The following is a 120,326-nucleotide window of genomic DNA, read 5'->3' on the forward strand; positions in this document are numbered from 1 at the left end:
CTACAGTTCTAAAGAATTCAAGCAACTTTTGCACAGAGAGTAGTAACATCGTAAGTACGTACTTACCACAACTAACGTGCGTGTAATGTTACAAAGCAGGAACATATTTCAAAACTTCCTAAATTAGCACCCTCGCTCAATAAGCCTCCTGAATCCACGCATCCTTCACCGCAGTCATTCTGGATCAGCACGGTTTTAAAACTAATCGGCTCAGATCCGGATCTGAGCTGATTTCAGCGATTCAGCGATTTCAGCGAGCCTGCGGGCCTGCAGGCCCGCTGAAAGCGGGCGGTCCTAGTGCGGAATTAATCTCAGGGAATTCGCCGAGCTGTGCGGGCCGCGAGATTCCTATGTATCCTGGACTGATGACAATGACTTCTCATTCCTATACCACGCCTATACCCTATGGGAAAATGCACGTGCCGATTACCCCAAAACGGGATAATTATATTTCAAGCGAACAATGCCAGCCCGTAACTCCCTCATACGGGACCAAACGCTGAAAATGGCAAGAAATCTCACGAGCCGTTTTCAAGGGCATCAAGGTGTCCAAAATCGCAGCAGAAACGCAAATGTGCCCCTATAGAGAGGTAGCTCAGGTTGGGATTTTCAATAGACAATCGCACTTCAAAAGAATAGTGATTGTCTCTATTGGAAAGTCTCAACCTTCGGAGATCTACTAGCCGCTAGGTGCTGGTACATACTGATGACCCCTCTGTAGTGTGCACCCATCGATAGCCCCCTGTGCACCCACTGATGGCCCCTGGGCCCTGGGCACCTTTAATGGCCCCCTGTACGTATCCAGTGATGACTAAGCGGTGTCCTCTGTTCACTAGACTTCAAACGACAGGGTCAGCACTGGCACATAGCTGGTTAGAATTAGGGTAACATGATGCGCAGATGGTCTGGAATTCTGGATACCTTCGGACATTGCGCACAGCGCAGGTGCATGCTAGTTAGAGGTAAGCAGCTTGGAGCAAAAAAAATAAAAATAAAGTCGTATTTTGGTGGGGGTCGAGTTGCAGATGGACGAGCTATTCATGCTTCTATCTCCATGATTATTTTTCCTAATTTGATACAAAGTGGCGCTGCAGAATAGTTCAAAGGAAAACGGGAAAACCCATGGCCCAGCAATCGTATTCTGTTTGGTTTCAGAAGCAAGTTTATTGTTTATTGTCAATACAACTATCCTTAGGTACATAAACGATGCAATTTTTGTCCATACCGTTGCAGCGAACTGCTTTAAGACGGTCCAAAAATCATCTAGTCATCATCTAGTCATCTTTTGCCCGAGAAATAGTTTCCGGTGTATTGCTTCCTCTACAGATTTCCTTTCCTTACAACAACGCGCTCCCTTTCTAACAACATCTCTTCTGTCAACCGTCAACCAGCAGCTCTGATCGAACAGATTCCCCTACTCTCGGTAGCCGCGATTCATGGAATACGTTCATCTCTCTGTGACGAGATTCGCTGTAGTGATGGCTGGCCGTGTTGTAACGATAATTGACCAGTAGGGACGGGGTCAGGCCGTCCGGCCGTCCGACCGGGTCCGGGGGCAGTGCACGTGCCCAGGCGAGCGGAACGAATAGGGATGTGCCAACTGCAGGCCACGCCCAGTCGTATAAAGTGCCACGGCGTCTGCAGACGGCTCGGCGTCAGCAATCACCTGTGTATTGTGGGCTCTGTCCTCGTGAATCATTCCATTCAAAGGGTTCGGACTACATTTGTTTAAAAAAAGTCTCCCGCGATTTTGGTTAGTTGCTTCGCACCTTTTCAATCCTCAGTTTTCCTGCAATAAATTCCTCAAGGGATTTTAGTCCTTATTTTAGTTCTTATATGACGATTGAATATTGCAGAAACGCAACATTGCATTATGCATAAGTGCGCAGCTCTCACAAGCATTCCCGACTTCCGAGTGTGTCTATCTCACACCGGCAGGCGGCAGCGAACTGCAGCGGTCCTCTCCCGCCCCGCGCCGCCGTCTTCGCGCTCCTCTCCGAGCGGCCGCCGTACGGCAGAGCGGCTCGTCTCGCGCTCTCCGTGATCCCGCTCGCGTGGTCCGTGGGAGGACCACGCGAGCGGGATCACCGGGGAGGTGGCCGGTGCAGATTACATGCTCTGATATTTTTCCGGCGAGGAGCTCTGGATGGCACCGTTTCCCGGAGGTGGGGCTCAGCGGTCGGCTCAGCCGCGGCTCGCTCACGGATCCTGCACCGGCGCAGCCCGGTCCTCCGACCCTGACACCTGAGAGGGCCGAGCAGCTCGGGGGCGCTGTGCGCCGCCCCCGCGGCGGCCGACACCCGCAGAGCCCGCGGCGTCCGCGGTCACCGGTCGCCGGCGGTCGGCAGAATTAGTGGTGAGGACTTCCGGTTATGTCCATGGTAAACGGTCGTTTGGCGGCAGTTGGCGGAGGACGGGGAGTTTTTGCAGAGGATGGTTCTGACGAACAGAGAGGGAGAATCATGGGACAGGGAAACACTGAAGCACGTAGTGGCGTGGTTTTACCCACGCAGAAATAAGGGGAGCCATGGCCTTGACAGAGCGGAGTCAAAGGATCAGCGGTAACTCCCTCCCTTCGGGATGACTACTGCCCAAAAAACTTCGAAGGCTCACAACTGAGATCAACCGTCGTTAATTGCAGATAAATGGCTCGATTCCACCATTAGCAGAAGGGATCAATCACTGCGGGCGTAGAGCAGATAGTATTACGGCGTAGTAGCCGGCGGACACGACTCGCCTCGCTTCAGTAACGGTGTCTGGTGCCGATGCCTCGGAACTCTCCCCTCCCTCCTCCTCCCCGGCGGCCGCCACTCCCTCGGATCAGCCTTCTCAGAGACGCGGACAACCCACCGTGCACGCCCTATCTCGCGATATGGTCGCTCAGCCCAGGTGAGCAATGGTAATCTCAGGTCGAGCCGAAAGGTGTGCGACAGGGGACATGACGGCCTCACTGCTACTAACTCACACCCCAAAACCCCTCCCATCCACCCCCACTCCTCGCCTCTGGTACCCGTTACCAGCATCAGACCGGACCGGGGCGTGTTTCCCCACCCCGCGAGGCCGGCGTCCAATTGAGGGATTTGCGATTGCGCTCAGAGCATGCTCACACCGCTGCTGGAGAAAGAGAGGACCCAATTTGGCTCTACCGGTCTGCTCCGATACGGCCATGCGCAGGACCGACCTGCTGGGCGAAGCGTCAGAAGCGGGGCGGGCGGCGGGCATCCCTCTGACCGAGGTCATCACAGCGGCCCACTGAGCTCGGGATATGGAGAGTGAAAGGCTGCAGCGCCTTCAGATGTAATCTGCGGGCTCCATGTCTGCGGCGCTCACCCGCCCATGGCGTGGAGGACCACCGGCGGCCTCCGCCCTCGGCCCCCTCTTCCCTTCTCCCCCCCCGGCCCCCCTCTCCCCGAGAGTCGGACCGGCTCAGCTCACCGGTCCCCGTAACAAGTACAGCACCAAGTACTGCGTTCCTCGATAAGGTCTCAGCGTGTACGCACATACAAAGAGGTCAGTGAACTGGGATATATGCGGAATGCCATACACCGAGTCAATGAACTGGTGACATTATTTCTTTTTGCACCAAAAATTGTGCTGTTAAGGTATCATCGTTACCATCTTCTGCGTCATGACTGCAGCCTGGCCTAAGCCCCCAGTAGGTATTATTTATCTAGTTATCTAAAATCTGACTAGTTATCTGACAGCAGTGACCGACAAGACTCGACGGCCGAGGTCATAACAAACGCAGTTGAAGACGGATGATCAAGCATCATACATGTCCAAGTCACTGGCCTCATTTTCAATCCGACCAGACGACATGGCAAGACATTTTATAGAACAATGAATCCATATTGCCGATTGGGGCCCTACCAATACGCAGAGGTCATGGCTGACAAAATAACTTTCAACTGCAATTGGTCTATGCTTTATAACTATGAATAACCACTAGCAGAAAAGTCGTGACATCCACTCCAACACACAATTAGAACGTCAAACCCCAGAAAAGTCACACGACGCGTCAAATGGCTATACTGGCGGGTCAGATTCTGAACATGTCCAGGGTCGACTCGCTCGTAAAACGGGCACAGGACCTAACTGACTGTCATACCTTGGTCATATCATCCTCTTAACATCCGGCTAGTCCAGTCCGGAGGTCCAACGGAACGCTCTGGTGTGGGGAAACAACATAGCAAAGATGCCAAACAGAGCTTTACCGGACAAACAGTATAAATTGCCCGACAAGTCGGCATTCGTTGGGCCGCTTCGATCACGCACTGTTACGAGATCACACGACTGCGGCCCACACTCGCAGCTGAAGACATTTGTCTCTCTTAACGACCGTCCATTCGCCGACTGAAGGCGCCCGCTCTACGTCTGCTTACCGCTGGAGGCTGCGCCAGGCGCCGATGGCATAGCGCGATAACCGTGAGGCGATTTGACATGTTTGGACACACGAAGGCTGCCCTCCGATCCCGTGTGATGTCACACATTGTGATGATTGACAAGACAACACATCACTGATGTGAGCTCAATGTGAGGCATTCTGAGACGGTAATTACCGAGCTTAGTTCCGATCTTATCGTTGTATCTGTTCGCTATCAGCCAGCTCGCCCGCCGCGCCCTCGAGCGCCGCTGCCGCGCACGCTCGCTGAGTGTCTCGGCATCCAGGGCTGGTCCCACGCGTGTCTCTGGAATCTATGTGCTCTCGGCGAGCCCTTCGCCCCCTAATCACACCCGATACGCCCCGGCACGACCTCCCGTCCGCAGACTGTCCCCTCCCCCAAAAAACGGCCTCCGTCCGAAATTGGCCGGGCGGGGAGCGTCGCGGGGAACCGCCCGTCCTTGAAGGGGCCCGTGCTGACGCCGGGCGGCCAACTGGGTCACTGGATGGTCCAGCCGACGGCGGTGATACCGTCCATTGATAGGGCAGTAGCTCAGACGGCCGGCGGACCGAGGGCCGGGAGGGCGGCGGCGCGGAGGTCGTCCAGTGGCCCGCTCCGCTCGCCGCGGCGCCAGTTTGCACAACCGGAGCGGCCCGGCCCGACCCGGCCCGGCCCGGCCCGGCCCGGTCCTCAGGCCGAGAGCTGCCCTCCCAACGGGCACCGGTCACCGCTGTGCACACCGCGCACCGAATGGCACCATAAAACATCGGGAGGGTCGCTCCGGCCGCGCGCCGGTCGACGCGACGGTAGGAGCGGGGGTGACGGGGCCTCCGAGGGCCTCAACTGCGACCCTGAGAGAGGGGTCTACACCAGGGGACCGGGGACTGCATAAGTTAGGAAGTGGATCGGAGCGAGAAAACTGCAATGCGCAATGTTCAACGTGCAATGTACGGATCTGATTCTTGATTTTCCAAGTATCAGTGAATCTCTCGACAAATGGAAGAAGCGGTCCATTAGGCTAGACCCCTGTCAAGAGCCATGGGGTCGGATCTCAGATCCATTTTCTCAGCTTCCTCCCCGCACATGACTATAATTCGAAGTGGACACGCATACCTCCTCAGGCTAAATAGAGTCTGAGGCTGCCCTAGTGACCGGCCGCAGCAGAAGCAGAGGTCGTTTGTATGCCGTCCAATGCAGGCCTTGCTCCGATATTTCTCATTCCCATGATCAAGTGAAAAAGTTGTTGATGGGCTCGGTCAGCCTGATAACGTGTTTTGAAATCCAAGTGATCGCTGGCATCTGCTCTGACCCGTCATTAAGTGACATAAGCCTGCGTACCTTAATACCTACGTTCGGCGTCGGCTTGCAGAATGATACAGCTGTAGCGTGCATATGCCAATAGCGTGTCACTACAGTAGCAGGAGTGACGCTCAGTTCAATAGCAGTTTGATTGTGGTATAGGCAGTAGGCACACTGCTATTTTACGGTTTCAATTCGACTACAGGTGACATATGAAGAGTTGGAGAGCTTCGATTCAGATGATAGAATGGCAGAATGCTCACAATGTCCACATTGTCAGCAATTCAACAGAACACAGTTGTCCCTTAGAAATAACTGCAGATGGGCAGACCTTTTTGCAGGGTATGACTCAGCTGATACGGAAGCGCTCTTGTTTTGATGGTGTTCCGCGTCGATTGAGCACGATGCTGCCTACGTGAGAGGTAGGTACCGACCAGCGCGTGATGGGAGGGCCTGGGGGAGGGGGCTAGTAAATAGAGGGGGTAGATGGGAGAAGGGAAAGTGTCAGTGGCTTGAGAGAGGGGAGGTGTGGGTGGAGAAGGAAAGCTCGAAAAAGCACATACGTAGGTACTCGAGTAGGTTCAAGTGCACGTGAGCAGGTTTCGATGCAGTTAGGATTCTTAACTCCGCGTACAAAAAGTCCCAGTTCCACCAGGTTTCTGAATGTCCGGCTAGGGCTTCCCGCTTCCGTCTTGCAATGCTTCCTGCAGTCGTAAGTGATCGACACCCATGAACTGTCGTCAGCCTGATGACTCCATGCGTGTCACTGACAACCGACGCTCCCCACCCGGTCGCCACTGCAGGCCGCGCCGGCACGCGACAGTCCGGTGGTAATTTGACAGCTGAAACGGATCGAGTGGCGGCCGGTGTCGGCTCTGTCACCGGATAGAGCGACGGCAGAGCGGCGCGAGACAGAGCATCAGAGCGGCGCGAGACGGATGCCGGACGGGGAAGGTCGTGATGAGGACAGACCGGTTGTCTTTCAACACGCACAAGCCGTGTTTGAGCCCCGCTGTGATCTTCTACTTCGAGAGCAAGCCGACCGATTACGCTCAGCCTCAGAATGCGATTATCATTTTCAGCCGCTGGCGTGCGCTCAGAAATTTGGAAGCAGCTTCAGATCAGTGCATCCGTCTTTGCTTCAATTATGATGGGTGCGTCCAAATGCGTGCATGCGATTACTCCTTATCTCATAAAGGGGGAGTCCATGCTCAAAGTTATGTAACAAGTTACATAATTATTTCTTCTCTCCCGCTGAATCTTGGGCTCGGACGCTGCCAATAAAGCCACTTGGATCCTTTAAAGTCCGATAAGTTCTGCACTCGCAGGATTACGAAACAATTACGTGTAGCACGAAGGAGATTTTACCTTCAACAGCCACATGCATCCTCCTTTCTCCCAGCATCACTGGCACTAACGATGTGACGGCTCCTGTCGTATTGGAATTGATATCCAGCACGCCAATGTATGTACATAGATCGTAGGTCGTTGCGCGCGAAATGTGAAAAGTCCGCGAAGGAATGTGCATGTGTCTCTGTATGAATGGAATTAAATGGTTTTCGATATAGTCGCCTTTTTATTGCCTTTTCTGCTGCCTTTCATTGATGGGACTTACTCATTTCACATTCTAAGTAGGTAATAGCCTATGCACTATGCATAGGTTATTTTCCGTCAGCACAGCAATCGTCTATTTTTCCGTGATGATTAGATGTTCTAATCCTTGAGACACATCTTCATTGCGCTCGAGCTATTGCCTAAAAGAGTTCAGTCGAAATGAGCAAACGATCGTAAGAAAAAGAAAATGCTGAAGACATCAGTCCAAGTTCACAGCACTGTCTTTGTGTTCTAAAGATGCGTCTATTCGTGCATGGTGTGCCGTGAGGAAGGATAGCACCCATCCCGAGCAGTCAGTCTCAGAGGAGGGCTGCAGTAGTGCAGCTCGTCTGGCGCTGGTCCGAGTACAAAGTATATAAGTAACAGACCAGTAAGAGCACTTGGAAGGCCGACGGGACCTCCCGATCACACCAGAGCAAAGCTGTCGCTCAGCAGATAGGAAGGCTGAGCACCTCCGTGGCCCTGAGACGGACGAGGTTCGCAGCTCTGTGCCACATGTCACCACAATCTACATCCTAGCATCGCTGTGGCAGGGGCTGAGACACAAGGACGATCCGACCTGCACCCACCGCCCCCGCAGGGCAGCTCATCTGCCTTGGATGCTGGGGCAATGAACACAAGTGCTTATCTAGGTACTGGCAGAGCAGTACAGGGAGTGCCATGGAAGTCATGTAGAAATGACGTTCTTCTCAATACTTGTAATAACTATTTCATCGATGTAAACAATAAAACTCTGCCATTTTTCTTTCGTAACACTGGTAGGTATGCATGGTAATCACACGGCCTTCCGACATCCTTGCATGCTTAGGGTAAGGTGCCTAATTAGCGACCCTTTCCGATTTGCGACCTACCACCCTACAGAAAAACTGGCAGGAGAAAATGGGGTAAAAACATCGTCAAAAAGTCAGCCATACTTTGGTTAGCAAATTAAATTATTTTCCGGTCGTCGATGTTTCTGGTGGGACGTTTCAGGTGAGTTTAAATAAAAATGACGAGTTTCTTATCCAAAACGTGTGTGTTTGGGCCCTCTCTGATGAAAAGCGATGCACATTAGGATGATGCGCCTTTTTATTCTGAATCGACATTCCTTTTTCAATTGATTGCCGTTTTCCCATAGTGAATCGCTCAACTGTGCACAGCATGGCGGTTAAAAATGTGTCGCAGCTCATATTTCCTATTTGCGCCTGACATGGTCGCAAATAAATAGCTCAAGAAGGGAAAGAAAGGGGAAAAGAGAGAAATGAAAATGAGATGTTGCTGAAGCTTGCAATGTGTGGCAGGGGATGCCAAATGTCGTCACCGACTGCAGGGGTGCCGAATTCAGCGCGGACCTCGAATATCATACGAGATAGCCCGCAAAATTTGGGTTTCCGCCTTCTTTTCGCCTTCAGTGCATCACGTGATCAGTTTTTACTTACGTAAATGTGTTGGATAAACGTGCATGTTCGAGTGATTGAGTGCTTTGCGTATAGGTTACCTTTTTGAGATCATATTTCATCTTTTCAGGCGTCGCATTTTTTGCCATTTTTAATATGGGGAAACACATAGACTTATGAGCGACCCTCCCCGGTCGCTAATCGGGAAGAGTTCCCTATTAGCGTTTTTTTGCAATGGTTTGCCAAAATGCACACTACAAATAAGTTAGTGAATATTGGGGCAGAAAATGACTACATTTTAATAGAAAAATGAACGATCTCTCCGAAAATCAAGCCAGTAATACAGTAGCACCCACAGAGCGTGAGGAATGACGGTTCAAATTAAGGGGGTCGCTAATTAGGCACCTTACCCTACACATCCTAGCATTTCACCTATGTAAGCATTTGTACACAGAGAAGTAAGCCCCCAGGTGAAGTTTATGCTGTTATTTATCATTGCTACGTCAAGAAGATGCATTCAGTTGCATCTATCTATAGATTATAAGCTGACAAGTCGTGGAATCCTTTCAAATCAATTACACTTTTCCGTCAGCACAGCTAAATTACAGGTTCGCTGCCCTGGGCTTTCCAATTTATGAGCGATCAATGCATTGTGCCATGTTGTTTGTTCTCTCAGTTTATAGTTGATAGATCATTGTTGATTTCCTCAGCTGCCGGTATCGTTCTGAGGTGCCCTGGTCATTGACCTGACAAGACCTGACATGAAAATCGGGCATGATCGGGTAATCGGGCATGGGACATGATCGAGCGAGGTAGCAGCGTTTGATACTTATCCCTGTACAAAGGAGAGAAGAAGATTTGAGTGGAATCGGTTGTCAGTGCTTCCATTTGCATGTCGGAAGATTTGTGTTTTCAAAAACGTCTCCGGGACAATAATGTGAAATTGCATTCCTCCGAACATTGATCACGAATTATAACATGTCAGCGTCGCTTCGCATGATCTATTTTTACATCGAAAGGCTGCAGGTGCCTCATGGAAAACCCGCTCCAGCGTCCATCTTAAGGCCAGCTTGGCGTCATGCCTATGCGCATATGTAGGAGGGATTAGCGTGGTAAAACATGCCCACCCTTGTCTCGCTGAGCAAATAAGATTAATCCGACAGGTATGAATGCGGTACATCTCGATATGTTGATCTGCGCTAATGTATACCGATGCGACTCAAAACGGGACATGCTGCAGTCCGCTTATAAAGTGTTTGCTGACTCATCAATTTATGTATGGTTCTGTGCAAGATAGAGGAATGCCAAGCAAGAGAGATGAACTTGAACTTCAGCCCGTAAATTTTCTTCCGTCACGGTCACAAAGTGTTTATCAGTCTGGGAGCGTATTAGGACTGCAGGTAGTGGTTTACGTTTCATCGCGCATGAAAAGCATGTTTATGCACGGAAGCGCATATTTTAACTGTCCATACCACAGAAAATTTAAAGCACAGGCTGTATTAAAGCCCGAAACACACAGCATTCAAACCCGGAGCTCAACCCCCCACAGGCGACACACGCCGTCTTCCAGACAAACCTTGGTGACAAGAGACGGTTTGTGTCATCTTATAATGTCATGATGGAACAGGCTTGCTTGTAAGTGATCCGTTTAAGAACCATCTTCGCTGGATAGATGAGTGCGTTAAGCATCTGAGGAGCCAGTTATGTGGGATAAAAAGCAAGAAAAGTACTACGTGTGACTCGGTTAATAGGCACACTAATCGGTCATGTCATAAGAACTGTGCCATGATCGACTATTTTATATATTTCCAAGGCGAATAGAATAACAAGCGGGTCGCCAATTTAGATAGCTGAAGTTTGCCTGTTTGAGATTCCTGTGAGTGTGTGTTTCGACAGTGTGTGACCTTGTGTCACGCCCGTCGTGTGCCGCTGGGCCTGCCGTACCCGGGATCGGGAGGGAGCCGACTGTACCCTGGAGACAGAGGACCGGACGGGACCGGCCACCCCGCCCGGCCGTTACATCAGCTGGACATGACGAAAGTCGGGCGCCCGCGGTATAGCGGCGCTGCGCTGCCAGCCATTATATCGCGCGCACCCATCATCCATTAACGCGTTTATCATTCACGGGAGAGCAGGGACCAGCGGCCAATTTTCAGACCCCACTTAATGCTCCCTTCACGCTGGTTTGGCTGCAAAGACCGTTAATCACCTGTAATTAGTGCATTATAAACGCATTCGTAGGCTCGCCTAATTTTCGCTCATTTTTGGGCACATTCATCTTTAACCCGGCGGCCGCTGGGCCTCCGCGCCACCCGCCGGCCGCTGGGGGGGGCATAAAGTTGCCCCCCCCCCTTTACTTCTGCGACGATATCGTCGCAACGCGAAGAGATAGAGAAACGAAACTTTGCACACATCTTCCTGAATACCTAGCCGAGGTTGTGTCCAAATTTGATGTCGATCCCATTTGAAATGACGTCACAGTGACGTCATAAGTGAAATTATAGATTTGCGACTCTCATATTCCTCACGATACATCACATATATGGGACCGAATATAAAGGGCCGATTATTGGTCAGAAACTAGATGGAAGTATAGTAAGATGTTTTAGGATGACAGCAGGTGCTGTCTAGTTCATTTACAGTCGAGTTTCATGCTCAGCGTCATCAGAAACGGTCCATATCGGAAAACGACAAAACTTTATGACGTCACTGTGACGTCATCTTAGGTGCTACAACCACCAAACTTTCTTGGAGGTAAGCTATGGTATTTCTGAGCATGATTAATAATGTAAATAGAGTGAATAACCTTATGCTCATGTTATATGTTGCAAATTGATATAATAAAAACTAAATTGATATATTTCGATATTGCACCGTCATCAGAATAAGAATAGCAATTAAGCAGCGAAACAAAGCCGATTCAAACGGAATACAAAACGTGCATCTTTTGATATGGTTCTCGTTGGATAAGGTCGATCAGTACGTACAATCATTCAAGTGCGTGTCAACATTTGCACATTATACATGGTAATGCTTTCAAATATACATAATGTACATAATGCCAAAAATACATATACGTTTACAATATACATACTTTACATAATAGATGGATACATACATATGCACATACAATAGACAATATGCATAATAGATACATACATAATATGTATATACAATATACATAATACACCTAATATATAGTTGTCTATTGTTACTCATACATACACAAACACATGACATATGACAATGTTAAACAATAGGTATTCTACAATATTGTATGCTACACTGGAGCTACCGGAGCCACTGGGGGTGTGTATGACGGGGGATTGAGGAGAGGCCATGATGAGGTTTGTGTGTTGAGGTGGGGTCGCTGGTTTCTGATTTCGATTGACTCGGCTATTTTGAGGTTTGGTACATCTTTGCAAACTTTTTCGATCGACACGCTAAACGACTCGGGCCCTACTATGCTGGTTGGGTGTGTCCTAGCTACATTATCTCCGAGTGGAGTGTCCTTAGTTTGGTTTTTTGCGTCCCTCAAATGCTCGTGAAACCGCTCCCGGATGCGTCTTTTAGTTTCTCCTATGTAAATACTAGTTTTGTCTTGGCACATGTTACACACGATTTTGTACACAACGTTTTTGGTGTGGCAGCGACCAGGCAGCCCCGCCTCACAAGTGTGACATTTCTTTGTACCTGCCGGGCAGGGAGGACTTTGCATGGCTGACCTGGTGAGGTGTTGCGCTAGTGACCTGGTGAGGTGTTACACACAAACCTCATCATGGCCTCTCCTCAATCCCCCGTCATACACACCCCCAGTGGCTCCGGTAGCTCCAGTGTAGGGGAAGTTGGGGGAACGCCGAATACTTTTTTTCTGACGCCCGTAGCACGCAAGGAAGACAACATAAGCTATTCTTGTTGTCGTCATTCGAGAGGCCAGTCTTTTGCCTTTCAAACATACCAGGCGCATTTGATGAATTCGCATACCGTTAAGCGCACAAACTAAAAATATCAAAGAAGTGACTTTTTCGGCGTTGCCCCGGACTGCGGGGAAAGCCGAAAATGGGAGAAATGATCTACGCGGAATACCGACATTGATGTTTTGCCACTTTATCTCAAACTTTATCCAGAATTTATCAAAGCTGACACGCGTTTTAAGAGCTTGAGGACGCTTGGTGCACAGTGGAACTTATAATTGTGTGATATAATAAGAAAATGCCAGGTAAATAATTCCTTATAGGTAACAGGCCGTTGTGTCGGTTGAAAGTGTAATTTGTGTGACTAAAAATTCGCGTTGCTATTCTACAGCAGTAAAGTCCACGTAGCGTGCTTTAACGTGCGTAATTGCACGTATTCGGCATTACCCCAGCCAGCCATACTTTCATTTGCAGGCCCATAACTTTTCAACGTGCCGTATAAATTTCAAATAGGCAGCACACTTATGCAAAGACATGCTGAAGATTACTTGACCGAATTTGCCAGACTAACGGTAGCATAATGAGTAAGAAATGCAGCTTCAAAGGCGCATGTAGTACAGGGAACGCGTACCTTGAAAACGCTCTTGGCGCCCTCACAGCCGAAGTATTCCGAATGACGACTCATAACAAACATGCGATAATTGTAGTCACTTAAGCTTCAGAGCATCACTGACAGGTGGCATCCATGTCTTACGGTTTTCGAAATATCTCGAATTTCGGCTTTGTCCCAACTCCGGCATTGCCCCAACTTCCCCTAGCATACAATATTGTAGAATACCTATTGTTTAACATTGTCATATGTCATGTGTTTGTGTATGTATGAGTAACAATAGACAACTATATATTAGGTGTATTATGTATATTGTATATACATATTATGTATGTATCTATTATGCATATTGTCTATTGTATGTGCATATGTATGTATCCATCTATTATGTAAAGTATGTATATTGTAAACGTATATGTATTTTTGGCATTATGTACATTATGTATATTTGAAAGCATTACCATGTATAATGTGCAAATGTTGACACGCACTTGAATGATTGTACGTACTGATCGACCTTATCCAACGAGAACCATATCAAAAGATGCACGTTTTGTATTCCGTTTGAATCGGCTTTGTTTCGCTGCTTAATTGCTATTCTTATTCTGATGACGGTGCAATATCGAAATATATCAATTTAGTTTTTATTATATCAATTTGCAACATATAACATGAGCATAAGGTTATTCACTCTATTTACACCAAACTTTCCTCTAACATTGCCTAGGTATTCATTTGAAGCTATGCCAAGTTTCACGTTCGTAGCTCATTAGGTTTCGGAGACATTTCACAAAACGTAAAGGGGGGGGGGCAACTTTATGCCCCCCCCAGCGGCTCGTGGGTTAACGCTGCATTCAAGGCTCGTATTTTGGGGAACCCGCTGAAACGAGCAGATTTCACACAAAAAACACCGAAAAGTGAACGTTGCGGCTGTCCGCGTGCTGTGCACCATTGAGCGCGTGCGTAGAAGCTCCTTGGTTGAGACGTCAAAGACGCGCTGATAAAGGCTGATAAGGCAAATAGGTATACGATGGATAAAAGGCACGTTTGTTGCAAATATTACAGTTTTAAGCATTCAATATGCTAATGCAACTGTTTTACGCTTATGCATCAATATTTTTTCATTCGTCTGCTTTTGTTGGTAGGGGAAAGTGGGGTAAGACGGGCACTTTAACTTTGGAGCCATTTTTCGATCGGTTCAAAACGTAATAGAAACGGGAAACTCAGTGAAACCCTTTTTTAGACATTTTATTTTCCATTTGTCAGAAGATGAGACTTAGACCTGATTCAACAAATAAACTGCAGCTATTTTTGCAAAACCTTGCAAAAACCCGTCTTACCCCACCCCATGGGGTAAGACGGCCACATGGGTAGGGCAAGACGGCCAGCTTCTTTCACCGACCAGCACAGCTCGCAACGAATGCCCGAGATTAGTCGCATTTATACAGTCGCTCGTTGGTCTCAAGTGCTTCGGAAATGGCTGTATACGAGATTCGTGCAGAAGGCGTATGCTCGTATATGGGCCCTAGTTCAGAAGCCATGTAGAATCGTTTTTCACATTCATTATTCGAGATTATAAACTGTGCCGAAGGAATACTGCTAACATGTCTGTGAGTATCGGAATCGAACATATTCTTATTAGAAATGCTTCTTTCTTTCCTACAGCAACAAAAATATTTTCACAATTACAGACCCATTGGATTCATAGTTGCCCGTCTTACCCCAAACTCAATGTCAGAAGTTCAGCACGATTTTTCTCTGTGGACAATTTGATGCAGACAAAGCAAGTCCGCGGTAAATGAACACTGGTGGCATATGAGTGTACCAGAAGTGATTGCGAGTTTTTAACTCTATAGTGCTGCACACAAAAGCTTGGACAATACATTATGAATGTATTCAATGAAATGAGTGTTTTAAAGAAATCAAAATAAAAGATTATCGACTGAACACAAATCCACCAGACTCCAATGGTGGTGTGTAGTGGGAATATATATTCCCGACCGGGGCTGGGAAAATGCGTTTTATTCACCGAGGTTTTTGTGCGGAGGACCGAGTGCCGGTAGGCACGAGGTCCGTAGCCAAAAACCGAGGTGAATAAAATTGCATTTTCACAGCCCAAGGTTGGGAAGAGATTTACCACATGCCGTACCGGCGCAACAGTTAATATCATATTCATTTGATATATATTATTATATTCTTAATATTGTGTTAATATTATATTAATACTATGATCATATTTATAGTCACCGTGATTATTTTTTGTGTTTTTCATTATTGGGCTGCGTTGAGTATAAAAGATGAAATTTCCTACTTCCCCCTTATCTAGGGTTTGAAAAGGCTGAGGATGAAGATTGTGAAGCGTCAGAAGTTAGAATAAAGATATGGAGTCCACTTCCAGCAGGAGTGAGGAAACCGTGAGGAAAACTGAAAATTGGGTGAACCGGTTAATCAAACGCGTCTTGGATCCCAGCTGGAACAATAGCAAATGTTTCATTGTGGCTTGTTAACATGCTTCGCGCATTTAAAGTGTTCGCTTTTTGCGTGCATTATGTTGTAATAGGTAAGTGTAATGATCAGTTCGCTGACCATGTTCTGCAGCAATAAATACATTGGCATTTGAACGATACCTATAGGTACCCTTGTTTAGTTGAATTACGTTGACAGCAAAAGTAAGTGAAAACGCAGTCACTTAATTTTGCTCACTTCTGCTGTTGCTGTTAGTGAACACACAATTCGCAAATATCTTCTTTGAAATTGGTTCTTCCGCTCAGAATATTCAGTAAATTTTTGTCTGGGAAAATCAAAAAGCCCTAGGGCCGAATCGTTTCCCAAATACCTTCAACATTAGCCGAGGCGGGCCGAAGCCATTTCCCAAATGCACGTGCTAATGTTAAAGGGATATCTCGGCATGTGGTAAAGGCAATTCTGGTCCTAATTTTTCTCGCTCGTAGCGCTATTGGTTTGGTCTGCAGAAGGGGTGCCCGTCTTACCTACCCTGACCGTCTTACCCCACTTTCCCCTATTAGCCGTTTTCACGATGACCATCTGGTACACATTTGGTGCAGATTAGGTGCAGCTTTGGTAATATTAGTTTATTGTGTTTCTTAATTCATCGGTTGGGTTGCACATATGCTTATACTTGTGAAATTATGAGATATTATTTTCGCTTAAAATATAAAATAAATTCATGACATGATGTTTGTTGTGAAAGAGATTTGATGCAGATTTGGTCAAAATAGGTGCAGGTGCGTCGTGAAAACGGCTAATACGTGAAGGTGGATTGATTCGCACCAAAGAGCCTTCTCATCTGTGAATGTTGTCTAAAGTTTTTGCGGCATATATAATAGCAAATCTATTTCAATGAGGCTAGGTACTTTTATCGTCATTTCTACACTGGGTACTCCATAAACATTTGACGTGAATACTTACATTTGTGCTAGGAACAGCAGAGCTTCTCTTCTGGTTCTAACATGGTGTTAACACCTGGGAGTAGAGTTTCTCGAGCAAAGAACCAACATCCCGCTATGCAGTTAACACGCGCACCGACGGGGGTCTGCGCCAACTTAGTACCGACGGGGGGGGGGGGGGGCGGATGACCGCCCCCTGAGATCTCGAGAACGAAGCAAGATAGCGACAAGCGGTAAACGGCATCGGATACGCACGGGCAAGGTCTACAATTTTTACAAAGGTTATTTCAGGTCAGGTCAAAGATGACGTCACAGGGGTCAAAAAAGTCAAAATGGCGGCGCTAAATATGGAGAGTTTTTCTCGACGAACTTTCGAATTAGTCAAGATAGGAACAAACTAAGGGCATCATCGTGATCCTCTCGTCAATCCGCATCGAATGCTATATATGCTGACCTCGAAAGGTCAAGGCCAAAGGTTGACCTCAGGTCACGTGACCTCGAGGTCATCATGCATATCATTTGATGCGTCTTGATGAGCTGAACACAATGAGATCATCCGCGCGACTGTATCTTGTTCCTGTACGGAGTTATTAGCAAAAAACCTTTGGTGACCTTTGATGACGTCACATGACCTTGCAGCTGCCCAACAGCAAAACAGGCTTCAAGGTAGTGAAGGTTGATCGTATATGAAGTCATGTATAGCATATGGGGCCATCCCGACCCGTTTTAGTGGTAAAAACAGGGAGTTGCTTTTTCCCCCATTGACTTATAATGGGGAGGTCGAGAAATTAACCTTACCTTAGGTCACCGATATCAAAATTCCGAGATATACAAATTGTAGCTACTAACGACTTATAACATCCTGCTACTTTCAAAGGCCTCCGACATCTACTATACCGTAAGGTGGGGCTATTTGAGACAGTGGGACTATTTGAGACAGTATTTAAAATGGCTATAAAATAAAAACCACTTAAAATTTATCCTTAATTTTTTGCTCAGGCGATTTACTGCTCGATCCCACACCTCCCTGAGCAAAAATATCACACAAAAATTAAACGATCTTCATTTTATAGCGATTTTAAATACTGTCTCAAATAGCCCCACTGTCTCAAATAGCCCCACTTTACGGTAGCTCTGACACGGTGACAAAGTTGCAAAAAAGTGACTTGAGGTAGGGTCATTCAATGTGACCTGGTGACCTGACCTTAAAAGTTATGAGGTTCAAACTTGCACACCATGTGTAAAATTGATGAGAGAGAATAGTCGTACCAAATTTCTATTCGCGAAAAACCTCAGGGGGGGGGGCGGATATCCGCCTCCCCCGTCGGTGCGCGTGTTAAAGAAACTAACAACGAAAAAACAAACCAGTACATAGTGCAATCAAGCAAACAAAGAAACAAGCAAACAAACTAGCGATGCCGAAATGCAGTCTGCAGTCTCTTATACCTGTAAAGCTGTGTCTCAATGCAGCAGGAAGTGTGCTATTAGGTACAGAGCTTAAATTAGACGAACAACTTGTATTCATTCACAGGACTGCTCGCAACATGGTCAATGCCAAGTTTGCATATAATAGTCATCTGCCATGCAAATGTGATTTGCACACCATAATCGGCTTGAAATGGTAACATTATTCTGCAGTATTCACTGACGTATTCACATGCATTTTCGTCGTCGTATTGCTAACTTCAACCAAGAATATATGGGCGTCAATTCCAAACAACAAAGCATCATGCAAACAGTTTCATTGTATTGTATTGTTTACGTTGATGTCCCTGCAATGTGCATTGTGCAGGCTCATTTTTTAAGCATTTGGATTCACCAAACCTATATTTTTACCAGTGCGGTGCCGGTTGTATATTTCTGATCGCTGACAAGTCACTATGTGTGTCATTGAAACATGTGTTTGGTCACTTTGATATATAATGATTTTCATAACTACTCTGTTCGCATGTGTGTTATGTACCCACTGCACAGCATTAGTGCGGCTCGGAGCCCTACAGCGCTCTCGCTGTAGGAACTGTGTACTTGTCAAGTGTTCGTGAGTTTTCAGCCTGTCGTATCTGTGCGTCAGCTAAAGCTATCAACCTACTACGCAGTTGCAACTCATCTAACCTCACGACAAATGCATGATTAGAGCAATTTAGGCCAGAATGTGATCCGTTCGCTAGAAGATGAGCTGCTGCAGCTATCTCTGCACAAAAATCCTAGTTCATAACAACTAACAAGGTCTGTTTTGCGCTGATTTTTATCTGTTGCCAAGTGGATGCTATCTAGGTTGCATTAGGCTTCAGATATTGCAGACGTAGTTTTAACTCGAGATGCCAATGGATGTTTGGGTTATCTATGCAGCGCGGTACAATTGTGTTACGCAGCTCACTTCTAAGTCGGCAGCGACAATTATAACGTAATTAGCGGTAATCCATCGAGCAGTGTTTTCAGTTGTAGCCGTAGCAATAGAACTCAGCGATGGTACACATCGATCGATGAGGTGCTGTGTGCAATGATGGGCCTCAACTGGAGGGGTGATGTCGCCTGCCTGCCGCCGCGGGACCGTCCTTCATTGCGGCCGTCCAGATCGCGATAAGATAGCGTTATGAAACAGAAGGCCGCCGTACCCAGACAGCTGGACATGCTCCAATCTAATCCAGCTAACCAGGTCACCCATTCTGTCCTCGCCGGGCAAACTGATGGATTTGCATCTTCAGAGCTCACAGACAGTGCCTCGTTTGTCATCTGTTATACAGACACACTGGTCCGTTTGTCATAAGTCATACACAGTAGTCCGTTTGTCATATGTCGAGCTGGACCATGGCCGGCGCGGAGCCAGTGTATCGTCCGGTGCAGCGGCCCACAATACCGCAGTATTTCATGTCCGGGCTCTGCTGACGTCAGTGGGGTCGACCTCAGTTGGGGCAGTGTGTGGCGTGCTGCGGGGAGGATGGCGATCAGGCCCCGTCTCCTCGGCCACCGGACGCGGTGTGAGTCCGTCCCATCCTGGGTACAGCACGCGAGGGTAGGCCACCGCAACTGTAAACCACGCCGCTGTGCGCCGCATATTATCAGAAATACCCGCGTCCTTGCGCTGATATTCACGGCCTGAGCCTCGCAGCGCAGGTGCGAGGCCTTAAGCCCGGTTCTGACTGCCGTTTTTCGATCGTTTGGTGGATCGTATGGTGATCGTATCGTGATCGTATGGTGATGGGATGGGGATCGGCACGCTCGTTTCCTGATCGCCGCGATGGTAATCGTATGTGTGCAGTGAGAACCGGGAAAAAACGTGACTGTGCGCGTCGTTCGGTAGCGGCAGATCGTACGTCGTATTGCGTTCCGTCGAAAGATGGATTGAGTTTATCTTTTGTCTTGATCGTATCGTACAGTTGACATCGTGTGGAGAGCTCGCTGTGCTGCTGCTTTTCTTGCTGCTGTCTTGTGGAAGGTTTGTGCTAACATATTTGATATAACTTATCTTATCAGTACAGTAGCATACTCTAAATAAATAAGCTTGATTGACATACTTATAATCAAAGTAGGTACTTCCACTTAGAAGATACCATACGAAAAATCATTGTTTCGTTCAGATGCGTCAATTACATCTGTCAAAGTATTAATTTTATTGCACGAAAAAGCCTCACCCGATAATGTTAATTTGATACTTAAATTAAAGAAATGTTTTAACTACATTTAACCTCTTTTTAAGTCTGAAAAGTATTAATTACCCTCTTTATAGATCTCGTTCCGTTCACGGCGGCCAATCAACACGCTTCCCCCAGATGACGTCATCTGTGCGCCTGCGCTCTGCCGAGCCGGCAAGCCTCGTGGTGACCGGCGATTTACCGGCGACACCGGAGGTGGCAGGGGGTGGTACATAGATATCTTACCAATGAATTTCTGTCAATTTCAACGAACCGATTTTCAAGAAAACCGATGCACAGCATTCACAATACTCACTTTTAGGTTGTAGGTTACTTTCCAGGACAATTTGACATGATTTTCTATTTTTCCACGCATTTTCAAAATCGCGTACCTTCCACGGCCGAGAATGGTTTCCACCGCCATGCTGCTCCAATCAAGCCGAAATGTTGATTAACTTCACGGAACAGTCAGACCCGACTATTCAAACTAAATTATTGAATTAGAGAGATGTTTTAAACTACATTTAACGTCTCTTTAAGCGTAAAAAGTATTTATTTCGTTCTTATCTATCACCGCCGGCAGTAATGGCGGACGCAGACTCCCACACGATACGCACGATCCGCACGATACGATCTACCAGTTACCAGATCGTATCGGGCCTAGAGATTTTCATCTTTTTCCGCCAGCCACGTTCACCGAGTAGTAAAGTAATCTTGCGTTCACCATACGATCACCATACGCTTACCATCCGCTCCGATCGATTTCGGCAGTCAGAACCGGGCTTTAATTGAAAAATTATATGGAGCAACGGGCAGAGCTCAGCTAACCACCCACGCTACCTACAAGGAAAAACTGTTCAGATCGCGTTCATGTGGGCGATTGAGGAGAGCTGGCTATTTTCTGGCCATTTAGCGATGGTCCATTTGTGTCAATCATGCTGGTTACGCGCTCCCTCGCCCGTGTCAGCGGTCGGACCCTGACCTCAGCGGATTGACACGCTACGCTCCATTTACATTGCAGACGTCTCGTGCCACTAAGTATTGTGAAATGCCAGGTGCATAGTGCACACTGCGCAGGACGCCCACTCTCAGTCAGTCGCCCAAGAGCGGCCCGGACTCGCCCGCTCGTGCTGCTCAATACTCATGAGATCCCAGCTGGGTGTGTCGCCTTCCCCATCCGTCACCTATCGCTGCACTCTGACTTTCCAATATCGTCACCACCTGTGTGCGCACTGCACGCTGCTAAACAGACACCATCAGAACGGTAGAGCACTACCGTCACGCGGGGCCCGCCCTGCAGCCGCACTGGCACGTCACACCGTCTTCCCAGTGACTTCATATACCGATGACGTCACTGGATAACTGCACTATCACGTGACCTCAGGGCGGCGTGGTCCGGGTGTCGTCCGACCTTGACTGACCCCCCGCTGACCCTGCAGGAAGTGGGGCGTTCCAAGGGGGAGGGCGGGGGGGGGGGCCTCTCGGGCGGTAACCGGACGCACCTCGACCACATAGTGAGAGAGAAACTGGGGGCGCTTCTTACGTGATACACGCAAATTCAGCGGAGTTGCCTGACGCACGGAGGATTACCCTTGAGATGAAACGGATGACAAAGCGATTGCAGTTGCAAAGTTGAATCAGTTTAGGAGCAAGGTCAACTGATAATGAAATTCCCCTTTCACTGTTCCACGCCGGGATAACATCCGGCATTCCTAACTTTGGCCATGACCGTTCTTCCCAGTTATGAGCAGTCGCACCTCATTTACCAGTAGCGTGCGCGTGTAAATCATTTGATTGAAAACAAATAAATGCATGACGAATGGTTTGAAAATGCATGCGACTTCCCTTTTCATTATGATCATGGCACCTAATTTGGAAATGCACCGTTGAATATGAATAAGCACCGTGCGCTCGATGGTACGATGATGGATAAAGAAGCACTGTAGTAGAGACTGCGATGGTGGATATAACAGTAACACTACTGGAGACTGCGGTGATGCATATAACAGTAGCTATTGGAGACTGCGGCGGAGGAAACAACAGTAAACACCATTGGAGACTGCAGTGGGGATATAACAGTAACACTATAGGAGACTGCGGTGGCGGATATAACGATAACACTATTTTAGAGACTGCGATGGTGGATATGCCAATGACACTGAAAAGGAGACTGCGGTGGTGGATATAACAGTAACACTGTATTGGATATATGTAACAGTAACGCTATAGGAAACTGCGGTGGAGGATATAACAGTAGCACTATTGGAAACTGCGGTGGAGGATATAACAGTGACACTGTATTGAAGACTGTGTCAGTGGATAACAGTGATACTGTATAGGAGACGGCGGTAGTGGATAGAACACTGAACAGTAACACTACCGGAGATTACGGTGTGCATACAGCATATGGCAGTAACATATTGCATACTGGAGACTGCATTATGCTTAACGTCTTGATATCTAAAACTAAAAGAGCAGACGCATTGGAAATATGTTTCGATGATGAGTCTTGACGGCAGTGTGACACTCAAATAAACAATCAAAGAAATCATTCAGACGGTCTGGTTTGATCGCAATAGTTGATCGAAATCGCAATGACAATGGCTTTGAAGGTGTCTAGAGTCTAGACTGCGTTCGTCACCGACGCAGAAATCGTCTGATGCGGAACTGATAACGAGCCCTAACGGTGCCTCACCCGATGGCAGATTTTCACACGACTAGATAGATAGATAAATAGACATCAGATATGCAACAGGAACGCAGTTAGACACAGTGAGAGATACTAAGCTGGTGACGTGACGACGGAATCCTGTTAATTCGCAATGCGTGGACGAACAAAGTGATTAGCGCTAGCTGCTCTGTGCGTGGATGAACGCGATGAGATTGACGCTAGCTGCTCAAATGTGTAGATCAGCGCGATGAGTGCGCGGTCAGACTTCGTCCTTGACTGGGACGCTAGAGTGTCGTCACTACCACCTCGCTCTGAGCTTGGGTCATCAGCGTGTATCGGTAAATGCATAGAACCGTGCAATATGTTTCCCATTAGCATTTGAGTCCTTGTTTTGCTCTGTGATTACCTAACTTTGCTTCCGATCTTTATTCAGTCTGTTTTTTTTTTTTTTGTTAAGTGAAAAGTAAGCCAATGGACCGAATTAATAAAACCTCACCGCCAGAGTATCTCAAACGCTGAACGGGGGATTACATACGTTACCGTATGAGACCAGAGGCCTTGGTCTGGCAGGCTGCCGAGGACAGCAGAGGGGATGGATCATAGCCCGCGCCCTGCTGGGGGGGGGGTGTTTGAACACCCCCCTTGTGGTTTTTCGCGAATATCTCAAAAACGGCGGCGCGGAGCGCCGCCGTTTTTGGTACACCTTATCATACATCAATTCTACACATGTTGTGAAAATTTCAGACCAAGGTCATTCAAGGTCAGGTCACCAGGTCACTTGAAGTGACCTCACCTCATAAAAACTTTCAATGTCTGTCATAGCTACACCGAGTGACCGATCGCTTTGATACTTTCAGCGATTGCTAAGGGCAATAGCATGTACAAAATGTATATCTCAGAATTTTGATATCGATGACCTAAGGTCAGGTCAATTTTGCGACCTCCCCATTATAAGTCAATGGGAGAAAATTGAAATGAGCCTCTTTTGGATGAAAGACATTATAAACACTCCCAAACACCGAATTACAAGTGTTTTAGACACACTGAACTTGAAAATGGTGTCCGTGACCCTTGTTTATGCCCTGAGGTCATCTCAGGTCACGAATGGTATCTAACAGTTTTTCGCAAATAACTTTTGATAGAGGCATGCTAGAGCGATGAAAACGCCTTAGATGTGTTCAGCTCGACGATACGGATCGACTGATATGCAACATGACCCTTTCCGGTCAGGTCATGACCTTGACCTGAGGTCAAATTTTCAAGTTGACCCTTCAAGGTCAAGTTATAGTTCATTCGATGCGTCTTGACAAGAGGAACACGATGGCGGTAAAAGTAAGCTCGTACAAGGCTTGGGTCAAAAGTTATTGCAGAAAAACTGTTTTCGAAAAAATCGGCTATTTTTGCAGTTTTTGCCCCCTGCAGGCAAAACCGTTGACGTTGGGTCAAATCTAATTACTCAGAAAGGGCGTTAACCCTCGCATGTGTAGGGGGGGGGGGGTCGGATGGACCTCCCCCCATGGTTTTTCGCGAATAACTCGCGTAAAAAGCGGCCGATCGCGACGAAACTTTCAGTACCCTCGCATTGCTCAATTTTACACCTACCCTGAAAATTTCATGACCCTGACCCAAATGACCTTTGACCTGTGACCTCTTTTCCGAGACCATGTTTGGCCGGAATCGCGATTTCGCGTATGTCGGCTCGCACTAGCCGCGTGTTTGCAAGCTTTTCGTGGTTTCAAACGTTCAAACATGTGATTTGATGTTACTCCCATGTGTGTCAAGGTCACCTGAAGGTCAGGTCAGGTCATTGACCTTTGGTGACCTCGGGTGACCTCGGGTCACTTTTTCGAGTTTTACATGTTTCTAGGCTAGTTTTTGGAGCTGAATTCGAATTTCGCAACCATTTGAACATTTACGAAGTAGTTTTGGTGCCTTCGTAACATGTTACGAAGCTGTCAGAGGCGGTTGACACGTACTACGAATACCCGTCACGACGCCTACTGGTTGACCTGACCTGACCTGACCCGACCTGGTCTAAATGCTTCAAGACATCATCTGTGATCAAAACTAACACGATATTCGTGATCAGCACCCCGAAAAACCCCTTAGCAGCCACACTTCACGACTTTCTAACAGGTCCCGATTTTCCCGACTTTGGGTCATTGACCTGACCTGGAAGGTCAACCAATGACCTAGGACCTTAAAATTGGGTATCATCGGCTTCCTCTCGTCACGGGCAACACGCTCGTTTTTTCCGCGAAGCTCTAGCTCGATCAGGGGCCAAACGGCAAGGGGGGGGGTCCAACCGACCCCCCCCCCCCCCCTACACATTAGAAGCTGGCAAACGCCGCACACATGCGAGGGTTAATAGGGCTATCGAATGCGCTTTTCCGCGGCGCTGTAGCTCTATTGGTTCCCGAGTTATGCGTTGGCTTCTTGGAAATTTTCGACATTCGACCTGGAAATCGGCGAAATTTTGCCTTCAATGACCTCTGGTGACCTGACCTTTGCCCTGACCAAAAAATTGACCGAAGTGATTTCGTCATTATTTTTGACGCTCTTTCGAACGCCGCCTTCCGCGTATCGCTACGTGGCCCAGGAGCCGAGTTAGAAGGGGGGGGTGTTCAAACACCCCCCCCCCCCCCCCCCCAGCAGGGCGTGGAAATCCAGGACCCCCAGCAGGGCGCGGGATAGGAGACTAAAGGCCTGCTACACTATGCATTTTCTATGTGCGTTTTTTGCGAGTTTGCGTGATTTGCGTAACATCGTTCTAGAAAAAGGTTATTACTAATACAACTTCTTTAACCCGGCAGTTGCTGGGGTATTTCGCCACCCACCGTTTGCTGGGGGGGGGGGGGGGGCGTTAAACGCCCCCAGCCGATAACTCGAGAACCAATCGGCGCAGCGAAACGCACGAGGCGGCAAAGGAAAGAACGCGACCAGACGCTTCAGATGAGTACTTTAAAGTTGAATTTTGAGGTCACAGGTCGGGTCAAGGTCAGGTCAAACACCTGAAATCGAGCTTTCAGTAGCATGGACTTCAGGACTTCGCAATGGGCGCCTCTCGTCATAAACTCTGTCAAAACGGTGCACAATCAATCATATAAGGCCTACAAGAGTGTCAGCTCCATGTAGGGGTCAGTCAAGCATAGGTCAGGGTCAAGGTCAGGTCAACCGGGCAGGCACATATCCCCGAAAATCAAAACTGATATTCGCAGCCTGTGACACATGTTTTATGGGTAATTTGGGGCGTAGAACACGATGGTGGCATTCATTTTATCATATGTGTACGTGTTTGGCTAAAAAAGTTCAATTTAAGAAATACATGTATCATGGTCTTGAAGTAGTCACGAGAAATTGCCAAGATTCAGTTCAAGATTTTGGAAAATGCGGAACGATAATCAATAATCGAAGATAGCCATTTGATTGTTCATGGTATTGGCAGCCTAATGGCGTTTGCGGCATGTCTGTATGTCTATTCTGTGATTTTATATGATTTTTTGAACATATGCCGTTTTCGGTCGAAAACTCAGAAATCATGACGTCACTAAAACCTCGATATCTCAAAAATTTTCCGACCGATTTTTTTGAAACTTTGTCACAATTAACTTCAATTAATTCCCTACAGGTACCCAAATTTTGGCGCGCCTGTGGCGCGCCGTTTTTATGCTATGGCCCGGCGAAAAAAGTGGGGGCGTTTAACGCCCCCCCCCCAGCAACTCGCGGGTTAATATTCCTTTAGAGGCCTGAGATGTACAGGGGATAAGAAGCGAGGAATAGGGCCCCCGGCCTGGCAGACGGTCTGAGGGCACGGGCGCCGGGAAGGTAGAGCAGGGGCCCTGGCGGCTGGCAGACGGTCTCGGGACAAGCGCCGGGGTAATACAGGGGCCCTGGTTGCTGGCAGACGGTCTGGGAGCAGCCGCCTGGGGCGGCAGAGGGGCGCGCCAGCCCTGAGCCGCCGGGAGGAGCCTCGTTCCGACACGATAGACACCGCGATAGCGCCGACATGGGGCGCCGACACGGCTCACGGGGCGGCGGCGAGGCCAGGGCAGCTGCGGAACGCTGCCGAGATGCACCGGACACTGCACAGGGCACGGAGCCGAGGACACTCAGGTCCACCGGCGAGCGAACAACAACGCTCTGATAATGACATACAGCATGGCACAGATACATATAGCGGGGATTCCCTACACAACAACATAAATCGGCCAATGTAGCTGATGAGGTTATTTGTCAAACCCCTTAGCAATTAGTAAGCAAGACTTCGGCAGCTAAGGCCCTCCAAACTGTTGTCCCCCGGTACCGTTCTAATTAACCAAGTCGGGCGTCGCCAGCTCCGACGGATTGCAGGGCCGATCTGATCCATATAGTCATCCATATATGTACATACCCGTTCAGTGGAGGTCTGCTAAATTACAATGCGCCCTTGAGCTTCAACGCCGCAACTGAAAATGATGAACCACATGTTGTTACTTGCATACTTAGCGGTATCACCCGGGTAGTTAAAGGCTAATCATCAACAATCAACGGATCAACATTTTTGCTGCCTTGATCAATAGCATCGACTCTGCATAATATCGCGTTGTATCGTCTGGTAATGTGAGTGGACAAATAGCTGGACTATCGCCAGCGGATGAGCAGTAGGTAGGTCCGACAAAATATCGTCCCGTTTTGCAAACGTTCACAATCTACAGTCATTGACAATGCAAAGTAGCTGTGAAGTTGCAATGGATTGCCGTTCTGCAGTTACGGCCGGCATTGTACTCGCGGCGCTCGGATATGATCTATCCTGGACGATCGGACCCAATCAGTCTTGTAGATCGGCCGTCGAGATTTCGAAACTCGGCCGGGTTTAATGTGTTGCGAATGTGGGGAGCGATGTTCGCAGACGGCGGGGGCTGATAGCAGTGACGTAGCTCCATTCAGGCGGCTATAGGATGGCCGATGGACATATTGGTCGTCCAGTTGTTCGGCGAGTTTTACACATAGAGGAAGATCGGACCGGACGGCGACGACCAGCCAACGCCAGGTCAAGGTGTCGTCAGTGCCAGGCACTCCGATCTACCGGCAGTCGGTGCTATTAGCAAATGACGGCCAGTTTCTAGCACGTAACCGGTCCTACCCAGCTAAACCGTTATATAAACACACAATACAGTTTTATTCACCATACAATTGCGCCAAATATGCCAAATTATATTTTTAAAGAGCCGGGATTGTCTCGGGGGTGGAAGGGTGGAGGGGGGGGGGGGGGGTGAGACAAATTGCCACACAGAGGGGTCAGATGCTAGGCATACCATGATCAAAACTCGCGAGTATTGTATCGAGTCGCATAATTGATTGAGGCGCATAACAACCGATCCGAACGTATCGCGAGTCGACTTTGGAAGTCCTTGAGCGATTTCATGCAAAATTTGTAACATTCTTGTTACAACATTAATTAAAAACAGAATGGCAATAATCTCCCCAGAGCATACTTTTATCTTCCTTAGTGGTGGCATATCACATATCGGCGTCACTGCACGCATTCTCTTCCTCTCACTCCCACTGAAATCGGCACAGCTCCGATGTATCCGTGTGATGCGGCTCTCACCGCCTGAGCCCGTGGGTGCATGACGGACGGTATCCTCCCGTGCAGCAGAATCTGATTACTCTTAAAACTAGTGGCGGCACGAAGGGCGCCGTCTGCGGCCCTCTCCCGCTCCCATAACGCGCCCTGTCAGCCCCCGGACCGACGCTCTTTGTCCACTGATAGCGTGGTAAGTCCGCCCGCCGCGCCGCCCCGGCCCGGTATTTCTGGACGGATGAGCTCCCGGGACGGAGGAGAGCGGCCACGGAGCGGGAAACTCCGCGGAGGTGCTGGATACTGTCGGCACGCAGCGCATCGGACACAGGGCGGCAGTTGACGGCGGCAGTGGGCAGCTCACGGCGGTACGAGGGTAGGTGGAGCCGATCGGAGGGATGAGCGCAAGCCCAGCGAGGCCACATAGAGTTCATAGACCATGTGTGGCTGCAGATAGTCACTAGCCAGATGGATCATGCCACCGGCACATATTGATCAGGATGTGAGCTGAACCAGTCTATCTGAACAAAGGTTCACCTGCGTTACGGGGCTACACTGGATGGCCACTCGTTTGCCGAACGACGAGGTAGTTCACCTACTTGCATATCGCCACCGTCAAATCTTTGGATAGGTAGCTGATAGATTTGGCCAGCCGACAAGCACAGCAACGCTGGCGACGGGACAACAGCCCTTTCCACACAAATTACACAATTTTGGGTGGCTGGATAGCGGACATTTAATCTCAGGCAGATAGACAGACAGACAGTAGGTCTGATCCGAAGATGCATGAGAGGCTCTGTTCCGTTATCAAGAGTTTTGCTTTTGCAATATCGTGAAACATGCAAACAAGATTGCATACGAGCTCCGGGGAGCAGCTCAGATGGCAACATCGAAAGCACATGGTTCGAGATGAGCCGAAAACGGAGCATGTTCCTAATGCCGGCCTATTGTGACTACTGATCCGTGGCAGTGCCTTCGAGAGACGATATGCTCATGACACGTGAGGCTACTGTGCGAGTTGGGCAACACGAGGAGGCACGGCACGGGTGGGCGAGCCCGGTCCAATGGAGGCCACTCCGCCAACCCTCCTACTCCACCTAGTGATACCATGCAGCAATAACCACAGGAGTTCGGATTACAAACCGCTGGGAGTTCAGCGGGGGCACTGTGAAAAGATCCTTCCTCTCTATCATTATCACCCACCCAACTGTACCATTATTTCTGTCGCCTCGGGAAATAAGCGCATACAAGGGCTTAGCAGAACGAACGGAGCTACAACAAAACATCTCGACCACTCTCTATTTCGCGACACCCCGTCAACTGTGGCAGCCAGCTGGTAGCCCAATTATTCTCTTGAATAATGTATGAGGCCCCACCCGCAAACGGTCTGCGCGGTACTGTTGCAGCTCACCCTAAGGAGCCCGCTGGCTTTATTTGGGAATACCCCAGCCCAGCAGGCCAGCCCTGGGGCTGTGGCCGGGTCGGCAAGCCACTAGAGGGGTAGAGGAGGGGGAGGGGTTATGGACGGACTGGTTGACCAAGGAAACTGTATATGACGATCCTCCACCACCGGGGTCCAAGCCAACGAAGCGCACTGGGTCCGGTACTATCCACGCTATTGAGTGAAGACATGGACTTCGACTGTTGTTACGTAACGTCACATTACCCGAAGCGTCATGTTAACAATAAAAAAATGTTCGCTTATACCACGCAGCTCGGAGTGGCAAACCAACTGGCATTGGATGAGCAGTCTATGTCTCTTTGTCACATGCACTTGAGAGGAGACCTTGGCTGACCGCCAGTGTCATGATACCAAGAGGACGAACTACGTACATTTGTTGGGTCAAATGCGCTTCCTAGGGTAGTACAGACATGCGTTATCATTTGTAATTGAATTATTTTTATGGGAGGGTCAGTTACCATGAACCGAAGGTCGTTTTTACCAGTCACTCCCGGACCCAACTCGCTATAACCCTTCCCAAGATGGCGTGCTACCAGTCTAATACCCTTCCCAACTCCGCTAGCCTAATATGTAACTGTCGGCGACAATGGCACATTATACTCCTGACCTAAGCGGGGCACAGCCAACCGATAACCTCTGCTAAGTGATATCTCGATATTAGTCGATCACCTATGGACTAGACGTAATCGTCAACAGCAATAATCGCTGTCATTGCAGCAAAGAACGCCCCTGAGCAGTTCCTGGTTGGCCGACCTTGCCTCAAATCGCATTCTCGAATGGTAACGAAGCTGACGCTACCCTTCTAGCTGCAGCTGTGCCGTTCTGTGACAGTGCGGAGCATCCCAGCTGCAATGATGCTGAACGGTGTTGATTATTCAGAACATTACCCGAAAACAGCAACCATGGTAAGCGTCTGATCAGTCTGGGAACGATCAGACACTAAGGTGCTTGAGTTATTGGTTATTGGGTGTTCGGAACTCAGGGGTCATTAGGTACAAATGATTTCAGAACATCTCTGAAGATTGCATTCGACGTCCAGGAACATTACAAAGAGCCCAAACAATGGTGATCGCAGTCACGTACGGAGAAAGCACACCAGAATTGACAGGTTTGTTGTAATAAACCGTCACAGATACATTACCATCCATTCCCAATCCCAGCCCGAAGCATTGCACCGATGCCAAGCTCGACTCGAAAGATACATCGTGGTGTATTGAACCCTGGTCAGCATGACAGTAAAATGTAACGTCAAACGAGCCTATATCTCCCTCTCCGTAGCGTTAGGTGACCGGTGCCTGCTCTTCGCCCGTCTGTCTGCTGTCGGCGTCTCCCGCAGCCGTCTCCCCCGCGTCTCCCTTAGTCGTCTCCCCGGCGTCTCCGTTGGCAGTCTCCTCAGCCGCCTTGTCTGGCGTCTCTGTAGCGTCTCCTGATGCCGTCTCTGCCGTCTCGGCAGCTGCCTTCTCCTCCTGAGCACGGGCAGCCGCGAACTTGTTCTTCTCTGGAGACACAAACGTGCTGGTTAGACGGGTAATACGAACACCGCACAAACACACTGATAAGATGGACACGACGCACACACTGGTCGGCTGAGCACAAACACTTGAGACAAACCAACTGCTTCCGAGTCTCAGACACTCATGAAAAGATGAGCACAAACGCACCGAACACAAGCATCCCAGTCAGACACAAGCATCCCAGTCAGACACAACCATACCAGTCAATGGGACACACTGATACCAGTCAGTCAGACAGAAACGCAACGGGACACAGCCAAACCGAACAGGTCATTCACAATGGCTGGTCAGGATCAGGACCCGGTGACCGTGCCCCCCATCGTACTGACGGTACGTGAGAGCCCCCCCCCTCCCTCCCCTGTCAACCAGACGGCACCCGTGGGAGCCCCTCCCCTATCGGACTGACGGTACGTGGGAGCCCCTGCCTTCCCACAGACGGGCAGTACCAGTCTCGGCGCTCCCCTCACACCCTGCAGCCCGGCCCGGTGAATACATCACCCGGTGAGGAGCTGTATAATGTTATCAGACCATCGCCGGGCGGCGGTCTGCTCTGCAAGGACGGGCAGCGGGGGACGGGGGGACGGAGGGGATAAAGGGGAGACAGATGGGACGGGGGACAGAGGGGACGGGGGACAGAGGGGACGGGGGGACAGAGGGGACAGAGGGGACGGGGGACAGAGGGGAAAGCGGGGACGGGGGACAGCGGAGGCGGACAGGACAGCAGGAACGGCGGGACGGAGGGGACGGACGGCGAGGACAGAGGAACGGACAGAGGGACAGCACCGGGTGACACCGCCATCCGCCTGCGGGGTGTGCTGAGAAACGGCCCTTTCGCATGCCACTTGTCTTTGGAACGATATATTATATATATTATATAGCCCGGCGACCGGTGTTCGCATGCGTTCATATCGATAAGTTTGTAGCAGTTCCGGTTATTTTTCTTCGATGATGAATTGAAACGAACAACTTTATCATCAACTATTTATAGGGATCAAAGACATCTCAAAGGAATCGTGTCCACATACGTGAAGGCCGATTTCTGCACACTGGATGACAGTGGTCGGGCGGGGAAACCTGATAAGGTTGCTGCCGCTCGGTACCCCCACATGAACGAACAGTGAACACCCAACAGAACCGATGCAATGCAACGTGATGTGCATGATTGAGCTCGCACATTCAAATTCTGACAAGGCCGAACCTCTAGGAAGTGATATATCGGTAAGCCACCCATCAGTTCTGTCAGAGTCACCCCGCAGTATACCTAAAACCGGGCGGCACCTCTGCTCAGGTACTCCCCGGCGTCATCCACTCGACAAGATCTCCCACCCCGTCTATCGCACTGACCATCGCGGGGTGCTCAGTCACGATCGGTTCCCTCCGGTCAGGACGGCCTAACCATCCCGTCCGCACGCCGGCTCACAGCTGCAGTAAAGGTCCAATAGACGCCTCGTACCCCCGCCCGCGTCAGACCGTATAGACCCGCCCAGACATCTCACCACCCGGCCACTCACTGACTAGTATACCTCCCAAGCCCGCGGGTGGCACCGAAGATTGATCGGAACGCCATAATGACCCGCACAGGTGGCCCGCCAATATCTAAAATAAATAAATATATCAATTCTATCGAGAGCAGCCCAGAATCCGTGAACCTATTATCCCGTAACAAAGCCTATTCCACACTGACCTTATGCCCTAGACTGGTCATTCAGGTGTGAGTAAATACCAGGGGGATGGTGCAGACTGCAGACCCCCCAAACACTATCGCAAGTGGCTCGGCAGGCGGGCTGCAGCCAGGTTCGTACCTAAGTCGGCGAGCGTGATCAGGGGACGGGAAAAGGTCAGAGGCCCGATTCAGTGCTTCAGAGGGGAGGCAGCAGAAGTGAACGCCTACATTTTGATCAGTGACAGAGATGGAGGCCGCTGAGGGGATGGTTGCTGTCAACAGTTGCGACCACCGTACTATTCTGTGATAAAAAGAACCGATGGCTATAATATCGCGGATCGACGTTTATAACATAACTGATGCTCCACTATCACTTCCGTTCCTCTTTATCGTGGTTTCAAACGTTCAAACATGTGATTTGATGTTGCTCCCATGCATTAGGGCGGATGTCAAGGTCACCTGAAGATCAGGTCAGGTCATTGACCTTTGGTGACCTCGTATTAAATTTGCAGTTGCAGCGTCTACATTTGAAAACTGACTAAAAAACACTAGCCTATAGCAACTTGTAACAAAGCAAGAAGCTCAGAAGCATCGGAATGGGCTATCAACTCTCGCACGCACGTGGATGGTGCCACGCACTTGGAACTTTACGCAAGGGCGTTACGCCGCACTATTCACTTATTAGTTCTCCTTCTTTTTTGCCGGCGTAGCTGCTGTTTTTATATATTTCATCAACGTACTCGGGGAACCGCCTGGGCCAAACGTAGGCGGACCCAAGGCCCTAAAAACGAGTGGACCTTTGACGACCTGTCTCTTTTTACAGCAAACAATTGGAGCTGCGGGGTATCGATCCCCGTACCTCTCACATGCTAAGCGAGCGCTCTACCACTTGAGCTACAGCCCCACTCGTTCTACCGTCGGTCTCTGGTTCACCCGTCCGGTCTGATCACGCCCGGCCGCACCTCAACATTCCAAAATTAGACCACGCCCCGTCATACCTCCTTTCACTCTCCGTTTCGCGGGCCGCCAGCCGAAGCCCGAGCGTCGGACGGATGAATGACTCGCCACCTGGCATCTAATCTAACGAGCAGCCTGCATTTCACGCCCCCATCAATTTGGCTCTCCCGTACGATCGGTTTCGTATGCACACACACAGCATAGCTACACTGAGTACAAACTACACACTACACATACACACTACACACACTGCGTAGTGTAGTGTGTCGCTGTGTAGCACAGTGCACAGTGCACATTAATCCCTCTAGTTCAACACCAACTCACCGTATTTGGAGGTATCGGCTCCCAGGAGTCGCAGATAGTGGATGCGCTCGTTGCGCTGCACGTAAGCGCGCACGGAGGTGGCTCCCTTCCATCCGACCACGTGTGTCTTTACCAGGCGACCGGGCGGCACGGCGGCGTCCACCAGCAGAGCTATGGCGCCGGGACCTGGCGGCAGATGTAAGGGACGGTACTGAAACTGAGCTGGGGGAGAGGGGAGTACCTACTGACTACGGCTGGTGACAGACAAGCATCGAAACTGTTAGAAGGGGGGGGGGAGTATCGACCACGGCTGGCGACGGAGAACGAACGGGACGATACTGGAACTGTACCAGGACTAGTACGGAGTCTGAGATGGACATTGTCCTCGTCCATGGGACAAGGAGGCCCAACTTTGTGAGACTGCATAGAACGCACGTATACATACGTGATAGACAACCTCAACCCAACGAGCACAAATGACACCAAAGATCGATGGATTAAACACAGTCTGTAGTGCACAAGAGGCAATACCCATTTCCCATCAATCTAATGCTTTCCATAATACTGAACCTGAACCTCAATACGTAGCAACCCGCAACATTGTCCAATAGGTGGCAGCAGTGCCTATACTCCATCGTCGTATACCCCCCTGTCCCCTGTCCAGACGTCCCCCCAACTGACCGGACTCAGCCATGGCGCTCTGTGTCCGCTCGTCCAGCAGGGTGAACTCGCACGGCAGCTCAACGTCGTCGTACTGCAGGATCTTGCCCAGGTCCTCGGCAGTCACCTGCACCTTTCGCTTGGTCAGGTACGGCAGGATCGCGTCAGAGCCCTGGCGACATGGGAGGGAATGACGTCAGCTGGGACGAACAGTCGGTGGATGGTACTGTGGATTTACAATGTAGTGTCATCGCACCATTAAATTAATCGATAAAATTTATCCCCATGACAAAATAATAGCTTGACACTACAAATGGGCAAATATGGGCATGCAATGGTCAATGTCCGCCGAAATGCCCCGAATCCATGGAAAGAAAAAAGTGTAGTCAGTAGTGTGTATATGCCAGCTGTCAGAAAAGGGATTTCCAACATAACTTTTAATCAAAACCTCTGTAGCATAACCGAACTAACAACCCTCTTATCGCCTCTATCTCACCTCCTGAGCCAGCCGGAAGCCGCAGGGTGTCTGCTTGTTGTCACACCTGGCGAACACCTTGACGCCCGAGTTGATGACCTTGACCCGCTCCTGGTTGGCTTCGATCAGGTCACGGACAGCCGGCGAGCACAGGTAGATGTTCTTCTTCTTGCCCTGTTCGCACCGTGTCATCAGCATCGAACAGTCAAACTCGCTGCTCAGACCGTAGAAGCCCCTGTGGAGACACGCGGTTGGGCTGTTAGAGGAGACAAAGAGCAAGTGGAGTTTACTTTGCAAGTGGAGTTTACAGAGGCTTTGATCGTAAGACATATTAAAGATCCATCTTCCTCCTTCCTGATGATGTCAGTCATATGCTGCCTTGAACACAAGTCAATTAAAAAGGTATTAACTGGGAAGTATGAATAGAAAATCCTACATCGCAACATGATACATGTCTCGCAATATCCCTCTAATGTCAAAACTTTCAGAACAAAATTCATCAGTCATTCATTGACATTTCTCTGACACCCGGAGGCCAAAGACCCAGCTTCACTCACTCGAGCTCCTCCAGCATCGGGTCTCCTTTCTTCACAAAGAAGTACGGGTCCTCCTTGTAGCCCCTCATGCGGCGCGGTTTCTTCTTTGGCGGGGGACCCTCGCCCTTACCCGCCGCCGCCGTGGGGCTGGGTGGTGCGGAGTCCTCAATACTGCCGTCGGCAGGGGCGGCGGCGGGGGCGGCCTCGGCTTCCCGCGGCGTCTGCCTCACCTTCTCCAGCACTGCCAGGAAGAACCCGCCCGTGTTCTGGTGGTGCGGCAGGATACGCAGACTGGCGGCACCGGGCGATTAAAGGGTCAAATCTCGGGTCAATCAACAGGTCAGGCCGTGGGTCAAAGGACAGGGTTGGCAAGGACACAAGTCGGGTCAGTTCACGGGTCAATAAACAGGTTAGACCATACTTAGGTCAAATGACAGAATATATAGAAGTATAGGTCACACCAAGAGTCAGCACGCAGGTTGAACAACAGGTCAGCAGTGTTTAAATATTACCAGCCGGCCTGATGGTGACATTTACTCGTCAGGGCTAGACCGAAACATCTACAATAAACATAATAAAAACGTTTCCAGGAAACGATGCATCCAATACAGTGGATTTTATATGAAAAAAAAAAATTAGAGACCGTGTCAGCAGAGTTACAATAAATGACGGTACACTCAATGACGGGCTGTTTAAGTTGTGAAAGACGCCACATTGCTCGCAGTGCTCTCAGAAATCATCTCCCGTCAGTGCCGGTGCCCCTCACCATTTTCGCAGCTCCTCATTGGGCTCAGCTGACGGGAACATGTGTGGTCGAATCAGAGTCCGGTGCTGAGGCGCGATGTCCGAACCGTTCTCGTATAGCACCATGTCCTGGGGACAGGTCAGGTCAGGTCAGGTCAGGTCAATGGACATTGTGGACACATCGTATTATTCAGCACAGTTCGGTGAGCGGCATGGACCTCTAATGGCATGACTTCGGCTCAGAGTGATACGATACCTCCCCGCGATATTTACCCAAAAATCACGTCATATACGCATATACAAAAACAGCTTGCGCTACTTTGAACTCGGTGACCACGAAGAGATCGGTTGAGTTCGATGCACACGACGAAATATCACACTTCATTTCAGATAAATGTCCAGATGTTCATTGCAGAGTTGCCCAGTTCATTGCAGTAATTTGCATCGACCTATCGGAACCAGAAACACCCTATTCCTCGCCAGTGGTGCATACGCAGGTGACACCACTATAGCCACCACCACCCAGCTCATAGCCCGTTCCAGTATACTCCCCACACATTGCTACTCTGACGGCCAGGCCTTCGCGCTCTGCCCCCGCCCGAGCCGCCGCGTAAGCCCCCTGGAGACTTCGCCTTCAAGTGGTGGGGGGTGTGGACCTGGGGTTCGCCTCGGGTCTGCCCCGGCGCCGGCCGACTCCGGTTCCGGGGAGCCAAACGAAGTCACGTGCCCTCTCCGGGGCGCAGCTGGGGGTGGCTGCCCGCCGTCGCCGGCTGCTCTCCCGGATCTCCTCCTACCGGAAGCTACTCTCCAGCTACCGCAGCGGGCCTGGGAGCCGCGGCGTCGCACGCCGCGGCCCCGGCCCGCTAAATGATTAGACCCCAGGCCGCGCCCCCTCCCGCTAGCGCCGGCGGGAGGAGGGGCGCCGCTCCGGGGGGATCGGCCCGGCGCCCGGACCACCACAACCGTCGCCTCAAGAACCGTCGCTACCACCGCAACAGGAACCGGAGAAGCCACGTGAGAATCGTCTCATGGAATGCGGAGGGGCTCCGCACCAAGCAAGCGGAGCTCCAGCGCTGGCTCACGACTGTCAGAGCGGACATTGTGGCGATACAAGAGGCGCAGCTTCCCGAGGTGGCTCCGAGGCTGGCCGGCTATCAACCCCCGGTAGTAGTGCGCCGTGCGCGAGGCCGTACAGCAGGCGCGGCGGTGAAGGGCGGAGACGTCTGCATGTACGTGCGGGCAGGCCTACACTTCACCGTCCTGGAGGGCCCGTTCCTGGCGAACACGGACGACACGACCGAGATATGTGGCGTTCGGGTCCTCGGCCAAACCCCCCTCGACGTCATCAACATATACAGACCGCCCATCCGGGCGACGGGAGACGATCGACAGGACCACTTCGACCCGCACTGCCTCCCTGATGGCCCCCGAGTGCTCCTGGTCGGCGATGTAAACGGACACCACCCTTCCTGGGACGACAACTGCGACGAGGCTGATTCCGTTGGGGAACGCCTGGCCGACTGGATGGAGGACATCGGGTGGAGGCCCCTCAATAGCGGCGCCCCGACCTTCATCAGTTACCGGACCGGGAGTCAGACGGCCCCCGACCTCGCCGCCTGCGGTTTCGAACTAGCTGCCAGGACCCACTGGACGCGGGGCTCCGACCTCGGGAGTGACCACCTCCCTATGGTGGTCGAACTCCGTGGGGCGGATCCCCCGCGAAGGAAGAGGAAAACGCGGTGGGCCCACCACAAAGCCGACTGGGTCGAGTTCGGGAAGTCGTGCGAGGCAGCCCTCTCCGTTCCGGCCCCCCCACAGGCCACGGTTCAACTTCTGGCCACCCGATTCACCGCAGCAGTCCAGGACGCCGCGAAGGAATTCATCCCCCGGGGAGCTAGGAGAGACGCCAAACCGTGGGCACTCCACCCGGATCTCCAGCTGGCGATTCAGGAACGCCGGGCAGCCAGAGACAACGTGAAGTCGGGAGACCCCCAATCGAGAACCCGCTGGATTGAGGCTAAGCGCCGGGCCAACCAGGTGGAGAAGCGAGTTACCAGGGAGCAATTCCGGGACTTCGTTACCACCGAGCTGAACCGACCTACCAGCGTGGGCCGAGTCTCCCGGCTCCTGAAGAAGTGGGAGGGTGCCGTGGACGACGACCACCGAGAGGGCGAGGCGATGCGGATCGGAGACCGGTTACTCGTAACAGCCGAGGAGAAGGCCAATGCGTTCGCCGCCCAGTACGCCCATGTCTCCCGCCAGGTGAGGGCGCCGAAGATCGACCGAGCTGCGCGACGACGACTGTCGGATCTCAAACCGCGTCGCTGCGCCGACTGTGACGGCGACCACACCGGGTGCTGCTCGCCATTCTCCGAGGAGGAGCTGACCAGAGAAATCCAACTTCTCCAACTGAAGAAGTCACCAGGACCAGACGGGATCACCAACGAGATGATCAAGCATCTCGGTCCGGTGGCGCGCAGAGCCCTCCTCCGCGTGATTAACCTCTCGTGGAGAGTCGGGGAGGTCCCCCGGGAGTGGCGCGCGGCCACCGTGATTCCGATCCCCAAGGCCTCCAAGGACAAGCGTCTGCTGACGAGTTACCGCCCGATCGCGCTCACAAGCAGCGTCTCCAAGCTCGCCGAGCGACTGATACTAGCTCGGCTTGCGTTCGTGGCGGAGAGTCGCGGCCTTGTCCCTGACGAACAGGTGGGCTTCAGAGCCAAGCGGTCTGCAGAAGATAGCATTGGCCGGCTCGTCCAGAACGTCCAAGACGGATGGCAGCGGCCCAAGTATGACAGGCGTGCTGAGCGACCGGACGGCAGCACAGCCCAGAAGTACCTCCTCACCGCGTACGACTTCAGCCGAGCGTACGACGTGGTAGACCACAAACTTCTGAAGCTGCGCCTCCTCGAGCTGGGCCTCCCTCTGTGCCTGGTTCGCTGGGTGTGGAGCTGGCTACGAGACCGTCGAGTGCGGGTTGAGGTACAGGGTGCGCTCTCCAAGGAGCGGATCTTCCGCGCGGGCCTCCCTCAGGGAAGCGTCCTGTCCCCCCAGTTGTTTTTGTTATGGGCGGCAGGACTAGCCGAGGCCCTCCGCGCACCTGGCATCTCACCGTACATATACGCTGACGATACTGCTGTGCTCAGCTCCGGCAACACTCTGGAGACGGCGATACAACGCGCCCAGACAGCGGCTGATGCTCTAGCCGCCTGGGCACACCGAAACAAGATGTTGGTGGCCGGAGAGAAAACCCAGCTGCTAGTATTGTCGCAGAACGCCAAGGACGCCGTCGGGTGCACCATCAAGGTGTCAGGGAAGACGGTGCGGGCGGGCGACTCACTGGTGCTCCTCGGCATCGAGTTCGACCGCCGACTCCAGTTCGGAGCACACTGCCGCCGTCTGAGAAGACGAGTCCGCCCCCGCGTCGCCCACCTGAGACGCCTAGCCGGCCGCAGCTGGGGGCTGGACGAACAGGCTCTAAGAACAGTCGCCAACGGATATGTTCGGGGGGCTCTGGAGCACGCTGCCGCTGCATGGCTGCCCGCAACCGCGCCATCTCACGCCGAGCTCATTGAGCGCGAGATGAGGGCGGCCGCGCGGATCGTCACCGGATGCCCCCGCTCCACGCCGACACACGCGGTGATGGCGGAGGCGAGGCTGACCCCCATGGAGGAGCGGAAGAAAGTCCTCGCCGCTCGGCTATTGGGTCGTGCCCTGGCGTTACCGCCGACCGACCCCCTGCGCAGGACAGCTGAGGCCTCGGCGCCCTCGCGGCTGTCTTCTGTGCGGGGGTGGCGAACGCTGGGCCGCCAGATGCTGGCTGAGGTGGAGGTCACCGCACCGATCGAGCCGGTGCTGCCTCCTCGCATCCCGCCGTGGGAGCGCGGAGGAAACGTCACCTTCTGCCTGGACGTGGGGCCACTACGAACCGGTGCGACAGAAGGAGAGAAGATACGGGCTGCCACCCGTCATCTTGCCGCTCTACCACAGAGAGCAACCTGGTTGTGGACAGACGGCTCCGTGGAGGGTGGCGTCAAGGACGGAGGCTCTGGAGCAGTAGTCATCTGGTCGGACGGAGAGGAGGAAGACCTGAAGACACCGGCCGGACGACACTGCTCCAGCTACCGAGCAGAGATGCTCGCCCTGGCGTCCGGGCTTGAGCACCTGCTCGACAATCCACGAGACCGCGACATCCCCATCGTGATCTGCACGGACAGTATGGCCTCCCTGGCTACCCTCCGGGCGGGGCCTACCGCGCAGACGTCACCGCTAGGCGTCAGGATCTGGCGGGCGTTCTCGCGGCTGTCCCGGGAGGGTCACCGCCCGATTCACGCTCAGTGGGTGCCTTCCCACTGCGGGATCGAAGGCAACGAGCGGGCAGACGCCATAGCAAAGGAAGCGGCGGAGCTACCACAGGAGGACATCCCCGTCGACTCCAGGACCATCTGCCGAGCAGTAGCCAGAGCCGCCAGAGAGGCTACTATCAAGAACTGGCCAGCCGGGTGGTTCCGGTCCGTGATGGGCGACCGCCTACCGCCCCGAGTTACCGGCTTGGAGCGGTCCAGCGCGGTGGATGTCCACCAGCTGAGGGCCGGACACTGGTCTGGTGCCCGGTCCTACCTGCACAGAATCGGTCGCTCCCCGTCTCCGATCCCAGGCGGATGCCAGGGGTGCAACAGAGATGACTGCAGAGAGTCCTGGTGCCCCCTGTGCCGGGAGGAGCCGGACAGGCCGGACCATGTCCTCCTCCGCTGCCCCGCCCTGATGGGGACGAGATCAAGGACGTGCTACACCATCCACCCGGAACCGGAGGAGGTCCGGGAGACCGCCGTGGTGGCGGCCCTGGCGGCGGCCGCCAGAGGCGCCCAGAGCCGACAGGCTACACTTCATTAGAAGCGGAGGGAAGAACAACAACAACAACAACAGCCGCCGCGTAACGGCTCTCACCTTTGAGAAGTTGACCCAGCTGGTGAGGCCGGGACTGTACTTGAGTCCGGGCAGGTCGGCGGCCACGTCGACCAGTCTCACGGCGCCTGATTGCCAGTCCGGGGGGGGGGGGGGGTCAGACTGGTGGGGATGATACGAGACGCGTGGTTCGGTAGGAGTCGACATGATCCGGCTGAGTAGACAGCAAGGGTATTCGTTACTCCGTTAGCACAACAGGGGAACACCGATCTCTGCGGTCACGACTGACTGAAGCCACGCCGCAAACGAACAAGGTGAGGCATTCATCTTGGGGAAACGGGTAGGTAAAACAAACAAATGTTACGTTAATTAAAAAACGAGTGACGTGTTCCAAGAGTGCTTAGGAAACAGCGCGTAAGCGAGATCTACCTGTATCAGACCAGATTCCAGAGATTTGTTTGTGTCGTACGGGACTCGGAAGTGTCAGTTATCACTTATCAGTCACCACATGTCGCTTATATCGGCGACGGCGACTATCGGCCTGAACCGTCCGTACCATCAGACACGGATCGTACCACTGTGTATCCGTACCTTTCTATCGACCCGTACCCCCTCCCCGCCCGTACCCCGCACATCCCCACGCAGTTCCGTACCTTTGGTATCGGCCAGCAGCCGACTGACCACGGCCTCGTCCTCGATGGGGTTCAGCGAGCACGTCGAGTACACCAGCCGGCCGCCCTCTGCCAGAAGCTCTAGGCCGCGCATCGCGATATTGTACTGAAGCCTGCCGGAGAACAGAGCTCGTACTGATCACAGCGCCATACAACGGAGCAACGCAGCAATCACGGGCGGCATACCAAATGCGACCAGTCACACCCAGGTAACTGCTGTTGTAGTGGAACATAGTCTAACCACACGGCAATACCTGAATCAGCGCAGTCAGCCAGAATTAACAGCCAGACGTGATGTCCCGGGTCGTCAGAATTTGACCTGGCTCGACCTGTTCCCACTCAGTGTACGTACTCAGACTCAGACTCAGACGTGTATTAAGGAAATCCACTATAAGCGGCTATTACATCCTCTCGTCAAAAATTAAAACGGTGGTTTCAAAGTCAAGATAAAGAGAGACAAGCATCACAATCACACTCGCATACATCATAGTCAAGATAATACAAGAAACATAGATACAGACAATACCAGCACACATACACACCAGATGGTTAGCTCAACTGAGTCAGGTTGGATCCGTCAGCAGCCGCCTGAGGCGGTGCTTAAAAACAGGCACCGGGAGCCCGAGCAAATCAGGTGACAGGCGGTTGTAAAGAACCGGACCACGGCTGATGAAGCGCCTCTTGCCTGCTTCGGTTCTAGATCGGAGCACATATAGTGAGTGGTCCTGTCGGGTCACCCTAGCTTGCGCTCCTAGTGAGCTCCTAGCGGCAGCCACGGTTGACAAACCGGCGGCTAACACCTCGGGCTCACCGAAGCAGTTTGTGCACCATGCACAGTGTGCCATGCACCACAAGGTTCTCCGCGCTGAGCCAACGCAGCCTCTCAAGCAGGTCCGACACGTGATCATACTTTTTGCGTCCGAAAATGATTTTTGCCCCATAATTTAGAGTCTTCTGAATGAGTGCAAGGTTCTTCTTCGAACCGTTGCCATAGACAGTGATACAGTATCGAAGCTGCGAGAGAACCAAGGCGTTGACCAGCACGGAGATGACGGACGGAGGCAGGCGCCCCCTGAGATGTGATAGGCCACTGAGAATGCCGAAACAGCGCCGGGTGACGGCAGAGACGTGAGTGTTCCAGGTGAGGTTGCGATCGAACGTCAGGCCAAGATTTTGTGCTTCCGAAACGGGAATGATAACGTGATCGCGAAATTTTACCGTAACATTTGGGGCATTGCGCAAATTTTGAGCGCTTCCCAGCAGCATCAGCTGAGTTTTCCCGGCATTGACTTTTAAGCCGTTGGCACGGAACCAGAGGTCAAGAGAAGCTAGCGTCTGTTCCATCCGGTATACTACGTTATGAATTTCTGACTTTTTTCCACTGACCAAAATTTGGGTGTCGTCTGCATATTGAACTACGACTGCATCCTCGGCGAACAAGCTAAGGTCGTTGGCAAAAATGCAATAGAGAAGAGGGCCGAGGGCGGAGCCTTGGAAAACACCGATGCTGTTGGGGAGCGGAGATGAAGTAGTTCTTCCACCCAGGGCGTCAGTGAGGCTGACACTTTGGGTGTGGCCGTGAAGATATGCCGAAAACCAAGCTGTATCAATACCATGAAGCTGCAATTTAGTCAATAATTTATCGTGGTCTATCACATCAAAACATTTGCTCAAATCCAGCAGGCAGAGAAGGGATAGCTCTCCACGGTCGGTAGCGGATAGGATGTGATCGGATATGGATATCAGCGCGGTCACGTCACGTAATACGTGACCCGCCCGGCTCTGGGCTGAGTTGCTCCCCCTCCCTTGTCGACCTGATGGTGACTGACCGGATCCAAACCATATGCTCACCCGTGCAGATTGGAGCCATTGGCCGGGTTCCACTTGGGCCAGACGTCGGCGTTTTTACGCATGGTGCCGTCCCCGGAACACGGCACGTCGCAGAGGATCCGGTCAAACAGCAGTCGAGAGCCTGCGGCAGCAGAAGTCGCAGATTCAGAGAATCTGTCATAGAATCAGAGACCATATATACAAGGATGTCATAGATTCAGAAAGGTGACAGATTCAGGGATGTTATACAGTTGGCACAGGAGGGGCAGGTCGGAAGTCATACATGGCCACATGGGATGGGCGGGGAAGCAGGGATAAATCAGGGAAGCGCAGCAAACTAGTAGTCTCCGACAGCACAGCGGTAACATAAGGGACACAGGAGAAACATGAATGGCATAAGTGACAACTTTAACAGTTAATAAGCATTTCAAGTGCGTGGACAAACTGCGGTTTCGCCAAGGGAATTATTTCAAATAACAGAAACCTGAAACAGTCCACTCAGTTGTATAAAGTGTCCCCGACCTCACGCCATATGCCGCTTGATTCCTCCCTCACATACTGGGCGCAATGCCAGAGACAGAGACACCAGCCATGCCCGCCCAATGGGGTCCACCCACCTACCATTGGTCCTCCCGCCCAATCCATCGCCAGCACTGCGACCCTCCCACCCACCGTCGGCGGCGCGCATGGTGGGCATGTTGGCCGCGTCGTGGTTGGTGATGCAGAAACAGGGGCTCTGCATCCGCTTGGCCTGGTGGACGAGCATGTAGCAGCGCTTGTTGTCGGCGTCGTTGGCCACCACCATGCCGGCGGGCATGGCGCCCTCCTCGCGGTGGAGGGCCTCGATCAACTGGGCCGTCTTGGAGCCGGGCGCCGCACACATGTCCAGCACCTGAGACACACACAGACAGAGAAACGTACAGAACGTGAACTACACAGAGATCGTAAAGACGGCCGGCACAGAAACCCGTACAGACGGACGGCAGAGACCGGTTCCGACGGTCGGCATAGAAACCCGTACAGACGTCTGACGTGGGCTGCCCGACGGGCGAACAGTCAGCAGTTGACTGGTCTGGAGAGCCCGTTCTTCAACTCGTACAAGAACACGACTTTTACGTTCTTCCTCGTAAGGCATATCTTCACGCACTTTTGGATTTAATCCACCCTGTCTTTAAGCAGACCGAGGCGAGTTTCTTCACCGCACACGTGCCCTCTCACCCACCCCGTGACCCGGTACCCAGCCCACTCCCCCTCTCTCAATAAACTAGCCCGTCGCGCCGCTCGGCGTACCGACCTTGTGGTGCGGCTGAACGTCCAGTACCAGCGGCGGTATCATAGAGACGGTCTCCTGGCGGCTGATGTTGCCGCTCTCCGTCTCCGAGATAAGGAAGTTGTGCAGCTTGTGGTACGCCTCCGACTTCCTGCCGAAGGCGGGAGGGGGGCGGGATGTTAGCGGTCTCGGGGTTATAATGGTGACTGAAGAGGAGATGGAGAAACAAAGGCCGTGTATTAGGCCAGAACTTCCTTTGAACTAGAATACCCGCCTAGAAAGATAGCGATTTACTTAGACTCCTCGCACCAGACACCCACTCGAAAACTCTACCTTGACAAATTACCTAAAATTTCTACCGAGCAGCTCTAGCCTTGTGCTAGGAATTGGTGCAAAATAATTTACCACCGCAAGTTAACCACTACCTACGAAAATCGTTTGCCGATTCTCCCTAGCTAGGTATTTTTGGACAATAGACCTCTGGTCACGAGGTTGACTCTGGGGTTGAGCTGTGAGCTTGAGCTGGTTCGTACCTGATGTCCATGCGAGTGAGGTTGAGCTGATAGGCCAGTCGGTCCGGGTACCAGGGAAGGCAAACGTGACGCACCTCCTCCGCCTCGGCACCGTCCTTCTTCTCCACCATCTGACAAAGCAAGAGAACAAAGGTCACAGGTCAGAGGTCATAGATCAGTTTGAGGACACAGGAGGTCCCGTGGCCACAAGTCACACGAGTTTACAGTAGCAGGTCAAAGGAACGATCTGGGAACGAGAGGAAAAAGAGAATGCTTATAAAAATTTACTGAACAGTGCTGTGAACGCAAACATTTCCGTTAATTTCCAGGAGTCATAGTATTTTAATGGCAGCGCTCCTGGCAGCACTGGCATTCAAAGCCACGTCGATGAGTGCCCTTCACAGAACTTCCCAGACAGTACACAGTTAATACACAGGCCTCGCGTCCACCCCCGCACTCAGCAGAACCGTGCCGCCGAGCGGGTCTGTCGGCGACTGTGACCCCGCCTGCGCCCTCACCTTGAGGAAGTCCTCCTGGACGATGGCCAGCAGGGCCTGTGACTGGGAGCGGGTGCCCGTGACGCGGAACGAGGCCGGGAGCGGCTCCCGCAGCGTCTCCATGAAGCTGTCCCACTCGGCCTCCGGCACGATGCCCTGCTTCTGTACGGTTGGGTCGGGTGCGGTCCGGGTCAGTGTGACACACAACAGGTGTCATGGGAGGCTAGTTACGTCAAACATGAGCGCCTGCACTTCACAACAGGAATGGCTAATTACCTACACTACCTCGTGTCAGATTATGGCATATGGAAACAATGCATAGAGTAGTTCAACTCAAAAGGCTATCAGGAATATATGATATAATAAAAACATCCATGCCAATCATGATCCCCGCAGCAGAGCATTAACTGTCGCTACCTACTTCACAATATGTTACCAAACCTAGCCTAGTTAGAAATTAATATTATAAGTGTGTCAACTATTGATTCATTTATGAACAAAAATATCTTTCTGAAAGGCAGGTACCTTGTAGAATTCCTCGAACATTTTGTTTTCCTTGACGATATCTTCATATCCGGCTCCTCGAATGGGACGTCCTCCCTGAAATGGGACGAGGCGACAATTATTATATAGCCAGGTCCTCCAATGGGATGTCCTCTCTGAAAAGGGACGAGGGGAAAATGATCATATATCCGGTTCCTCGAATGGTACGTCCTCCCTGAAATAGGATGAGGGGACAATGATAACAAGCTGATACTGCAGTTCAGTGGAAAACTGTCAGTCAAATGATGCCAGCACCGAACTGTGAAATGACTGACCTAGAGAGAAAGGAAAATGTTAGCTTATTTGGTTTGCGACAAGTATGAGTTACAGCCGCTGAAACACTTGTGTACCTAGTATTAATATCAACTCAGACACAGACTTCTCTAACTCAGATAAAGAAGGTTGTGAAGTGCTGAGTGTTCTCACATAAAATTACAAGGCAATGAAGCACTTACCTCATCAACTTTTCCAGAATTCCCATTCTGGGGTTTCTTCTTATTTCTCCATTTCTTCCCCATTCCTATAAAACAGAATCTGAAAGAAGGAAATAAATTTTCAACATGCATTATCACAGATTTGTCTCGCAATTTTTAACATTTATTGTTGTTACTGTTGTTGTTTGCTCCCTCGGCCTCAGTGGCGAGGCGTAGCCGAACAGCTCTGGATGGTCCTGCAGGCAGCACCCAGGGCAGCCATTGACTGGGAGTCGGTGCAGACGATAATGAGGTCCTCGCAGTGGGTTCTCCAGCAGGTAGGAGAGTGCGGCCCGCTGGGCGTCCTCAGCTCGGAAACAGCACAGGCGGCCAGCTGGGATGAGGATCGAGCACCCCCTTCCATTCGGCCACATGATGAGGGCCCCGGTGCCTCTGTCGAGTGCGAGTGTCGAATCATCGACAACACTATCTGTGCCTGGCAGCAGAGCCTAATTGTCCCCACACGACGCACTGCGGAGTGCCGCCATGTGTCACGAGGCCGTGCCTCTCATCCATACTACAAAGCATCGCACGTGCACGCCCGAGATGCGGCCAGTTCGATGGGAGTGCACGCTCGTGTCCGTAATTTTCACGCCTGCCTGGCACACAGCGTTTCAAATTCAAGCTAACATGTTCCGCACAAGCACAAAGAAATTGAGCATCGTAGCGAGACTCGTCACACACCCCAGACAGCATTGAAAGGGTCTCAGCAAAGAACACATTTAAACTTAAAGTCAGCCAGCAATGTTTTTCATGGATTACCTAACTATCACACTTAGGTACCCTACCTATATCGGAAGCGGGGTTCCAATGTGCCCGACTGACTCGGACTCGGTTGGTACTTGGTGACCTCTGTTGACTTTCTTATTGTTAATCTTACTTGAGAAGCTTTCAGAGCCAAAAACAAATTTAGGATTCCTTTGATGATTTGGGAACTACTTTTCGGGACTACATGTTACATAACAGGTGACAGAGGCATCATTGGTAGTAAATACTGGCCAAGAGCAACTGGTGGGACAAATGCTGGTTGACCTGAAATGACCCACACCCAGCCTATCCCAAATGCACGCATGGCATAATCAAACAAAACTAGTCAGAAAATCATAATCAGGGTCCCAAAATACCCCAACATTATCTCATCTGCTTCACTTAAGCCGTCCAACAGAGGTTCCTCTGCCTGTCCCCCTATATGCCAACCACAGTGAAAAGCCGGAATTTGTGGCAACGACCGCACTGATCATGATGATCTGTCACGCTTACACACAAACATGCCATTGCCAATGAACAGCCCTCAGCACTCTAAAAAATATGTGGTAGTTGCGTTCTCATCTGTTCGCACCTTTTGCATTTGTTTCACTAGCAAGCTTCAAGTGAGAGCTCGACTTCCAGGCATGTACCACCCCGATTAGTTATTGCAAAACAGCATGCCTGGGCCGTGCTTTGCACTCTTAAGATTTGTTATTCATACCCGAGTAAGGCTAGCGAAGACCCCGTGAGCCGTTCACGCCCCAGATCTCTTCCCTGCATTGATAGTATGTTTGAGATGTAATAAACTGGCGACTGTCTCAAGGTCACAGCCCATCACCGGACCTCTGTCCATTTCATTTCAACTTTCAGTTCACGGGGAAGTGTGAAACCTGCTTTGAGACCACCCAAATCTCGTCAAAATTGCCATATTTTGCAATCTGATCTGGCTGAGGTCAATGATCAGTGCTTTCCGCGATAACTAATTTTCGGACCTGCGATAACGATAAAACGATAAGAAAGGTTTGCGATAACGATAAACGATAAGCGATAAAATTTTCAAAAAAATTAACAGCGATAGCGATAAAACGATAAAACGATAACTATAATTGTTTTTTAACAGCGATAACGAAACGATAAACGATAAAACTATAACGATAATTGTTTTTAAACAGCGATATCGAAACGATAAACGATACAACGATAACGATAATTGTTTTTTAGCAGCGATAACAAAAGCGATAAGAAATACAGCTCAACCCTCGCCGGACCTATTGGTTTTCTACATACGCGCCGGCCGAGGGGAGGGGGGGGGGGGGGCGGGTACGACCCCACGCCCACCCCCTCGCCGTTTCGCCCCTGGTGGAGCTAGGGCGTCGCGGAAAAAACGAGCGTGTGCGCCGTTACGAGACGCAGAGATTGGTACCCAATTTTAAGGTCCTAGGTCAACCGGTGACCTCTGAGGTCAGGTCAAGTGCCCCAAGGTACGGTTCAGTTTTTGGTGAATAACTTCGCAAAAAAATGGCCGCAGAGCCGCGATTTTGGCAGCATCGTGTTCGCCTCGCTCAGGCGCATCGAATGATATACTTTTTGTTTGGGTCAGGTCAACTTAGGGTGTTGAACTCAGGTCACAGTCAGGTCAGCACCCCCAGGTCACGAATTTAGTCGAAAGAGGTCATGTCGCATAGCATTCGATTCGGCAGGTCTTCCTGAGTCCATTGGTGACTTTCCCGACTCGCTAGCTCAATTTGATCGGGAGTTATTGAATACAAACTAATATGACCTTAATGCACCCTTAATGACTTCATAAATGACGTCACGCAAGGTAAGCATTGCAAAAGTGACGCATCTAACCTTGCAAGGAGTGCATCGAATCACGATTATGTGTGCTTGAGATAGTTGGAGATCGTTCCCGGCGCCAGAATAGCAGTTTTCATTTTTCCCCATTGACTTATAATGGTGAGGTCACAAAAATGACCTGACCTCATAATTCATATCACCTTCAGGAAACATCCGAGATATACAAGTTGTGAGACTCATAATGGATACTAGATCCTGCCAGTTTCATTTCCCTGTGACATCTCCTCTGGCAGTGAGGGAGGGCGTTGCAAAGTTGCAACATCTGAAGACCGTGCAGAGGTTCACTTATGACGCCATAGGTCAGTGACCTGACCTGACCTAAAAATGCGGTTGGTGTCAAAAGATCCGGCTTGAATCTATGGTCAGGTATGCCAAGTTTCAGCTCTCTCGCCAGCGTGTTAGGAGCTATCGCGAAAAAACCCTATGGGGGGGGGGGGACGGCGGCACCCGCGAGAGCTAAATAAGTGTGCTTTAAGTTTATTTGCAGATCTATAGGTACACTTAGCAGATGGCAACAGGCTGCGCACACCACGCACACATACTGTTGGGCGGCATACACTGTCGATCGTCTTCCATTTTTCCATCATCCCGTTTTACATTTTATCGTTTATAGTTCATAATTTTTGTAACTTGCGATAAGTGGATGAGCAATAGTTTTGAAAATTTAGCGATAAACGATAACGATAACCGATTTACTTAACAGCGATAATTATCGTTTATCGCTCATCCTATCGCATGCGGAAACCACTATCAATGATTGTGATGGCACAACACCAGGTATGAACTTCCATATGGACATCAGTATCAGTCGGGCGCACTAGGGTAATTCCGTTCCATATATAGAAACGTTTCTATATTTGGAAACGATGTTCCATATATAGAAACGCTTGTTCCAAATATGGAAACGCTGCGGTTCTATATTTGGAAACGGTAGGTGCACGCTCACCTGTTTGACGATCTTCGCAAGCTCCGGCGAAATTTCGCACAAAACGGTTACCACCAGTGACAAGCCAACATTTGAGTTTATAATCGCAAGGAGGCCCGAAGAAATCCATGGTGGCCCTTGGTAATGACGACGATTTGATTTCCGGTTTGTGTAAAATGTAGAAGAAATTGCGAATAAGAGAAAAACTTCCATTAAGGTTTCCCTTCAAATATGACGTCCAGAACCCGATTTGGGCTGATTTTTGGCAGAATATTGGCTAATTTGGGCTAAATAGATGGTTTATGTTTTGGCGAAATTGACGTGTCATTTTCACCCGAGTGCTTCCTTGTTGCCACTAGATGGCATTCCACCATCTAGAAAGTTATATAACGCATCTTGCTTTAAAATAAATCGTCCGGAAGGTTGGCGTTTCTATTTATGGAACGAGCGTTTCTATATATGGAACAAAAAACATTTCAAATAAAGAAACGTTTCTATATATGGAACGGAATTACCCTAGTGCGCCCGACTGTATGGGAAAACTGGCAGAATGCTGTTTGAAATGACTACAAACAAAATTTTAATCCAAACTGCGATTGCAATGTAGTCTAAAATATCAATAAATGGGATCAAAATCCAAAAACCACGAGCGAGCAACCGACCGATCCGACACCTTTTCGTGCAGACTTGTATTGTACCTATGCACCTAATCAATATCGCAGCAAAACAAAGACCTACAAGAAAAGGAAAACGTCAATACTTACCTATGGTCTTGGCTTAATATTAGGTCAAAATTTAGCCACAAAAATTAAACTCCCACCTAACTACTACATACACTCTAAACAAGCTTGCCCGGCAGCGTGACCGCGCCTGATTTATCACGGCCGCGCAGTAAACGTCTTCCGATTGGCATCGAATGTGCTAAATCGCTGCATATCTATGAATATCATCTAACAAGCTGCAAATCACCATACCATCCCATTGTCGCTCCGCTCCCACGAGTACCTACTAACGGTGAAAAGTGTAGATAAACATTCTTAGTTTATATTATAACTAAGCCCTTGCTACACTAACAAGTCCAACTTCCCAGTCTACTTACATATTAGCCAGCTTGGGATAAGCGCGATAGAAATACCCGTAAGTTACCGCCCATTGCCCAAGGTACGCCCTCGCTCAGTTTCAGCTTATTTCAGCCACCAGTCGCAACAACTGTGTAAACGAAGTCTTTCGTGCTGCATTTTCTATCTTTATATCATCTCCATTCCGTCCATCAGCACAAACGCAGACATGACCACTTTATTTTTATATTAAAATATCCTTTGTTTCATAATATAAAGCGGCGCGATCTGGCCAGCAGAGGGCCGCTGGCATCCTCCGGCTCTGGCTCGACACCCGTTAGACGCGCGGAGCAGGCACTCACTCTCTGGACTTCTACCTCTCCTCTCCGCCCGGCCGGTCTCCGTGCGAGGCCGGCGCGGGGTCACGCCCAGATAAATTCACCCTATCTGCGTTTAAATAGCTCTCTGTGTAGCTCCTCTCTCTCTCTCGGCCCGGCCCTGCAGTGGAGGCAGTCATCGTTCCCGTCCGGTCGGCCCGGCCGATTATCTGTACAGTCGGCGGCAGTGGAGCTGGCCGTCCCCCCCCCCCCCCCCATTAGGCTATCCGTCATGCGCCGGTCACGGCTGCAGGAAGCGCAGAGGCGGCACGATCGGGTCGCCGCCGACCGCCTCCCGCCAGTGGCGCAGCGCCGGCTCGGAGACCAGCCGCAGCGTCAGCAGCCGCTCCAGCAGCTGCTCCAGCACGTCTGGGAACGGAGCGGTCAGCGGGGTCAGCAGTCAGCAGTCAGCAATCAGCAATCAGCAGTCAGCACCGCCAGCATAGCTAGCCCGCCGCAGGACAGACACTTAACACAACACAGTCGTCCGCCGACTGCAGGAAAGACCCAAAACACAGTCGACAGGCATCCACAGGACAGACACAACGCAACACAGCCGATCCGGGACTCACGACTGACTGCACGACGTGCGTGTAGTTAGGGCAGAGCTGCAACTAAGGACAGAGCGTACACTAGAGCGTACACCGAACACAGCCATCGTAGTAGGCCGGCACCTAATTGGGTTGCAGGATAGTTATAGCAGGCGACAGCCAGATTCGTGTGATCAGACCCCAGCTGTGGAATGTACCGTGCCTGACTGAGGTTCTCTATGGGCATGGTGCACCAGCACACCCGGCTCCCGCTCGGCTGTCCTGCTCAGTCGTACCTGTACTACAGTCGAGGTGCCGCACCAGGTCGGCAGCGGCGCGCACAGCCGCCTCCTGTCGCTCGGCCGGCTCCAGCACCGGTCGCAACAGGTCACAGTAGCGCTCAATGCGCTCCGACGCCACCCGCAGCGCGCCAGACTCTGAGGGACGGAAGGGGATGGTCAGGCTAACCGGCAGACTATGTCAGGCAGTCAGGAGCCACTCATCGAATGCAATTATGTACCCGGTGCTACACACTATCATTTAGACATTTATAAATGATATTCCGATGCAGACAGATATAAAATAATGGATGACGATCGTTGCTTGAAGGGACTATCCCACCTTCTAAAATGTTGTTAAAACCAGTTAAATTGTGCCCGACTTTATAGATTGGATGACCAGGAACACGGTTCTGGCATTTATTTTTCATTAAACATCTTAGGCTTCCCATATTCCAAACACAAACTTTCAAATATGTGACGTCACAGCCCAAAATTATCTCCTTCCCCAGGCCACATTACTGTCATAAAGCTGATTCTTTTTACTCTGTAGGCACCACAACAAAGTTCAGACCAAGTTTTAAGCGATTTTTCAACGAACAAACCCATTTAAATCAGAATGACTAAACGAGGTGACGTCACACTAACGGTCGCTCCATGTTGAAGATAGGGCCTTGTACAAGGCCCATTTTCAAATGAAGGGAACGAATTTCTTCAACACCAAGAGGCCGCGGGGGTTGCAACCTAGATAGATAGTGGTTTCTGAACCTCGCCGCAAACTTGGCTATCTCAACTCAAACCCCATGTTAAAGGAAGACTGCCACCTTCAAAAAGTTTTCTCAGATCGGCCTATGATTTATTCCCTGGACAAAACAAAATTTTAGAATTCACCTGACAAAGTATCATCACGTGAATCGCGAAAAAAATTGTCGATTATCATACAATTATCAATCGGTTAATGTCTAGCGACAATGTTAACACATCACTAGACTTCAAGGTCATAAGATTATTACATTTTATTTGAAAAAGTAAGGTATTTTATGATTTACTAATATATGATTTCATAAGAAATTGGCCATGTTTAATTTATTTTGCATTTAAGTTCGTAAAACATTTAAAAATCATGGCTCATTTGGAATGGGTCTGGCCCATGTTAAACCCCATTTCCCACACTTTTTTGGGAAAAATGAACTACTGAATATATAAGTTTAACTTTTATTTTGACACTCCAAAATTCTTCTCTGATCTCGAAAAAATCAAAGTTTTGACATATATTTATCAAAAGATAAGAAAATTCATGTTTCAAAGTTATCGATAAACAGTAGAGATGTCGGTTTTCTTGGACTAAAAAAATGGCATCAAACTGAACTTTGGTCTCCGATTTCTCGCAAACGGGTTCGAATTTCGGAAAACCGACTTCAGTCTGGGACATAGGTGGCTCAGCTCTAGTGAAAACCGTTTTGTGGAAAAAAGGTGGCAGTCTACCTTTAACTCGCGTCTTGCTACATCATTGTTATCTATTCGCACCGAATGCACTGAATTTATCGCGGCAATGCCTCTATCCAGCAACAGCATTCAACTTTGAGACCTCCGCCCAAAGCCCCAACGAATTTTCCATGCTCACTTCTTTCCAACTACAACACACTCCGTCCCTCCATGTATTTAAACTGTCCAGTTCCGCACTTTGACCCTGTTCCTCCCCTGCTCCAAAACTGCCCATCCCCCTCACTGTAACAGTGAGGGGGGATAGGCACCTCACCCCCTCAACCCAACAGTTGGGGTCCCTGTGCAACTGACCTGCGATCAGGGCGTCGAAGCAGACGGCGGCCACCAGGTCGGCCACGAAGCTCGGGTGCTGCCGCTTCTCCGGCTGCGGGCAGTTGAGCTCCAGCCACCGGGCCAGGGGTACGTCTGAACGGATGGCGTCCAGAAGGGCGCGCAGACCCGGCACCGGAGGCGCCCGGTCGGCCGGCAGCGGCGACGGGTCGCCCGATACAAGGCACTCGAGGTCAGCCTGCGAACGGGACGGGGCATAGGTCAGGTCACAGGACCCGGGACCGGAGCCGACAGACCGATACAAGGCACTCGAGGTCAGCCTGCGGATAGGACGGGTCATAGGTCAGGTCACAGTGAGAGGTAGAGACCCGACAGAAGGCACTCGAGGTCAGCCTGCGGGTGGGCGGGTCACAGGTCAGGTCACAGTGAGAGATAGAGACCCGACAGAAGGCACTCGAGGTCAGCCTGCGAGTGGGAAGGGTCACAGGTCAGGTCACAGAGAGAGATACAGACTCGACAGAGGACACTCGAGGTCAGCCTGCGGGTGGGAACGGTCACTGGTCAGGTCACAGAGAGAGAGATACAGACTCGACAGAGGACACTCGAGGTCAGCCTGCGGGTGGGAACGGTCACTGGTCAGGTCGCAAAGAACGAAGGGATCACACATGAGACGGAGTAGACCACCGAAATCGGGGCACTCTGCTCAGAACTTTGAGAACTGTAGACTTCAACGGATCACGCTAGCAATCTAGCCAGTATTGGTCCGAATATGACCAGACAGCAGAAGCAGGTGCGTGCCAGAGGGGGCATTCCACGATAGATCGTACCAGGCCCGTCACCCTCATCTCTCAGATTTTAATGAAAATCCGTCCTAGGGGTAATCATAGGCCCCAAAGACGCCTGGCAAAATATCAGACTTCTCAGATCAAAACTTTTTGAGTTATATTGCATTACATTTTTTAACTTCGGTTTATAACGGTGAGTTTGATGGCCTATAACTCAAGAACGGGTTAAGCTACCAACAAACAGTAAACAACACTAAGCTTGCGATGAATCAAAATTAATATTACCATTTAAAAATTCCAAAGAAAAATTTTCATTGTTGAGCAAAAACCTTAATCTTTTTTCGTTTGCCTCTAATGACCTTTGGGACCAAAATTTTTCACATTTTTATTTTTTCAAAATAAACTTCATGTCATTGCAAATCGACATGCAAAAAATTAGAAAGGTGTTCTTTCTATAAAATCCTCATTTTCCCGCAAACAAAATGGGTTTCGGAGGGGTTGATACGACCCCAGCACGCCGTTTCGCTTCTAATAGAGCTAGAGCCTCGTGGAAAAAACGAGCGTATATGCCGTAACAAGTCGCAGCGATTGGTACCCGATTTTAAGGTCTCAGGTTAAAGGAAGGGTGCCACCTTCCGAAATTTTTGTTCTATGAATCTATTTTACTTATTTGAATTTTTAGACGTGGTTAGCGCGTCCACAATATACAAAAAAACCGAAACATTGCATTTAATACATTGGCCAAAAAAAAAGATCGTTGTTTATATCACCACTACAACTCAAGGTCGTTTGATGTGGCAGCTAGGACGGCTGGCATATCCTGTTGTCATGGCAACATATCATTCTGCCATTTGCATTGATGGCGCAACTGAGACAAAAAGATGAACAAATAAAAAGGAAGAAGATAACATGATTTGAACTAAGTTGTAGGTAACCAAGTAGGTAACTGTTGGCCATATTTGCCAACAGTTAAAGAACATCAAATAAGTCGAGTAAAGGTTTTTCCTTTACAATGCTTAAGAGATCTATGGAACCCTTCACCCTTCATGCAACTTACTAGAAAAACTTCCCAATTAAAATTTTAAAACTTAAGTGTATACCATAAAGAAAAAATATACCCTTTCAAAATGATAAAACATGCTTCAAAAGTATAACTTTTATACATACCTTTGCTGATTTCATGTTTTATAAAATACCCTTAACACGACGAGGAAATAGTGCTGAAGATTTTTGCCTGCCCGAATGCTGGCAGCAAAACTCGCAAATGATAACTTCACGTGCGGATTCAATGCTGACCGTCTCGAGCATAGGTAAGTGAAGCCGGTTTTTAGGTTCATGTGAGGCTAATCTTGTAAAAACTGCGTTGTGTCCAAAAGGTGGCACCCTTCCTTTAACCGGTAGCGTCTGAGGTCAGGTCAAGTGACAGAAGTTACGGGTTCGGTTTTTAGTAAATAACCTCACAAAAAATGGCCGCAGAGCCGCGATTTTGGCATCATTGTGTTCGCCTAGCTCAGGTGCATCGAATGGTATACTTTTTGCTAGGGTGAGGTCAACTTAAGTAGTTGACCTCGGGTCAAGGTCAGGTCAGAGCCCCTCAGGTCACGAAGCTGGGCAAAGGGTATCATATGGCATATCATTCGATTCGGAAGGTCTTCCCGAGTCCATGTCCATGATCGGGAGTTATTGACGAAAAACTCGTACGACCCTAGTGACGTCATAAATGACGTCACGCAAGGTTACCAATGCAAAAGAAAAGCATTGGACTTAGCAAGAAGTGCATGAAATCACGATACCATGTACGTACGTGGGATAGTTTTAGATCATTCTCGGCGCCAAAATAACAGTTTTTATATTTCCCCATTGACTTATATCAGTGATGTCACGTGACCGACCTGACCTTATGTGACCTTTAAAAATTCGCAGATATACAAGTTGTGAGACCTCTGGAGGACACCATGTATGCGTCCTGTAACTTTCATCTCGGACAGCTATGGTCGTTGGCGTCCAAAACAATGTCAGAACCAAACAGCCTTTTTCACCCTCGCGCTTATAGGAAAGAGGGTTGGATAAACCCTCTTTTCACTTTTTTCAGACGACTCAGACTTCAATTGAAATTTCAGTAACCCGTGATGTCACTAGGCAGCTTTACCACGCCATTTGTAAGCTCCCCTCCCAAAATCACTATTCGAAACCGTTATCGTGACTTAGAATAAATACATTTATAAAAAGAACACCTTCCTAATTTTTTGCATACTTCCTAGCAATGAGCCAAATATTTTTTTAAAGAAATAAAAAATCAAAAAAAATTTGGTCGCAAAGTCCAAAAAATACAAAAGAAAGAAAACTCTGTATGTCATATATCAAAAATAGCGTATTTTTCGAAATTTCAAAAAGTACTTATTAATCTGTTTAGTTGCAAGTTCAATGTTATATAACATTTGGCATTTGAATAATCCGTCTTAGAGTTACAGCCCGCCAAACTTAGCGCTGCAAAGCAAGATCCCAAAAATGTTATACACCATAACTCAAAAAATACTTATCTGATAAGCCTGAAATTGTTACAGGTGGATTCAGTTCAGAGCCCCTGATTACCCCTGAGACCAATTTTCGTCAAATTCCTAGAGATGAGGGTGTCAAATTGGAAAAAAGTGGTACGATCTATCGTGGAATGCCCCAGAGCCGAGATCAACGCAACCACAGACCAACGACCGATACTATGAAAGGTAGGAACAGCAGTTCTCCAACTTTAGCACGCCATCAGTTGTTCTGAGTCTCTCACATCTCACACCCACCTCCTTGAGCACTGCGAGCGGCTCGCGGTCGCCGAGCAGCCGCTGCCAGTTGAATCCAGCCGGCACCAGCTCCCGGGCCCGCTGCTCGTCCTCGGCCCGCAGCTGGCGCAGCAGGGCCACCGTCAGCTTGACGCCGCCGCCGTCCTGGACGCAGCCGTACGCGGCGGCCGCCAGCGCCGACAGCGAGAGCCCGGCGCCGGGCGCCAGCAGCGGCGGCGTCATCAGCTGCGCCAGGTTGGTCCACACGGCCGGCACGTCCGTGGCCAGGTCGGCAGACACGTCTAGCAGCTGGCGCGCGCCGCTCACGTACGCCGCCACCGGCAGCAGACCGCGCTGGAGCAGCAGCGCGTGCAGCCGGCCGGCCGCCTGACGCTCGCGAGCCGAGCGGGCGTCCACAAACGCCTCCAGAGACTGGGTGACGAAGTCGGCCAAGGTGCTGTCGTGCAGGTGGCCCTCGCAGTCGACAATCGCAGACTGTGGACACAGGGACGGGCGGGAGTTAGATAGCTGGGTCACCAGAGAACACATTTACGACGGACCGCCCCACCAGAATACCAAAGGAATAAATGTCAGATCAAATCACAGCTCACAATTTAGGGCACTAAGTACGGAGAGACAGCAAATTCAATTTTTCCAGTATCAGAGCGTAGGTAACTATAAATTAGCAAAACTGAATAATATCAGACCCTAGAATCTTAAGAAACGTCGATTTATTCGTGCCTTATTGGGAAATCTGCCAATGCTGCGCCCACCCGTCAGTCCCCGGCAGCGCACTCACCTCCTCATCCCCATTCTCGAGGAACTCGCCGACGATGGCTCGCGCCTGCCGTTTCAGGTAGTCCGCGTCCGCGTCCGCGGGGCCCTTGAGCCGCGAGGCGGCGGCGGCCGGCGGTGGTGGCGCCCGATCCGCAGAGCTGTTCCTGCTCCCGGAGCGCTCGGCCGAACCGCCGCGGCTCCGGCTGCGCGCCTCAGCCCGTAGAGCCTGGAACCGGTTAGCGCCCGAGCCGGGGGTGGTAGCGGGAGAGGCCCGCCGGGGCGAGGCTCCCTTGGCACCGAGTCCCCAGCCGCTGCCGCCGCCGGGGCCCAGTTTGAGCTGCGCCGGCGGCGGCGCGGCGGCCGTGGCGCTGACGGCGCTCATCATGCGGCTGGCGTCGTACCGCGAGTTGCGGCCGACCGTGCTCCAGCCGTCGCCGCCGGGCCGCGGCGCGTCGCGGCCGCCGCCGCCGCGCCGCCGCTCGCTGCGCCGCCGGTCCTCGGCCTGCGCCAGCGCCGCCTGCTGCTTGGCCTCAGCCAGGCGCGCCTGCTCGTGCACCTCCTCGATGGTCATAGGCCGCGGCTGAGCCGTGGTGCGCGTCGGCACCCAATGGTTGGCACGCAGCTCGATCAGGTCACGCAACATGAAACGGATCCGAGACGAGAGCTTCTTATCCACCGAGAGCCGCTCGAACTCGGCGAACATTTTGCCCAAGTCACGGCCTTGTTTTTTCTCCGCCACTTCCAGCTTCTGTCCTATTGTGGAGACCAGTTTGCACATGCACTCGTACGAGTCCTCGTGCCGGTCCTTGAGCAGTTTGGTGATGCACTGCTGCATGATACGGTCTGTCAGCATGCTCAGCTTGTAGAGCTCGCCGATGAAGCGGATGTTTCCGTTGGAGCGCAGGCGGCCCTGACGCTGTGCCTCCTCCAGTGCGCGCTCTTTGGCGCGCCGCTCCACCGGATCCGTCTGCGCCTCGATCTCTCGCTGCCGCTCACCCAGGTTCAGCTCCAGCGACTTGTCCTTCTCGAACTCGCGCTGGCACTGTGTCAGCAGCAGCTTGCGGAACATGGACATGGCCTTCTTGCTCTCGTCTTCGCTGCCGGCCTGTCGACAGAAGACGGAGGGGACGGACGCGGGTGTTACAGAGACCAGATCCGACCGGCCAGCGCCGAACACGCGGGTCTGTACGGGAATAGCCAGGACACAGCGCCTATACAATACACAATTACAAAAAAGTAACTGACCCGTCCAGATCGAGGAAAACAGTTCTTACAAAATGTTGACGACGTAATTCTGGACTGATCATTTAGCAGGCACCTCCCCAGCTGTCATCTCAGGCTGATAACTTAGTCGATATCTCTCACCGCCCTTATTCCTTCCTCATATTCCCACGTCTCCACACGTCACCCTCTGTCCAGTGCCCCTCCCCCTCCCTCCAGCCTTCCCAGCGCCGGTCACTCACCGGGGGTTTGGTCATGGCCAGACACACTGCCGCGTACTGGCTGGCGTAGGCCGGCTCGTTCACTGCCTTGTCGAACAGCACATTAATCATCTTCCCGAGCCGCTCGTCCGTGTTGAACTCCAGCTGGCGGATGTTCTCAATGTGCTTCTCGATGTTGCTCGGCGTGATCTTGTTGAGGATGCCCTTGAGACGCGCCACCAGCTGCGCCTCGGCGTCGGCCGAATCCTCGGCGCTCTCGGCGCCCGGTTTGGCGGCGCCCGGCTTCCACGCGTTCTCCGTGGTGTGCAGTTTGACGTCGCGACTGATCTCGATGCGGCGCACGGGCGGCGCTGGCGACTGGAGTGACCCGTCACGCCGTCCGCCGCCGCCGCCGCCGACTCCGCCCTGAGAGCTGCGGCCGCGGTACTGTCGGGGGAGCACGGAGGTCAGAATACTAGCCGACTGCCGAGGGCATACCGAATAGGTCGTCCTGCGCCCAAGGTTGAAGATGTAAGCAGACTGCAACAGTCAGTGATGGAAACTCTGCCAGATCCCCTAGATTACTGAATCCCCTAATTCTCAGTGCCTTTAGACCAGTAGCCTGACCCCAGCAGGCTGGCTTGGCGTGCCCACCGGCCGCAGGCAGCACTCTCTCCCCTCATTCTTTCACCACCCCACCGCACAGTGGGGATTTTTCCGATCTAGCGCCTATTAATTCAAAAAATCTTTTTTGGGTTTTTGTTTATTTTATGTGTTAGTGGGGCTAAGAAATGTCTGAATTTTTCATATATGGCATTGTTTTATCTGTATGTCCACAGCAAGACTAGGAAAAATGCGCCCAAAGTTCACACTCATGCGTGATTACTCAATGGGCTCAGTAAGGACCGAAAGTATGGCTCAATTTCATTGTCCTGTCCTGTTGGTTTTATTCTTGCGAGTTCTTAAAGTTGCATATCTTCTGAAAGGCACCTATATTAGGAATGGAATGGCAAACAGAAAGTATGCCACAACCTTACTAAGGTCACAAAAATGCCATTTACAAAAAACCTTTACAGACACCATATTGAAGGAATGGTATTCTAGATAAATGTAGGAAATCAACAATATTTTCCACACTTTTCCACTCCGAAACATATCCTATCGAATTCGCCACTTTCTCCTGCACAAGACAACGCCTAGTTTGGCTGCCGGAACTTGCCTGAACACGGAATATTCGCATTAGAGTATCTTAATACCCCACTCTAGGAGCGCTAGGGCAAACAGCACGATATAGGTATGTTCCAGACATGGGCGAATAATTTTACTTCCTGACTTATATTATGCATATTTTCTGAGACACATTCATGAGGAATAGGATGACAGGCGTGAATTATACATACCGCAACCTTATTAACCCTAGCACTAGTGGGGAGGGGGAGGGGGAAGGGGTCGGATAAAACCCCATGGTTTTCCGCAAATCACTCGCGCAAAAAGCAGCCGATCGCGACGAAACTTTCGTTGCCCTCGAGATCATCAATGTTACATCTAACCTAAAAATTTCATGACTCTGACCCAACTGACCTTTGACCTGTGGCATATTTCTCGAGACCATGTTTGGCCGGAATCGCGATTCGGCTTATGCCAGCTCACATTATCCGCGGTTTCCAGTCTTTTTGTGGTTTTAAACGTTCAAATATGTGAAATGATGCTGGTGCCATGCATTATGGTGGGTGTCAAGGTCACGTGAAGGTCAGGTCAAGGTCATTGACCTTTGATGACCTTGGTTCACTTTTTCGAGTTTTATTTGCTTCTAGAGTAGTTTTTGGTGTTGATTTCGAATTTAGCAACCATTTGAATATTTACGAAGTAGTTCTGGTGCCTTCGTACCATGTTACGAAGCTGTCAGTAGTAGATGACACCTACTATGGATGGCCGGCAGGACGTCTACTGGCTGACCTGACCTGACCCGACCTGGCTTAAATGCATGAAGACATCGTCTGTGATCAAAACTAACATGAAATTCGTGATCAGCACTCCAAAATACCCCGTAACATCCTAACTTTACGAAGTTCCAAGAGGTCTCGATTTTCCATCTTTAGTTGGGTCATTGACTTGACTTGGAAAGTCAACTAATGACCTTGGACTTTGAAATTGGATATATTCGGCCTCATCTCGTCATAGACAGCACGCTTGATTTTTCCGCGAAGCTCTAGCTTGATCAGGGGCCAAACGGCTGAGCCGGGGGTCCAATTGACCCCCCTATACTATGTTGATTATGCACATTTACAGGTAACACTCTCACCAGAACACACCAGCCAACATCTGTGCACAATCTGGCTACAATACTTCCTATGGTTTGCCCTCTACGAATAAATACGTGCTAGATCGGAAAAATCCCCACTGTGCACCGGTTCCCCACGCGCGGTCCAGCGACTGTCGCTCACCTTGCCCGGCGGACCCATGACGGCCGGTTTAAAGCCGGAGGCGAACTCTCCCGGTCCGATGGGGCGCGGTTTGAGGGCGGCGGCGCGCTGGTCGGTGGTCGCTCCGGCACGTCGTACCACCGACGGCAGGTCGGGCAGCGCGGCCGGCCGCTGCTGCGACAGAGGCGCGTGCTGCAGCGCCAGCAGCTCCGAGCGGCCGTAGTGCTTCTTGGCGGCGTGTGACGGCGCCGGAGCTGGCGGAGTCGGCCGGCCGTCACCTGCACCAGGCAGAGAGACAGACAGACCGTAAGTCACAGGACCGGGGCGGACAGGGAGCGCGGAAAATGACCCGGACACCCACACCTCCACTCAGAGTCTATCTTCAAATATAATTGTAGGAGTTAAGCCACGGTCACAAAATGCCGGTCTGCCCCAAACAGCATCTCCGCTCGTGCCCCACTGACTCTGGCTATGGTCTTGACCCTGGCCGCCGCAGCTCGCCACTCAGCGCCGAGCACTCGCCACCCGACCCACGGTATCATGTCTCCGGCGGGCGTCTGTCGGCTGGCCGGCGCGGCGGCTCTGTCCCTGTCTAGCCTACGTCTTAGTAGTCCTGTCTAGTTGTGTGCAGTGTGCATACAACTGCACCCATACATACACACGAGTCATACTCTATACGATACGCTATACGATACCTATACGATACCTATAATACGACACTATGCGATACGCATGAATGCACCCACACATACACATGCATACTAAAATAATTTTGGATATTGGAGCACTACATGTGGAAATCGTGAGCATGAGACAAAAAGTGACAGCATGGGAAGCATCAAAATGATACAGCTTAGTCCAAATTAAATGTATACAAGATTCTTTACATAACCATTCATTTCAAAGCAAATCCATGCCTAACTTCCCTTGACGGCCGCTTTCTTCCCAAGCGTGCAAGGACGCATCAACTGAGGAGGCATTCCATGACACGCCGCCGAATCAACTGACCTTTGGCGGCGAGGTGACGCGGCGGCGACTCTGTAGCGGGCTGCACCGGCCGGCCCGCCGTACCGTTCACAGGCGGTGGGGAGCCCTGGCGCGACGCAGCCGGGGTGCCCGACGGAGTGCCCACCGGAGTGCCCAACGACGGAGTGTCGGCCGGAGTGCTGGCCGGGGTGCCCTGGGCGGAGCTGTCGGCCGGAGTGTCCTCGGAGGGCGGTGTGAGGGCCGGAGTCGGCTCCGGACTCTGCTCGCTCGGTGACTCGGTAGTTACCTCAACTGGTGGCTCTTTAGACCCATCTGTCACCTCCTGAAGCTCCTCAGAGACCACCGCCGTTTCCTTCGGCTCCTCAGGCTCCGGCGTCGGCTCTTGTGGCCCCGCTGGCGGAATTTCCTTCACGCCATTCTCATCAGCTGCCGACTGACCGCCGTTCTGACCATTCAAATGCGGCGCCTTCTGTTCAATCGGCACTACCGGCGCATACGGTTTGTCCGACACTACGGAGGAGTGACTCTGGGACCCGTTTACCACCACCGCGGTCACAGGCGACTTTACCACCTCCTCGGGCGCCGCAGGGACCTCCTCAGTGGACTCAGCCGGCTGGTCAGAGTCCAGTGCCGGCGACACTGACTCAGGAGCCGGCTCCAGCGGCGGGGCGGCGGCCAGCGCCTCATCAGCTGCAGACACAGCCAGCCGCTCCAGTTCCGTGGTGGCCACTGTCACAGCCTCTGGCAGGGACGGCTCAGCAGCTGCCTCCTCGGCAGTCTCCACCTCTGGAGACTCTTCTACTGGCTCCTCCTGGACGGCAGACGATTCTAGCTGCTGCAGGGGCACACACTCGCCCGTTGCCACCTCAGCGGAGCTAGCTGGCTCCGCAGTCACAGCCTCGGGGCGGCCCGGAATCACTCCGGCCGGATCAGCACTCTCACTAGTGACACTGGTCGCGTCTGGGACCGCTGGCTCCCGCTCACTCTCCGGCTCCTTCGGCAGACTGTCCACGATAGACGGCGGGACACCGTGTGCGAACTGCTGCCGCGCTGCCTCGGGTCCCTCCAACCGCGCGCTGACGGCAGGCGGCACACTCTGTCCGTACTGGAGGCCCATCTCCGTCCCGTCCGGGCGCGGCGCCGCCTGACTGTACTGCAGTGCGCTGTCGGGGGGCGGCAGGCCGGGAGGTACACTCGGTACCGGTACTAGGTCGGGCAGGCTGGCCGGCAGTGAGTAGTGACCGTCCGACGGGCGGGACGGTGGCACAGGTGGACACCAGCCAGGCGCCCGAGCGGGGTTCCACTCCGACTGACGCACCGTCGACGCCGGAGACGCTGCGGGAAACACAGACACAGCCGGGTCAGATGGGGCACACAACCAGACTACTACAGTTACAGGAGGATGCATGGCGCGACAGGCATAACAATAAATTCAGAGAAGTAGACAAGCTGCACCAAGCAAGCACTCCGGACTCATCAAGCCCTCCTCTCAACCACGAAATAAATCATACCGTTTCATTACAGCTAGTTCGAAACCTCGAGATAGGTAACCACTAAACAGCTGCTAACCTGATAACGACACACCCTTACAGACTTCCCGTCTCCCATGCCGCCACACCGGGCGGGCCGCGCGGCGCTGTCTCCGTACGTACCATAATTCATCACCTGGCGCCGAATCACGTCCGGCGAGTGTGTGGACAGGCCGTTGGCGGTGGGGGTCTGGAAGCGCCCGGGCACCGCCTGGGGCGCCATGGCGGGCGCCGGCGCCCACTCGGGCACGCCCTCGCCCGGCAGCGGGCACTCGGAGTAGCTGGCGCTGGAGCGGGCGCGTGGGCCGCGCCGGCTGTCCGGCTCACCCAGCTCGGAGACGCTGGCGCTGCTATGCTGGCGGCCCGAGCGGGGCAGTGTGGACACGCCGTTGCCCAGCGGCCGCCACGCCGTCTCCGGGACGCCGCTCTGTTGGAGGAGGAGGGGGTCAGACGATGGCGAGTGTCGTGTCGAAACTACCACTGAATGTCATAGCTCTGCCCTAGGAGTTCGGCAGCCATAAGGTAAACAGAACATGCCACAATTCCAGCAGCGGGAGGTTAACCACTAGCATAGCACAACATCACAACATATCATTCTATCAAACTCGACGCCAGCTCTTACACTCGGCCCGACTGCGCACTCACAGACCCACATACACACCGACACACAGTTGGTCTCCGGCCGACCGACCACTGTCCACGATGGAGGACAACTCACGGGGGTCTGTGCACTACTGCCGCTCACAGCCACCTCCTCGTGAGTCTCCGGGTTGATGATGGGGATCCGGTGGCTGGCGTGGTGCTGCACGGGAGCCGGGGGCGGCACCGGCGGCGCGTACAGCGGCTCCTGGGGCCGCCGCGCCTGCAGCGGCTCCATCGGCGGCGGCAGGGACATCTGAGCCGGAGGCGGCGGCGGGCCCCACATCTGCGGCGGCGCCGGCTGGCCGCCGGGCGCCGGCTGTGGCTGCGCCTGCACGTACAGACCTGCCAGAGCCGGAGGCGAGAGTTGAACAGGGTACCGCTGCGGGAGGGTCAGGTCACTGCCCGGGGTGGTATCTGACACTGACGGGAGGAAACTCGCCGAATGATTGATAATTTGTAAATGGCTGATTTCAAGCCATACACATTAATTCTGTTGAACTCGAATACTTATAAACTTCAGTAGCTTCTAAACAAAACAATCTACATATATTCCCTGTAACACATATATTGTAACACATATATTCCCTGATGACCGATGCATGGCGATCACAGGATAACCGGAAAACTAATAGAAAAACACGTCTCCCCACTCGGTCTCCTGTGCTCTCTACTAGCGTCCCCCGGTGGGATGTGCCGAGCGCTTGTCCCGTCGGTGGCTCGGAGGCCGGTACTCACCCTGAGGAGGCTGGACAGTCAGCTGCTGCTGGTATGGTGGCTGGGTAGAGTACACGGGAGGTGTGGGCATGTAGGCAGTTGGCCCCTGACGCACGCCCGGGTGACCCTGCCGGAACACAAAGGGAGGGGTCGGAGTTCAGGCCACAGTCAGAGTGGCAGAATTTGCGTCCGCAGCAACTGTTTCGGCGTGACTGCATTGCACGTGATGAAACATTAATGCAGTGAGTCGCAAGACATCAACGCCCTCGCTCATGAGCCAGTGAGTAGTTATCAACGTTTGGGATTCAGTTAGCTGCGGCGATATGCCGGCACACATATCCTGCGTTACAAATGAGTTAGTATGTCAGCTCCGGGACGTTTGTATGCGCCTGTACGTACGCACGCAACATATTGGGAGGACGGATGGTTATTGGCCGGCCTGACGCGCACAACTAAGTATACACAAAACCACCGTACACACATTAAACCACACCATCGTAGTTCTGTGGCGCAATTACAATTACCCAACACCAGGGCTACGGAGTCGGGTTTGCTCGGAGTCGAGAGTTCCGACCGGAGTCAGAGTCGGAGTCGATGTTGGAAGCCGGAGTCGAGCGTTCCGACCGGAGTCAGTGTCGGGTTGACTTTTGGAAGGCGGAGGCGGAGTCACCGAAAACCTATCGATTCCGTAGACCTGCCCAACACTATTAACCGACCAGCTAAAGGACGAAGCAGGCACCCCCCCCCCACCCCTCCCAACTAACCCCTACTGCAAGTCTGCATTGCAAAATTATTTTCGATGACGTCTAAAGCTCCAGTAGCAAATATGTGCGGAGACGGCCTGAGACGGTAATATTGACAGCAGAGACGGCCGAGACTCACCTGTCCGCCGGGCGGCACCTGACCCGGAGAAAAGAACATCATCATCGGCGGCGCCTGTGGAAGGCAGACATTATGTCAGTAACAGGACAGGGTCGTATCGGCATTAGTGGCACTGATCGGTAGTCGGTACACCTGATCGACATATGACATGGAATATATCAATAGATTGGGACTAATAGGCGGCAAACAAGAGCCATCTCTTATCTACCGTCAGTTGACCACTAGTCCAGTTTCTTGGGAACTTTGATGCCCCGATGTTCCCTAGACTACACAGTGACTCTCAAGGAACCATCGACGTCCCGGTGTGACCAGTGGCTCTCCAAGGCCGACAGAACTCCTTTGCTCCCTGACCTGCCCTGATGTTCTCCTAGTCTCCCCACTCCCCGATAGTTCGTCCTCACCCCTCTGACCTGTCCTGGCGGCAGTCCGCCGGCCATGCTGAAGGCGGCTGCCGAGTGCGGCGCCGGCGGCGGTGGCATACTGATGGCGTGCCCGCCGGGCGGGTAGCCGGGGGCGGGCGCCGGCGGCCGCGGCCCGGCCATCATCTGGTGCGCGCTGTAGCCGGGCGCGCCGGTCACCAGCGGCGCGCCGGGCCGCAGCACCGGCGCCTGGTGGTGCTGGTGCGGGCCAGGGTAGCCCGGCACCGAGGGCAGCTCCACTGCCGGACAACGGGGAGCGAGTGTCAGACCACACAGCGAACAACTACAGTCTGTCATACAGAAATCCACACAGCGAACGACACTCCACCATATACAGCAAACATCAGTCCGCAATACATCGATTCATAAAACAAATATCGCCCATACAACACATTCAAGTCCTTACCGAAATTATCAGTGAGCACCAGTCATCAGCCCATACAAAAACACTACATTGTTTTACACTAGACCCTCCCTAATCCAGCCCGTTCAACCGGCGGTCCCCACGGACTCAGTATGGCCACTCACAGTTCTGTTTGGCCATCTCATGCATGGGCTGCTGGTAGGGCCGCGGCGGGGGCATGTACTGGAGTGGCTGGCCATCGCCCGCTCCTGTAGGTGCACGGACAGACGGGTTAGAAAACGAGAGACACAGATCAGCTACACTTGAACAGCAGGGCAGCGAAGTGAGCGACTGCATCACTTTGACTCAACACGCAGCTTTATTGCCTTTATTTGGGTACACCGGCGATTATGTGTGGATGGCGTATTGACCAGAAAGCTCGACTGATTTTTTCTGTAGTGATTTTATTAGTAAGTTTACCTCAGTAAGTAGCCACTCTACTGATCATAGGTTCACTTGGCAGTGGTAAGCAATAAATACACTAATCTGTAAGGTCTGCATGGTCTGCAGCAGCCCCACTGGTACGCAGTCTCACCTGGGGGCGGCCCGTAGCCGCGGGGCTGTGCCGACAGCGGCACGTTATACCGCCCTCCGGGCTGTGGCAGCGGTACCCCTCCTCCTCCTGTTTCCGGCGGTCTCTCTGTAAAGACAGAAACACACCGGTCAGTGGACGAACGCACAGACTACGAAGGTTTCGGTTCAACAGCGCAAAACTCCCCGCTGGTAAGTAATGCATATCGAACGTATGAGTGAAAGCGACATACTCGTAGTCAGTGTGTAAAGCATGCTTACACATAAAGGGAACATCGTTGGCACACTTGGATTTCACTATTGGTGCAAGGAAGGGTTACCATTTCACACAGCAGCACCTCCGTTGAGTATGAATCGGTGATCGTGTCGGCAACGTCTAAAAAGGCCTCCCGTGACACATCACACACTCCGTGATTGACATCATCTATTTGAGGCTGAAGTGGGTGTCCGAGTCAAACACCAGCCAACAACGATAGATGTTGAAATGTCGCGACATAAATAAATCAGTATTGATAGGTACCTTGGTAAATACAGTGCTGTCAGGGAGGACGGACCAGTACCAAACTTATCGGCAATCCCAATGTGTCGAACTGTCTGACGCGTCTCACTGCGTCAAAAGTGACGCAATACCATACATTCACTGGCCATGGCCTGTGGCTGCGTACACCGACCGGCCACAAAACTCAAACATATCACCCAGTCGGGCTGGACCGGCCGGCGGCCAGTGAGAGAGCGGCCGGTAGTTCCGGCGGCCGGTGTCAGTCTGGCGGCACCTCATCTCACCGGCTGCCGCTCACCGACAGTGAGTCACCACCAACTCACAGCTAGCCGAGGAGGGGACTCCCGAAGGACTCCCATTGGACAGGGTCCAGCCAGCGCCTCAGAAATCGATCGGCACAGGGTGTCCCTGACCCGGCCGGGGTCGCCGGGAACGCGGCGCAGTGGCCGGCGTACCCACCGACTGACACCGGGACAACACTGGGCCCCACTGCGCTCCTGGCGACCCGCTAGGACCCATCGCCTGCTGTAAGAACAACCCCGGGCCCAACTGCGCCAGGCGCGGATACAAGGGGGGGGGGCCATGGGGGCCATGGCCCCCCCCTTGGCCGATTTTTTTCAAAAATAAAATAAAAAGTTAAAAAGTTAAAAAGCTGAAAAGGGGGCCTCCTGAAAATAAAGTGGCCGAAATCCGATGAGTTTTTTTTTTTTAACCTACCCACTTAGTTATTTCTTAGAAGACTAGCTGAGAAGACTTCTTTGTTAGAAGATTGGTAAAGCTTTTCATAACTTGGAGGTCTCTTATACTCACAGAGATGACCACTTTTACAGGGCCTCCTAACCTGCACAGAGGGCCTCCAAGCCTGCACAGATGTTGAGATGTTGCCTGAACAGCTAGATAAGCTCAATAGACGCAGTTTTTTTTTGGGGGGGGGGCCCAACAAGTGGGAAGATGGGGCCTCCAACAGGTGGGATTATGGGGGGGGGGCCTCCTGGTTTCTAATGGCCCCTCCCTTGGAGATTTTCTGGATCCGCCCCTGAACTGCGCTCCTACCAAATGCCAACTGGCGCGGGCCAACTCATATAACAGATACCCGGACCTACTGAATGAGTAGATACCCAGAACCACCGCCACAGCTAGCCTGATTCATCGGCAGAGAACCAACCAACAGTCAGCAACCAATCCTCCGACAGACAAGTAACCACCACACCGCTCCAAATAGCAGCGGTAGCCACAAAATCTGGCCTACCGACAGTAACCACCCCGCCGACACACCGTAGTACCAGCAGCGGGCAGACGGTAAACAACCGTCCGCCAGACAGTACCCCTTCTCCCTCTAACCCCCCCCCCCCCCCGACAGACAGCACTCATAGTAGACACGGCACCCGACCCACTTTCCACGAGCCGCCGCCAGCCCACTGCGTATCCAGACTCCTCATAATGACGCCAGTCACAGACAGGGAGACGTCAATAATGCACGTGTGCACGCGTTCGCCCCGCGACCTGCACTATTAGTGGCAGGCGTGACGTCAAGGGTATAAAAACTAGCCGATATACCGTACAAAGATATAGAGAGAGAATCGGATATATGTAGTATGCACGACATCCCTCAGAGTTACCAACTTAATTAAGCAGCGTTCCACAATACATATACATTGTTCAAATGTCAGACATTCATGTGGTCCTAAAAATGGTTCATGTACACCGCTCTTCAGATTCTAGAGCTTCATGGAAAACCTTATCGCAATGCTATTACCGAAACAAGTATGTCTTCATTATTCCAGTACTGCACTTTTAAATCAAGCTCCGATGAAACTGGATATTTGCAGTAAAAGTATGTTCTGATGATGGATAGGATCTATGGGTGGATAATACGTCTTGATAGAGGTTGAAAGCCATGCCCTTGAGGTTGGAGAAATCACGACATATAAACCTTTCGTGCAAAGCGTTCCGCTGATTTACACAAAAAGATGACATCAAACTTGACAGGAATCGTCACGGGATTGTTAACTAAGCGTGGCGAGCGAATTTATCATGCAGTCAGGCGATGCCAGTTAGTAATCGTGCTTTACAGAATCACAAAACCAAGTCTGTCGCATCCCTCAGCTGGCCTCTATAGCTCTATGTAAACAAAATGCACATCAGCGGATTTGAAAGCAAGCCGAAAACCTAACAAGGCAGATCAGTCATCGGGATGGAACGAGTCGGCAAAGAAAGTGTAGCTCGCCAATGTGTGGGGAATGAGTTAGACTGAGACCGAAAGCTCCCACACTCCGAAAAAAAAAAAACAGCTGAAACGGCTCCATCTGACCGGGATGATGACAGCGTAAAACGGTCCAACCGACCAAGTCAACTCAACGGTTATTATCCGGTCATATGACCAGGGCTCCTCTCCTGGTGATATGTGATAGGGTCCCAGCAGCTAACCCCCGAACTGCAATGAAAATATACGAATCCGAGCTGTTTAGTCGTGAGAGCCTTGACCAGAAGAATATGAAAAAGAAACACCGAAAAATGTGACTGAGGCAAAGTACCTATATATAAGGCATCACTAAAAGCTATAAATTACTTAATACTTAGCCATGACACAGCACGGCACCAATTATACTAAATACAAAAAAAAAAACTACGACAACTTCCGATTTCCACTGTCTTTACCGCAATATCACAAAACATCAGCCGACATGTGATGTAAATCACATGTCAAACAACAAACACAAGATGACTTATCATGTCTGAGCTCAGCCATAACTACGCCGGGTCTTGCATTGAGCACCACTAGTCGGAGCCCCGGGCTGCCCAGTAACAGCGCCGGACTGACTTTCAGGAAAAGGCTGCATCTCTATTTCCCACACTGCACCGCATTCCGACGATTTCTCCCCGAAACCGGGTATACTGACAGTTTCCTGTGACAGCGGCGGAGAATCCGCTACCCAGCTAACAGAGCTCCGTCCAGTTCCCAGCTCCGTGCCGAGCTCAGGACCCTGGGCTAGGGTGAAGAGGCGCTGATAACACGCTGTCAGTCAGCGCGGACCTCACACTACGGGGCAGTATGTTAGTGCGCATTCCCGAACATACCACAGGCGTTTTGCAAGGCCCCAACACCACCTGTCACCGCCTGAGAACGTCCGAGAAGTGAGGTACCGCACCGGACTCCCCCGCGTTCCGAGACCAGCCGCCCGGCTGAGGCATGCGTCAGCGCGCCCCCGCACACAGCCGCTATTTGAGTTTGGAAGTGGCCAAAATGCGATAACTCGTTAACCAGTTGACATTTTGCCAAGGAATTTTTTATTGTATGTGAAGTCAACCGTAAGGTCACATATGGGAACGTATGAGCATCCATGCTGATACATCATTGCCGTAAAAAATATTTTGCTTGTAATCCGCGGATGACGGGTATATCCCATAACGTGGGTGACTCGGGAGGGGATTCTGCATAGCTTCCCTGCTGTCTTCGAAACTACTCGTTCAATACTAAAAGTTCAAACGGCTTCTGATAGGAATAGCTGATAAACGAAACCTAACTTTGTCACAAAAGGTCATGGAAAGGTCATGGGTCACAAAAGGTCATGGAAAGGGTCATGGAAGGAAATGTATACATTTTTAAGGTCATGCGACACATCTTTAATGGTCCATTTCGGCAAAAGCATCTACAAATGATGTCATCTGGGTCGTCCGATTCGAAACTATTTCCATTCGACAAATGAAGGTCAGGTCACGGCGAGGTCAAAAAGGTCAAATTTTGAAGTTGAGCATTATCAACAAAAAAGATGTGCATCGGATGCAATTTGAGCTCTGGAACACGATGATGCTATTCATTTTGGTTTTCGATGTCAAGAACGTACTGAAATTGCCTTTGCAATATCGAAAATTGTGATTAACTGACTACGGTAAAATGCAAAAGCCAATAACATTGCCATTTCTGAAGATATCTGACTGAAACTTTCCAAAAGCAATGCAAATGTTACATACAAAAGCCAATGACGTTCATTCTGGTCGATGGCTGCTCCCCAAAACTCTGAATGTTATCAACCATATCGGACATTCTTACGATATTCTGTTGGCTGGATGTCTTTTTGCTTTATTGAATTTGATCAGACTACATTCTGTTAAGACGACGTACATTTATTGGTCACCAGAAAGTATACCCACAAGTCATTCGACAATCGACAACCAACAAATGCAATCGACACGAGCGTCGAGCACCCCTCAGCACAAGCAACTGCCGGGGGCGATTAGACGGACCGCGCTCCTCTCTCGCAGCTGATTGGTCAGCTGCCGAACCGCACGGACGTCAGCTGCACGGCCGTCGCCCGGCCGACCTGACCGGGGTCGGCCGGGCGGCGACCTAGCGTCACTAGAACTGCAATAACTTTTGCCGGCAGTGTAATGCCGACCTAATTTTTTCAGCAAATGAATCACAATTGTACGGTATATGTTATGGACGTTGTCTCGATGTGAAGCACGCTGTGCGTTTTTTGGTAGGCCTATGTAAATATTTAAATCCTCAAGCCCTTCTGCTTTGTGCAAGTGTGCAACAATTAGCTTATAATAACTGATTGGGAAGTTTTTTAGATGCACTTTTGTTACCAATGGATTCCGCACATTTTCCCCTTTCAGCTGATATCTTACTTACGCATTTTCAAGCAAAGAATATGACGGGAGACTCGTCAACATTTACATGAAAATCGCAGCACAAGTTCGGTCTCACGGAGCAAAACAAAACGGTGTTCTTTGGGAGCCCACCAATCTGTGCCAGAATGAGTAATATTTTTTCTGGATGATATTTTATACAGTCTGATCAATTTACGACCAGAAAATGTGAAAAAATCACGCTTTAAAATTTGTCGAAAATTAGGGTATTGGCCACTTCTGAACCCTGATAGCGGCTGTGTGCCCCGGCCCCGCTGCATGAATACAACCGCGAGCATCAGCAGCGCGCTACCTCCCCGCGGCAGTTGAGCGGCCATGAAACCACCCGTGCGCCGCTTCCTGTAGTAGCCAGGCCGTACTATCCGTCTGTGGCTGAGCCCGACATTCCAGCGCTGTGGCTGAACCAGACGGACCAGCAGCTCTCACAGCCACCCGGCAATAGCTGGGAGGCGAAGCTCGGCCTCTCGCTGTCCATGAGCGCGATGAGGACGGCGGCAGAGGACAGGCGGTGAGATGGCGTGCACGAGCGGCATCAGCCGGCGGCGGCGGCCAAAAATAGCGCCGCCATGCTGTGAAGGTCGCACGGGCCGCCGGATACCGGCATACCGGGCTGGTCCGGCCGGAACACCGCCAGTTCACACCCGCGGACCGCGGCGGGCCGGCCGGACCGACCGCTATCGATCCGTGTTGACCGCCGGCAGACGCCGACGGCGGCTATCAGCTCAGCGCCGGATGGTGGACCGCACTGCGTCAACTCGCGCCACCGCCCCAGCTCTGAACAACACGGTGCCACGAAACAAACTCGGGATATCCCAATCACTGGCCGCGTACGGAGCGACAACCGGAACTCGGAACAGAACGCGATCTCGGGCTCCGAGCGGGACACGTCCCGAGTTGGACAGGCTATGAACGGCGTCAGTCCGGGCGACAGGCAATCGCAGAACGGCGCCATCCATTTCGATAGCCGGAACTCGAAACGAAATGCCAACTCTAAACGGTACCCGTCTGAGAGAATCACTGGACTCGAAATGGGTCGCACCCCAGCGACAGTTACGGGATTCCTATCAGGGTTCTGTTGAATGAAGCAAAGCTGCTGGGAGCTACACTCATATTCCGACCGACAAACAAGTTATTTGTGGGTGTTCCGCTGCCACATGGGGTAGATTGACAGGCGACCTTCACCGTAGCACAGGCGACATTCCGAAACTACAGTGACGTGACTCATACAGCATACGTGACGACTCATACTGCATACAGACTCATACAGCTCATGTCAACACAATGTTCACGGCAAACGGCTTAACTGTTTTGTCCGAATGCATGTCCGGTTGAATGAAGACAACTCATTCAAATTTTAAACCATGCATATCAATTATCATAATCATTCTCGGGTCGATAGACACCGTAGCTTTGACCTAAAGTTCACCAATCCATCGATGAGTCAGACTGTCATTTCCCGCTGGCGCTATGCCCACTCCTTCACCCAATCACCGGCCTATTGGTAATATTTTACAGCTCCAGACCTGCCAGGCCGGCAAAATTCAACGGCTAACACATGGGGTCGATTCATCCGAACGGCAAAATATGCTAGCTAGAAAAGGATGATTCGTTATCTCAACTAGCTTGAATTATTTATGATCAATGTGGCCGATAACTTCTCAAACACCGCCGTATAAGTCACGATTGGAGTTCGCCTCAACAATTCAAAGATTCGCCGTAGTGGGTCAAGAAAGTCCTGGAGGCGCTCAGAACGTCGATAGCAGACGGCTAGAGCCCGGCTAGGAGGTAGGGATGGCTAATTTAGGCAGCAGTGCGAGTGAGATGGAAAATAAATTATGTTACCGAGCTCGCCGATCTCGAAAACACACCAACACTTAATCACTTACTTATCTACTACTTATGTAGTGTACACTACTAAGTGGTACACTACTAAGTACACTACTTATGTAATGTACTTATCACTACACTACAATAATGGGAAATGGTTGCTTTTGCTTCAATTTTATATACAACATAAAGCTATCACGCCTCAAGTTGGGGACAAATGAATTAGGTGTAATGACGTATTCACATTTTATGTATCGTTACCGACGTTTTCACAAGATACTGTGTCAAAAGTTCGAGCAATGCTAGACAGTGTCAATCAACCAATCTACGGCTCACATCCCTGTGTTCCGACGCTGGCTTTCAAGTTCATCACGGACAGCGACCACCGAACCGCCGTCTCAAACGATAACAAACACAAAAAACGTCTGATACGGGGGCCGGCGCGGCGGCACCGGTCCCTCCGCCGTGTCATGTCGGCTCTGTGCCGCGCTCGGCGGTCCCGGACTCGGTACAGAGCGGCCGTCCTCCCACCGTACCCACCGAGACAGCCCCTTGGCGCCCCGACCGAACTCCGCAGCGCAGCTCGGGCTGGGGTCATTACCCTCGCTGTGGGCAGGGGCGGCCGCCACTCCGTGCAACGACCCCCTTCCGTCCGGAGCCTGCAGTCGCCACTGTTACCGTGCGGTTCAGCTCACGCACAAGGCGACTGAGAGCGTGTAGCGCCGCGCGGGTCCCACTGCAGCAGTCATCGCTAAAGCCCCCCGCAACCCCCCTCCCTGGCCGCGGCAGCACGTGGGTTGTGACGTCACAAAGACAGCTCGGCCGGCCGGCCGGCAGAGTTGCACCGGAGCTTACCGGCGCCGGCCGGCGGCGGACCGCCTAGGACTCATGGCACGAACCGTGCTGTGGGGAGACCACCAGCGGCACAGCAGCCTGCCGTCCGGCCTGATCGGGTCGACTCGGAGTGCACTGGGGTTGTGCCGCGGGGTCACTGACCTCAGCTGGTAACGTGGGAACACTCGCGGCGGACATTGCCAGCTCTGCCAGAGAGCTGGGCCAGCCGCCTGTGACGCCACTACCATCAGCTGATCAACAGACTACCGAGCCAACTGCGGAGAGTTCTCAGCAGTTCAAAACGTAGGATACGGACAAAGGGGGGGGGGGAGACTCGTCATCGAGACGAGAGGTCTTTCACCACTGTTAAGAAAGTGTTCCCCGGATGCCAGTGGCGCAGCGCGGCGGCAGGGTTCCCTGCATCCTCCTGGGCGGCCAGCCACCTGACGAGCACCACAAACAGACCATCCGCCCGCCGCGCCAGCAGCCAGCCGGCGGCCCCTGGCACCAGGCCTGCGGCGCCACTTCCCAAACAAAGCATCCGGCCCGGGGCGGCGCGGTACGGCTGCACCCGCGCTCCTGCGCTGTCCGTCCGTCTGTCTGTCAGTCTGTCAGCGCCGCACATAACGGGCGCTCCACGCACGCGGCCGCCGCCGGCGGGCCCGGTGCGTACGCAGTGCGCGCCGGACGGTCCGCTCCGAGCCGGCGTCAAGGTCGGCAGTCGGGGTCGGCGACCGACCGCGCTCAGCTGCCCCACCGACCGGCCGGGCGCGCCAAAACAGACGGCGCCGCAAAAACCGCGCCGGGCGAGCTGAGTCAGCCGCCAGAGACACTCCCAGGGGCGGTGTCGGCACCGTCGGCCGCCGCTGCTCAGTGCCGACCGCAGGACAAAGATCGTGCCGGGCGGCCATCGCCCGCCGCTATCACGTGGCCCGCTCAAAGCAAGGTCACACGCCGCCGCTGTCTGCAGCGCCGGGCGGCGGCATGGAGGACTGACGGCCGCTGGCCGGCGAGCCCGGCGCCCACACGGCACGGCCGACCCCGAGAGGCACGCCTAAGGGCGGCTCTAACGGCGGCACGACCACCTGCGAGGTGCACTGTCGATGCCGGGAGGGAGGGGACACCCCGAACGGCGGCGCACTGCAGGTTCGAGCGATGAGTCAGGCCGGTGTGCAGCGGTATCCCCCCCCCCCCCCCCCTGTCGGTGTGACACACGCCCTGTGCGTCCCCGGCACCTGTCAGTGAGGGAAACGGGAAACTGTTCCTCTTTTGACTCCAGGGTCCGACAAGGGAACTACACCCACCCGGCAGACGGCTCTCTGCCAGTTCGATACATGGGTTATTCGGGGCCCGGTGTTTGTAGACCTCACACACCCGCCAGTCCTTCCGCTGTGCCCCTGATTACCAGCGGGTACCGCGCAGGTGCTGACCGAGAAGACCTGTGCTGGTATGGCTAAGCAGCACTTATTTGAGGCTCAGTTTTTCATAAAATGTTTAGCCTATAGAACATCAGTCAACACAGAAGGAAGGAAAAGTAACTATTTCCACTGTTATTATGCAGGTATTAATAAGAGAATCTTAAGTTATATCAACATGCATATTGCATTTTCCTTGCTGCAGAGAGGATCATTCAAAAACTGGCATGATTACTTTATGTCAATTAAGAGGAGAGGTATCACCATGAGCTTTCCTGCTCCCTTGTGACAAGGGATTTAGAAGGAGAGACAAGGGCCTTGTCTCTCCTTCTAACTTCTAGGTAAGAACTTCTAGGTAAGACAGGCTATACTTCAATAGCTTCATGACCAATAATACATTCCATGAGAATGCAATTGATACAGGCTTTTAAGAGCATGGACAAACTGGAAAAGAGTAAATTGCAATGGAATTGGGATTGCTATAATTCACTCCTAAAATGTGAACAAAAATACCTATGCCTAAAAAATGAAATTCTTACTACTACAAAACTAAAAATAGTATCAAACACACAAGTCATAGTTTATTCAAGGTAAAAATTTATGCATAAAATTTATGCATAAATAAACATAATTTATGCATAAAATTTAATTTATGCATAACATTGAGAAATGAATACCTAATGGGCATTAGCCATGCATAACACACATGCACATGCCACATTTGGCAGATTGCCTGGCCTGCATAATTGTAATGCAATCCCAATCTCAATCACCCTGTAACCAAGGAATAAGGAAAAAAGAAACAGTAGGTACCCAGCCAGCAATTCGCTTGGGCTGAACTGTGGCAAGCGTCGGGCAGCTTGGGCTTAGCTTGGGTTTGCCCACTTTGATCAAAACCAATGTATTTTTTACTAGGGCTGAGCTGGGGCATGCCGCGGCTATGCCCACGTGCGGATAGCAGTAGCTCAGCCCGACATCTGCCCGCGCATCCAAAACAGGCTTAACTTGGGCGGAGCGCGGGCTGATCAAGCTGGCTGTGTCCTTCGGCTAACTGGAGTAAAGCCGGAGCTTAGCCATACTTGTTCGGCTGTTCGCGCATGCGCAGCTCTGCGCCAATCATGTGCAGCGTTTGTGACAGTCTGCGCGCTGTGCGACGAAACGACACACCGGTGTTGGGGCATTTGGTGGTTGATGTTTGGGCGCGTGTGACAGCGCGAAGAAGGGATAGTGCTCACTGCTCTTATCAAGTGGACTGGCATGGAGTTTTACGGTAGGTAAGTGTATTGAATGGTGCGCTTGATCGTATGTAAACGTCATGATTTTGACTGAGTTTGACGCCATCAAACATGAAGCTGAATAGCTGTTCAGCCTGGTGACTTATACCCTCGCTCAGAAAAGCTGCATTCCGTGCCTTTATATCTTTGTGAAATACCAGCACTTCTGACCCAGGAAAATGAAATACAAAACACAAATATTTATCTACTTGTCACCGAGCACGCTCATTCTCTGTCCGCATTTAAAATTAAATGAACATTTTATACGGATCAATGAGAAGTGCTTTTACAGCATCAATAAGTTATTTTTCAAGTAAACATGCAATGTAAATTAAACCAATTAATCTCTTTTTCAGGTACGTACCATTAGAGCAAATGGTTCCAAAAAATGGAATAGTTATACAAACCAGGACCGGGTGGACGCCGTAGTCGCCCTCGCCAAGTGGTTTAGCGGAAACTGCCTGCTTATAATTAAGTAGGTATACCTACATATACGGAAACTGCGCCGAAAGCTGGCCGACCACCTACTGCAGATGTGTGTGTGTGGAGGAGCCAGAAGTCTCCAAAGCTCCCATTCACCAGAGTGAAGTTCCTTATAAACGATTGTTTGCTTATTGCTTTAGGTATGTCTTATGAGCGATTACTTGCTGTCCTTACTTTATGCTTTCGGTTGAGTGTTTAACCAAGTATTATGAACGGGGAGGGAGGCTAACGGGTCTTGTGAGATGTGATTGTTTTATAGTTTTGATGGCGTTTTTTAATGACTCATGCCATATTACTGCTGCAGTTTGCGGTCCACTGTTTCATGTATTTGTGTTTGATTTGACGTGTCTGTAGTCGTTTGAAATATACATTCAATCAAAGTCAACCACTACTCTCCTTTTGCAATGCTCGAGCCTCGATGACCGGTTAAAGGAACTATCCCACCTTCTAAAATGTTGTTAAAACCAGTTAAATTGTGCCCGACTTTATAGATTGAATGACCAGGAACACGGTTCTGGCATTTATTTTTCATTAAACATCGTAGGCTTCCCATATTCCAAACACAAATTTTCAAATATGTGACGTCACAGCACAAAATTACCTCCTTCCACAGGCCACATTACTGTCATAAAGCTGATTCTTTTTACTCCGTAGGCACCACAACAAAGTTCAAACCAAGTTTTAAGAGATTTTTCAACGAACAAAACCATTTAAATCAGAATGACTAAACGAGGTGACGTCACACTAACGGTCGCTCCATGTTGAAGATAGGGCCTTGCGCAAGGCCCATTTTCAAATGAAGGGAACGAATTTCTTCAACACCAAGAGGCCGCGGGGGTTGCAACCTAGATAGATAGTGGTTTCTGAACCTCGCCGCAAACTTTGCTATCTCAACTCAAACCCCATGTTAAAGGAAAAGGGCCACCTTCGTGAAATATGAAGATATCGTTGTTTTTCATTTTGACATTATTATTTTTCATTTTCTTTTTAAAACTGGTGCCAGAAGTGCACAATTCGCGAAAAAGTATTTAAAACTATTTAACATATTGGTACTATGTTGATACTCTCTACGGCACCTACTGTATGATGGCATAGTGATGACGTCACACTCAAGCCAATCAGCGTTCAGAAGACAGACTCGTCGGATTGTGTCAGATAAGCTGATTGGTTAAAGCTGAGCTGGTTGGAGCTGATTGGTAAAAACCCAAAGCCTCGCCGCGGGTGGCTGTATTGTCGGATAAGAACGCATTCCTGGGATAAGGACGCATTCCTGGCATATTTTCTTTTAAAATTGCCGATAACTACGAATGGAGGCCGAAATCGGCCGTAAGGAGGTATACAAATAGGTTTTCGGACACGGGCTACAAGATGGCTATCTCAGTTTCAATCCCCATGTTAAAGGTGGCCCTTTTCCTTTAAAGGTGGGATAGTCCCTTTAACAGAGCATATGAGTGACCCTAACAATTTTAAATATGCATTGAAACCGCACGACCTGCTGAAAGTGCATTGGCTGCTCCTTGCTACTTGATCCAGTGTGAAGCAAAAGCAAGATGAAGTCAAGTCGAGACTTGAGAAAACAGGAGCCGTCACTCGAGCCGAACCCGAGCAAAGCCACAGCAGTTTGCAATGTATAAACCCCATTCACTTCTATGTATGTATGTATGTATGTATTGACGATCAAGAGCAATCCACAATCGGCGTGGCGATTACACTCCGAGTCCGAGCTGGTTGAAGATAACACAAGAAATAGGTACCTACACAAGAAAACGCACACACTTACGGATACGAAATACACAACGCGAACGCCGAACACGCACATACTTGGTGTAACCCGCACGAAGCCGCGTTCATAACTATGTACACACAGACTCGTTTGCCTTTCATAGTCCAAGAGTCATGAGGCTAGCTACTATGGCTACTCTGGCTAGGCTTAAGCCCCTTTTTTACAGCACGGGCAAATCTGGCTGGAGGCAACTGCGTTAGCTCGAGGGGGAGAGTATTTAGGAGCGCCGCGGCACGGTAGGCGAATCTACGTTTTCCGGTCTCTAGTCGGGGTCGCGGTAAGTGGAAAAGGTGGTCTTGGCGAGTAGACCTTGCTCGTGTTTGGGAATTTTTGGAAAATAGGGTCGCGATCTCCTCGGGTTCACCTCTCTGGATGGCCTTGTGCGCCGTGATAAGGGTATGGTATTCAGCCATTGTTTTAGGTGCCATCCAGCCGAGTTGGTCCCGGAGATGGGAGACATGATCAAATTTACGGCGACCGAAAATGACTCTAGCGGCAAAGTTAAGAATTTTCTGAATGCGATCGAAGTTCTTTTGGCTACCATTACCAAATACGGAGAGACAGTACTGGATCCGTGACATGACGAGAGCCACCACTAGTGTCTTGGTGACACCGTCGGGGAGGTAGTGGCGGACATGGGAGAGGCCAATTAGGAGACCCGTGCATCGGCGACTGAGCTCGGACACATGCGCGTCCCAGGACAGGGTGCCGTCGAAGATAACGCCCAGGTTGCCCACCTGCTTGCATGGCACTAGTTTGGTGTCGCGAAAAGAAACGGTGAAAGCAGGTATGCTTCTCAAATTTTGCCGACTGCCGAAAACCATGAGCTGAGTTTTAGCAGTGTTTACTTTAAGAGCATTTGCACTGAACCAATGGTCGAGAGACGCCAGTGACGCTTCCAAGCGCGAGATGAGTCCCCTAAGGTCGTTTAAAGGGCCACTCACCAACAATTGAGTATCATCAGCGTACTGGAAGACTGCTGCATCCTCAGAATAAAGTGATAGATCATTGGAAAATACCGTGAAGAGTAAGGGACCGAGTGCCGAGCCTTGAAAGACGCCCATAGAGTTGGGGAGAGGTTGTGATAATACCCGGCGACCGGACTCGTCCTTCAATGACACACTCTGTGTGTGACCCTGGAGATAAGCGGCGAACCAGGATGTCTCTATGCCGTGCATTGCCAATTTAGCGAGTAATAACTCATGGTTGATGACATCAAAACATTTGCTTAAATCAATAAGGCATAGCATAGAGACATCCCCCCTATCGGTGGCGGCCAGGATTTGGTCACTGACGGACAGAAGTGCTGTCTCAGTTGAGTGCCGGGGTCGGAAACCGTGCTGGGTATTGGCCAGAAGATGGTTTTGGGAGAGATAGCGATAGAGCTGTTTGTGAATGACTCGCTCGACCACCTTCATAATGACAGGTACTAAGGAGATAGGTCGGAAATTAGTGGGATCAGATGGGTTTCCAGACTTGAAGATGGGGTGAACTATAGAGTGTTTCCAATGAAAGGGGATATCGGACCTTGAGATGCAAGTGTTAATGATGTGAAGGATAACGTCACCGATAGATGGGAAAGCAGTTTTCAGCATGCGAATGCAGACGCCATCAGACGCACAGGCGGCAGAATTGCGCATATTGAAAACGGTGTGACCGAGTTCACCGAGAGAGATAGGTCTGGGCTTAAATCTACCGGTTACGACACGCGGCAAACGGCCAATTTGCTCAACAACTGGATTTTGGTCACGGATCTCTGTAGCGACGCGGGGACCCACAGAAACGAAAAAAGAATTTAAAACGTCAGCCGATACATCAGGTTGAACACTAGGTCCGTCTTTCTTACCAGCCACAACCGACCTAATACTTTTCCACACCTTGTTGGGACCCCGCCCACTAATCTCTCTGTGAAGTTCGCCGCGTCGGTCTCGTCGCACTGCGGCCCGGACAGTTCGGTTTAAGTCTTTGTAAACCTCCGACTTTCTACCGAACTGCTGTAACGCGGTACGACGTTGATCCATGATTTTAAGTGTGGCGGGGGTAACTGGTGGTGCTGTAGGATTACGGATGGTAATATTCTTTATAGGTGCGTGATCGTCAAAAATCGGCAGAAATACAAAAATCGGCAGAAATATGGCTTAAGTCGGGATAGACAGGGCACACAGAGTGGGCTTGCCGGAGTTCAGCCCGCTCGGGCCCAGAGTAATCACCATTATATAAATGGATTCACTGCTCGGGCTTAAATCGGGCTAACGCCAATCGTCGCTCAACTAGGGCTAAACTACGGCTGTCCGGAGCTCGCAGAGCGGGCATACCTCCGGCAGAGCATGGGCTTTAGTCGGCGTTTTTGTGTCATACGCCGACTTTAGCCCAAGCCCTAGCCGACTTTAGCCCGACTAAAAATCTCGGGCAATCCGCACTTGAGCCTGCTTGGGCCCGGAGCAAAATTGCTGGCTGGGTAGGTGCCTGATGGAGATATAATCTCAATCTAGACTTCTTGGCATCTTAACATTTTAGCACAAATTTATTTTGGAAACAATTTAATATCTAAGGACAATGAGCCGTTCCCTGTTCATGACACATTAAAATTGAATTATCATTTTCAACCCTTGCACTCAGCTATTATCTGCCCAGAAAATTGGCAACAGAGTGCAAAATTAATAAAATGTGGTGTACCATCACCTCCCTTTGGTTAAAAAGCCACTGTTTTGAGCTATGCATCAGATGTGTGTTAGATGCTATTGCATCTAAACTGTGTGTATGATAAAATTACTTATGATTTGAAGTTTGTCTGCAACACTTTTCTCAGTTAATTTTTACATCAATAATGATAACTGTTACAAATCAAGGATTGATTAACAGTGGTGCATATCAAACCCATATTAAAACTCGCTGCAAGACCATCAACAAAGGAAAGCGGAGACTTACCATACTGGTTGTGGTAAATCTGCTGAGGTCCATATCTTGGTGGATGCCTTGATCGGTTCAATGGTGGCTGCTGCTTGCCACCGAGGTAGCTCATCTCAGAAAATTGAAGTGGTTTCTCTGGGCGCCGACATAAAGCTGACTTTCCTTAGCTTTGTTTACAATACAATTTTCTCTTCAACTGTAAACAAGTACAAATTGCAGTTTTATCATGGCGCCCAGCACATACGAAAATCATATCATCACATGAGCAACAGTTTCTCATCCAGTTTCTTCTAAAGATATCAGCGCTGCACGTATATATCAGCAAAGAAACTTAACAGCTATTGCACTAAAAATGCAAGCTCCAAATGCAAAAGACCCACCCCCGTTGCACAGAGGACAACTCAGAGAGATCTGCAACTCTGCAACCAACTCTGCAACAAACACAACGAAGACCCTAACTTTTGCTCAATGATAATACTCACAGCTATCGCTAACAGTATGGAATGCACATTTGACCAGTGATTTGATGACATTGCGACTTTTCAGCTAGCAGCTGCTAGCAGTGGCAAATCCCGAACACAAGCAAATGAACGGCGCGTCAGCGCCAATGCGCATGCGCAGAAAAACAATAAGCTACTAAATCAAAACTATCCAAAATTAATGTTAAATCATCTTTCATTTCGCCTTCAGGGCAAGCAGATATGTAACAACTTTTTTTTAGAAGCTGCAACATCAAAATGAAGTGTATTAGTTATCTTGAGGTACAGAATCATGAGTGAACCTTTCTGAAAATATTCATTTTTATGGCGTCTGCAGTGCAAAACAGGTCAGAGGGATTGAAGCGGAGGGCTCGTGACCCTATCCTAACATTAGGTACCCATTAGCGATGTCAATTGCAGAAAATCTGAAAAGCGAAACCAAGCCAAATACCAACCAAAACCGTTAGGAAATACCGAAACCGAACCAACTTGAAAACATGAGCGAAATACCAACTTTTTACCGATTGTTCAACCTTTTATACCCTAGTAAAGGTTCATAATACCAGCAAAATACCAAATGCATTAGCCTTGAAAAAAAAAACAAATGCCAAGTTGGTATCGGTATGGTATCGGTGTACCAAAAAGTTGGTATCCGATTGGCATCTCTAGTACGGCCATAGGAACAGTCTGAACTCTGAAGAGGGCTTTTAAGAACCTTTTGGATCCCATGTCGTTTTCAAGGATCCCAACGACTACCCATGACCGTCTCTTAAAAGACCTTTACGACACTCTTGAGTGAAAACGCCATAGGGGACCTAGGCCGTGTTCGGTCTTGGTGGACGCGTTTGAAACTTTAATGCGAACTCTTCCGCTGACCCGGAGGCCGGAATTGTCTGATCGGACGGCCTGAGACCGTACGGGAATCGGAAACTTGCGTACCAAGCTCAGCTAGCGTAGGCCTTACTGGTTACATATAACGGCTGCTGTCAGTCCGTCTAATTGAAACGTCGGAGCTTCGATATAAAAAAACTGGTTGGTCGGGTCATGAACGAGGAGGCCGGCCAACGCGACGGTCACCGCCTACTTGTGGGCCCAGTGAGGGGGAGGGGGCAATTGTATCAAATGCATCCCCAACAATCCTCCGATGAATCGATACAAATTTACTGTTTCCCTGGAATTAGCTCTCGCCCGGTGAGGGGTTGATGCAGCCCCCCAAGGTTTTTCGCAAATAACGTAAAAACAACGCCGCCAAATTTGGTTACCTAACCCTCTGGGGCAACCTTTTGGCACCTATCCTGAAAATTTCAGGTTCAGTCTTTCAGGTCAGGTCACCAGGTCACAAAAACCGGTACAAGATCAGAGTAAATTTGAGCTAGTTTATTGGGCAATTAAATGATAGAGTTTATCATTGATAGCGTCAGTGCCAGGGGCGCGGGAACTACTTTCAGACTGGGGGGGGGGGGAGCACACCATAATAGAGATCAACCTAGGGTAGGACCCCCTAATATAGTTCTCTCACCGGTTTTAGGCCACTATTCGTCCCTGGGCTTTATGTAACAAAAAAAAAAAGAAGAAAACATTAGCAAAAAGTGCGGTTCCGTCTCAAAGTTATGGGGGCACCGCCCCCGCGGCCCCAGAGAAGAGGGGGGCAACACTGCCCCCCCCCCCCCGATTCCCGCGCCTATCGGTGAGTGCAATGTAAAGTAATCTTAAGTGCAATGGCACATTAGCGCTACCAAATTTCAGACACGACTTGGGGCATTTATGTTTCACACTACCTGGGAGTTTTAACCCGCGACCTGGTGGGGGGGGGGGGTATTTTTTGCCCCACCTCCAGACTTTTCGCTATATCTCCAGAACCGCTGCGCCGATCGTCACCAAACTTTCAGTACCCTCCCGGACATCAATTTTACACATTGTGACCAAAAATTTTTCCAAAGGCTATGATAGGTTGGCCGAAAATGACGTCAGAGTGACGTCATGTTCTGCCGTTTTCGACCCAAAAAAGGGTTTCGCGGGAAGAGCTGTCAGGCCTATAGCTTTGCAAATACAGAAAAATGATAAAGACATAAAAGATGTAGAATCAACAGGGCTACAAAACTTCTATCTCGGATTTTTGAAATTTTTGGATTTTGACCCCCAAAAATCAAAAAGTATTTTTTTTGGATATAATAATCGAAAAATCCAAAAAGTTTTTTGAATTTCGCAAAAACCGGAATATATGTGATAGTCCTTACCGCCTTCCATCCACATACCAAATTCGAGATTGATACCTCTTTTTTTGGCGAAGTTATAGCGAAAAAACTGTTTAAAATTGATGACGTCAAATTTTGAAACTCAATTTTTAGCAATTCTAGACCCCGTAGAGCAAAACAAAGACCACCATTAGACTCCCCGTGACGAGCTGCATCGAATCAATACCCATTTTACGCAAAACTATCAACTTTAAAATTTGACCTTTTTTGGCATGACCTTGACCTGACCTTGACCTGAACTTCACCAGAAAGTGGCCTAAGCCGTACCTGATAGTCTTATAACCAACACCATTGAGTTGGAAATGAAAAATTGGCCATAAAACATGCATCACACAACCTTAGTAAAGTTGGGATCATGTGACCTGACCTGTGACCCTTGGTGACCTGACCTGTGACCTGACCTGGTATTATCAGTGACCTCTAATAGCAACATATCTACTAGGCAACTGACGCCCTATCGCTGATTCTCGACAAAATGCGTTTTCCTCGGTGTTATAGCGCATTCCCTAGAAGACCCGTGAACGGTGAAACATTTCATCTTTGACCTGACCTGTGACGTCATCGGTGACCCCGAGGTCAATGAAATTTGGTTTCCCTCGACAAATTTGACAGGCCTTTCGAACGCCGTTTGAATTTTGCGGATCCGTCCAGTAGTTTCGCAGATACGAAGGGGGGCAAAAAATAGCCCCCCCCCCACCAGGTCGCGTTATAAACAGACCCCACCAGGGCGCGGGTTAAGTTCCAGTGACCTCAGGTCGGGTCACAAGGTCAGAGAAACCGGTACATTGTCAAAATGGCACTTAAAATGAGCAATTTTGTTCATGAAAACTAGAGTTCTTCATCGATTTGAGTCAAACATGCTATTTGAGGACATGCTAAGGCCATCGAGTGCTATATCATATGCAACACAGGTTTTTTGTTAAAATCGGTGGACCTGAGGTCATCTAGAGGTCATGACAAATTTTAAGGAAATTTGCCCGAATGGGTCTAAATTTGTAAGGATGAGAGATTTGTGCTCCTGGCTGGACGGACGGCTGGACAACGACGGAATGCGGCTGCACCAGTGGCATTCAACTGCAAGCCTGAAGCCTTCCATCGGTATATAATCACAGAAGCGGCAAGCTTCAATCCACAGATGCATGGCATCACTGGCGGATCGAAAAAGGCGGTTTCGGACCCAGGAGGCATATCACCAAAAACATTGAACTCATCATTTCACACAACTCCTCGGATTTCGATTCCTTTACGAACTCGTACAGTTTAAAACAAACTTCTCCCAATATAAGTTGCTGTGTTTTCCTTTTACTCTAAAAAAAACGTTTGAATTTTCGTCGATTGCGGGTGCGGGGGGGGGGGGTCGTCGATTGCGGGTGCGGCCTCCCCTGGAACCGCCAGTGCATGCCATGATGTTGATTAGCGGGTTGTAATGATCGGTCTTCCGTTCACAGTTCCGTCGTTCCGGGCTGATTCGATTCGAATGTAGTCGGAGAGTAACTAGGTAGCCAAAATCTAACCGATGTCGAAATTTCTTTGCAATAAGTATGCCCCAGTCAAGATTCTCAGCTCCAGTGCGTTGAGCGTTCCATATATGGGTACTGATCTTCCCTATTCAAATTCAGTATGAATGCTTGCATGGATGGCCAGGTTTTCGCGGGTTAAATGTCGGATCTGTTCACTCTGTCGGCTGTCACCACAGGTTGCAATACTGCCAAGTCTTGGCCCGGGTCGGGTCCGCGAGCCCTATCAATGCCTGATTTAGTCTTAATATCTATTATCTATGCTTATTGAGGTCTTACAAGTTACAAGCATAACCCCAATGGCGTTGTGCTGTAACAGTAAATTACTGCATTTTAAAGAGTAAATTATTGTATTATAAAATCTAACATTCAAGCCCTATTAATATATTTCGGATGGAAAGGGGTGGTCATGCGTCCTTCTATATACCCTGGGACATACTTGTCTAAATCAAGGTCATACTTATGATATAAGTTATAACCCAGTTATAACCTATTTAATTTCAGGATAATTTCCCGGCAGGATTCCCGGTTCCAATTTCCTCGCGCGGCGCCCAGCTGATCGAACATATGATCGCAGCGCATGCGCAGACGTAACAAAGCCGAAAGCATTTCGGGCAGTGGCGGCGCGGCGGTTATTTGCTGTCGTAAGAAATTCCTCATTTAATATTTTAAATGTCAGAGTCACAGTCTTCCCTTCTTCTTCGTAAGCAGCTGGCTGGTACGTATATTTTTAGTCGAGGTTCTTCTACAGAGCTCACTCGTTACAAAATAAATGATGATTCTTTGTGCGTCACGTTCGCCGCCCATGTTGTATTTCAATCTTGTTTGGTGATAATTATGGTTTTAAGTCATTAAATCGTCTTCATTTACAGTAAATCTTCTAAATTTTAACATCTCTCATAAATCTTTGATATACTTCTCCAGGAGCAGTATTGGTATGTTGATTTGGTTATGACTGAAAATATTGCGTATCATACTGGCTACAAGTCTGTCAAAAATTGCTTAAAATCAACTATTGAAAATGAATTACTCCATTAATGGTGCTTCTGTATTCAGAAACTGCACCCTGCTCCAATATTTTCATTAATGTCCTTCCCATTCACAGTTTATTGTGTGTTTTAGTGTTACGTGTGATGTAATTGTAGAAATCTGAAGCCAGCAGTTTTTATCAATATTATTTTGTTTTGTGCATGTCAGAAATACTAAGCAACATACAAGATATTAAATTCAGTTAAAAGATTATCAATTACTTGCAGTAAGGTGCATTGTGAGTACTTGTAAAGCAAAAGTAATTAATCCACAAATATTATTTGGTGTTGATTGTTTGCATGCTTTGGTAATGCATCAGTCACTTTTAAAGTGACTTTTTTAAGGAACTTTTCTTCTAAATATCAGAGCTTAACAAATAATAAAAAAGTATTACCCATACTGAAAAGTGATGTTTTTTTAAGGAATGTTTACAGGCAAGAACAAATTTTTTTTTGAACTTTTTTATTTGTGATAGAATCTATTATAGGTATTCATGATGGTAATCAGGTGAGCTGAAGGTCACCATTGCTAATTTTTGTAATTGATATCACCAAAGCTATCTGAGATTTTATCAACATTTTTGCTCATGCCTGTAGCCTGATAAGAAAATTGTCATCAATCTTGCCTCTGAAACCTTCTTTTTCAGTCTAGCTGCTACTGATAGCTTGAGCATGCAAAACCAATTCATTAGATAGGTTAGGTCACATTGTCAACTTGATTTAACAGCAGTTTTTTTATAGAAGCCCAGTGTGTACCACAAAGAGGAATAAAAATATTGAGTTCTAGGATTTTACCTACTTCAACAGTACTCACTTGGTACTCATGCCTGACTCAATAAGAGCCCTTCAATTGAAGTTCCTTGAGTGAATCATAAGCTCTTGCAATGCTAATCACCAAGCTAAGTGGGTGGTCTTCGCCTGCTGGCTGGTGCATACTGGGGATTCTGATGTTTTGGACTGCATCTAGGGAGCGATAGTGGGCTGTCCCAACACAGTGTGCATCATTGTATGTTGTAGGGCTCTGGTTACAGCTGCATCCAGTTCCCTGGAAATGTGTGATTTTCACTTGCTTATATGACAATCATTTTTACTTTAAATTCTGTATAGTGGCATGAGTCCAGTGTTTGAGAAGTCTTGTTTCAGTATCAAACAAGGATAAAATCTGACTGTAGAATGACTGCTATCAGCCTTATTTTACAGCATAGAATATGGCTATAGTATAGCTGCTACTAACCAGAATAATAAGGGACAAAATTTGGCTGCTTTTAACTGGATTTAACAGAGAACAAAATCGCCTTTAAACAGCTAGCTTTAAGTACTAACCAGATTCAACCATCCCTGGCCAAGAGGGCATTTCTATGGTGATTTTTCACTATGGGTTGAAATCTTGAAACATAATAGGAACAGTATAGAGCTGACCTATAGCATATCAGGCCTTTAGCATTCAAGCTGGTATTTTAAAATCAACTGCCTTTTTAGGTCAGGTCACTGAACTTATCTTTGTTCAATCCAAAATGCTGCAAACTGAAAATTTATTCAGTTCAGTCCTAGATTTTTACAGTTAAATGAAAAATTCAGGAAATGGCTAGCTCCAGAGTCCTTAAAAAGTATCATTATTTATTTTTCAATGAGGGTCACCTGAGGTCAGATTGTTAACATGATTTCAGCTGCCCATTATAAGTCATTGGACCTAGTGGAGGAAATGCAGGAAATGCTTATGTAGCGCCGGAAGTGGCCTTATCTATCTCAACAATTGTTAATCTTGAATCAATGTTCTAGTCAAGAGTTTTACTGATTGCATTATAGACCTTGCGAGTTGCGATCGTGACCTTGCAATAAGTTCGATTGAGGTTCAGTGGAGTTTTTCGTCCATAACCCCGGTCAAATTGAGTCAGAGAGTGGAAAAGGCAACAATGAACTCAGGATGAACTGCCGAATCGAATACTTATCGTTATGATCTTCCTGGACAAAGTTCATTACCAGAGGCTAATTTTCGAACAGAAAAATTGCCAGATATGGGAATTTTTAGTGTGAAATCGCCGAGGAGTGTTGCCAGTGACGCGAAAATTGCTGCTTATGTCAACAAATATTTATCCGGCCTAAATGCTTTTTTTAAATTCAGTGTTTTTCCCGCTGTTTGGCAAAACTAGTGGGTGACTATTAGGAATAAAGGTGACCGCGGCCGGCGACTTTTTTCTATTATAAACTGACCTCTTGCTGGTCTTAATATGACCTTGACCTCTGGTGGGCAATCACGTTGACACGTTTTCCTAAGGCAGCAAGTATATCGTTCGACGGATCTGGATTTGATGAGTGCGATGCTGCCAAAACCGTGGCTCTTCGATCATGTTTGATAAAATCATTTAAAAAACACTGTATCCCTTCTTCTGACCAGATCCAGAGCTGATAACCAGCGGACCTGAGGCCTTAAATTTGGGTATCAATAGTAGCTGCGTTTTTTCTTCAATAAACGCATACGCGTTTTTCGCCGAGACTCCTGCTAAATTAGGGGCGAAGCAGAGAAAGGGGGTCGTACTCCCCCTCGGCAGGGGCTTTGTAGAAAACCGATAGGTCTGGGGAGAGTTAATAGCAAGAATTAAAGGGACCCTCCCACCTCCAAAAAAGTTAATGAATTGGCATGAAAGTGATGTCGCTCGATTCAGAAAGAGCAAAAACGAATATCTACCAAATTTTACCGAAAAATATTCACCGGTTTTCAAGATATTATACTTTTACTTTTGTTTACTTTTTTGGGATCTCCGCTGTTCCTAGCGACTTCATTTTGGAAGTGCGGCGTTCGCGGCATATGTTACGCGCAAATAGCATATATACCACCACTGCTTCACAAAGATGTTAGTATAAGGTTTTAAAATCGTTAGATCACCGCTGACGTCACAAATTCTAAGGGGGCATCTCAATGCATTAGCCCCTTAGAATCCGAAAACTGCAAGTTTGAAATTCCATATCTCCGAATTAAAGCATTTTTCGATGTTGTGAGTGCCCAAACCGGTATTTGCAGGCCATGGCCACCAATTTGGCTATCTCAACTCAAAACTAATGTTAACCCTATTCCTGGCGGGCTCCGCCGGGACAAGAAACTGGCGGGGGGGGGGCCGATTCGGCCCCCCCTGAGATCTCGAGAACGAAGCAAGATAGCGACAAGCGGTAAACGGCATCGGATACGCACGGCCAAGATCTACAATTTTTACTAAGGTCATTTTCAGGTCAGGTCAAAGATGACGTCACAGGGGTCGAAAAAGTCAAAATGGCGGCGCTAGATATGGAGAGAGTTTTTCTCGAATAACTTTCGAATTAGTCAAGATAGGAACAAACTAAGGGCATCATCGTGATCCTCTCGTCAATCCGCATCGAATGATATATATGTTGACCTCGAAAGGTCAAGGTCAAAGGTTGACCTCAGGTCACGTGACCTCGAGGTCATCATGTATATCATTCGATGCGTCTTGACGAGCTGAACACAATGAGACCATCCACGCGTCTGTATCTTGTTCCTGTACGGAGTTATTGGCCAAAAACCTTTGGTGACCTTTGATGACGTCACATGACCTCACAACTGCCCAACAGCAAAACAGACCTCAAGGTAGTGAAGGTTGATCGTATATGAAGTCATGTATGGTATATGGGGCCATTCCGACCCGTTTTAGTGGTAAAAACAGGGAGTTGATTTTTCCCCCATTGACTTATAATGGGGAGGTCGCGAAATTGACCTGACCTTAGGTCACCGATATCAAAATTCCGAGATATACAAATTGCACATACTGGTACCCTAACTAAACCCTGAAGAGAAGAAATTGATCGGTCAAAAACTAGCTCTGGCGTGATTGCAAACTTTTCTGAGGTAGGGTCACCAAACCGCCTCTGGTGACCTGACCTGAGGTCAGATCAACTCAAAATTTTCAGACATGTTGCGTAGAAGCCTTTTAGGAAAAGTCAGAAAATTTGAGCTTCCTAGCTCAACGCGTTTGGGAGAAATAACCAAAAAACCTCAGGGGGGGGGGGCTCCTGAGCCCCCCCCCCCGCCAGGAATAGGGTTAAGGTGGGATGGTCACTTTAAACAAGCCTGTTGTCTGTTTCACTGATGCATGCATTGTTCCTAGAGCACCTCGTTCAACCAGGCTGTGTCTTGCTGGGAGTGTGGTAGGTACAGGGTGGGGCAGAAAGATTTACCTGTTTGTTTTCAGTCCATTACTTAAAAAGTTATGAACGGATTTTGATAAAATTTTGCATGCAGCTTCCCAACTGACTCATGTATCAACTTTAAGATCGTTTTTACATTTTGTAATAGTTGTTGGTGAGCTATGGCGAAGATGACTAAGTGAGCCCAAATTGCGGCGCTGAAGTAGACTGGCCACAGCTCCCGAAGCGTTGCCAAACAGCTCGGTGTTGCCGTAAAAACTGTTTGCAGTATAATTAAATGACTTAAAAAGACAGTGCTAGTGTCGTCGAAGTACATGCCAGGCAGAACAAGGGATTTCCGCTTCAAAAAGCCAGTTAATATCGTGCACAAGAAGGTGTTTCAATTCCTAGGCGAAGCATGCGCAAACTGCCAAGGGAACTCGTTGTTTGGCCCAGAACCACCAAGAGAATCATACACGACGGCTTAGGCTTTATGTCATACAGGATGCAACGTCGACACCTAATTTCGGCGGCATCCAAGGAAAACCGGCTACACAGGATCCCAAAGACATTGGAGGAGATCAGGAGCGCCGGTAACAAGGCATTCTGCTGGTCCAATGACAACATGTTCATGCCTGAGCCCCAGAGACACTCCCAAAGCGTCAACATTTTGGCAGATGGTCCATCCAGCATTGATCCTGCTATTCGCACCATTTTTTGTTGCTTGAAGCCTGCTGGTGTCATGGTTTGGGCTACCGTCGCATCCGACGGCTCAAAAGGAGCCTTGGTCTTCATCAAGGAGGCTGTGAAAGTGAATTCAGAGGTTCAAGTCCATCTGCTGGAGGAACATGCTTTCTCTTGGGTCACTCAGTCGTTCTGAGACGGATACGTCTTCGTCCAGGACGGTGCGCCGCTGCAAACGGCCAACATCGCTCAACCGTGGTGGAAGACCCACATGCCTGGGTTCTGGGACAAAGACATTCGGCCATCATCAAGTCCAGACCTGAACCCGATGGACTTCGCAATCTGGGCCATCTTAGAGAGGAGGGTGTGTGCAGTGCCACACAGCAGAATCGCCGCCCTGAAGCTGGCCCTCGAGACGGCACCGTCGAATCTTGGCGGGGACACAGTGCGGCGCTCGTGCCCCTCCGCAGAGGGACGTTTCGAAGCAGTGGTGAAGGCAAAGGTGACCATATTGAGTCATTATGCCGTCGCTGAGATGTGTACATGTTACTGCATATATGTGCCAGAAATCAATTTGATATCTTTGTTCGGGGCCGAAATATTTAAGAAAATCAAGAGGTAAATCTTTCTGCCCCACCCTGTAACTGGTAACAACCACTAACAATGTATACTTGTTTCAGAACTGAACAAAAACCCCGTGGATGGGTTCTCAGCTGGCCTCATCGACGACAATGACATCTTCAAATGGGAAGTGCTGATCATCGGCCCCCCGGATACACTGTTGTAAGTAGCACCAGCATCAGGGTGTAAAGTATTAGTGGTTGTATGGAGCACAAGCATGATAGTGTCACAAAAGATTGTGGACCTGAAGCTCGTTCTTCTTGTATTGTTCGATTTCGTGAAGACTGTTTGCTCGTATTCAGGCTCGTCATACGCTGTCTTTTTTAAGTTTACTGTTTATTCAATATCAGCACATCATATACATAAAGGGCACTTACGACAGGCTGATCAGGGATCTCTCGGACCATGCTCTCTCCAGCAAGTATTCATCGCCGAAATCTGCCACGGATTCATCGCTTTTCATAAGGTTCACAAAGGTGCCGTCATACGCTGTCAGTGCCACCGAAAACAATTCACGATGTGTATGAAATGGGGGCGCAGGTTACCCCCGCAATCCGGCGGGCTCCCGAAACTTGGCATTTGTATGACATGACATTTTAAATACCTTTGATTGCCCCACTGTCGTCTTCAGGAGCGTGACAATCGTTTATGTTACTTTGGTGTGGTCATCTAACACTATATACATGTGTATTACGTGACCTATGGTAATTATGAAATTTCCCAGCAAAAATTCGGTGGTGGCTGCTGGTGACGTTTTTACTGATGTGTTGCATACCACCTTTTTCAGTGAGGGAGGCTTCTTCAAGGCGCACCTGTACTTCCCCAAGGAGTACCCCCACCGTCCACCTAAGATGAAGTTCATCACCGAAGTCTGGCATCCGAATAGTAAGTGCCTAACTAGCTAGAGTAACTAGGGTGACCGGCTTGTCTTGTTACAAATACGACATGTTGTGAGACATGAGATATGAGTTCCTCATGCCAGAGACCATGACAGTGAACGCTATTTCGCAAAATAAAACTTCTGCAAGGTTTTCGTATAGGATAGGACCCAGTACAAAAGCCTAGTATAGAGCACACCGGCACCTTGCGGTAAAACGTAACGCAAACAATCGACTCATTAGGAATGATATCCCAAAGTGATTTGCTACAAAATTATGTCCGTTTTCTGAGTACCCTCAGCATTTTTAGGTCTTTTTGCTACGCTGAACAAGCAACGATGCCTATGGTAACCGAAATAACGTCGCACCAATATAAATTGAATTGTTAGCATATAAAAGCTGTAACGGAATCTCCGTCGTTTTCCTCAGTCGAGAAGAACGGTGACGTATGCATCTCGATCCTGCACGAGCCCGGCGACGACACGTACGGCTACGAGAAGGCCTCGGAGCGGTGGCTGCCCGTGCACACAGTGGAGACCATCCTCATCTCCGTCATCTCAATGCTGGCCGACCCCAACGACGAGAGCCCGGCCAATGTGGACGCCGCCGTGAGTGTTACAGGGGCCGGGGGGGGGGGGCATCGGGGGAGTATGGGAGGGGTAAGGGAGGGGTAAGGGACGTCGCCGTGTTACAGGGGCCGTGGGGTGCGGGTGGGCCATCAGGGGAGTATGGGAGGGGTAAGGGAGGGATAACGGACGCCGCCGTGTTACAAGGGCCGGGGGGTGCGGGTGGGCCATCAGGGATGGGAGGGGTGAGGGGGGGGGGCAATGGCTGCCGCCCTGGAGTGCGTTAACCCGCGACCTGGTGGGGGGGGGCTATTTTTTGCCCCCCCCCCTCCAGACTTTTCGATATATCTCCAGAACCGCTGTGCCGATCGTCACCAAACTTTCAGTACCCTCCCGGACATCAATTTTACACATTGTGACCAAAAATTTTTCCAAAAGCTATGATAGGTTGGCCGGAAATGACGTCAGAGTGACGTCATGTTCTGCCGTTTTCGACCCAAAAAAGGGTTTCGCGGGAAGAGCTGTCAGGCCTATGGCTTTGCAAATACAGAAAAATGATAAGAACATAAAAGCTGTAGAATTGAAAGGGCTACAAAACTGCTATCTCGGATTTTTGAAATTTTTGGATTTTGACCCCCAAAAATAAAAAATAGATTTTTTGGATATTACAGTCGAAAAATCCAAAAAGTTTTTTGAATTTCGCAAAAACCGGAATATATGTGATAGTCCATCTCGCCTACCATCAACATACCAAATTTTAGATTGATACCTCTTTTTTTGGCGAAGTTATAGCGAAAAAACTGTTCAAAATAGATGACGTCAAATTTTCAAACTCAATTTTTAGCAATTCTAGACCCCGTAGCGCAAAACAAAGACCATTATTAGACTCCCCGTGACGAGCTGCATCGAATCAATACCCATTTTATGCAAAACTATCAACTTTAAATTTTGACCTTTTTTGGCCTGACCTTGACCTGACCTTGACCTGACCTTCACCAGAAAGTGACCTAAGCCGTACCTGATAGTCTTATAACCAACACCATTGAGTTGGAAATGAAAAATTGGCCATAAAACATGCATCACACAACCTTAGTAAAGTTAGGTTCATGTGACCTGACCTGTGACCCTTGGTGACCTGACCTGTGACCTGACCTGGTATTGTCAGTGACCTCTAATAGCAACATATCTACTAGGCAACTGACGCCCTATCGCTGATTCTCGACAAAGTGCGTTTTCCTCGGTGTTATAGCGCATTCCCTAGTAGACCCGTGAACGGTGAAACATTTATCTTTGACCTGACCTGTGACGTCATCGGTGACCCCGAGGTCAATGAAATTTGGTTTCCCTCGACAAATTTGACAGGCCTTTCGAACGCCGTTTGAATTTTGCGGATCCGTCCAGTAGTTTCGGAGATAGGAGGGGGGGGGGGGGCACAAAAATAGCCCCCCCCCACCAGGTCGCGTTATAAACAGACCCCACCAGGGCGCGGGTTAAGCTCGTCGTCCACAGGTTAGGCACGCACTATTACGCGCTGAATTTTACATTGGAATCTGTGGACTGCACGTCGGCTGCAGTTTCAGCGCTGAATGCGCGGCAAAGCGCAGTCAGCTGATGATTCGGCGGCCGTTCGGCGCCGAATCACGCGCTTACGAATTGAAATAGGTAGTTCAACTTTTCAGCGCGTGCTAGGCTCATAACGATTGCGCGCTGAATGCGCGTTTAACCAACGGACGGCCAGCTTTACCCTCTGATTCGTGTTACGCTTCCATGAGGGCCGGGATGTGGGTGGGCCTCATACTGTTACGGGTCGTCCACGGGCGGTCAGACGACCGCAGCGCCGCCTGCAGGTCAGATTCCAAACTAACAGCGAGCCGAAGCATTGATAGACGATTTTGTTATTGAAAAGCTCACACTTGTGTAAAGGGGAATGTAAAACAAAATGTAAATACAAAAAGGGCAATGTTTTACTCTTAAAGTTCACACACTCTTCATTAGCTGCAACCTTTGGAGGGACGATCATTGTTATAAACGCTTGCAGACGGATAAAGTAGTGGGCTACTGTTGAATATGTAATAAAAACTGAGCCCACTGTCCCATACGGTACCAATGAGATCACATGACACCAGGGAAAGTCTCCAACACTTGCACGCAACAATTTTGTAAAGACATACTCAGCCCGAAAAAGTTATCGGTTTGGTCATTAAAAGATGTTTGTTGACTGATCAGCAAGTGGCAATTGTATATTTTCAGTCATTAACCCGCGCCTTGCTGGGGGGGGGGGGGTGTTTGAACACCCCCGCTTGTGGTTTTTCGCGAATATCTCAAAAACGGCGGCGCGGAGCGCCGCCGTTTTTGGTACACCTTATCATAAATCAATTCTACACATGTTGTGAAAATTTCAGACCAAGGTCATTCAAGGTCAGGTCACCAGGTCATTTGAAGTGACCTCACCTCATAAAAAGTTTCAATGTCTGTCATAGCTACACCGAGTGACCGATCGCTTTGAAACTTTCAGCGATTGCTAAGAGCAATAGCATGTACAAAATGTATATCTCAGAATTTTGATATCGATGACCTAAGGTCAGGTCAATTTTGCGACCTCCCCATTATAAGTCAATGGGAGAAAATTGAAATGCGCCTCTTTTGGACAAAAGACATTATAAACACTCCCAAACACCGAATTACAAGTGGTTTAGACACACTGAACATGAAACTGGTGTCCGTGACCCTTGTTTATGCCCTGAGGTCATCTTAGGTCACGAATGATGTCTAACAGTTTTTCGCAAATAACTTTTGATAGAGGCATGCTAGAGCGATGAAAACGCTCTAGATGTGTTCAGCTCGACGATACGGATCGACTGATATGCAACATGACCCTTTCCGGTCAGGTCATGACCTTGACCTGAGGTCAAATTTTCAAGTTGACCTTTCAAGGTCAAGTTATAGTTCATTCGATGCGTCTTGACAAGAGGAACACAATGCCGGTAAAAGTAAGCTCGTACAAGGCTTAGGTCAAAAGTTATTGCAGAAAAACTGTTTCCGAAAAAATCGGCTATTTTTGCAGTTTTTGCCCCCTGTAGGCAAAACCGTTGACGTTAGGTCAAATCTGAGAGAATTACTCAGAAAGGGCTTTAATAGGGCTATCGAATGCGCTTTTCCGCGGCGCTGTAGCTCTATTGGTTCTCGAGTTATGCGTTGGCTTCTTGGAAATTTTCGACATTCGACCTGGAAATCGGCGAAATTTTGCCTTCAATGACCTCTGGTGACCTGACCTTTGACCTGACCAAAAAATTGACCAAAGTGATTCCGTCATTATTTTTGACGCTCTTTCGAACGCCGCCTTCCGCGTATCGCTACGTGGCCCAGGAGCCGAGTTACAAGGGGGGTGTTCAAACACCCCCCCCCCCCCCAGCAGGGCGTGGAAATCCAGGACCCCCAGCCGGGCGCGGGTTAAACAGTCTAGTTTTCTACTGCAAAGGTATCTTTCAGGCACATTCTTGATTCTATGTATCAATCGACGTACACAAACATCAAAATTTATATTTAACCGGTGACATACTAGGACATTGTCAAATTCAATGTCTTAATTCAATTATACAAAAATATCACATTTACAAAACTGCAGTTCATTTCCGGCCGGGCACATCTGGTCGACACGCAGTTTTGGACAGTCACCAATACCTCACACAATTCTGACCAAAGGCCATACACTGTGTCTTAGTTCCTCATCTTTATACTGAACTCAGCTGCGATTAATTGTGGAGCTGTCCAGCTGATATTTCTGTTCTTTGGTGAGCGCATTCATCGCCGTCCATCGCAGTGTTGAACATACCTCCATGGGAGGCAGCAGCTATCCGGTCCACCTCCTACCACCAATATTCAACGTTCAGTCCATTACCACCGTGCGGCTAACACTAACGGACGCCAGGAGCCGGCCGCTGAACGGAGCTGTTCCGGGCGGCCGTCTGGGTCAGCGCGTCACCGACAGCCAGCCGGCGCTGCAGGGTAGTGACCTTCCTGGACAGGTCGCCCACACTGACCAGCACCGTGTTCAGTTTCTGACAGAGCGCGACGGTGGCGTCCCGCTGCGCCAGAGCCTCCTTCCGCCAGCGCTCTCGGCGGCGCTCGGCCCGACCCGGCCGGCGGGGCGGACCCGTCCCCGTCCCCGCCACGGCCGCAGCGTCAGGGCTGGCACCGAGGCGGTCCCCTGTTTTCCGGACGCGTGGTGTGTCGGTTGGTGGGCGAGGCTGTGTGCTGGATATCCGACTGTCTTGTGCTGGGTGTTTGCTGGCGGTTGCCCTGTCCGACTCAGGTGGGTTCGGCACCGGCTTTGCCTGTCCCTTACCAGCTTTCGTTTTTCCGTCCACTGCGTGCGCCGGCTCCGGTGTTGAACTAGCCTGTCCTCTGCCTTCTCTGGCTGCTCCACCGTCCACTGCGTGCGCCGAGTCCGGTGCTGGCCTCTCCTGTCCTCTGCCTTCTCCGGCTGTTCCACCGTCCACTGGGTGTGGCAGCTGCGGGTCTGGCGGCAGCCGATCTGTCTTAGAGCTCGCCGTTTGGAGGACACCGCCCGGAGACGGCGCGGGCGGCGCTGCGACAGCGGAGGACGGCTCAGCCCAGGGGGCCCGCTCTGGCGGACTGACGCCGGAGGGCGTCTCGGCCCAGGCTGCGCGCGTCAGCACCAGCAGCTCCTCGTCGGTGACGGAGCTGGGCCGGCTGAGCTCGGCCAGCAGGGCGTCCAGCAGCCGCTCCAGGTGCTGGTCGGCCGGCTGCTGCTGGCGGCGCCGCAGCAGCGTCAGCAGACCGCGCTGCATCCAGCCGCGCGTCTGCAGACCGCTGGCCACCAGCGCGCCGCCGCCGGACGGCCGCAGGTACACGGTGCGCCGCTCCGGCCGGCTGTTGGGACGGAACACGGCCGGACTGAGGTCGTCCTCTGGCTGCGGGTCCAGCGTCACGGCGCCGCGCGCTGCGGTGAACCCGCACTGGGCGCCGGCGGCCGGCGCGCGCAGCAGCGGCAGCACGGCGGCACGCTGCTGCTGACGGCGCAGCAGCCGGCTGGGCAGCAGGGCGCGCAGCAGCGTCGAGCGCAGCACCGTCTCCACCTGCAGGACCTGGACGGCCGTGTGGCGCAGGCTCTGCAGTTTGGCCTCGCGGAACACGCCGCGCGTGTCGGCCACCGTCATACCGATCAACAGGTTCACCGCCATGATGGACATGAGCGCGATGAAGAGCGCCAGCAGCGGCCCGGCGCTGGCGCCGAACCCCGAGCCCAGGAAGACGTCGTCGTAGTTGTACTCCCCGACCATCATCATGGTCGTGGTGATGTGGGAGACTGGCAGCGTCATGAACGGACCCCAGACATCGTCCTGGCCGGTCGACGGCGCGCCCAGCAGCACGTGAAAGCCCACCGCGAACCCGATCACCAGCGGCGTCAGCAGCAGCACGAACAGCATCAGCCGGCGCGCCGCGCTCACAAACATGTTGATGTAGACGCCGAAGGTGGGGAACCGGCCCAGCATCAGCGTGAGTTCTAGCCAGGCGGTTGGCAGCGTCCACGCCACGGTGTGCTCGAGCCAGTGGAAGCGGTCGCTGGTGCCGCCGTGGGCCGCCAGCAGCGCGCCAATGAGCATCAGCAGAAGCACCTCCACCCAGTTCTCGAAGCTGCGCACGTACTGGTGCGGGTCGTGCACCACCTGGAAAACCTCCCGAACGGCCATGATGGCTGCCAGCGGCGCCACACCGACAGCCAGCGCCGTTTGCGCTCCGTCACTGGCCCGTCCGAGGCGCGCCCAGCAGTAGCCACTGACCATCAGAGTCAGCGCGGCGCACAGCGCCAGGTTGACGTAGTACAGGTGACGCACGCGACACCACTTGGCGTGCAGGAACGGCTCGACGGCGTCGTGTTTGAGCAGGTGGAACTGCTGGCTGGCCACGACGGCGGCCAGCAGACGGTCCTCGGTGGCCGGCGAGCCGCCGCAGAAGGCCGAGAACGTCACGCTCACCTCCAGCGTGCTACTCTCGAGCGGCGCGTCGTTGGTGGTGACGCAGCTGTCGAGCGCGGCCGGCACGGCGTCCGGCGCGCGCTGCAGCAGCGCCAGCAGTGTGGCCGCGTCCACCGCGGCGCCGGCGGCCAGTAGCGGTCGAGCCGTGTCCGGTCCGGCGGCCAGCGCCAGCGGCGGCCGACCGGCGCTGTTGGCGCGCTGCAGGCAGGCCGGACTGAGCCGCAGCGCCAGCAGCGTGGTCAGTCCGCTGCCCGACTGGACGGCCTCGTGCAGTGGGCTGTTGCCGGCCGAGTCGGCGCGGCCGCAGTCGGCGCCGAGCTGCGCCAGCGCGGCCAGCGCCGCCGCGTGGCCGGCGCCGGCGGCTAGGTGACAGGCCGAGCGGCCGGCGCTGTCCGTCTGCTCCAGATCGGCTCCGGCAGCCACCAGCAGGCGCGCCAGCCGGCCCGTGGTGGTGGCGTCCAGCCGGCCTGCGGCGGCCAGCGCGTGCAGCGCCGTGCGCCCGTCGGGGTCGGCGCGGCGCGGGTCGGCGCCGCGGCTCAGCAGCAGCGCCGTCAGCGCCACGTCGCCGGCGGCCACGACAGCGTGCAGCAGCAGGTTGGGTCGGAACTGCGTGACGCCGCGCCACCGACCCTTCAGCGGCACGGCCATCAGCGGCGCGCTGAGGTCGGCGCCGCGCTCCAGCGCGCGCACCGCCCGCCGCCGGTCGCCGCTCATACAGGCGCGGAACAGCTGCTCCTGGGGGCTGAGCGCGCCGCCGACGGCGCTGTCCAGCTCGTCCCGACAGCGGCGGCCGGCGGTGCGCCGCAGCGCCGGAGCCCGCTGCATGACTCCTCCGACACCAACCGAAACACACTACACACTCTCAGACAGGTCCGCCGCCTCCACTGTCACTCTGCGCGCCTCCTCGGTCGACTGATGGCACGCTATCGGCGCTCCCAGCGCAAACTGACACGTACCGGCCTGACTCAGTCGCCGCCGCGCCGGTCTATCGAGCCGTTATCGTGTCGCGTTGGCTCTCCATTTCTGTCGGTACACTGACGCACGGACCACTTCATACACTCGGAACTACGCTGGTCGGTGTGTGGGTTTGATGCAGCACACAGGACCGTGTAAGGCTGTGTCGGGGGCTGTGCCATATTATGCCAACTACCAGGCCGTAGCACCACATTGACAGACATAGCTGTCTAACATTTATGCGTTGTTCGCATTTTTCGTCCTTATTCGCATGTCTTAACGGCTAACGCCGACCTTTGCTTTTTCGAATGTTGTGTAGGATAAGTAGAGAGACCTTTTGCTTTATGAACTGTGAAGTCGCTGTCTTTGGACCTGTTCAATGTTCGGTTTCTGCTCTTGTCTGTCGTGCTTCTTCTGGCCGTTCCTGCTCAGTCTCTGCGCTCTTCTTGTCTGCTTCTTTTCGGTCTCTTGTCTCCATGCCTCCCGCCAGTGCCGCTTGTCCACCGTGGCCTTCCGTCAGGTTACCGAACCAATGAACCGGTTACTATCGCGACGCCACTCTAAACTGTCACCACTGTTCCCGGCACACCCGTCACACCGCCGCTATCGGCCGGATACAGTCAGCCCCCAGCTCCACCTTCTTCTGCGGAGTCTCTGATGTCATTTCAGTTACCTGCTTATCGGCACTGGACACTGAATGGAACGCCACCTCTCTCACACCCGTCAGAATAGACACTGAAGTATCCGAAACCACAATCCACCGTTACGCCACGATGCCATGTCACGCGGCGGTGTTTGCGTCTGACAGTGGGGGCGAGACTACCGACCGTCTTGGCATGCCTCCTCCACGCGCCGCGCCCCTCCCGACTGGACAAACACCCCACCGGGCCACGCGGACGATTGACACACAAGGTCGAGCAGAGTCCACCTCACACGCAGCGCCGGGCCGGAGTGTGGAGGAGTGCGCTGTGCGAGCCGGCCGTACCGTTAGGCGCCTCCGGGTCACGGGAAGCGGTAAATGGGGAACCACCCACCATCTGTTCTGTGGTACCGCTCGGCGTTCACTTACTTACCAGGCGCTGACGGACGGACACCGCCATTTCTGTTGGTGTTGTGGGGTTGCACCGACGGCAGTATGCTGTGCGCAACGAGAACGTAGAAATAGAATGGGGGGATGTTTCGCTAAAACTCCACTTAACTCCCTTCCAATGCAACGTCGCATGAATTTCTTTAACCGAATTCTCAGTATCATGCACGTAGCGCTGTTTGGCAGTCATGCTTTTGAAACAGGGTTTAATTCAGGTCACCAGCGTGACTTCATAGCTGGAGTGGCCAGTTTTTAACGGATCAGGGCGGGCAACTGTAACTCGCAGCTGTTCGCTGCTGACCTGCTGACCCATGACGATTAACTTTTATGATTAATTAGATAAGACAAACAATTAGAGACGAGGCGCAAACTAAGTACTTTCGGGAGAATTTGTGCCAGTTATCGGCGGATGCTTTTGCGTACAAAGTTTAATTTGTATTTTTAGATACTAGACAGGTATAAGACGAAAGAACTTTCTTGTTCGTGCTAACGTGTTAGCCTCAGCGTCACAGTCGCAGTCGACTATGCTATCGGAAGAAAATCGGTTAGGTTTCCCACTGCGTGTCGTCGTCTCAGAACGGATGTTTTGACGGTCCCGTCCCCTCTGCGTTTGCTCTGACTAGTGACTCAGTAGTTATTGGATAAGGTGGTCCAATCCGATAATTCTGACCAGGCCGACTATCAGTCGAGCATAGACGCTGTGGACCAAGGGATCCGTATGGTTCGCCTAACTACAAGACGGACTATGGGCAGTTGTCAAACTTGTGAGATAGTATTGATTGACCTGTGGTTTGTGGGCTGATACTAACCGACATTTCTTTGTTCCGTTGCAGAAAGAGTGGCGTGAGGACTTTCCCAATTTTAAGAAGAAGGTGGCGCGCTGCGTGCGGCGGAGTCAAGAGGAGTGCTGAGTGGTGTTGCCGGCCCGAGGACCTGCTGCACTGGTGCGTGTCCTTCCAGCCGGCCAGCCGGCGGTGGCGGCAGGCGGGCCCCGTGCGCCGGTGCCGGCCCCGTCCACCCCCTGTATATCGTACCGTCAACCATGTGTCAACGCACGGAAACATGACGACCTGTGAATTAGCAACGGTGCTGAAATTTTTAGTCTCCTTTGATCGTGAACGCGCTGGTACCCCAATGTGATTCCAGGTTGGTAAACCTCCCGTTAGATTTATCGCGTGGTTTCTTTTTCACGGCTCCGCTGAGTGTTAAATCGGCTGTGGAACATGCGTGCTGCGTTGGCCGGAAATGAAGCAGCTCGGAGGATGGTCCCGTGTTTGATGTCGTTGAACGTGTTGCAGGCGGCCCCGTGGAACTGCGCTGTGATAGGACGATCGCTGGGGCCGGGCGGGCCGGCCGCCGCTCGCCCCTGGTCGCTGGCTAGTAGTCGGGGCCCGGCGCGCGACGGCGGCAGGAGGACCGTGCCGACGACCGACGGACGACGGACGACGGACCGACGTACGGACGGACGGAGGGCGGAGGACGGCGCGAACGGAGACGGACGGCGGACGGAGGGGACGGCACGGCGCTCGACCGGAGCCACGGCGGAGGGACAGGGACGGGACAGCCGGGAGCGGTGAGTGGGACAGCTGGGACGGAGTGCGGGGACGGACCGACGGACTGGGCAGTGCTGGGGGGTCCAGGAGGCGGCCGACGGGCGGTCTCGACCGCCGGCGCCGGCCAGCCGACTCGTCTTCTCGCGGCTCGCCGGCCGCCTGGTGACGGCAGCCGTCACTCGAAACTGTGGACTCAGCCGCCAGATGGCAGTGAGCGTGCGGTGTGGTGAGTGCCGAGCGCGTGGCGTCGTCTTCTTACCTCAGTGTGGGTGTGAGTGTTCGTGTCTTGTTGCGTGCTTATTTCGCCGACTGGGGAGGGCTGGTGGCCGGCAGGCTCGGATTGCTGAACAGAATCATCAGGCGCGATCTGTGGCATAAAATAATCTCTGCATTTGAGCTCGTTATTGGTCGTTTTGGTTTGGAAATAAATAGAAAGGTTTACGAGGAAGGTAATTGCTCTCGCCTACCCTTGCCGCATGTGTACATGCCTGTATGTAGTGGGGTATTTTATTTTCGGTGTGAATAAAGTAAGAATTTGTTCTTCCTACTGTAAATCGCTATTGACAAAAGCCTTGGTTTCTTCCGTTTCCTCTCTTGATTTGTGTTATGTTGTCCTGATGGCCTGTACCTTTCTCATTCGGTGGCAGAGGCTTCGAGACTGGAGGCAGCTTATCGTTTGCCTTCCAATTTCCTGTTGAGCCAGCCGGCAGTTTGCAAGGAAGGATCACACTAAGCTCGAGAGGACCGTGCCACCATCTTTCTCCTGTCCTAGGACCTTTAATTGGGTAGCATCGGCTTCCTTTCGTCGGGGACAATACGCTCGTTTTTTCGCGAAGCTTTAACCCTCGCGGGCCCGGGGGGCGTTTTTCGCCCCCCCCCTGGCGAATATTTGCGATAGCTCCCGAACGCTTAGGGATAGGAAAGCGAAACTTTCGGTACCTTTTCTCCAATCAATTTGATATCGTCTGAAGTAAAAAATTTGGACCTAGCCCCCTTGATGACGTCACAGGGTCGATTTTTCAAGACCCCTGCACGGCAAACTTCGTGGTCACAGACGCAAACTTCAAATAGCTGCTAAAAATAGAGTTTTAGAGCTAAAGACAAATTAGGAGCACGGTTGTGTAGCGTTTGTCCTAGAGAAAAATAGAAAAATAGTGTTGGTAACCTGAGGTCAGAGGTCAGGTCAACGACCCCGAAATGTGGTTTTAGTTTTTCGCAAATAACTTCGACAAAAATGGTCCTAGAGCTACGACAGTGGTACCATCGCATTCGTCTTGTCAATCCGCGTCGAATGATATATATTTTGTTTGGAAAAGGTCAAGTTTTATCTAGCATCTATTTTCCTCTAAGCCTTCATTTAGAGCTTCTGGATGGCAAAATTGTCTTATTTATTATTACTAACTTGAATCAGTGAAATAGCCTCTAGCAAGGATACTTTTCTGTGACTTTGACCTTTGGGCAGCCTTGTATCGTAAGATTAACCACAAATAGGGAATTGATAAGCCTCAAAACATTTCAAAACATCTTGGAAGTTAGCACGCAAGATGTACGAAAAAATGCAAAGTTTGAGGACAATTTTGAGCGTGACCTTGACCTTGACCTTTGATTTTGAGCACAGGTTCGGAATTCTCAGATTCTCTTCATTCGTTTGACACCCAATTTTGCCGGTTTGATGCATCCTGCCGTCCTCTAGAACGCTAACTTTGAGAACACTACACATGTGCCGGTTTTTGCCTTTGACCTTGACCTCTGACCTTGAAAATTGACCTTAGGTAAAAAATGTTAGGTGCTTTAGAATCGTCTCGTAAGGACCTTTCGTTTGGTATCGCTTTTGTTTCCGTAACTCCCTTATTTACGGAGTTAGACAGGAGGGGGGGGGGGGCGAAAAACGCCCCTCCCCGGGCTGCGGTGGTTGGGATTACCCCCGGGCCCGGCCGGGTTAACTTGATCAGGGGCTGAACGGCCAGGGACGGGTCCAACGGACCCTCCTGTGCGCTAGCGGCTGGCAAAACAACAATACAGACGAAGATTAACACATCCTGGTCGGGTGAGGGATTGATGCCGCCCCTCGACGTCTTTTTTCGCGATTGTTTGGTTGGGACGCATCGGCAATAGCTGAAAGTTGGCATACTTTGACATTTCATTTGAGCCGGATATTATGACAACCGCATTTTCAGGTCAGGTTAGGTCACCACTCTATGACGCCATGAGTAAATCTCTGCGCGGTCCTAAATGTCGGTCGCAACCTCACAACGGGGAATATCATACAGGAAGATAAAATTCAAAGCGCATGGTAACCTACTCAGAGTAATCACAAGTTCAATAGGTATTAGAGGTGGCAAAATGTGGACCCGAGGACCCGGTCCAAAGAACCAGTCTGGACCCATATGGGTCCAGACCGGTTCCTGGAAATTTTATGACGGGTCCAACCGGGTCCTGCCATAAACTATACATCTTGCACACTACACATTATTGCAAATATGAAGTGAATTAAGTGAATGTTTATTTGCACACAGTAGCTCATGAGTATTCCCAATTGGAAATATGTAGACTGTTTTATATGATGCCACTAATGATACCTACAAGTAGTTTGTATTAATTGACTTTTGGGGAACGGGTCCAACTGGTTCCGATTCCAACTAAGACCGGGTCCGACTGGTTCCAGAAAGGTCCAGCCGGGTCTGGTTCGAGTCTGGTTCCCAAAATTTTCATCTTTTGCCACCTCTAATAGGTATCTTGAATTTTTCATAAAGGTCTCCAGGTTCAGGTCGTTCACGTTACTAGCAATAATTCAATGGGCGACTATAAAGGCCTGACTACACTATGCGTTTTTTTTACGCGCGTTTTTTTGCGTGTTTGCGTTTTTTCGCAATATCGTTCTTTATCTGAGGTCACTGATACCAGGTCAGGTCACAGCGAGGTCAGGTCACCGGGGGTCACAATATGAAAGTGTCGTGTGATACATGTTTTATGGTCCATTTTACATGACAAATGCGATTATGTGGGTTAGGCAGCCTTTGGGGCCAGCCTAGGTCACGTTTTGGTGAAGGTCAGGTCAAGGTCAGGTCAAATTAGGTCAAATTTCAAAGTGATATTTTTGCATAAAATGGGTATCGATTCGATGCAGCTCGTCACGGGGAGTCTAATGGTGGTCCTTGTTTTGCTTTTCGAGGTCTAGAATTGCCAAAAATTGAGTTTGAATATTTGCCGTCATCATTTTTGAACAGTTTTTTCGCTATAACTTGGCCAAAAAACGAGGTATCCATCTGAAATTTGGTATGTGGATAGAAGACGGTAGTTACTATCACATATATTCCGTTTTTCGAAACTCTAAAAATGTTTTGGATTTTTTGGCTAATATATCCATAAAAATGCTTTTTTGATTTTTAGGGGTCAAAACTCAAAAATTTCAAAAATCCGAGATACAGGGTGACACAAAAAAAAAACGGTCATCACCAAATTTCGAATAACTTCGGAAGTTTTATTCAGATCATCACCAAACTTCGGCCACTTAAGGTCACACCTATGTAGCATACATCCACCAAGTTTCAAGTCTTCACTACGAATACTTTTAGTACAGTATGTGTTTTACTGACGCTCCACAATGTGCTCCAGGTGAGCGCCACGGCGCTGCAGGGCGTAGGCACACTTGCATCCGGCGGGCAAAGTTGTCGATAACCCGATGGCTGTGCACTTTACAGAGTGCAATGGCCTCTGGAGACAGTGCTCAGGGGGTGTGCTACCCCTGAAACGTTATTCTTATCGGGTTGTCGGCAACTTTGACCGCCGGATGCAGGTGTGCCTACGCCCTGCAGCGCCGGGGCGCTCACCTGGAGCACATTGTGGAGCGTCCGTAAAACACACACTGTACTAAAAGTATTCGTAGTGAAGACTTGAAACTTGGTGGATGTCTGCTACATAGGTGTGACCTAAAGTGGCCGAAGTTTGGTGATGATCTGAATAAAACTTCCGAAGTTATCCAAATTTTGGTGATGACCGCTTTTTTTGTGTGACCCTGTAGCAGTTGTGTAGCCCTGTCAATTCTACACCTTTTATGTCTTGATCAATTTTATGTATCTTCAAAGCTGTAGGCCTGACAGGTCTTCTCGCGAAGGTCTTTTTTCGGTCGAAAATGACAGAACATGACGTCATTCTGACGCCATTTGTGGCCAACCTATCATAGCCTCTGAAAAAAAAATTGGTCACAATGTGTAAAATTGATGCCCGGAGGGGTCCTGAAAATTTCGTGGCGATATCTCCAGCCGTTTAGGAGATATCGACGGAAAAGGACAGGGAGGGGCCGTTTCGGCCCCCCCCCCCTACGGGGCGCGGGTTTTAACACGATGATGCCAAAACCGCGGCTCTGCGATAATCTTTGGTGAAGTGATCCACCAGAAACTGAACCCCCGTACCTTGGGCAGCCACTTTACTTCAGAGGTCACTGAGACCTTTACAGCGGACACTAGTCGCTGCAACTTTAATGGCGCATACGGTCGTGTTTTCGGCGAACCTCCAGTTCAATCGCGGGCGAAACGGCGAGGAGGGAGGGGCACTGAATCACCTCTTCGGCCCTGGCTTGTATAGAGAACCGATAGATCCGGCGAAGGTCATAGCCCCTGAGGTCAATGGTCGCGTCAGGGCATGAAGTTTAACTAGCAGTTATTTGACGATAACTTTGAATACAGACATGCTAGAACGATGAACACAAATTGGATGTGGTCAGCTAAACGATACGGACCGTCCAATGTGGAACATGACTTTTTTCGTTCAGGTTGTAACATGAAAGGAGCCGACTGTTCAATTCATAGCCGTTTACATAGGCGGATCCAGAAAGGTGCAGTCCCAGAGGCTGCGGAGGGCATAACCCTGACAGTTTCTCCGAATTAAAAAAAACAACAACTTTGGATTGAGATTCCTTATGCAGTATGCAGTGCTGTTCAGTTTCAAGCAAACTTTGTACCTAATAAAAGCTTTCTTTCTGGTAATAAAAGCGTTTTCTTTCTTTTTAAGAAATGCTACACATTTCATTAATTTCGGGGTCTGCGAAGGGGCTTAACCCATAATGCCCCCTTAGAATCTATCACTGACCGTTCAATTTTCAAGGTAAAATTATTTATATAATTTGATGCGTAGGTATCGACGAGAGAAACACGATGCGTAGGGGAGAGCGGGGCCAGTTGAACCACTTTTTATATATTGACATGCACAGCGAGATCTAGTTGTCATATCGAAAAATGCACAATGCCATGAAAAAATATGCTCTTTTGGCTTTATTTTAAGATATGTAAAATTATGTTTCAAACATATTTTGCTGCCAAACGCATGCTTATAAAACAGCTCTACGCCCGTTTCAAATGACCCCGATGCGAGGGCCAATTGAACCAGCCCATGAGGTCAATTGCACCTATCCTTAACAATGGGATGTTTTCCTCTTTAAGGCCACTTTCTTAAGGAGATATTTTGTTCGGTTTACTTTTCCAAATGCTACATTCAATAGGTCGTTTGAAAGCTAAAAGTGCAAAGTTCCTCATAATAGGTGACATAAAGTACAGTATATCTAAAAAGTATGTCCCCTGGTTTGGCTCTCCCACAGGAGGCGAATCGGTAACTTGGCTGAATCCCAGTTGCGGCATCCGGCCGCCAGGGTCGCTGCCGCGCGAGCGGCCTTGACCGCTCGCATGTCATTGGCAGTCCGGTCCCTCCCCATCTATACCGAGGTGGGGAGGGGAGAAGAGGGGAAGAGAGGGGAGGGAGCGGCATCCGCTCGGCACTTGGCGATACCTGGCTGACCCCGCGCTCCCTCGCTGACCTTTGTCCTGCCCTCAGGCGAAGACCGACTTCCTGGCCTGTAGCGGCCCAGCGGAAAACCGAGCTCGCGGGGCGCGACTCCATTGGCCCAATCTTATAAATGGAATGCGGTCGTATTCACGGCATTAGATAATATTAATAGTGATACCAGCAGTGGATGTGGTAAAATACAGTCCAAAATAAACGAAAGCACTCGATTCGTGCATAATGCGCCCTCCCATTCAAATAAGCCCGCCCACTTCGATAGATGGTGTAGTTTCTGAGGGCGTAAAAGATGCAAAACACTACCTATTTTTTTTTTTTTTTTTTAGCTCGGCCACTGGGACCGACAATATACAATTGACTGAAATGCATGAAAACCATTTTGCATTTAGGTAATAGCCGTTTTCTGCACCCAAACTTTAGCCAGTGACGCCCTGTCCATTCTAAAGCGTTTATAAGATTGGTCCCAGCACCCGATTTTATATGAGGAAGTCGTTTAAAAAGCATCTTATTTCTAACGAATTTATTATTATGGCCACTTTTACAGGACGTCTATAGAGCTTTGACTTTTACATTTCTTCCTCGTTCAGGAGAAACGTTTTAACCCTCACCGGACCTTCAGGTTTTCTGAATACCGAGGGACGTTGGGGGTTGGAAGTGAGGAAACAACCCCCTTCGCCGATTCGCCCCTAATTGAGCTAGAGCCTCACGAAAGAAACGATCGTGTGCGTCGTTACGAAATGCAGCGATTGGTCTCCGATTTAAGGACCAGGGTCAGCCGATGACTTCGGAGGTCAGGTCAAGTGGCCCAAGGCACAGGTTCGGTTTTTGGTAAATAACTTCGCTAAAAATGATCGCAGATCCGCGATTTTAGCAGCATCGTGTTTGTCTAGCTCAGGCGTGTCGAATGGCATACTTTTTCTTCGGGTGAGATCAACTTAACTCTCGCCCGTATAGAGGGGGGGTCGAACGGACCCCCTCCCTCGGTTTTTCGCGAATAACTCGCGTAAAAAGCGGCCGATCGCGACGAAACTTTCGTTACCCTCGCTTTAATCAATTTTACACCCACCCTGAGATTGTCATGACCCTGACCTTAATGACCTTTGACCTGCGACCTACTTTTCGAGACCATGTTTGGCCGGAATCGCGATTCGGCGTATGTCGGCTCGCATTAGCGGCGCGTTTGCAGTCTTTTCGTGGTTTTAAGCGTTCAAACATGGGATATGATGTTGCTTCCATGCATTAGGGTGGGTGTCAAGGTCACCGGAAAGTCAGGTCAGGTCATTGACCTTTGATGACCTCGGTTCACTTTTCTAGTTTTACATGTTTCTAGGCCAGTTTTAGGAGCTGAATTCGAATTTAGCAGCCATATGAACATTTACGAAGTAGTTTTGGTGCCCTCGTAACATGTTGCGAAGCTGTCAGAGGCGGTTGCCACCTACTACGAATACCCTTACTGGTTGACCTGACCTGACCTGACCCGACCTGGCCTAAATGCATGAAGACATCATCTGTGATCAAAACTAACATGATATTCGTGATCAGCACCCCGAAAACCCCATAGCAGCCACGCTTTACGACTTTCTAACAGGCCCGATTTTCCCGACTTTTGGGTCATTGACCTGACCTGGAAAGTCAACCGATGACCTATAGGACCTTAAAATTGGGTATCATCGACTTCCTCTCGTCACGGCCAACACGCTCGTTTTTTCCGCGAAGCTCTAGCTCGATCAGGGGCGAAACGGCAAGGGAGGGTCCAACGGACCCCCTCCCCCTTATACGTTTGCGGCTGGAAAAACACCAATATGGGCGAGAGTTAAGGTGTTAACCTCGGGTCAAGGTCAGATCACAGCCCGTCAGGTCACGAAGCTGGTCAAAGGAGGCCATATTGCATATCAATCGATTCAGCAGGTCTTTTCATGTCCATTAGTGGCTTTATCGACTCGGTAGCTTTAGTTGATCGGGAGTTATTGACGAAAAACTGATATCCTTGGTTACGTGATAAATGACGTCACGCAAGATCAACAAAGCAAAATTAAAGCATCAGACCTTGCAAGGAGCGCATGAAATCACGACTCCGTGTGCTTGAGAATTTGAGATAGTTGTATATCATTTCCGGACCAAACTAGCAATTTCCATATTCCCCTGACTTTTAATGGTGAGAGACTGACCTGATCTCAGGCGACCCTTCAGAAAATCCGAGATATACATTTATACAAGTTGTGAGACTTTCGATCATACTATAAGATCCTGTAAGTTTCATCTCCCTATGAAAGCTCTGCACTGAGGGTGTAGCGAAGTTGAACATTTTAGGAGTGTGCACACAGTCCTAAAATGTTGAGGACAGTTTAGGACAGTTTCACACAGTTCATTTTAGGACTGCTCATTTATGACGTCATAGATCAGTGACCTGACTTGACTCAAAAATGCGGTTGGCGTAAAAAAATCTGACTTATCAAATCCCGACTAAAAAAATCGACTTATAATCCGGTTAATCAAATCCCGACCTTGTTTTTACCTGGCCATTAATGTTCTAGCCTTACAGGTGATTGTTTGAACGCGGAAGATGCTGAATCTTGGTTAACCTCATACTTATCGTATGATAAAGAACGTCAGTGTTAGAAAGTTAATTAACAATTTTATTTAGGATAGTTTAATTCAAGTGGGTATAATCCGACTTGACAATTTACTAGGAGGGTTTTGCAGCGCTATTAGTTCGGCATTTAATTATAAATCATTGCTAATTTCGATCCGGATATCGTTATTCAATGCTGGCCTTTGCGTCCTCAGAAAGTTGATAATAGTCATGAAGGCTTGCATTGACCCATACTTTCCATTTTTCAGCACTATTATTCGCCGTAGTTGACCAGGTGTTTTCTTCAGCTCTCCCCTGAATCCTTTGGCTTAGACCTGGCGTATCACCCGTGCATCGCAATACGCACCTACCACACATAAGTTCATGATCCCCACGAACCCACATCAGCGTCCGTTCGCTTGGTGTGTGACCCCTTGACCTTTGGCCGCGACAACTGCTAGCTTGCTGGAGCACCCCTCCCTACACGCGCTGCCCCGCCCGCTCCCCTCCCTCCCCCCCCCCCCCCGGGGTCGTGTCACGAAGGTTCGGGCTTACGCTACTACCGGCCGCTGCGCAGCTGTCACCTAGCGCCTGGGAATGTGTGGTCTGGTGCGGATTCAGCCAACTACCGGCTCGCGACACCAGCGCCACGTAGTGGCGACGGTACATTCTTTTTAGACACACTGTACATAGACTATGGTAAAATGGGCGGATGAGAAAAATGAGAAATATCTCAGGCTATGGTGTGCTTTCAAGCAAAAGGCTGGAGAAAAAGGGGTAAAAAATTGAGCTCTGTTAAACTACTATTTCAGTTTAAAAGCTCATTTCAAAGGTGGACTATTTCCTTTAATGTTTACAGCCCCTGAACAATAACCATTGCAAAGGTCACCGGGGTCCATTGAAACGGCCTGTGGCCCTGTTTCAACTGACCCTCAGAGAAGCGTTTCAATTGACCCCATCCGCTCCCGCCATCTCGCACGCGCCGTAAAGCACATGTCAAACGAGCTGGAGGGACCGCATCATGCTGAATGAAGGGCCAAATAAGGTGTTATTCCGGAGCCAGGAGTTCTTCTTTTAGCAAACGAAGGTATATATACCTTATCTCATATATGAGATAAGGTTTTTTGATAAGATTTTGTGGTTTTTTGATAAGATTTTGTGATATCTCATATATGAGATATCACAAAATATTCATAAAAACGATTTCTCCCAAACGCCCCTCAAAAACACAAAAACAAGTGTCAAATCAAAATTACCGTCCGTTTGCCGCCCAAACGCCGTTGACAAAGGAAGTGGTCGAGCGCGGATGCGCAGTGGTGTCGGCAACGCCATATGTTACATACTGTTGAAAATAAAGCCATGTTTCATCTGACCCCGTGTTTCAACTGGCCCCGCTCTCCCCTACCTAACCTACCTACTAGGGAAGTCATTGAGCTTTGCGCCAAAGGTAAATGCAGGTAACGTTTGCACAGGAACTACCTGCAAGATTTATTAGTGACAGTTCATGCAGACTCTTCTGAGATCTGGAGACTTGGCAAAAGGTCAAATTTGGATCTGTGCCAATGAAAGAGCTTCGAAAGAGCTATCATATGTTTTACCCCTCGATGTTCTATCTCGATTAGTAGTGATGCGGTTTTAGCCATGGGTCCGCGCATGTGAAAATGAGGAAAGTTTAACTTAACCCTCGCCCGTCATGGGGGGGGGGGGTCGAACGGACCCCCCCCCCATGGTTTTTCGCGAATAACTCGCGTAAAAAGCGGGCGATCGCGACGAAAATTTCAGTACCCTCGCGTTAATCAATTTTACACCTACCCTGAAAATTTCATGACCCTGACCCCGATGACCTTTGACCTGTGACCTACTTTTCGAGACTATGTTTGGCCGGAATCGCGATTCGGCGTATGTCGGCTCGTATTAGCCGCGCGTTTGCAGTCTTTTCGTGGTTTCAAGCGTTGAAACATGTGATATGATGTTGCCCCCATGCATTAGGGTGGGTGTCAAGGTCACCTGAAGGTCAGGTCAGGTCATTGACCTTTGGTGACCTCGGTTCACTTTTTCGAGTTTTACATGTTTCTGGCCAGTTTTTGGAGCTGAATTCGAATTTAGCAACCATATGAACATTTACGAAGTAGTTTTGGTGCCTTCGTAACATGTTACGAAGCTGTCGGAGGCGGTTGACACCTACTAGGAATACCCGGCAGGACCCCTACTGGTTGACCTGACCTGACCTGACCCGACCTGGACTAAATGCATAAAGACATCATCTGTGATCAAAACTTACATGATATTCGTGATCAGCGCCCCGAAAAACCCTATAGCAGCCACACTTTACGACGTTCTAACAGGTCCCGTTTTCCGACTTTTAAGTCATTGACCTGACCTGCAAGGTCAACCAATGACCTAAGACCTTAAAATTAGGTATCATCGGCTTCCTCTCGTCACGGGCAACACGCTCGTTTTTTCCGCGAAGCTCTAGCTCGATCAGGGGCGAAACGGCAAGGGGGGTCCAACGGACCCCCCCCCCCCTTATACGTTCCCTGCTGGAAAAACACCAATACGGGCGAGGGTTAAAATAACCTATACAGAGGAGAACGGACCAAAATAACGATTGATGAGCCTACTTCATTGTTCATGTTTTTTTTTACGCTTTTCGCCCTCGCCCTGGCAGGACGTTTTTCATAACGCGGCCTGGCAGGGATGGGGGGGGGGTCGATGCAAATTTGGCGGCGCTGCGTGCCGCCGTTTTTACATTATCTTTGAAAAACCTTGGGGGGGGGGGGTCGCATCGACCCCACCCCCTGCCAGGGCGAGGGTTAAGGGGAGGGGGCGTCAAAAGGTCCTCCACCTCGTAACCACTGTCGGCTGTCCTATGCTGATCAAGGTGGTAGGTATTTTCAAGTGTTTTCAATTATTCAAAGCAGTAACATCGCCAGTTTTAGTGACTTTTTTTGCCACATTGACTCCAGGGAAAAGCTCCACCGATGCTGTCGCTGCACCGTCCAGCTTTCCTCCCCACCACCACACCTTTTCGTCGGTGTCCGTGTGCCGGGGTTCCACGCACCGCGCCGGTCCGTCGCCCAGCCGCCCCACCGCTCCACCATCGAACCAGCCGCCCCGCACTCGCCTTCCCTCCCGGTAACCGGAGCTAATGGAGGCGGTTATGTCGCGTAGGCAGGCACCACTCAAACAAGCTGCCTCGTAACCGTGACTATAGGAGCGGCGGCCGCAGTCGTTCAGGCTCTACCCAAGGCCATCTATAGAAGGTACAGTCACTCTCCCGCCGACCAATCAGAGACAGATCCTGAGTGACGTCACCCCTGATGCTCGATAGGGGTACTCCATTCGTTTACAACGTAAAAATGACTAACTTCATTTGAAGATTGTTGGTGACACTCTACACATATCGCTCAACCGTTGATGTCATTGGAAAGTTCAACTAATTTTCTAGCGATAAAAAAGAGCAGCAATATGCTAAGAAATGGCCGGTTTTGAAGATATAGACGATTTAAAAACCCTCTGCAGTTGAAGGAAAGCAACGTAAAAACGCATCGGGCTTATATTTTTACTATGAATAAATCATTTTTCAGTATGTTTTTAGATATGGTATCGATTTATACAACAACTTTATTACAATATTTTTATTACTTGGAACTTTATTTCAAAATAATATTTTCAAAAATGGCAACTGTTGGCAAGTAGGGTAAGGTGCCTAATTAGCGACCCCCTTAATTTGAACCTTCATTGCTCACGCTCTGTCCGTGCCACTGTATTACGGGCTTGATTTTCGGAGAGATCGTTCATTTTTCTATCAAAATATAGTCATTTTCTGCCCCAATATTCACTAACTTATTTGTAGTGAGCATTTTGGCAAACCATTGCAAAAAACGCTAATAGGGAACTCTTCCCGATTAGCGACCGGGGAGGGTCGCTAATAAGTCTATGGGTTTCCCCATATTAAAAATGGCAAAAAAATGCGACGCCTGAAAAGATGAAATATGATCTCAAAAAGGTAACCTTTACGCAAAGCACTCAATCACTCGAACAGGAACGTTTATCCAACACATTTACGTAAGTAAAAACTGATCACACGATGCACCGAAGGCGAAAAGAAGGCGAAAACCCAAATTTTGCGGGCTATCTCGTATGATATTCAAGGTCCGCGCTGAATTCGGCACCCCTGCAGTCGGTGACGACATTTGGCATCCCCTGCCACACATTGCAAGCTTCAGCAGCACCTCATTTTCATTTCTCTCTTTTCCCCTTTCTTCCCCTTCTTGAGCTATTTGCGACCATGTCAGGCGCAAATAGGAAATATGAGTTGCGACACATTTTTAACCGCCATGCTGTGCACAGTTGAGCGATTCACTATGGGAAAACGGCAATCAATTGAAAAAGGAATGTCGATTCAGAATAAAAAAGGTGCATTATCCTAATGTGCATCGCTTTTAATCAGAGAGGGCCCAAACACACACGTTTTGGATAAGAAACTCATCATTTTTATTTAAACTCATCTGAAACGTCCCACCAGAAATATCGACGACCGGAAAATAATTTAATTTGATAACCAAAGGATGGCTGAGCTTTTGACGATGTTTTTACCCCGTTTTCTCCTACCAGTTTTTCTGTAGGGAGGTAGGTCGCAAATCGGAAAGGGTCGCTAATTAGGCACCTTACCCTAGCTTTGAAGCGATTGTGGCGCGCCGCGCCATTATTGTCCTGAGGCCCACATATGATGTCATCAAAAGTGGAGTGATATGGGCCTGGCTCTACCTATGCGTGGTGGCCGGGGGTTGGGGGAAGCTCGAGCTCCAGCTGACGGGCCACTACTGCGCCCCTGCGGTAATCGAGGTGTGGACACGCAGGCTGTGTAAACACTCCACGATTGAGTGGATTTTGACCAGCGACAATTTGCAACCTCGGTCGATATCCGCGAACGGCGCTGACTCGCCTCTGGCTCTGACCCGGGGAGAACAAAGCTAGAGCGTGCTGCGTTTTGCACCTGGATGTATGATTTATGAACGCTATCTGCCGGCCAACCCTGGAACCTGCCTACTTATTCGGAAACAATTTTACGCACGCATGACGTGCGAATTACATGCTAACGGTCAAATTATGGTTATTATCTAGATTCCTATATGTATATATAGTTATTATCATCGATGAGAAAACACGATGCCGACAAAAACACTTTCCTTGAAAAATATCAAGTTTGA

The 120,326-nt window shown here is 50.5% G+C and overlaps 3 protein-coding genes and 1 non-coding gene across 5 annotated transcripts; 1 reads left to right on the forward strand and 3 right to left on the reverse strand.

Moving 5' to 3' along the window:
• Positions 1 to 31,121: 31,121 nt before the first annotated feature.
• Positions 31,122 to 51,931, reverse strand: LOC122392130 (tRNA (cytosine(34)-C(5))-methyltransferase-like). Its single transcript, XM_043386698.1, has 16 exons — positions 51,774 to 51,931; positions 47,463 to 47,541; positions 46,990 to 47,064; positions 46,486 to 46,626; positions 45,989 to 46,098; positions 45,480 to 45,606; positions 44,858 to 45,077; positions 44,207 to 44,327; positions 42,338 to 42,468; positions 41,727 to 41,812; positions 36,802 to 36,908; positions 36,057 to 36,326; positions 35,521 to 35,734; positions 35,046 to 35,196; positions 34,386 to 34,550; positions 31,122 to 31,425 (listed from the first exon to the last, which is right to left on the reverse strand). Exons 2-16 carry the CDS (start codon positions 47,523 to 47,525, stop codon positions 31,208 to 31,210), a joined length of 2,199 nt encoding a protein of 732 aa, XP_043242633.1. The 5' UTR covers positions 47,526 to 47,541; positions 51,774 to 51,931; the 3' UTR covers positions 31,122 to 31,207.
• Trnaa-agc lies at positions 33,936 to 34,008 on the reverse strand. The gene has a single exon. It is a non-coding gene; the product is annotated as a tRNA-Ala (tRNA).
• Positions 51,932 to 52,297: 366 nt separating the features above from the next.
• On the reverse strand, positions 52,298 to 85,428 carry LOC122392129 (eukaryotic translation initiation factor 4 gamma 1-like). 2 transcript variants are annotated; one of them, XM_043386697.1, is made up of 17 exons: positions 85,371 to 85,428; positions 85,009 to 85,186; positions 69,317 to 69,421; positions 68,907 to 68,990; positions 68,370 to 68,617; positions 67,960 to 68,013; positions 67,099 to 67,204; positions 66,440 to 66,705; positions 65,845 to 66,148; positions 64,214 to 65,527; positions 63,227 to 63,483; positions 60,825 to 61,229; positions 59,384 to 60,466; positions 58,606 to 59,079; positions 55,050 to 55,266; positions 53,271 to 53,411; positions 52,298 to 52,813 (listed from the first exon to the last, which is right to left on the reverse strand). In XM_043386697.1, the coding sequence occupies exons 2-17, from the start codon at positions 85,100 to 85,102 to the stop codon at positions 52,686 to 52,688; spliced, it is 5,280 nt and encodes a 1,759-aa protein (XP_043242632.1). In that variant the 5' UTR covers positions 85,103 to 85,186; positions 85,371 to 85,428; the 3' UTR covers positions 52,298 to 52,685. The 2 variants fall into 2 exon arrangements, with proteins under 2 accessions (XP_043242632.1, XP_043242631.1); XM_043386696.1 differs by having other exon boundaries at positions 68,361 to 68,617.
• A 4,364-nt stretch (positions 85,429 to 89,792) lies between these two features.
• Positions 89,793 to 107,288, forward strand: LOC122392131 (ubiquitin-conjugating enzyme E2 G1-like). The gene is made up of 6 exons (XM_043386699.1): positions 89,793 to 89,959; positions 95,771 to 95,873; positions 96,499 to 96,596; positions 97,019 to 97,197; positions 106,029 to 106,139; positions 106,494 to 107,288. The coding sequence occupies exons 1-5, from the start codon at positions 89,914 to 89,916 to the stop codon at positions 106,104 to 106,106; spliced, it is 504 nt and encodes a 167-aa protein (XP_043242634.1). The 5' UTR covers positions 89,793 to 89,913; the 3' UTR covers positions 106,107 to 106,139; positions 106,494 to 107,288.
• Positions 107,289 to 120,326: the final 13,038 nt, after the last annotated feature.

This window comes from Amphibalanus amphitrite, unplaced genomic scaffold (genome assembly GCF_019059575.1).
Source record: "Amphibalanus amphitrite isolate SeventyFive unplaced genomic scaffold, NRLGWU_Aamphi_draft 000470F_arrow, whole genome shotgun sequence".
Classification (NCBI taxonomy): Eukaryota; Metazoa; Arthropoda; class Thecostraca; order Balanomorpha; family Balanidae; genus Amphibalanus; species Amphibalanus amphitrite.

Excerpts from the sequence above, each read along its gene's own strand:
- LOC122392130 (XM_043386698.1), bottom strand. The coding sequence starts at position 47,525 with ATGGGGAAGAAATGGAGAAATAAGAAGAAACCCCAGAATGGGAATTCT. Across the intron at positions 36,327-36,801 it reads AATGAGGAGCTGCGAAAATG|TCTGCGTATCCTGCCGCACC; the intron begins GTGAGGGGCACC and ends CGGTGCCGCCAG. Across the intron at positions 31,426-34,385 it reads AGCCGATACCTCCAAATACG|AGAAGAACAAGTTCGCGGCT; the intron begins GTGAGTTGGTGT and ends TTGTGTCTCCAG.
- LOC122392129 (XM_043386696.1), bottom strand. The coding sequence starts at position 85,102 with ATGAGCTACCTCGGTGGCAAGCAGCAGCCACCATTGAACCGATCAAGG. Across the intron at positions 65,528-65,844 it reads GCGCCAGGTGATGAATTATG|CGTCTCCGGCGTCGACGGTG; the intron begins GTACGTACGGAG and ends TGTTTCCCGCAG. Across the intron at positions 63,484-64,213 it reads GCGTCACCTCGCCGCCAAAG|GTGACGGCCGGCCGACTCCG; the intron begins GTCAGTTGATTC and ends TGCCTGGTGCAG.
- LOC122392131 (XM_043386699.1), top strand. The coding sequence starts at position 89,914 with ATGTCAGAGTCACAGTCTTCCCTTCTTCTTCGTAAGCAGCTGGCTG. Across the intron at positions 95,874-96,498 it reads GGCCCCCCGGATACACTGTT|TGAGGGAGGCTTCTTCAAGG; the intron begins GTAAGTAGCACC and ends CACCTTTTTCAG. Across the intron at positions 96,597-97,018 it reads CGAAGTCTGGCATCCGAATA|TCGAGAAGAACGGTGACGTA; the intron begins GTAAGTGCCTAA and ends CGTTTTCCTCAG.